General features: G+C 40.5%; 2 protein-coding genes and 6 pseudogenes across 2 annotated transcripts; all 8 read right to left on the bottom strand.

The window, feature by feature from the left end:
• Window positions 1-46721: 46721 nt before the first annotated feature.
• EloaA2l1 (elongin-A2-like 1) lies at window positions 46722-50779 on the bottom strand (annotated as a pseudogene).
• A 2718-nt stretch (window positions 50780-53497) lies between these two features.
• On the bottom strand, window positions 53498-55284 carry Eloa-ps1 (elongin A, pseudogene 1; annotated as a pseudogene).
• Window positions 55285-58702: 3418 nt separating this feature from the next.
• Window positions 58703-60489, bottom strand: Eloa-ps2 (elongin A, pseudogene 2; annotated as a pseudogene).
• A 3451-nt stretch (window positions 60490-63940) lies between these two features.
• On the bottom strand, window positions 63941-65727 carry Eloa-ps3 (elongin A, pseudogene 3; annotated as a pseudogene).
• Window positions 65728-69101: 3374 nt separating this feature from the next.
• On the bottom strand, window positions 69102-71046 carry Eloa2l (elongin A2 like). The gene is made up of 3 exons (NM_001115040.1): window positions 70565-71046; window positions 70376-70453; window positions 69102-70143 (listed from the first exon to the last, which is right to left on the bottom strand). The coding sequence occupies exons 1-3, from the start codon at window positions 70904-70906 to the stop codon at window positions 69142-69144; spliced, it is 1422 nt and encodes a 473-aa protein (NP_001108512.1). The 5' UTR covers window positions 70907-71046; the 3' UTR covers window positions 69102-69141.
• A 5789-nt stretch (window positions 71047-76835) lies between these two features.
• On the bottom strand, window positions 76836-82580 carry LOC120097531 (elongin-A3-like). Its single transcript, XM_039095230.1, is given in 5 exon segments — window positions 76836-77425; window positions 80801-81038; window positions 81040-81816; window positions 82049-82126; window positions 82239-82580. Coding segments are annotated over 5 exon segments (2025 nt in total).
• Window positions 82581-85979: 3399 nt separating this feature from the next.
• LOC134482561 (elongin-A2-like) lies at window positions 85980-87766 on the bottom strand (annotated as a pseudogene).
• Window positions 87767-91150: 3384 nt separating this feature from the next.
• On the bottom strand, window positions 91151-92939 carry Eloa2l-ps1 (elongin A2 like, pseudogene 1; annotated as a pseudogene).
• Window positions 92940-144179: the final 51240 nt, after the last annotated feature.

The raw sequence follows: 144179 nt of genomic DNA, 5'->3' as shown, positions 1-144179 counted from the left end.
TGCTTTGAACTTCCATGCAATATATTAACATGTAGAACTAGGCAATTTGTACTCAAAAAGTGCAAATTCCTCCTTTGTATGACCAATTAGGTCTGTTAAAATAATTTCCCTATCATTATTTCAAATACTCAGAAAACAAAACCATGTGTTTGTGAGGGTTATCTATTTCTTTATTAAATGACATGTTTCATACTGTAATAATAATGATTCTTAAATGCTGCACTGTTATACAATTGATGTTCACGATATGCAACATTTTTTCCTGTATGCAATGGCCTTTCTCTTTAAATAGCTATTCGTTTGTTATAGAGACGTATTATGATTTCTGCCTTTAAACAGAATTGTAATTAATGAGTCATTTAGAAATTCATTTAAGAGCTTGAAGTGAAATATTTTATAGATACTTAAAGTAGGGCAGTATTGATTGGCTAATCAAATTCCCAATTACTGATCAATAAGGTGCCATCTCTCCTGTAACAGATATTCTCCATATGTAATGGTCAGGGCTGACTCTCTTACCATCTATCTCATACTCTCCTATAATTAAGTTTTCCTTGCATCTCTACCATTTATTTCTCTCCATGTCCCATGTTTGTTCACATAATCTCCTTGAATTACATCCTTTTTGGTATGTGTTATAACATGCTTCATTTGTGAGTGCACCACTGATTTTTGTAAATATGTATGTTAGTTATTAAAAATGTAGTGACTTTTCTGAAAGATTTCCAATCCTACATCCATGGAAGGATGCAAGAAATGTCCGGTGAAATTATGTGCCACACTTAACAAAATCTCAATCCAATAAAACAATGGGAGCTTTCCTGGAGTTGAGTTAAATTTATAATCTTGGTCTCCTAGGATCACAACTGTCTTTTAATCTAAAGTCATAACCTTTTTCCTTTGTAATGAATTGAAGTTAGAATTAACAAAAAGGAGAAAGGCCGATAATAACACCAAATATGAGGGAAAATCAAAAGACCAATAAATTATAATCATGTTTTAGAAATTGAAGTGGAAATTCAAGCAAATTAGGTAGTTTAGTGCTTGTCTGTGTAAGCTTTAGACTTACTGATTTCACAAAACTAACAGGTGACACCTGAATGCGTTGTGATTTCATAGTGTGCTAACAAGCACAATGACAGTATAATAGGCAATGTTTTTAAAAGGTTTCAATCTTCTATTGAAGTAGAGGGAGGCAGACTTTCTTAAAAAATAGGGCAAGAGAACCAAGTTTGGATGGAGTCAACGATGCTTTTTTATATAAGTAACATTTCCAATGTCTACTGAAAAATATTTGGGATGAATTTTCTAGGTCAGGATTTATTTCTAAAACTTTATTTATATGCCTACCAATCTCACGAACTTTGCCATATTTGCTTCCAGTAATATTCACTGAATATATCTTATATTTTATATTCATTCTTACAATTTTTAAAAATTTAAGGAATTATTACCATAGAAAAAGTAAAAGTATATGCATGAGCAGAAGGCATTTCTGAAAATAAGTACAGGAACATGTGCATCATATTAAATCTTAGCTAAGGATGAAAGCTCTGAGCCTAAGATCTTCTTCTGAGGTAGAAGAGAATGTTTTTCAGCTATGGAATCAAGACTGCCATACTGATATACTATTTATTATTTGATGATAATTGCAAATATATTAAAGGAAAGCTATCTTTATATAATTATCCTTATATAGTGCACAGCGGTAATTGGACAGCAATCTGAAAATGTTGTTCATACTATGTAGATTTTATCTCCCACTGATGTCCTCACAGACATAAAAGAGCAGAATTTTGTATGCCGGTGCAGGTCAGAAGAATAGTCAAAGACCTTGGAGTAGTAATCCATTTTTTTTATGGAACAAAGTGTCAGAATTGGAAGTCGTGTGATTATTATTATCGGGAACAAACACAAAACATACTTATCCACGAAAGAGAATAAATGATAGATCAAAGTAGGGATACTAGTGAAGTCCAATCTGAATTTTATTGGAGGTGCTTATAGGAGTGGAGACAGAGTTACTTATAGAAGCAGAAATGATTTAAAGACAACATTGTCACCACAATTTCACGCAGGGTGAATAGCAACTCATGAAAATTGGAACCTGGGAGCACATTGAGCAACTTGTAAGCAGTTCAACAAGTTAGAAACTCTTTTTGGGTAGCTCGGTGTGGGGAGCGGGAGTGGCGGCAGTCCCAAGATGGTGCCCGGGACCGCAGCTAAGTCTCATGACTAGCACCTGACTTCCTCACACACCTGAAACTAGCCACGTCCATTGTGAGAGTTGAGCAGGCGCACCATGACTCAAGATCAGGCCATGTGATGTGGACCTATGAACTGAGATTACGCAGTCTAGACTGAGGAGGCGGAGTTGAGGGAGGATATAAGGGAGTGTGCTTGGGAAGAGGAGGGGGAAGAAAAGAAAAGAAAGATTCCTGTTTGCATGTTGTAAGGTTCCTGAATAAACCACTTTGAGAAGAACGTGCTGGTGTCACTCTTTTCTGCGGGTAGGAGACAGAAGCGACAGCTCGGTTCATTACTGCTTCATCTAGGTGGTTCAGCTGGCTTTAGCCTTCTAGGCAGTTCATTTGTATTAATATATCTTGAGCAGTCCTTAAAGCTTATATTTGCTTGGACAGGGAGTGGCCTAATGAATATAATTAGTTTTAAGGACTTCCTGTAGCTTTAAAATTGTGTACTTCCGGGTTGGGGATTTAGCTCAGTGGTAGAGTGCTTGCCTAGCAAGTGCAAGGCCCTGGGTTCAGTCCCCAGCTCTGAAAAAAAGAAAAAAAAATTGTGTACTTCCTGATCTTAACAAATGTTCTTTGCGTGAAGGAATGTTTCACTTTTGTCATAAAGAGCTTCACTCCAAGATAGGTGCTTTTATCCCTGAAGGAAGTGCTATACAACAGAAATATAGATGTAAATGTGGTTTGATGATACAAGGCTTCTAAAGCTGTATTCAGATTCTCTTTCCCATTCATTGGTACAAAGAGCAGCAAATTTCTGGTTAAGACAGGTTGGCTGAGAGCATTTTCTCAAAGCTTCACAATATGTCAGTCATTACTATTCTTGCTTTGGTCATGCCATGAGTTTTTGATTAATGAGTATAACTTTTGCAATCCATTTATCAAGTGGTGAATACTCAAGCAAAGTATGCAGAATTAATATGCTTGAAACCTGAACCTAGGCAAAGAAGCATTATTAAACATCACATCATTGAAAATGAACAGGCTCATTTAAATCCAAATTAAGACTATCAATAGGAGGGCATCCTTTTCAAGGGCAAAAGGCTTATAGCAGTCAGTCTTAAGTCAATTAAGATTGGGTATTTGAAAGTACAGTATTTACAAGGAAAATGAGTTAAGATCTGAGAATTATTTTCTTTAAAGTGTATAATATTTATGACTTTAATGCATCCAAATATCTAGAGAAAAAATGAGCTACCTTCTCTTTTATCCCTTTTTGATGTATGTATTTTCACTCCTGGGGAAAAATTTTAATAGCTTGGACTTTATTGAAGAGAATTCTAGTACTATGTCTCTTGTTGAAGAACTATGGGCTTACTGGATAGCCACTGAAAAAAATAGTTATATACCAAGTTTTATTGATGACATTGATCCATTAGAAACTAGCAACACAGAATCCTTGCCTCATAAGTTCTATTAAATCTAATACTGAATCACTCAATAGGGGTCATTTGGTTGCAAGAGTAGGAAACATGTCTGAAGCTGTTAAACCTGTATTAGAAGTCATACCTTAGGGGTTGGAGTGATTGCTTAGTACTTAAATGTGCTTGCTTACTACCCTTCAGGAAGATAAGAGTTGTGTTCCCAGCATGCATGTAGGGTAGCTTATGACTGTAATTCCAGACCCAGGGGACAGAATACCCTCTTCTGGCCTCTATAGACACCTGCATTCACAGGAACATAACCATATAGAAACAGACAGACAGACAGACAGACAGACAGACATATAGTCAGACAAGCAGGCAGACAAGAAGACACATACAGAGAGAGAGAGAGAGAGAGAGAGAGAGAGAGAGATTGATAAAATTTTAAAAGCAAAGGCATAGTTTCACTTACAAAGCCTTACCTATTCTCAATTATAAGAGGCACACAATGTATTTGTTCAGTTATCCTATGTGTGTATATAAATTATTAATAATATGACAAATAAAAATATTTTCACATACTAGCACATTTTAACTGAAAAAAATGTCGATCAATAGCTTTAAAATATTTGGGCCACAATTCATAATATATGCACTATTTAAGAAAGATGGATAATCTCTTCCATTCTCTTCTGATCCTTTTAGTTTTTTACCTATACTATTCCAAGGCTAGGAAACAGAAAGACAATTTAGGGCTCTAGGTGAAAAGTAGTGGTGTTTAGGAATGAAACATCTGTGTATTTCATTTCCCAAGTGAATATGCAAACGTGTTTATTTAAAGTTTATGAAATAACAGCATCTCCTGTGTGTTTCTGTGTATATGATATAATATGTTAATTGTTATGGTTTTATCTCAGCTGGCTTAATTAACAATGCTATCAAGACAACTGGCTACACTTTTGGCAAAAAATATTAAGCAGTTTCACAACTTACTGTGAAATGGAAATTAAAATAACAAAGAGATACTTTTATTTCTATTTTCTTACTAACACCTGGCCTCTGGTAGAATAATTTTAATGTGTACAAACGATGTTCAGGGTAATTTGATAATATATATCAAAAGCTATAACAATATGTATAAACAATGAACCAAAAATTCAATTACTAGAAACTTATCCTAAGGAAATAATTAAGCATATGGTCAAAGTTTTCACATAATTAACTTCAAGGCTGTTCAGTTTACAGTTGTTGTTGGTAGTGAAAAAATGGAAAAGACCAAAAACTTGCAACAAAACAGAAGTAATTAGAATAGTACCAAACATTTTTAGGACAAATAATGGAACATTCATTGAAATGTCCTTCACAAGATGGACACTGGTCCCTGTTTATAAGCTTCCCATGAAAAGATGTGTATGAAGGAAATAGCACAGGCTAGACCAGTGATTTGGAAGAGAAATGTGAGTAAATAGAATAAGATAGATTGTGCCCTCCAACAGGGGATTCTTTCAGATCTTAGAGTGTTTGGTTGGAATTACTCAAAGTTATATGGAAATAAAGATAGAAGAAAGGCATCTCTAGACACAAACTGAATCTTTAAAAAATATTCATTTTTATTATGTATATGTATGTGGGAAGGTTTGTGCACTTGATGCAAATGCCCACAGAGGTCAGAGCTCCCCCTGGAGCTGGGATTGTAGCCAGTTGTCAACCACTTGATGTGGGTACTGGGAATTGAACTCAGATCCTCTGGAGGAACAGAATGTGCTGCTAACCACTGAGTACTTCCTCCAGCCCCTCTCCACCCTGAGACTTGTTTTTTTTTATCAGAAAGCTGGAAGGAGGAAGGGGAGACTGTGCTGTCACAAAAGGAACTTGGAGTTTTGCATGGCTTGAAGTGGGAAAGAGCACTTTGGTGTTGGGATTCCTTGGATAATATTGTGGCCACAGTTCTGTTTCTTCAGTTTCACAGATCAATTGTGTGTATTGGCAGTCACTCTTGAGAAGAGGGAGGGGTGGATTCCAGGCGAGCATTTTCCAGATTGAGATATTTTTCCCTTTATTACAGATGATGAGGACAATGAACAGGGAAAAAAGATAAAGAGGGTCTCTCTGGATACTTCCAGCTGCATAAGAGCTACAGAATACATAGACAGGAGTGAACAGGAGAAAAGAGCAGGCTGATGTAAGGAACTGAATCTAATGTAGCATGGAAAGGAGGAAACATCCTTGAAGCAGAAGCTCAGCATCTTGCTTTCATGGGTCGTGCAATTCAAAGATTTCTCTGATGAAATAACACACTAAAACCAAACCAAAACAAAAGGAACAAACAAAAACAACAAACAGGAAATTGAGTTTTCTGTTCCTTAAGCCTAATCTTGAAACAAAGACTGTAGAAGTTCCTAGAGGGGTGAGGGGGCCACAAATTCCATCCTTAGCCATAGTCAGATGCCTAAAAAATTGAGTTAGTCCTTAAGGATATTAAGCTAATGTGAATAAAAAAGAAATTTAAGGTTTTGAGTGTTGGTAAGAAAGAGACTTTAAATGCCACAAAGAAGCCTTATGTCCAGCCTTTTGTAGTTCTGAGCCCTGAGAAAAAATGGTCATAGCAGCAAGAAGAGGGATACTGGGCAGTCTATTAGTCCCCATCTCAGAGATCACTGGATCTGTTCTTAGGGGATTTTGGACACAAATCTCCGTGACCTGCCTCAAACTGACAAAAGGGAAACATAGAAAGGGTGGCAGTTACTCTGACTCTGAGGAGAATTCATCTAAGAAACCATGATAAAGAACAGATAGCGATAATCCAGAATATAAGATAGCCATTTGGTGATAGTCTGTATTTTTGAACCATACTATGTGAGGAGGGTATTATCTGCACAATACTAAAGATGACACTATTAGTGCTAATACAATTTCTTTTGAGAGCACAGTTAAGACAACATTTAGGGCACTTTTGCATTTATTGGGGGAGAGAAAACCATTTAAAGCATGTTTGGCTGGCAAGACTGATGATTTTTGTCACTGTTATTGGTTCCAGGATCTAAGGCCATTGGTTTGGTAGAAAAGCTTGATACAGTTGTCCACCAGGTTAGGTTGAGAATCAGCCATTGAGTCTCCTCTATTACAAACTTGTGGAAAATAATACAATTTTAACATCATGATTAACATGTTTTGTTTAGTAAGGTGAAATGCAACTGTACAACTGGCTAAACCGTGTTCCAGATCCATGAAGGAGGCAAAAATAGCTGCAATCATCTGTTAGCTACATCAAACTCCTGTGTACAGCACAAGCACCTGGAACCTTTAAAGAGAAGTCAGTTAAAGACAGCAGTTCTGTTACAGTTTAAAAGAGAAATAGGATCCAATTGGGTCCTTTTAATGGATTTTCTATTAAAGTTCCAAAGACACCCCTTGGATATCCTGAATCATTTCCCAAACTACTGAATTTGACCACAGAGTATTTGACAGCCTCATTTAATCAGAAAGCAAGGGTGATTAAAGTACAGGAGGGCACATTATAGCTGTGAGGAGTACTCTTCCAGACTGAGATAGTGTTTCACAGTTGAAAGAGCTTTCAAATTTTGCCTCAGTGATTAAGAAGCTAGGCATGTTTTTCTCAGCTCTGAATAGAGTCTACAGAGCTGAGATGGCGCATATATATATATATATATATTCCCATCCATGTGTGTATATGTATATATATATATATATATATATATATATATATATATATATATGACACTGACACTGGTTAGATTTCATTGAATGTGGTCTCCATGGCCTCTCTGAACAAGAAAATAGGTGCCTTTCCACAATTACAGAACCGTGTTGATTTGAATATGCTTGGCCCAGGGAGTTACCCTATTAGGCAATGTGACCTTTTTGGAGTAGAAGTGGCCTTGATGGAGGAGCAAGTCTTCTTCTATCAGTCTTTTTATGAAGGTGTAAAACTCTCAGCACTTCCTGCACCATGATGGCCTGGTTCCTACCTTGATGATAATGAACTTAAACTCTATAATTGTAAGCTACCCCCAGGTAAATGTTGTCCTTATAAGAACTGCCTTGTTCATGGTGTCTTTTCACACGAATAAAACCCTAACTAAGAACATTATTAACCTTGGAAAATAGGGAGAAAAATATTCAAACATTTTCCCTTCATATCCTTCTGGCCACATTAGAACCTCCACATATGTTTATCATATACCTAGAGGATCACTAACACTCTGGTACTTCTATGTAACCAATCTGGTACTTTAATGCTTATACAGTATTTGAATAGCCATATATTCCTAAGTACACTTCGATTTGACATATATTTTAGCCAGTTTCTATAATTATGATCTTTGACCTCAGAAACTTTAATAATTTGTTTGTTATTCTTAAATCTCAATCTCTGTGTACCTGTAGTTATGTATTTCGGCATTCATCTTTTGTAAAACCTTCTATGATATCATCTGGGATGACCTATTCATCTACTCTTTTGTGAAGGAATAGTGATATTTACCAAGTCCCGCTGCCACCATTTTAGGAAAGAACACTGCTGAAGGTATTCCAGTGGAAGTTGCTTACCTCAAAAGATAGGACAAAAGCCATGCACTGGGTCTTGAAAAACCTATCTGTTCACTTTCTTGTTTTGAAAGAGACTACCCAGGTTTAAAAAGAATCCTTAAAATCCTTAAAATGCTTGTGTTGATGTGTACAATCACTTATATATAAAACATATTTAAAGGCACAGACATAAGTTATTCTTATATAAGTTATAGGGATCATGTATCAAGGAGAAAACATTTCATATTTCAAGAGATAACATAGTGAGATAACTAGAATTGTATGATTATGTATATCTATCTTGTCCTTAAAAACAGCTTTAAATATACTTATTCAAAAATTCATATTAATTGTTGCAAAGAAATATTCAGGACCATTAGCCATTATCATTATCATTATTATTATTCCAGTTTTAGTTTCATATGAACAAAATGAAGTTAGGCCAATTTAACAATTTTTACTTTTCAAGAGACTGTCACATATGTAGCAGAAGATAGCATCGTCCAGCATCAATAGGAGGAAAAGCCCTTGGTCTTGTGAGGGTTCATTTCCCCAATGTAGAGGAATGCCAGGGTGTTGAGGAGGGAGTGAGTGGGTGGGAATGGGATCATTCTCATAGAAGGAAGAGGAGGAAAGGAGATAACATTTGAAATGTAAATACATAAAATATCCAAGAAAAATAAAATTAAAAAATGAAGTATACATAAGGGAATGTACACTTTGTTGGTATATAACTTAAACCATATTGAAGTAGTACTTATTACTTTTCTAACATTTCTATGAAACTTATTCTTGCAATTAATTTTTTCTTTTTTACTAGCATCATTTTTAAGAGATAAGATTTTCTGTGTTTAATTTTCAGAAACACTTATGATATGAGATTTAGTATTAAATACAACTCAATATTCTCTCTTTGCCTATACACAAAGGATTTTTGTTCTATATATAAAATACTATTAATGTTGAAAATTGATCCTTTTCACTATTTTTGAAAATAATTAATTTATTCTATTCACATCTCCTGGAATAAAAAACACAAATAGCTGTAAAAGTAGAAAAAGGTAATTTAAGAAAAATAAGTCTAATTATTCAATGAGTTCTGAGAAGTCTGATAATTCCAAATATTTTTTTAAAAAAAGTCTCAAAAGAATCTTTGTGACTTGATCCAGACCATGCAGTGTGTACTGATATAAAAATATTTTCTTGTATATTATTTACTTATTGTTACCATATATCTAAATTTTTTGCTCAAAGTATATTTTGATCATATTCTTTCCCCTCTCCCAACTCACCCTAATTCCTCTCTACCTCCTTATTATTTAACTTTATGTTTATAGAGTATCTTTTTACAATTTGAAATTTGATGCTGAGATAGATATTACTCATACCTTGAATTAAATAAGTAATTTTTCCTATCTTCCAAAATTATAAACAGCTCCTCAATATTTGAGTGTGTAAAGAATTAAGAGAATGTGATCAAAAATATGTTAGGAGATGTGCTCTGTAAAAAAAAGAAAGAAAAAGCTGTTTTACATTTCAAGAATTCTTTTACCTTTGGTAATTACTAGTGGGACAAGGCTTGCAATTAATATTATTCACAAAACATTTGAAATTTCAATTTGTACCCCTAAGTGATCAGCCTTTTTGATTACATATTTCTGCTATGACTTTATTGCCATGAAACAAATTCCACAGAACCATTGATTGCAAAAATCATGAATCCCAATAATCCATGTCCCTAATATGTTGAACATCTGAGGATAAACAATGAAAAATAAGATAATATAGCACAGGTAGAGATACTTATAATATTTTACATTTATCATTCCAAGAATGGTGAGGTGGAAAATATCAAACATCACCCATATATGAAGCACAGCGACACTCCTGTTTTAGTCTAGATATCTTTTAATAGTTATTGCTTTTTGCTCACCATTAAAATCCTGCTTCTTGTAAAGAATTTTGCTTTTCTGACAGATGGTCTAATTTTGTAGTTCAGGCTGTCTTGGAAACTATGATCTTCCTGCCTCAGCTTCACTGATGCTTGGATTATAGTCATGATAATAATGTTATCCAAAGAAGAGAAAATGGACTGGGAAGATAGTTCAGTGGATAAAATGTTTACCAGACATGGAAGAGATAACATTAAACACCAGCACTCAAGGAGGAGGAAAGAAAGATAGACAAATATAAGGAGATTGCTAGGCTTGGATGTTTCAACAGCACAGTATTTGGTGAGATAAATCTTATCTCAAAAAATATCAAAACAGGCAAAGTTTATCAATATTTCTATACCCAGTTGTAAAGCAAAAGGACCATAACAACTGAATTGGTACAATAATGGCAATAGAATTCATAACAGTTTGAATGGCCTAAAATCTACTCAGCTGGAGGAAATCATGTCTGGTTTTATAAACCTAGCCAAGAACCTGAGAGTAGAAAGAGACTCTAGAGGAAAACTGGTACTGTCCCGTTACTAAAGTCATCTAGTTTCTAACTACCTTCTAAATGTTCATCCTTGTACCTAGAGAAGAGTGTGGTTTTCAAATATTTTTATAGAATCTTTGGAAGCAAACAGAGACTGTTACAGAGATGCAAAATGCAAAAAAATAAAATAAGGGACTCTGGGTACCTAGCCCCAAATGTGACAATCATGTGTTGTCATAGTTACCGAATCTCAAATCAGAGTTTCTATCTTGCCTTTGATCATTCAGTTACCAGACGAAAGACATATAACCTTTATTTTTTATAAGCCTTAATCATCACTGGAGTTGAGAAGATATCTACACTTTATGATATTAAAATCTATTTCCTCATTATATTCCTTCCTAAATTATAATGTGCTATGGTCCAGCTGAGCTGCTCTTAACTCCAATTTTCCAGCCCTCAGATCCATGTATTCACAACTCACTTTCCTTATGGCAACTTCCTTGTCTCTCCCCCTGTTCCTGGTTCTCCTCTAACCCCAAGTTTAGGTACCCCAAACCTCACCTATGTCTCTTCTGCTCAGGTATTGGCTAGAGGCATCTTTATAACTCATAGCTTTAAAGAAAAAGGTCACACTGTACAAGCATGCAGACTCTTTTCTCCATGGGAACAACCAGGCCTTGGGGGTCAGTATTTAGTATTATAATACAAGCAAAAGACCAAATATCAATGTGCATGTAAGAAAATCCCTACATCAGGGAACATCTTGGATAAGAGGAAAGAAGGATGGTAAGAGCTGGAGAGCCATGAAGTCTGTAGTTAGATAATGTGTTCTGGACAAGGCAAGAGTATTACATAAACTTCACAAGACTTCCAAGGCCTACACCAGTTGACATGCCAACATGGGTAAAAGAAAATATCACAAGGCTCATTCTTAGGTAAAGAGCTAAAGCAGTGTCAGTTTTCTCCAGAAATGAGCTCCCAATCCTAAGTAATCATTTCAAAGCTCATGCACATAAAGGGCAACACTAATTGAATTTAAAAGAGGCCATGAGTTTGAGAAGGAATCCAGGGTACGTGAAAATTTGGAGGAGTGAGAGGGCTAGAAATGGTACAAACACAAAGAACTATGATTGAAATTTTGAATAAGCATAAGATGCAAACATATGACATCAATCTCTGACTTCGACATGTACATAGACAGGCACATATCCACATACATGCTACAACACACACACACACACACACACACATGCACAACTACATACAAAGAAATCATAACCAGGGATAGCTAAAAATATCACCCAACATTTTTGTTACCTATGCAAATAAGATCATGAAAGACAAGCCTCAATAATTTAGAGAAAAAAATAAAAAAGCTATTTATCTTTATAAAAATTTAAATTATCAGAACGAATTGTATAGCTATACACCTTTTGACACATATATATAATGCTTGTATCAATATTTTGATGTAATATACAATGACTGCATTGCCATGCAGGAATGATTATAGCTATAATACATCGAATTGTACATTAACGAATACTATACAGAAACAACATATTTCTAGAGCAAAATTTCTTCAATTCTCATCAACAACGCAGTAGAACACTTTAGAAATTCAAATAATTAAAGATACTCCCTGAGTGGAGCGCACAAATGTTGTCATAACATAGAAGGGATGACAGGGTATTCCTTAAGATCATGTAAAGAGCATGAGGAACCATTATTATGTGCATTAGCACAGAGACATATAATGTAAGTAACTATGATCATAAAATGAAGAGAAAAACTACTGTCACAAAGGAAATAACTCCAATAACTCAATCGTGGGGAAAAGACTGTTACAGTGAATAAATTAGTGGGGGGATCTCTCGGCCATATTATTTTCACTTGGCAGCAAACTTAAAAAAGATTAGTTAAGAAATCAGCTGTAGGGGGTTGGGTAGATGTTTAGTGGATAAAATCTCTTGTCATGCAAGACCAGAAACCTGAGATTAAATTCCCAACACCATGTGTAGGGAAAAAAAGCTATATGTGGCCACACACACACAACTCTTACCCCATTACCCCAGTAAACAGAGACAGGGATCACTCTGTCATGCTGGCTGTGAACCTAGCTTTAGGTTCAATTCCAGAGGCCGATTTAAGAGAATAAGATGAGAAGTGATATCACAGGACATCCAACATCCCCCTGGGGCATCTGCCTATATACACCACTTCCATAGACACACATAAATGCACACACACCACATATTTACAACAACAAGAAAAAGAAATTGTCAGTGAACATGTAACAAGAAAACATCCACTGGATATAACAACACTAACAAAAAGTCCAGTGGATTTTTGGTCAGTTTCATTAAAAATCAGGTACAGACGGTGGGATACATATTTAAAACAGTGGGGGTGGGTTCATTGTACTGTTTAAGATGATTATAAACAGATACTTCAGTAGAAGCTGCTAGGGGTATAGTTTAAATTTGTAATATGTATATAAAGTAAAACCATTCTTATAACATATAACATATAATCTATATCCACATGCAGATATGGGTACAAATATATGAATTGTATAGGAATATTCATGAGAATACATGAATATGTAAGTTGCTAGTGTCACACTGTAAATACCATGGACAGTGTGGTCCAGGGAGCAATATACCTACCTAGTCCTGGGATTGATTGCCAGAGGCTCATAGATCAGATGAGGAAACCTGCCTGACATTCTTCTCTATATATTAGTTTAAAAAATGTGAAAAGGTTTAGATGGATTATTTAGTGAACTGATAGATCCCAAATATATTTTCAGACATGGAGGGAGTGGCTTTCCTAGAACTGTACATTACTAGGGGTCATTGCTTAATATTAACAGCTCCTTTCTCAATAGAGGTGATGAGCTGCTCGAGGGATGCTATGCTCAACATAGACTCTGAGGATGAAGAAAAGAGACCTTCATCTACGGCCATACCACCCTGAATGCACCCGATCTCGTCTGATCTCGGAAGAGACCTTCACAGTACACAGCTCTGTCTCAGTTCTCACTATCTTAATACTAGTATTTATTTCTGGAAAAAGGCAAGGGATGCTCTTGAGGGATGATGTGCAGGAAGCATCCGCAAACAAACCCTCAGTTCACCCATTTCATAGTTTGTGCTTCTCTGAGGATAAATGTGACAGAAGAACTAAATCATCCCATCACACATCATTCAAAATTAATTTGAAATAAGACATTGTAATTGCCTTAATGCAAAAGAGATTAAAGAATGTGGTACTTTCAAGAGACAACGGACATGAGTTCAAACACAGCCAAAGCAGTGGGTGAAAGATTATTTCAGAGTAAAATAAAACAGAAAAACTAAGCTTTCCTCTGAGTACTTGACATGGGCAGACTCTTTTGCTTCTCTAGACTAAAATTATTAATCAAAATTATATAATACTATCAGTTCACATTCTTAATAAAGCAATTAGTTACTGTGTAGATAGCCCATGCCTGTGGAAATGATTTGTAAATTCATGTTAAATATTTGGACTCTTGCCAAGGGAGACTCCACAGTTGAGAGGAGATGTCAGAAAATAGCCCCCAAACAGATAATCAAATTGTAGCCTTTTTGCAACTGAGCTAAAAAAGTAGCAGGATTCTTTATTAAACCTGAAATGCTGTAAAGCTTCTCCTGGCTTGCTCTAAAAGTTGTGTGTAAGGTCAACTGTTTGCAAACACAGATCTACTGCTTCAGACCTGTGGCTCAGCAATTTAGGCAGCTCCTGTTGTCTCCCTGCCACATCACTCCTCAGCACACAAAACACCTTGTTTTCCTTGACTTTCATCTTCTGAAAGGAAATGTAATTAATCCATAGCTGTTGCATTCATTTTGCAGATGGAATATGTTTTCCTTCATGAGCCCAGCAGTTGTGACAATGGGGCTATCACCTTGCTCAGCAAATGGGGGAATCTCACAAACACAGTGAAAGAAACCCAATTTAACAAAATAAAATAATATAACCCTTACAGCAAATGCTCTTCAGCTACTGGAGTCACCCAGCTCAATTCCCCAGCCCCAAGGTTTACCTGTATCTTTGACAATGATGGTTTCTGTACCATTCTAATACACTTTGTCCTTTCTTTTCTTTTTCTAATTGTTGGCCTAGGAGGAGCTACAATACACATAAACTGAAGCAAAGACAGGAAAGTCTTCTAATGATTCCAATTTTGAAGGCTTGAGCTTTCCAAAGTATATAACGGATGAGATGTGCTAAACTGACACTAACCTATTTCATTAACAAGTATTTAGCAATACAAAAATAGCTACGATAGGCTACCAAAAATGCCACTGATTGCTCCCCTCCAATTTCCTGCCCAGGGTTGTAACAAATAATTTCCCTTTTCCTGTGACATTCCCTGATGAGTTTTCTTAGCAATGTGTCTGTTTCTTAAATTTTGATTATAAAACCCTGCCTTATCTCCCTAAAACGCACTCTTTGCTTATTGGTGTCTTCTAAACCCTGGGCCTTCGATCATCCCATTTTATTGACAGCTGGCCTCATATCCTTTTACCACAACAGAACTCTTCTCATTCTCCAGCATATGGAAGCTCAAGTTATGTAGACTATGACAAGGATGGGCTTTCTGGAAAGCATTGGCAATTTCACATTGGCAATGTGAAAGAAACAAGAAAGGTTTTAGTTTCTATGGATTCCCTCCTTGTATGTCCAATGATTTCACTCAGTGTTGTCAAATCAGTGCATCTTTTAGTATGATCTTCTATACATGGCCACCTACTGTAGGATTATTCCAACTCTTCTCTTCATCCCCTCAATGCAGCAGTTGAACAGATCTGCTGCCCAGTTCCTTCAGCTTGTAATGTTATTCCCTACAGTCATGTCTGCCTGATATTTGTGTAAATAGCTCCCTGTCAGTATAACAGCATTTCTCAAATTTAAAATGTCATCAAAATTCCATTTATACTTTATGTAAGTGTTATCCATTCTTCTACCTATGTTTGTTTCTTTGCGCTCATTTGTCTGTATTTAGGTGGAGACTAGATAAGGAGGCACAGATTTTAGGGACAGACAGAGACAGCAAAATGTCCTTTACCATGTTGTCTCAGAACATCTACACATTGTCTTTTCAACAGGTAGTGATATCTTTTCTGTGAAGTGATGAACTTAAATACTTTGAGAAATTCTTTCTTAGCAGCCTAGAATAAATAAGACAGAAGCAGTCACTCTTAAAATTGTACTAGTGCATGGTTGTACCTGGTAGAGACAAAATTGTAACAAACAAAATTATCCATGAGATTTACACCTCACATTTTATTCAAGACAGGGTAGAACTCATGGGTATCACTTCGGAAGCTTGATAATCATAGCTTTAAAAGGGCTATCAATTAGTCGTTTTCTTTCCAGTGAGTATCAAGGGTATTGTATTATTAACTCAAATCCAAAACTTACAACCCTAAACTAATTCAGGGGAAAAATGAAACTCTTAGATTTATTGTTAGGTCAGGTCATAGCAAAAGTAATCTCTCCATCTGTTCTCCTTTAATATTCCTAACATATAAAGGTGTGTTACTGTTTAGGTCTAGAGCAGAAGTTCTCAACCTGTAGGCCTCAACACATCACAGAGGTCCAAATCAGATACACTGTCTATCAGATATTTAAATTAAGATTCATAATAGCTGAAATACTACAGTTATGTACTAGCAACAAATTAATCTTGACTGGATGTCACCATAACAGGATGAATTTGAGTTAAAGGGTCACAGCATTAAGAAGGTTGAGAACCACTGATCTAGAGTATTCCTCAAAGTCTCCTGTGATAGAGATTGGTCTGTCCTCAGTAGCATGACTGACTGGTTGCAGAGCCTTTGAAAGATGTTAGGGGTCGTTCTTATGCACAGTGCATTTCGATTCAGATTTTTGTACCCTAAGATCTGATTTCTATACCCAGACATCTATCGGTAGTCCAGACAATGGCATGGTCAAGTATTTTTTGTCTCAAAGTTATGTAAAACTTGTTCTTAATCATCGCTTATTGGTCAGTAAAGAGCTGATTCAGCTTATGACTAGAAAAAGGAGATAGAAAGACTGGACTTCTGATCTCAGCCAGGGGTCCCAGGTGGAGAGAGAGAAAGTATAGAAGATCCATGAGGAGGGAAGAAGAAGGAGTAGAGAAATCATGTGGTGAGGCAAGGAGGACTTGCCATGAGGTCCCAATAAGAAAGTTGTCATAGGACAAACATGAACCAGAGTGAGCCAGGGGAAGAAAATTTCAGTAAGTAGCAGGACATTTATCTGGGTATAGTAGCTTTAGAGGATTAGAATAGTTTAGAATCTGCCCAGCATAGTACCAACAGCTTATTAATAAAATCATAGGTCTCTGTGTCATCTACTTTGAAGCTTAAACCAGCTAGAGAGGGCATAAAATTGCCCTGAAGTTATTTGGGAAGTTAAAGGGTTGTAGAACTCCCCCTCTCCTCAACAAATTACATTTACAGGAAGGGTTCTAGTATAAGGAAAGTAGACTGAAGGTATGCCTTCCAAGTAGATACCAGGATATAAGCCCCTCTCTTTTCTGACAACAATGACATGAAAAGACTCCTTCAATCTGCACATCTGTAGTGATGTCCTCTGCTGCCTGCTGCCAGAGACCCAAAGCAAGATCAAGTAAGTGATCACAGACTGACCAAAACTGAAAAAAAAATTACCATCTTCCTTTAAAGTTGAAGTTGTCAACTTAGTAATGAAAAGCTAACTAGGACACATGGTGAGACCAGTAAAGTATAACAAGAATGTTACAGATACAAAACATACAAAGAATGTTACAGATCATTCAAGAGAGGAAGAGAAAACAGGAAGCAGAAGTAATTTGATTCCCAACAGTTCTGAAACAAAGAAGGGCAATTCATTATATTTTTCTACTGAGTTGTAAAGACTGGGAATACATCTCTGGCTCTCCAGGCTCAGCACTCTGGGTTTCATTTTTCTTTTTGCTTGTCCACTACCAGAACCTCTTTCCCTTCTCATGAGAGCAGTGAGTGTTTGATACAGACCAGTGTATTAGCTTGCTAACTTCTAGTAGGCTCTTTGGCCATCGGAAAGGTTCTTTTATTTTTCTATCTCTCTAAATCCTGAGTGTAAGCTAGCAACACTTCTTCCAGAAAAAAAATCCCAATACCATTGGGGTGAAAGGTGTCTTCAATGGATTTCACTGGGGCATACTCCATTAGATAAAATATAAAATTCCAAATCACCTAAATTTCAGTTTTGTTATAGTTCTTAGTTATATCACTATATTTTTATTTTTGTAAGTTTTATATTTTTCTATAATTTTCATTTTTGTAAGTTTTATATTTTTACATTTTGAACTCCTAGTCTGAGTAGAGAATGATCCAGAGTGGAGTGTAACCTACAGAACACAGAAGTATACACACCAAACCTCATTGTTATACAAACTAACCTACCCTAAATCTTTCATAGGGCTGAGAGCAAACCACAAGGAGGCCAAGGTTCAAGTCCCAGGCAAGAAAACTCAAGTTGTGTAGCCTCAAGCCCAACAAGGAAATTCATATGAATCAATTCAAAGTTACACTGATCTGCCACATTTTGCTTTCTCCATGGGGACCAGAGCAAAAAACTCTTACCAAGGCTCTCTGCTCTCTCCTTTTTGACTACCTGATATAGCAATCTGCAGGCCAGAGTGTAAAGTAAACTGTTTCTCCATGAGTATCTATGTCTCCTCTCTGGATGACCTCAAACCACAGCCATTTTTTATTCACCCAATTCCTTATGCTTCATTTATATCATTTTAATAGATAATTTTGATAACTTGACTTTCTAAAGAGGCTGCAAGCCCTAAAAACACTAATCAAATTTTAGTTCCTTTTCAACAACCCTTCCCTTACTTTATACTAACAATGCATTTTTCTACTGACAAAATGAATGAGATAGGCAGAACCTTCTACACTGTCCAAAGGAGTTCATTTTCTTCCTCATGCTCATCTCTTGTGATGTGTAAATGCTACTGTGAGACACAGTTCTTCAAAGTATTTTAAAGTTATATATTGATGATTTTCCTTTTGTTGTACCTCAGCTAACCTGCTCCTCATCGTTGCCTCCTCAGCTACTGTTGGCAATATGATAGTTTGAAGGAGACATGCTTCCCGTTCCCATCATCTCGGACATTTGAACACTCGATTCCCTGTTGATGGTGCTGCTTGGGAAAGGTTAGATGGAGGAAGTACTTCACTGGGAGTGGTCCTTAAGAGTAAAAAGCCTCACCTATATCTGGCTTGCTTGCTCTTCTTCATGTTTGTGATTCAGATATGAACTCTCAGCTTCTTCTTTCTGCTCCACCATGACAGCTGATTCTGCCACTCTTCCTGTCATGAGAGACTCTCATCTCTCCAGCACTGTAATCTAAAGTAAGCTCTTTCTTCTTCAAGTTGCCTTGTCCTGGTGTTTTATCACATCAGCAGGGAAAATGAAAAAGGAAAGAAAGAAATCTAGCACAGGAAGCATCTAGAGCATCTATTCAGTCTGTTGAAGGGGCTGAGAATTTCTCTCCAGTATCTGATCTCTATATTTTGTGTAAATGCAAGGCTGCCAACAATTATACCCCTTAAAAATAGCAGCAACTCATTCTGATCCCATGATGTAGACTAGGTTTCTACTTCTGTGGAATAAAGCCTGAGATGGGTATCCACACAACTCACATGTGCCTCTTAGATCTGTAGCTCATACATTAAGGTACAGAAAGCCAGCCTCTGCTCACAAGCTTTCTAGGCTAAAATCAAGGCATTGGCCAGGATGGGGGTCTCCTTTTATTTACTCTGTGCATCCCTTCTTTGGCTCATTCAGACTGCAATCCCTTTCTTCTTCTTGATTCTTATTCAAATATTGTATTGTCATCAATCAGAAACTCACATTGCTCTGCCACATTTTGTATTAGAAGCCACTTGCAACATAGCTCATCTCACCTTCAAGGCCATACAGATAATTCATTATGTTCTCAGTCTTCCCATAGGACAGGTTCAGTAATTTTTAGATTTGTCTGGTTGAATCAATCTTTCCAAAGGCAATTTTCAAGCATGCAGAAACTATTTACTCCCTTACAAGAAGGAGCTTCGGAGGTCACCCCACTTTGATGTTGGTTTAAAGTTTAAACCTTATCATCTAAGTTAACTCTAAGTAACTGGAACTTTAGCATGCTTTTCTATGAAGGTGATTTTTTGGGAAACGGGGTGAGGAATGTAAGAGCTGTCTCCAAATGGTAAAATTTGTGAAGATGTAGAAGACGGCCATAACAAAAAACTGAAGTGGAAGCTTCTACTTCTTTGGAAAGTTAGTTATACCAAAGAACATTTTGCTGAGGACACAGGTGAAGGTTTGTCTTGCTAAAGCAAACACATGAAAGACTGTTTTCCTGATGCAGACACAGGAGAAAGGATGTTTGGATAGAGCAGACACTTGATGAAGGAATATAAATATGATCCCACAGGCAATGAGAGCTGAGCACTGAGCCTTGGGTTGGTTTGCTTTACTTGCTATTCATTGCTAAAGACATGCGTGCATGTATTAGTTCACTTTAGCATTGTTGATCTCAACTTGTGCCATTGAGAGAAGAAACTTGTCCAAGGACAACTTGGAAGCTTCCTGCAAGAGTTTGCCATTTCCACGTCCTCACCTCAGGCCAGTTGGCAAGCTTGGCAGTTTCTTCAGGATTAAACCTCAGTTACGAGTTCATGCCTGATGTATTTTTGATGAAAGGACTAGATTGTAGCTGATGGTTCGAGCTTGTGGTCTGCCTGATTAGAGGTCTGCTCTGCAGCTGCTAAGTCATATTTGATGTTTGCTACAGGGCTGAACTGCTAAGATGATCGAGCTTGCCCAAATACTGTTGCTGAAGAGGTCCACGTACCCATATTCCAATAACTTTTCTCTTCTACTACTTCTGGGTGGTGGGCTAGAGGAAAGGTTGAACCCTTATTAAATGTCAGTTGCAAAAAAAATTATGCCTACTGAAAACTGTATTTCAAATGGAGGAAAACAGAACCTTGTGCTTTAGGTACACATTGGTATAAAGACTGGGCTGAGTTTGCAGATGGGTAGGTTTCTTAACTATCTAATGTTAGTACCTATGTTAAGTGCCCTGTAGTGTGTTTGTGTCAGTCCCTAAATGAATCAGAGGAAAATGGCTGTCTTCAAGTTTGACAAACTATAATCACTTCTTTCAATAAATCTAGTATCTCAAATATTTTTGAGGTAGTCTTTTCTGCCTTTGGCTCTTTGCTAGGCAAATATGAACAGGGATAGAATTACCCTAGTCACAGAGCACAGACTGGATATTGGAAGAATGGAAAATTGTCTCTCAGTTTTGGAAGCTACAAGTTAAAGATAACTGTCTTAGTGAGTTGCTCCTTCTTTGGGACTGCAAGGATGGCTTGTTCCATGAAGAAAAATACAATCAAGCATAGTTGCAACTTTCCTTGATTCTGTGAATGAGAAGAGCTAAGTCATTAGATAACAGATGATATACAGAAGGGGAAAACATGAAAAAAAAGTCTAAGAACACAGAAACTAATAAAATATCTAAACACCATGGAGAATTTTAAGAGCAATAAATAAAAGAAAGTACAGCTTTTATTATAAAGACCTCAAAGCACAGGAAAGAGGAGGCTTGAAAGATGGTTCATTAGTTAATAGAGCTTTGCACCTCTTATAGATAACATGATTTTTTGGGCAGCTCATACATACCTATAACTTGAGCTCCAGAGAAATTTGATGTCTCTAGTTTCATGGACACCTGAAGTCACAAACACACACACACACACACACACACACACACACACACACACACACACACAGTGCACACATGGGCACAGGCACACATGCACATGCACAAACATGTTGGGGGTTGGTTTTAATGCTTTAATTATTTTGGGAATCTGCACAGTCAAATGCTAAAGCTTCTGTAAGGCAAAGGACACCGTCATTAGGACAAAATGGCAACCAACAGATTGCCAATCCTAAATCTGATAGAGGGCTAATATCCAAAATATACAAAGAACTCAAGAAGTTAGACTCTAGAGAGCCAAATAACTCTATTAAAAATGGGATACAGAGCTAAACAAAACATTCTCAGCTGAGGATTATCGAATGGCCAAAAAAGCACCTAAAGAAATGTTCAACATCCTTAGTCAACAGGGAAATGCAAATCAAAACAAACCTGAGATTCCAACCCACACCAGTCAGAATGGTCAAGATAAAAAATTTAGATGACAGCAGATGCTGGTGAGGATGTAGAGAAGGAGGAACACTCCTCCATTGTTGGTGGGATTGCAAACTGGTACAAACACTCTGGAAATCAGTCTGGAGGTTCCTCAGAAAATTGGATAATGCACTACCTGAGGACCCAGCTATACCTCTCCTGGGCATATACACAAAAGATGCTCCAACAGACAACAAAGACACATGCTCCACTATGTTCATAGCAACCTTATTTATATCACTGAGAAGCTGGAAAGACCCCAGATGCCCTTCAACAGAGGAATGGATTAAAAAAATGTGGTACATCTACACAATGGAGCTATTACATCTACACTACTCAGCTATTAAAAACAATGACTTCATGAAATTTATAGGCAAATGGAATGAACTAGAAAATATCATCCTGAGTGAGGTAACTCAATTACAGAAAAACACACATGGTACGTACTCATTGATAAGTGGATATTAGTCAAAATCTCTAATTAACCAAGATACAATCCACAGACCACAGGAAGCTCAAGAAGAAGGATGACCAAAATGTGGATGTTCCCACTCCTTCTTAAAAGGGGAAAAATATCCATAGGAGGGGATATGGAAGCAACGTTCAGAGCAGCGACTTAAGGAATGGCCATTCAGAGTCTGCCCCATATGTGCCCCATATATTTCCAGCCACAAAACTAGATAAAATTGATGAAGCTAAAAAATTCAAGCTGAAAGGGACCAATATAGATCTCTCCTGAGAGACACATCCACAGCATGTCCAACACAGAGGTCAATGCTAGCAGGAAACCACTGAAATGAGAACAGGACCCCCTTGGGGGAAATTAGAGGAAGTATTGAAAAAGTTGAAGGAGCTTGCAACCTCATAAGAACAACAATGGCAAACCAACCAGAGCTTCCAGGGACTAAACCACTACTGAAAGACTATACATGGACTGACCCAGGGCTCCAACTGCATATGTAGCAGAGAATAGCCCTGTTGGGGCACCAGTGGAAGGGGAAGCCTGTGGTCATGCCAAAGTTGGACCCCCAGTGCAGGGGAATATGGGGGCGTGGCAGTAAGGTGGATGTATGGGGGGGGGGAATACCCATATGAGGGAGACGGAGGGGAGGGGATGGGGGCTTATGGACAGGAAACCTGGAAGGGGAATAACATTTGAAATTTAAGTAAAGAAATATATCTAATAAAAAATTAAAAAAAATAATGACCAGAAGCTGGAAAGGATCCAGATGCCCTTCAACAGAGGAATGTATATGAAAAATATAGTACATCTACACAGTGGAGTACTACTCAGTTATCAAAAGCAATGACACCATAAAATTCAAAGACAAATGGATTGAAATAGAAAATATCATCCTGAGCGGTAACCCAATCACAGAAAAACACACATGGTATGCACTCACCGATAATTTGATATTAGTCTAAAATCTCGAACTACCCAAGATACAATCCACAGTCCACATGAAGCTAAAGAGGAAGGGCAACCAAAGTGCAGATACTTCACTTCTTCTTAAAAGGGGGAAGAAAAATATTCATAGGTGGGGATATAGAGGCAAAGTTTGGAGCAGGCGCTGAAGGAATGGCCATTCAGACCCTGTCCCACATGAGTATACAGCCCATATATATATATAGCCACCAAAGCAAGATAAGATTCATGAAGCTAAGAAGGGCATGCTGACAGGAGCTGGATATTGCTGTTGCTTGAGAGGCACAGCCAGAGCGTGACAAATACAGAGGCCAATGCTAGCAGCTACCCATTCAACTAAAAATGGGATCCCAATTACAGGAATTAAAGAAAGAATTGAAAGAGCTGAAGGGGCTTGCTATCCCATAAGCCAACCAACCAGAGCTCCCAGGGACTAAACCATTACCCAAAGACTATAAATGGTCTGACCCATGGCTCTAACTGCATATGTAGCAGAGGATGACCTTGTTTGGCAACAATGGAAGGAGAAATCTTTGGCTCTGACAATGTTGGACCCAACCCCCATTGTAGAGGAATGTCAGGGTGATGGGAAGGAGGGGCAGATGCGAAGGGGAACACCTCATAGAAGAAGGGAAGGAGGATGGGGGTTATCTCAGGTTAACAAGGAAAGGGAATAACACTTAAAATGTAAATAAAAAATTTCCAAAAACTAAAAAAAAAATGAAATAAAAAAATAAAAAAACGAATTGTATTCAAACCACGCTAAGGGACAATAGTCTCAGTTCAATAAGGGACATTTCATGTTTCTGTATTTCATTGATACTTGTTCAACAATTTTTAAAGTTTCAACTGTTTGGTACTGTTGTCATTATAACAGGTCCTTCGAGTATGTTAAATGGGTCCTTAGGTCAGAGCAACACAAATCCATTCCTTCAAAGAAATCCTTTAATTCTTCTCAGTCTATTTTGTAAAGTCTTTTTCCAAAGGATCAAAAATGAAGAGAGGGGCATGGCCTTCTGTTCCCATCATGACATGTGTAATCTAACAAACACACACACACACACACACACACACACACACACACACACACGGTTTGAATACACACACACACACACACACACACACACACACATATATTCAGCTGTGTTCTGTAGACATTTGACCTGGTTCTTCCTCCTAGCCCCATGCTCTCAGAAATAAGACTCAGACTGTACCTTAGCCATATAGCTAAACTTGTCTCTTATTAAGTACTAGATCTTACTAGGTCCAAATTAAAATATCACATTTAGTTTAACCTACATTCAGTCTTGTGGCTTGCTACCTGTGCTCAGATATCATGCCTCTGTCTCCTCATGTCCTCCCTGGTAGATCTCCAGTACCAGGCTCTATCTGAGAATCATTTCTGCCTCCTGGATGTCCATCCTTTATTTCTTGCCATAGCCATAGGCCATATGCTTTTAATTTAACAGATGGTGCACCCATAGAATACACAAGATATTCTCTCTACAGTGTTCAAGCTCTTATTCGCCCAGCAATTGTGTCCATTGTTTATACCTGCTTGTATATCCAACTCTAATTCATCATCAAATTAGCAGGTCATCAGCCCAGCACTGAGTCTTGGGATACTAGTAGAGTTCTGGCTCAAGTTCTCAGAGCTCAAGATACAGGAACACACCATTGTTGCCAGGGTTCCTTTCTATGTATGTGTCAGGAAGGTTGTATATTTTCACCAATGAAATCCTGACATCTTTGACATTGCAGAATAAAAGCCAGTCATATGTAATTTGCCATCTGTTCTGGCCTGAATGACTGAAACTTATCAGATTTGCTCATTACTAAAGGCCACTACATGGAGAGACACTCTGGACTTCCTCTCCTGACTGCAGATAAAGTTGATGGTTGCAAGAAGGCCAAGGAAATCATGCTGCTGCTGCTTACAAAACATAAAGCCTGAGATGATATCAAGAAGTCTGGCTAGATCTTAGCAAATGATCTGGTAATGGTAAAATAGGAATCCTTGTGGGGTTCAGCCCAGAAGATCCTGCATCACCTATAATTAAGATAGTGATCTCATCAAAACATTCAGAAAGATCCCTTGTATCACTGTCCTTAATGTACGAAAATTGAATATTGCAAAATTCCTTCTGATGGACATGTGAGGCATTTCTACATGTAGACTGAAAATGTTTCCTAGAAGTTATGTTCACATTCAAATTAATTATGGCTATATATCTGTCTCATGCACTAGATGATGAATAGGGAGGCAGGGAGCTCTTGAAGAAAAAAAGATATCCAATGAAGACTTCATTCACCATGCAAGAACTGTTATCACAATCTTGAAGAACCTGAACACACCAAGAAACTGAATCCAAGATTATGCCAAGGGCACTGTTATCAGATAGGTCAGAACTCATAAACTCTAGGTAAAGTTTTTATTGGGGAGGTGCAGAGCCATGCAAAAATAACATTCATTGCTGTGGGAAATAAGATAAAAGTCAAGGTTCTGTGGATAAGGAAGGGAAATGGGAAAAGCAATTAAAATACATTTCTTCTGCTGAACGTGAGATAGCAGATTAGGATCCTCAAATCAGAGTGAGTACTCAAGAGATGAGCAGCAGAGATCTGGGGCATTCCTGAGGTGGGGAAGAGAGGTGAGTGTGGAACAGAGTTGGAGTTAGCTTTAATAAAGACATCATCAATGAAATATGCTCAGGTTAAGACCCATTCAAAGGAAAAGGTGTTCAGCAAAAGGTAAGAGATATTTTAATCATTTTAGGTACAATGGAGGGCTTTAAAGTCTATTTCTGGTGGTTATGGAATAGAGAAGTAATCTTTTGTTCACTCTCCTGTCTTAAATATTTTAAGTATATTAACACATACACGACACTAGGTAAATAATTCACAGAAGTATGTTGACTGTAGCACTATGTATTTTCTATAGCCAAATTATGGAACCTACCTAGGTGTCCATTAACAGGAAAATGTACAAAAATATGTTATTTCCAGCTATGAAGAAGAATAAAATTGTGTAAGTTTCAAGAAAATGGATACAACTGAAGGTCATATTAAATGAAATGTATCAGATATAAAATATGAACATAATATATTTTCTAATTTAAAGTCTAAATATACATACATAAAACATAAGTATTTATGTAAAAATGTACATGCATGTGTATACCTATCAATTATTTATTAAACATATAATATATTGACAAATATCTATGTATGTGTACCTGTGTGGAAGCATGTATGTGTGTGTTAGTGTGTGTATATGCATATATGTGTGTGAGTGTATGCATATCAGTGAGAGTATCTGTAATGTAAGTATATGTGGGTATGAGTGTGTATATGTGACTGAGTGATGGAAAGGGACAAGCAGCAGGAGGCAGGAAAGAGAAAAGAGTGACTAGGGTTAAAGCACATGACATATTTCAAAGAAATTTTCTTTCCAACACTACATTATATGCAATGAATATACACTGATTTTCTAAAAAAGTATTTTAAAAATCTATTCTGTAACGTGTTTTGACAATATTCTGCTTTTAACCTCATATCACTTTCTATTAGCATTTCATTTACGTAATGAAAAACATATTTAAGGTAATCAATACACAGTATTTTAATTTGCATATGAAAATACATTTAATCAGTAGGAATTTTGGCAGAGGAAAGTATATGAATGCAATTATTTCACTGACTGCCCACACCATCAAGTTTACAGGAATATTTTTGGCTGGAATGAAAGATTAACTATTTGAGAAAAAAAGTCTTCAATGTGGAAAATGACCATAATGACAATTGTTAATAATTATTGAATCTTTTTTTTTAATTTTTTATTAGATATATTTCTTTACTTACGTTTCAAATGTTGTTCCCTTTCCCGGTTTCCTGTCCATAAGCCCCTATCCCCTCCCCCTCCCCCATACGGGTATTCCCTCCATCTACCCCCTTACTGTCCCCCCCATATTCCCCTGCACTAGGGGTCCAACTTTGGCAGGACCAAAGGATTCCCCATCCACTGGTGCCCCAACAAGGCTATTCTCTGCTACATATGCAGTTGGAGCCCAGGGTTAGTCCATGCATAGTCTTTCGGTAGTGGTTTAGTCCCTGGAAGCTCTAGTTGGTTGGCATTGTTGTTTTTATGGGGTTGCATGCTCCTTCAACTCTTTCAATACTTCCTGTAATTCCCCCCAAGGGGGTCCTGTTCTCAGTTCAGTGGATTGCTGCTAGCACTGACCTCTGTATTGGACATGCTCTGGATGTGTCTCCCAGGAGAGATCTATATCCAGTCCCTTCAGCATGCATTTTTTAGCTTCATCAATTTTATCTAGTTTTGGTAGCTGTATATATATATATGTGCCACATGTGGGTCAGGCTCTGAATGGTCATTCCTTCAGTCTCTGTCCTAAACTTTTTTTCCATAATCCCTCCTATGGATATTTTCCCCTTTTAGGAAGAAGTGGGAGCATCTGCATTTTAATGCACATGAAATCCATATTTTATTTGCATTCCTTAGAAACCTAACAAAGTTGTAATTTCTGTCCTTCAAAGACAGATCTACCAAGTTCAGAGGTATGACACTGTTTGCTAAAGCAGCTGATGTCAGCCTACTTTACGCTGAGACTCTATTGCATTTCCTCATTTGTGATGACGACAGACACGAAATTATTCCCTTGTATTTTTACAAATTTACAGGTACAATTTTGCCACTTTATGAATTATAATGTAAACATAGGATATGCAAGATGTCTGGTATGTGACTCCCAAAGGGGGTCATGGCCCACAGGTTGAGAATGATTGTGGTGAAATTTAAACATAAAGTACAGAAACCTATAATTCGAATTTATCCTAAATTTGACTCTGAAGATTGAATAGGTAAAGAAAATCTTTAATTGTAGGGCGCCCTCCTGTGGTGAACAACAGTACTGTGCATGTGCGGGTTTGCACCTGGCATTAGTTGGCCAGTAATATGCTAATGAGGGGGCAGTACCATGCTAATGAGGTGATTCGTGCTCCGCCAATCCCCAAAAGACAATTAGCATAGCCCCAGCCTGTTGTGTATATAAGGCGAGCGCCTTTGCCACTCGAGGTCCTTGTATCAGCAAAGAGGTGGTCCTGCAATAAAGGCTGTTGAGAAGAATCCAACCATGTTGTGTCTTCCTTGCCAGCTGAGGTGGGTGTGACAACTGGTGGCTCGTACAGTGACCCGAGGACATCCTCGTGGATTCAGAACTCTTCAGTATCAGGACGGCGAGGTCAGTAAGTTCCCGGATGGGACAATAAAGCTCCTGGATAAGGGACAATAGAGCTCCTGGATAAAGGACAATAAAGCTCCCGGGTGAGGGACTATAAGGTTCGCGGTTTGGGGACAAGTCGCAAAGTTCCCAGTTTTGGGACGAGGGTTAAGTTCTCAGATTGAGACAATAAGGGTCCTGGTTTTGGGACGAGGGTTAAGTTCTCGGATTGAGACAATAAGGTTCCCGGTTTTGGGACGAGGGTTAAGTTCTCGGATTGAGACAATAAAGTTCTCAGTTTTGGGACGAGTTGCACAGTTTCTGCCGCCGCAGCCATTGCTGCAGCCATATCCCTTACCTCTGTAGTACAGACTGCGGCAGCTGTAAGTAATTTATCCGCAGCTGTAAGTAATCTATCCGCAGGTGTTGCAGAAGCTTTCGATGTTCAGGGTAATATTAATGGTCAGTTGAAAACGGGAATTTTGCTGCTGTATCAAAGGGTCGATTTGCTCCAGGAACAAGCGGATATTATGATGGGTGTGACTCTGAGTTTTATGGTTATATTATTACTCTGGGAGAGAGTACAAGATACAAGGTTTTCTGGTTTCAGACTAAGGAACACAGTATTTTGGGAGAAAGATTTTGTCTTTGTGTTTTTAAAAGGTGTGATTAGGCTCTGGAAACCTCACAGAGTCATACTGATCAGATTTGATAGAGGTAGACCGCCTGAAAAATTTATTCAGGAGAATCAAACAAAAAGATACCTCGATTCTAAACTTTTGTCTTGATAATTGTACAGAGTGTGCCTACTTGGATTCCTGGTCTCAAGGACTTTCAGCTGGGACCGGTCAGGACACATCAGCTACAGCATTTGTTTCATTTTTCCTACTCCCTACCCCCAAGGACATCTCAATGCCATGTACAGCTTGATGGAGTTAATGCAATTGGGTTGTAAGTGGAAATATTCAGGACTGTGTGTCACTTCCATACCATTTGCGAATGTCAGTCGTGCTGCTCAGTTATCCCATAATATATCTCAGTATCTTACAGGAATTTGGTCTCAATAGGTTGATGGACTAGTCCATATCAACTCCACTCGAGTGGATGGTCACCGTGGAAGTGGTGGGAAAGGGGAATTCCTACCTCTCTGCTGACTCCTATTGGAATCTGGGTCCCTTCGGTGGGACACCATCTAGTTTTTCCCCTCTATGTCTATTGTCTGTCCTTGGTGCACCAAGCTGTCCATGTCTGTCAGTTCATGTCTGTGGTTTTTGTTTCTTGTTGCTTAAATGTTTTATGTTTCATGTTCAAAAGAGAAAATGGTAAATGCCCCAATGGTATGCCGCCACTAACTTTTCTCTGTCGCATACCTTATATTTTACTGTTAAGAATTCTTCCCTGCCCTGCGTTTGGCTGCGTAAAGCCACATTTCAATATTCAATATGATATAAGCTCTAATGTGAGCAATGTACCCATTTGGCATCTGGCTTTCTATTAGCTAATCAAAGGATAGATTTAGTTCAAGAACAAATTAAAGCACTGTATCATATGATGAAGCTATCCTGAGTTTCCTCCCTTAGAGTTTATGAATTATTCCTTTGCGAGCTAAGTTTTCTCTGCATTCTCAACAGAGTAAAGAAATCTCGAATTATCTGAAAGGAACCTGGTCCATGAAAGCAGAGCGACTATCAAGACAATTGCTGATGCAGATTCCTGTCCTCAACAGCACTAGGTTGGACCCCATCACAGTTGAAGATTTTACTTCATGGATTACCAATGCTTTCTCCCTTTTTAAGGAGTGGGCGGGCATGTTTGCCTAGGGAGCTATTGTCCTCCTGGGATCCAGAGTATGTCTCTGGCTTATTGGCCATTTAAAAAGAGAACATGCCAGACACAAAGTGGTTGTTTACCAGACTATGACCACCATTAAAAAGGGTGCTTATCCCAACATATGGCTGGCCTCTTTGAAAGATTAAGAGTTCACCCTAGATCATTTTTGTCACTGTCATGTGGAGTCATTGTATCCAGAGATGGGCAACTTCCCTCGAGCTCAGACCAACATAAGAAATGGGGCCCAGTGGCCATAGGGTAACCCTATGACGGGTAAGGCCTAGTTTGGATGAGAACGACCAAAGATAGGAGCAATGACAAGATTGACGTGACACCCAGATCTAGACCAGTCATTTTATTAAACAAAAAAGGGGGAGATGTAGGGCGCCCTCCTGTGGTGAACAACAGCACTGCGCATGCACGGGTTTGCACCTGTTGTCAATCTGGCAGGGGCAGTACCATGCTAATGGGGTGGTTCACGCTCTGCCAATCCCTGAAGGACAAGTAGCAGGGGTGATAGTGGGGTGATTCGTGCTCTGCCAATCCCTGAAAGACAATTAGCATAGCCCCAGCCTGTTGTGTATATAAGGCGAGCGCCTTTGCCGCTCCAGGTCCCCGTATCAGCAAAGAGGTGGTCCCGCAATAAAGGCTGTTGAGAAGAATCTGACCATGTTGCGTCTTCCTTGCCGGCTGAGGTGGGCGCGACATTTAATTATTAATTTCACCCTTCTGTTTCAAAAAATTCTGTTCCATCTGACAGTTCCATTGCCCAGTGGAAACTGGTGTTTACTTGGGCACTAGAAATTGCTGAAATCTCAGTCGAACCTACAGAATATACTGTGTATGAAATTCCAGGGAGAACTTGCGATTAATTACTAATGGAATCATAACGATGGTGTTTTTCTGGTTTTAGACTTTCTCTTTTTCCAGGCTGTCAGTTGAATGATAAAGATGAAAAAAAAAAAATTACGGATCAGTATACTACTGTTCCCGTAAGACAACACAGAATGCATGGAAGGCTACATTATGCTAGAGTGAGTTCTCTTCCTACTGAAGGAACTACAGAGAAAAGGGAAGAGAGCACTGAAGCCATGACATTTGTACTTAGCAACAGCTCTCCTGGTGTTTCAGAACAGTGGACAGGTACCAGTAAAAGTATCAGAATCCCAGCGTGGACCATTCTGCAATGGTTTCATCTATCACAGTCACTTTTCCATTCTGTATGGCATAGCATCTTTTCCAGTCATCTCTAGTGACAAATATAATTCCAAGACTATCTCCATAGTGACTCAATACTTCTGCACATTAACTTCTCTGTTTAGAAATTGTACTCTATCACCAGGGAGCTACAGGGAGCTACAGTGTGTTAAAATGGATTTTACTTGAGAATTATATATCTGACACCCTATCCTTGTTATAAGCCTCAACTCTGATTATTATTCATATGACACACAATTTATATAAGCACATAGGTTTTGCATAAAGTACAAAGTCAGAACCAGTCTTTCAATAAAGTACCATCATGTATATATATATTATATGTATATTATATATAATATATGTATGTATTGTATATATATATATATACATATATATATATATATAGAGAGAGAGAGAGAGAGAGTTATCCACCTTTACTACAACTATTATTCATAGGAAATAATATACTACACTACAACATCAAAGCCACTATATTATCAGTATTGTAGATACACATCCATTGTCTCTTTCACCATTAATATCAGACATTTCTTCTCCAGAAGAGACACAGTGTTACATGCATACATATTTTGATGTTTGGAAATTTGGAATTAAATAGTCTAAGTCCGAAAAAGTGAAATAATATCATTTAGCACCACTTAATATTCTAAAAAGCCCTACTAGCTATATGATATTATCATAAAATGTAAATGCAAATGGTACTTCATTAATTATTGTGAGCTCATGAGAGATTGCTCAGTGGTTAGAAGCACTTGATGCTTTTGAAGAGGACTGATATTTGGTGTCCAGTACCCATGTGGCAGCTTACAACCCTGTGGAACTCCAATTCCAGGACATTGAGTGCCCTCTTTTCATCCTTTAAGGTCTGACACTCACTTATGAGCAGTCAAAACACTCATACACATGAAGTAAGCTTTTCACCAGAATAGCTTAAAATTAATACTAAGTCTAAAGGAAATGGGATCAGATTTAAGTACTCTGGTTCAATTTACCAAAAGAATGTCCTTGAGGAGGACCAGTATTTATTAATGATGTTGAAGAGAGAGAATTCATAAAAGACTTAAGTGTGGTAAGTATTTTTTAAAAGAATTTAGCTAATTAGCCACCTACTCAGAGATAATGTTACGTGATTGCCAGATATGTTAAAGCCCTAAATTTCACTTTTCCATTTTATATCAGAATCTATTTATAATCTTCTAATAGGAACTGTCCCAGCCAAGACATCATTTGACATTATCTACATGACATATATTTGTAATGTTGCCAATTTCCATGATGTCTTATGGGTTGAGCACTTCTCACAACTAGAGGGTGATCTGTGACTTGATTTCCAGTATTAACAAACTACACATTTGATTCCTCATGACCAAAGTTTACTTGACAATTGTAGGAGTGAGTATCTCTGCCTTCTGAAATTTCCAGTTATTATCTCACACCTGTATCCCCATGACTCCAATGCATATTCAGATACACTGTTACCTGTGTATTCTTTTATCTCTAACAACATGAAGAATAAGATTTCTTCAAACCAAAGAGTGTTCCGTAGATCTATCAGCTAGAGTTGTACATGGATGTCATGGCAGCCTATCTCCTTAATAACTGACTCATTCAATGCTCAAATAAAAGACGAAATAAATTCATTACACTTTCAAGGAAGCCTCATAACCACTGTGTCTTTAAAACAAGTGTGCAGGGAGCCAAGCATGCTCTATCTCAGGAATTTTTCTCAGGAATACTTCAGGCTCACTTTTAAGGTCTTTGTGTCAGGAAACCTAGCCAGTTGTCTGTTCCTATCAGTTATACCTGCAATTTAGGGTTTATGACTACAGGGAGGGTGGTGATGGTGATGAATTTGTCTTGGTCCCTGCGTAGCCTTCCCGCTTGCTTGTCTTTTTAAGCTGCTGCCCTGAAATAAAGTTTGAGAGCTTGATCAGACAATAGACTTGCTCTCCTTCTTTGCACCTCCTGTCCCCCATTCTTTCCCACCCTCTTCAGGTCTCTGCTGAACCCTCCACAGGTCAAGCCACAAGTGATAGTTTAAGAATATTGTACACATATGTACATGCTTATACAAAGAACTTTGTGATTGTCCACAAATCCATAGAAAATATCCTTTCAAATTAGGAATATAAACTTATAGAAGAAATGATTCTAAAGCTATGCTTTTAAAAGTGCTATTTAAAAGAAAAAAAGACAAATTGAAATGGAATTAGCTCACTTCTGCATTACTTCACCTCTATCTTCAACTAGGTTACCTCAAACAAGTGGACTGGATGCGCAGAAATTGGATATGTGAACAATTTTTTCAGCTGATTCTTTTGTTATTTTTACAGTCCTAGGTGATACACAAAGAAACTATAGTTACTATGAAGATGGGCTATTAATGGCATCAAAATAATGAATACAAATTGTGAAGATTTAGCCTTTGGCTTTAATATAGTTTCCATAATAGATTTAGAACTAAGATAAATAACTAGGGCTGCTTGAAAGTGACAAACAAGTATTTCCAATATAACCTCAAGTTTATATATTTATTTCATCAAAAATGTTTTATATTCATAAGCTACACCATCATTAGGTTAAAAACATATTCAACTCAAGAGTGCCATAGTCAAGCAAGCAAAATATTCACATGATCAAGTTTATATTCTGGACAAGCCTCATAAATGTGCGTACAAGGTAGGGTTTCATGCCTATTTATTGAATATGTTTTAGAAATGAATCAGCACCTATATTAGTAATACAGCAGCACTGCAAGTCTCCTGTAACATCAACTCTGGAAGTCATAAAACAGGAGCACATGTCTCCCACTAATTAAATTCCATTTATTTAATGTGGCTTTAATATTATTTCAATGATATTAGCTTATTTATAGTAATTAAATACCTCTACACAAATTTATTCCTTAAATTGTCCAACCAATTTTTTTTAAATGCAAACACTTAACAAGAATCCCCTTGGAAACAAAATAAAATCTATTTACTGTTTAATCACCAAAATATAGCTATGCCTGCATATACACATTATTTTATATTTATTTTATTGTGATTCTTTTATGTACCTTATATATGCTAGCACAGAGGCAAAATTTAATGACCTCTGGGTTATGATTATTTCAAAAGCATAAGTAAGGGTCAGCTCATAATGGTACTTGGGCAATTCAATGAAAAAAAAAAGGATGAGCATTAAAATTATACACCTCTAGTTATTGAGATGTGAGTGTCCAGTAACATCATCTCAACTTGTAATGGGCATGTCCTTCTGCCCCAAATACTATTATATGGATAAGACTTAGAAAATTAATTGTATACACCAAAACTGTCAGGGAACCTGTACCTGTAATTCTTGAAAAAAAGGAATTTAAGAATTAAGCTCTAGTTCTCTGGTTTGTGGATGTCTCCCTACACTGATGGAAAGTGAAGGTAAGAGTGAGGAAAGCTGTGGTAAGTGTGAAAGGCAAAGGAGCCTCACAACTTTATCTAACATCAGAAGCCTTCAATGACCTAAGAAAATATCAACCAGATTTTCAACACCTTTCCAGGACTTATCACAGTTTTCCTTATAGAACAGGATGGAAACATTTAATGTAGCACTTCAAAATTCCACACAAACCATTCACTAAATGTTGGAACACAGTTTAAGAATGGAGTTATTTGAGAAGAATTCTAAATGCTAGCAAGAAAACTCCAAGAAAACGAGGGGAGTCTTGTGAACTCAGTTTTTTCAAAAAGACCCAATTGTTCTTGGAGTATGTTTTTGTGCCTTTCTCAGGTGTAGCAGATAGGAATGAATTCACATCAGATTGTTCATGACAATTGGCTATTGTTATTTGTTGATATGCCTCTTGGGAAAACATGATTCAGCCACAGGCATATTATCCACCAAGTAGTGGACTTCTGATTATACACTTTACTCTCCTGATGCTTCTTAACCCTCAGAGTATAAATTAACTGATGTTATGACAAAGTTAGCTATTGCATGAGACTGTTGCCCACCTTATTTATTCTTCGATTCTCCACGGTACCAAACAGGAGATGTAAATAACCCATGTGAGATTAAGAAGTTATATTTAGCAGAAAACAATAAAGCAACTATTCAAATATTTGTACTACTTAAAACTTTTATAAAAACTGAGGTGCAGAATCAGAGCAGGAAACAAAAACCAGGATGTAACTCTAAAATGTAGAAGTGTGGTCTCCACAATGGAGCCTTCCATTTATGACAAGAGATAGAAGCCACAATATGAAGAAGAGACAGCATAAGTTACTGAGTTTCAAAGGTCAAAATAAAAATTTAAAGAGTAGCATAAATTAGCAGTAGGGCAATGTTAGTCTGTAATTAGAATCACAGAAAAAATGAATGCTGTGACGTTTTTAGATATTCTGGTTACGGTAAGGTCAAACTTTACTAAAACAAACATGGAAAAAAGAAACTAAAATGACTCTTGAAAATATTTCTTTTTAAAGTTAAAATATAATTATATCATTTTTCCTTTCCTTTCCCCTTATCGACAAATTTCACGTGTTACTTCTTGTTTCATCTGATTCATAGCCTCCTTTTGTTGGGAGCGATGCCCTTGAAGCCCTCCATTGTTGATGTTAAAATTAAGTAGGACTGGGTTCATGGAAAATCCCCAGTCAGCTGCAGAAAACTAATTCAAATCTGGTGGTCAAGAAAAATAATAATATGATAAAGACATCCTGCTGACTAATAGATATGACAAACCTGTGACCTTTCTGACAACCTGTCAACATCAGTCTACTCCCTGACCACACGAATATTGTGTCCTTGGCCTTCGTAAATGTTTCTTACTTCCCCCCTCCCCCTGTTACCCATGTTATGGTATAAATTCAGCCTTGGGGAAAAATAAAGTTGTGGCCTTGATCAGACTCTTGTCTTGGCGTCCTTCTTCGCGTCTCTTGTCCCCCATTCTCTTCCAGGTACCTTCAGACCTGTCGCTTACAAATGGCGCCCAGCGTGCAGCTGTTTGGAGGTCTCCTGGAGGAGAACGTCATCCCCGGTGAATAGGCAGGCCTGTCTTTTTTGTTTGTCCGAGCCTTCGCTCCCCCCTCGGAGACTTTGCTCCCCTGCTTCTGGCAACCATGGACTGCCCGACCTTGGTTCAGAGTCTTGGTGTGTGTTTCTCCCCGGACGACGCAGATCTCAGTGGTGAGTGATGGGACAAGCATTCTATAGTCAGTTTTTGTGACAGGACTCAGGGAGTCACTCAGGATGTGAAGAATAGGGTTAAAAGTAAAAAAAAAAAAAAGAAAACAGAAAAAAAGAAAAGAAAAAAGATTTAAATAAATTCTTAGATTTTGTAGGAAATACTTGTCCATAGTTCCCCCAGGAGGAACAATTGATACAAAAGATAGTACGGAGTTAGTGATTGTTTAATGGATCAGCTAACCTTGTTGTTGAAGTCTGCCCTCTGTAATGAATATAAGCTATATGCTTTTTGGGTGTGAGGTTGCCTCTCCCTGCATGCATGAGCAATCCCACGTACGTGGATTAAAAACTCCATACTCTCATGCTATTGCAGCGGTCACTTTGTCAATCTGTGCTCTGTGGGTGGTGCTCCTGAGGTAGGGTAACTATGGGGTCTTATAACATTTTGTTGCACCTGCCAGGAATTGTGCTCCCCACAGAGCACAATTGGCGAGGAGATCAGAGGTAAGCTCGAGCAAATCTGTGTTTTGTGTTCTGTCTTACTTTCTGTTTTGTCTCTGTGTCATGTCTTGTTTTTGTTTCATGTTGTCTTATGTTGTCTGCATCTGGTGTCTGAAGGGTTTGAGTCCCCCATGGAGAGAGGTTAGAGTCCCCTTGGTGGTTGCTGTGGGTCCCGTGAGGGGCTTATGGCTGTGACAGGCAGACGTGCTAGTTGTCACAGGCCATAGGCCCTAGAAGATGCTCTAGGAGGAGAGAGGAATGTAGAGGACACTCTAGAATCCCATTGGGAGGTGGGATCAGATAGTCCTCCTCATCACCGAAGCAGCTAAGGTTAAGCTGCAGTTTGGGCCAGGTACTAAAGGTATCAGGCATCTGTTAGGACGACTTGTCTTGGTCTTGTTTGTCTAGTTTGTTTTCAGTGGTATTGTTGAGTATCTTTTTGGCTTTTGTTTTTGGACTTGGACTGACGACTGTGTTTGAAATCATGGACTGACGACTGTGTTTGAAATCATGGAACTATTTGTTTTGTTTGTCGAGGAATTTTACTTGGTCCTCTTGGTGCTTAACTTGGAAATAATTTGCTTGAGAGAAATTATTTTCTGCCTGCGAGTTTTGTCTTTCTCTCTTGAGCCTCCTCCCCAAGGAGAACTACCCCTCCTTTTGATCCCCTTGCCCTGAAAAAAAAATTCCAGTTGCTGCCTTCAGTGGCCAGACCTTCAACACTTGCTCACAGAAGGAGAACATTCATTAAGAGAAGTTCTTTAAGGGAGCCTGCCTTATTATCTACTGGCCTTATTCCAGGAGAGGAGTCAGTCTCCAACATTAAGTTACCGTCCCCATTAGTCATCATTGATATAAAGAGTGCCTCTGATCCTATCCTCACAGAAGTCAGTTCCTGCCCCTATGGTCATAATGCCCCAGGTTGGGGGGCGGGAAGCCCCTAAAGTAGTTTCAGAAAGTCTACAACAGACTATGAGTAAATTTGTTTTGCCAGACAGAATTCGGAACAGGCTTTGTCTATGTTTGCCCTACAAATGATAAGAGGAGAAAGTCTTGGCACCGGCTCTTCAGTTTTCTCCAACTGGAAGCTGTGGCCAAGGTCAGAATCAATGTTTTCTTCTCCATGGCCCTCTAACCCAGTGAGATGGCTTGGTGAAGGCTACTACTGAAGTCCTGGAATTCAGAGGCTTCTAATTCCAAGGGAGGCCTATATTTTTATTAAAGATCAGTACTCCAGTGTTAACAAACTCTTTATTGAATGTAAGAGGCAAGAAGCCCAACTCAATTGTGACTCCTGCCTCAGGAATGGCAGCAGAAAAGAGTCCTTATAACCAGTTATCTCTTACTATAGCTAACTCTCTGATATCCAAGGCTTCACTTGGATCACAACCCCCTGCGTATGCCTCCTTCAATACTCAGATGCTATTTTCTCCTGGTCTTTTGGCTCATTGTCACCAGGCATGTCTGACAGCCTGGAAGAAACATCCCCCCAAAGCATACAAGCCATATAATTCTTTTGTCAGCCTCTTGGCATCTAGCACCCAGGTCCTAACCATCTCTCCATCCTTTGTTTTTAGTTCTTCCTTGAAACCTAGTGACATTTGGAGGCTGGGTCTCTTGAGAGGCAGAGCCACTGAGCTGACACTGAAGGGAGGTACTCCTTAAGCAAAATCTAAGTCCAGAGAGAAAGCTGGTAACAGATTCTGGCTGCCCCTCTGCTCGGCTTTCTGTTTCACAGTCACAAAGCTTGCGTTCATTTTTGCAATGGCCTTTTTGTCCCAAGAAAGCTTCCTCAATTAGCTGTGTGACTGAATGCTACTTGTGATCTGGTTGTTCCACCAGCTCTCACCAGGCCACCCCATAGCTTTCTTGCCTGGGCCCCTTTCCTCTGTTCTTAAGAATTTTATCACCTAATACACTGCATTGTTTGACTTATAATGTCTCTCATCCTACTAATATACATGTCCCAGATTCCCATTGTGAAGGTTCTAATTCTAAAACAAGGGGATGGTGCATCCCCCTAAATATTAAATTTACCTCCGTGGTTTGAAACCTGGATTGGACACTTAGATATACTTGGGGTCTTAGAATGTTTCAATCAGGTGCCAATACAGGTATTATATTTACCATAAAATTGTTAAAAGAGCCTGTGCATTCCTACTCCTCGGCTTCTGGGCACTGATCCCAAGAAGGAGCCCATGGAGGCACTGAACACGACACAGGGTACATGTGACTTCATCTACCGCCTGCACACTACCGAGAGGAGCTGCTTGCTCAAAGAATTGCACCGCTTCGAGTCCATTGCCATCGCAAAGAGGAACTGGAACCTCTGCCACCCATTCTAGGACAGCTAAGATATGTATTCTTCCACAATATGATACCTTTTGTAGGGTTTGGATTTTTGGATAATGCAATTATGATTGTTGCAGGAACCCAAATTGAATTGTCTATTGGAATTATTTTGGGAATTTCAACAATGGCAGTCAACATATTATTTTTTCCTTCTATGTATCAACATAGAGGTCATTGATGCTGTACTGTACTGACATGGGGTTTGCTTATTTCTTACATGACATGCACAAGATACCTATGTATGTCTTTATTTTTTTCCTGATGTTTATAATTCAATGTTGAGTTTTCTCCAAAATATTTAAGATGTTTAATATAAGTTAAAATTGTAATTCCCTACCTGGTGCCATCCCTTCTGTGATATTACATGGTAAACATTTACAATCATATAAATTCATTCAATTTTTAAACTTCCACATCTATCCAATATGGGGCAGTGCTTTAAGTATATGGGATTATTTTAATTTTGACCCACACTGCCTTTAAGAGTCAGAGGTTACAAAAACCATACATGCTAACCAGTGTACTTCTTTCTGATTGACTTTTTACCTTTAATTTCCCAACTTTGATCAATCACAGTGAATTCTGGTTTGTGACACAAAGGCAGTGCTTGAATACTTCCTGTGTCTTAGAATATGGTTAAAGAGAACATGCCAAAGGTCTTAGAAAAGAGAAAACAAGAAAGAGAAAAAGCTGAGAACTGGTATCAAAACTGACTCTCCACCTCCACTTGGTAGTCCACCTTGCTTCCTTTCCTGTTGGGACCCCTTTTGACACTTGGACATTTAATCATTTAACCAGCTTTATTAAACAACAGGTAGATAATATAGCAACAAAACCTATTCAGGTATATTATCATAGGCTAGCTATGGAGGATACTTTGATGATGGCCAAGCTCACCTATACATCTCCTCCCAGCCCAGGTAAGGACATTTTTGTCCTTAACCCAAATGAGGCCAACATTCTTTTCTGCCTGCTGTCCTGATGCCTTTGCTGAAACTCAATGAAATGCCACCCCTTGCATGCTGAGCTGGACAGTCAATGATGGGTAAGAGAGTGATATATTCATGAATAAAGGGCCTAAGACAGGAGAGCCACCATTAACTGCTGCCTTATCCCATGACGTACTCAGGCCACAAGATTTCCTTGGCCATGTGACAAATATCACTCCAACCTTAGACCGGCACAGTTCCCCAGGGGCCCATTCCAGGTCAGCATGGCCATTGGTCACCTTTTCATTTGACTATAAGGAAGGGGGAGATGTTGGGAGTGATGCTCTTGAAGCCCTCCATTATTGATGTTTTTATTGTGGTTAGAATTAAGTGTGACTAAGGTCATGAAATCCCCAGCCAGCTGCAGAAGACTAATACAAAGATGAATAATGATATGATAAAGTTCTGACCTTGCTGAGAAATACATCTGACGTCAAGAGGCCCAATGTGATGATCTGTAACCTTTCTGAAAAACCAACATCCTGCTGATCGATAGATATTACAAACCTGTGACCTTTCTAACATCCTGTCAACATTAGCCGATTCCCTGACCACATGAACACTGTGTCCTGGCCACTGTGAATGGTTTTTACTCCCCCCCTCCCTCTGTTACCCCTGTTATGGTAAAAATTCAGCCTTGGAAAAAAATAAAATTGTTGCCTTGATCAGACTCTTGTCTTGGCGTCCTATGTGTCCCTTGTCCCCCATTCTCTTCCAGGTACCCTCAGCACCCTCGTCGACAGACCTACTTGCCTGTCTCTACACCAATATCATCCAGTTTTTAATCACTATTACTCTATGGTACAACATGAGGTCAGGGATGGTTCTTTTATTGTGGAGAATAGTTTTTGCTATCCTGAGCTTTTGTTATTCCAAATGAATTTGCAAATTGTTCTTTCAAACTCTATGATGAATTTATTTGGATTTTGATGGGGATTGAATCTGTAGACTGCTTTAGGCAAGATGGCCACTTTTGTAATATTAATACTTCCAAACCATGAGCATCAAAGTTCTTTTCATCTTCTGAGATTTTAGATATATTTCTTCAGAGACTGTAAGTTCTTGTCATACAGGTCTTTCACTTCCTTGGTTAGTATCACTTCAAGGTATATTATATTTGTGACAATTGCAAAGGGTGTAGTTTCCTTAGTCTGTTTCTCAGCCTGTTTATCCATTGAGTAGAGGAAGGCTGCTGATTTGCATGCATTAGTTTTATATCCACTTTTTGTTTTCTCTGGTGGAGCTTTTGGAATCACTTACATATACTATAGTATCATCTGCAAATAGGGATAATTTGACTTCTTCTTTTCAATTTTTATCTGTTTGGTTTCCTTTGGTGATCCAATTGCTCTGGCTCAGACTTCCAGTCTTATATTGAACAGGTAGGGAAAGAATGGGCAGCCTTGCCTAATCCCTGATTTTACTAGGTTTGCTTCAAGTTTCTCATCCTTTATTTTGATATTGGCTACTGGTTTACTGTATATTGCTTTTACTATGTTTATGTAAGGGCATTAAATTCCTGAACTTTTATCATGAAGGAGTGTTGAATTTTACAAATTCTTTTTCAGTATCTAATGAAATGATCGTGTGACTTTTTTATCTTGAGCTTATTTATGTAGAGCATTATGTTGATGGATTTCTGTATATTAAACCATCCCTGCATCCCTGGAATGAAGCCTACTTGATTCAGGATGGATGATCATTTTAATGTAATCTGGGATTCAGTTTGTGAGGTTTTTGAGTATTTTTGCATCCATATTTGTAAACAACAGGTCTGAGGGTACCTGGAAGAGAATGGGGGACAAGAGACATGAAGAAGGATGCCAAGACAAGAGTCTGATCAAGGCGACAATTTTATTTTTCCCCAAGGCTGAATTTATACCATAACATTGGTAACAGAGGGAGAGGGGAAGTATGAAACATTTACATAAGCCAAGGACACAGTATTAGAGGGGTCAGGGGATCGGCTGATGTTGACAGATTGTCAGAAAGGTCACAGGTTTGTCATATCTATTAGTCAGCAGGGGAATTTTATCGTATTATTATTTTCTTGACCACCAGATTTGTATTAGTCTTCAGCAGCTGGCTGGGGATTTTCCATGAACCTAGTCATACTCAATTCTAACATCAACAAGGGAGGGCTTCAAGGGCATTGCTCCCAACACATATTGATGAATGAAATTGGTCTGAAGTTCTCTTTCCTTGTTCAGTGTCTAGGTGATTTAGGTATAATTATTGTGTCATAGAATGAAATGGGTACTATACCTTCTGTTTCTATGTTTTTTTGGAATAGCTTAAAGAGTATTGGTATTAGGTTTCCTTTGAAGGTCTGGTAGAATTCTGCCCTAAAACCGTCTGGTTCAGGACTTTTTTACTTGGGAGTCTTTTAAGGACTGCTTCTGTTTCTTTAGGGGATATGGGAATTTTTAGATAATTATCTAATCCTGATTTAACTTTGGTAACTGGTATCTGTCTAGGAAATCTTCTGTTTCATCTAGATTTTCTAGTTTTGTTTAGTATTGCCTTATGTGGTAGGATTTGATGATGTTTTGGATTTTCTTGGTTTCTGTTACTATGTCTCCTATTTCATTCCTGATTTTGTTACTTTGGATACTGTCCAAAAAATCAATAGAAGCAAACCAACAACAATAACACCAACAAGAACAACAAAGAAAAGACAGTATGCATTCCCTTACAAATGGACATTAGAACAAAAGTTTGGATGAGCCAGGATACAGTCCAGAGAAAACAGGAAGCTCAAGAAGAAGGATGACCAAAGTGAAAATATTTCAGTCCTTTTAGATGGGGGAACATAAGTATTAATAGGAGGTGTACTGGCAACTTTAATGTGTAAATGTGACATAAGCTGGAGTTATCCAAGAAAAAGGAGCCTCACTTGAGGAAATGCTTCATGAGACAAAGATGTAAGGCATTTTCTCAACTAGTTTCAACAAAGGAGGACACAGCACATTGTGAGTGGTACCTCCCTGGTCCGGTAGTCTTGGGTTATATAAGATAGCAAGCTGAGTAAGCTAGGGGAAACAAGTCAGTAAGAAATATTCCCCTGTGGGCTCAGTGTCAGCTTCTGCTTCCTTACCTGCTTGAGTTCCAGTCCTGAGTTCCTTTGGTGCTGAACAGCAATGTGCAAGTGTAAGCTGAATAAACCCTTTCCTCACCAATTTGATACTGGGTCATGATGTTTGTGCAGGAATAAAAACCCTAGCGACAATAGCAGGAAATACAGAGAAAAACTTTGGGGCAGAGCCTGAAGAAAAGGTCATCCATAGATTGCACCAGATCATTATCCATTCCAAACATATACAGCCACAAAATACAGAGAGTGTTGCTGATACTAAGAGGTGCATGCAGACAGAAGCCTGATATAACTGTCCCCTGAGAGGTTCTGCCAGAGCATGACTACTACAGAGTTGGAGGCTAGCAGTCAACCATTGCACTGAGAGATCTGTTCCCACATATGAAGAGTTAGAGAAAGGATGGAAGGAGCTGAAAGAGAGTAAAACAATCCCAATAAGAACAATAAGAATCAATCAGAGCCCTCAGAGAAAATTCCACCATCCAAAGAGTACACATGGACAGATCCAAGGCTCCAGATGCATAGTTAGCATTGGATGGCCTTGTTGGCTGCCACTGGTTGTTGGTTTTGTCCTGCCATGACCAGGAAATGCTGGAAATCTCAGTGGAGGGAAGTGCAAAAGCATGGTTGGATGGGCAGGGAGAAAAAATGGAAAATATGTGCAGAAAACCTGGAAAGGGATAATATTTGAAATGTAAGTAAAAAATATCCAATAAAAAATAAAGTAATTAAATAAAACAAACCAACACATGAAGAAAAGAAAAAGAAAACAGATGGAAAGAAAAATGGAAAAAGAAAAGATAGGAAGAAGTAAAGAAAGAAAGCAGAAAGAAAGATAGAAAGAAATAAGGAAGGAAGGAAGGAAGGAAGGAAGTTTGAAAGGAAAAATGGAAAGGAAGAAGGAAACAAACTTAGAAAGAAACAACTAGAAAGACAATCACAACGGAAACAGGATAGAATCTACTCTCCTGATATTCTTCTGTAGAATTCAAAATGGCAAGGCAACCTCGTGACTTAGCCATTTGAACCTCCTTGGGCCAGAACTTTTCCTGTGTAGGCCAACACGAAGGGTTGTCACAAGATTGCCTTTCATTTTGAATGAGTCTCCTTCTGATCACCACTCTGGCTTTTTAGGTCTGTCTTTCTTTTTCTCACTATCAATGCTTGTCTCCTTCTTCAAATTCTGTGTGACTACTCAATACACTTTTATAAATAGGTAGACATGCACCAGGTTTCCTCCATGGATTTTGTTCATATGACCATGGATAACAAGCACTATCAATGGTATGGACTAAAGCTGGGTATCACTATTCCAGTGCACTTGCACTAAAAGGAGAGAAATTCTGAGAACTATGGCCCACACTGGTACTCATCTGGACATGTAGATTATCTCTCCCTCTCACTGGCTATCACTTTCACTTTTCTTACTCATTTCTGTGTGTTTTTCTATGCATCCTGTTCTTTATCACACAAAAATATGACTATCAGAGACACACACATAAAAACACATTCACCAAAACACACACACACACACACACACACACACACACACAAACACACACACACGCACACTCTTATGAATACATAGAAAAACACTCACAAGTACACATTTTCGAATGTATATTTTATTCTGGTTTTAATTTGTGGATGATATTCCTTTCTGTCTTGTTCTATCATTCTCTGCCCATAGGTGTACTTGGGTATATCTGGTCCAATTTATCCCACAGATACACATAGCTCTATCACACAAACACACACACACACACACACACACACACACACAAACACACAAGCACAGACATAATCAAAAACTTTAGTCTAGTAATATTTTTTCATTTCACCTGCAATATCATTTACACCACAACAAAAAACACAACAAAACATACTCTTCACTCCCTTAGAAATGGATAGTAGAACAAAGCTTGGAGTTGCTAGGATTGTCCACAGAATACAAGAACCTTAAGAACAAGGACTACATATAAAAAAGACATGTGTTCCACTATGTTCATAGCAGCCTAAATTAATAGCCAGAAGCTGGAAAGAACCCAGATGCTCTTCAACAGAGGAATGGATACAGAAAATGTGGTACATCTACACAATGGAATATTACTCAGCTATCAAAAACAATACCTTTATGAAATTCATAGACAAATGGTTGAAACTGGAAAATATCATCCTGAGTGAGGTAACCCAATCACAGAAAAACACACATGATATGCACTCATTGATAAGTGGCTATTAGCCCAAAAGCTTGAATTACCCTAGATGCATAGCACACATGAAACTCAAGACGGATGATCAAAATGTGAAAAAAAAAGGGGGGGGGGAGTTATCCCTGTATGCTATTTATGCTATACAATTATTTAACAATACTCCTTTTATTTCCAATTTTAAAATTTGGATGCCAAGGAACCCTTGAGTGTTTATGGCACCCTACAAGTAGGCATACTTCTGGCTAGGTGAAATAGAAAGATTCACGTACTGGCATGATCCTGTTCAGATATTTTTATGGGGAAGAGGGAATCTTTGTGTTTTTTCTACAGGATGCTACAAGAGTATGCCAGTTGCCAGAGGTGGTTGCTGAGACTTGCTGATCCTGGGAGCATGAAGATTCAGCTCTCGTAGTTCAGGTCCCTAGAGTCATTCCTCTGCCCTGAGAGGAAGATGGAAGATTCCCCCTCATCTTTTGTCATCACAGAGATTTTGGCGTAGCTGCAGTCAGTGTTACCACTGCGTGTGTCCCGTCCCACTGTGGCCTGCTCTCTGACCCTCTGTGCACTGCTGCTTGCTGGAGAAGACTGGACACCAGCCGTTGCTGCCCACCTCATTCCCCTGGTGACTCTTGCTGCCTTAATTGGTATTGTCATTTTGCAGTCTATAGCTTCACAGGAATGCCACCTGCGTAAAGCTGCTGTGGACTGGGGAACTCTGCCCTGGTTATGCAGATCTCAGACATGGTTCCATTGCCTGCTGGTTGTTCCAGAAAAGAATGGCTGATCCTAAGGGAAAGACCTTGTTACTTTCGCTGCTATTGTAGCAGCCATTACTGCTACAGCCACTGTGTCTACAGTGTCTAGAGTTACCCTCCCCCAATCTATTGTTAGGCAAGTACAGTGGGTAAACTTTCTGGAGTAGTTGCAGACAATTGGGATTTCTAAATTGTATTATAGGAGTGGCTTGACTATGGCCCTTGGTGGTAGCAGCTGAGGAAAACCAGATGAGGTGCCCACTACTTATCAGGAATGGCACTGTTTGGTGCAGCCCTATTCTGTGGATTAGTGTTCATGCTATGGTTGGTTTGTAAACTCAGATCTCAACAGAAAGGTGACAAGGTCGTTATCACTCAAGCACTTGTGGCCATTGAACAAGGGGCCTCCCCTGAAATTTGGTTATCTATGCTCAGGAATTAGTCCGTATCTGAGTTCTCTGCTCTTGCACCCCATGGATCTGTGGATCCATTACACTGGGATGAGAGAGACTCAATGATTCTTTGATCAGCCCTTCTACATCGCTGAGGTTTCCTCATTGCACGTGATAGAGAGATCATGATTTCCCCACTAACTCATTTTCTGGCTGGCCTCTTTTTTGAGTTCGCCCTAGGTCATTTAACAGTTACTGTCACACAGCACTTCGGTATCCAAGGATGGGCAACTTCCCTCATGCACGGACCATTCTAAGATGTGGGGCCCAGTGGCAATAGGGTTACCCTTCTAGGAATAAGGCTGTGACACAGAGGAACGAACTAAGACAGGAGCCACAGCAGATGGACTTAACTGCAGGAACTTAGACCAGCCTCATATTAGTAAAACAATAAGAGGGGGATGTGGAGAGCCCCAATAACATTGGCCACCACAAGATGGAGCTGGCTTCCACTGCGCCCCATGTGGAAAGCCGGGATAGCTTTCGCCATAACAAGATGGCGCTGGCCGCCGTTGGGCCAACTGACTTCCTTTCAGGAAGTTAACTGTGTGTGCATGTGCAAGAGTGCCCTCGTGCCAGGTCTTTGCCCACTCAGGAGCCTGTCGATGAGATCCTGGGTAAGCGACCAAACAGGTGTTGATGCGCCCAGCTAGGGTGTACATAAGCCGCACCATGCTGGCGCCCCGGGCCCTCATTTAAGCTAAAATAAATATTTTTGCTGCAGAAGGATTCGAGGGTCCCCACATGTTCTTGCTGGCAACATAGCGCGGGACACACAAACACACACCTAACAAGACACACACACCCACACGCGGGGAAACACACACACACACACACACACACACACACTAACACACAGACACAATCACTCAATTTAGACTGGTTTCATTTTATTTTGTTTTGTTTTTACCTTTAATATCTCTCAGATTCACTAAATCATCTAGATCGTGGGAACTGAAGGCTAGTCTTCCACGGAGATTTCAACTCGTATTTACATACATGAATAAGTATGACTCTAAGACATATTGGATGGTATGATAACATAAAGGTACCTTTGTGGAACTGTCTGTACAGAGTGAGTCCATTTATCCAACTGAAATGCAATATCTACATTAATCTGTAGCCATCATTCTCAAGACATGTAAACACCAACACACTGAATAAAGCGGGAGGTAGATATTTATTTACTTTGGAGAATTATTTACAACTTGCCATGGGACAAGGGTTCAGGTTGGAAAATCTTGTCCAGAGGCACAGTGAAAACTCCAGAAAAGGGTGCAGTGGAGTGTGTCTGGAACTTGACAACCACAGTGTGTTCTGTGCCAGTTCTTCCAGGAGAAAGAGTGTATGCCCAGTCCTTCCCAGTCCCAGGAGTGGCAGGTATTGTGACTGTGGAGAGCATCAGCCATTCAGTTTGTGTAGAACCTACGGCTGTAGTCCCTGAGTGCCTTGGCCATGAGTGGAGCAGGTCTCTTAGCTGGCGCCTTTTTGGGGCCTTTTGCTCCAGAGGGCAGGCAGGAAAGCTTCTGGGATCCTGGATGGGCAGGTGCCTCAGGAAGACTGTGGGAAGTTGGTACTGTATCACCCCTTCTGGGTCCAAGCTCCCCTTGTTGACCTGGGCTCTTGTGCTGGGTATGGAAGGAGATCATGGTTGTCTGTCTCCCTTGCAGCCTCTTGGCCATTGAGCTTTGGATGCGGGCTCTGAGGGCCTGCAGCCTCTCCTCTTGGGACTCCTGAAGACACAGGTGTGCAGAGGGCTTAGTCAAGCTCGGTCTTTGCTTGCTAGTCTGCGTCTGGCACTGTGTCTTCTCCTTGGACTGCCCAGGCTCAGTTTCTTCTTGGGCCGATTGTCCGAGACTAGCATTCCTGATGCCAGCCGAGGGCTTCCCAAGGAGCCCTGGGTGGGATTCCTGAGGACAAGAGTCTGCTGGAAGACAACCTGAATAGACTGGCGTTTTGTTGTTCTTTCTGAGATACCAGCCCCTAGGTGACGCTTCTCCATCCAGCTGAGAGGAAGAAGGCTGCGGGACACCATCCACAGCAAGGCAGGTTTTACCACTGCAACGAGAGTCTGGGCTAGCACAGTCAGCCATGGGACTCTGGACCTTGGATACTTGAGAATCACCTCGAAGAATCTTTGCGGGAGGCCTCCGAGCTTCCTCAAGCCAGGGGAGTTCACTCTTCCTCTTGCATGGTGGTGGGACCTGTAGAAGGAGATCAGCATTCAGAATTGAGGCAATCCAACCCCCAAACTGTCCCAGTGGCTTCCTCCCACTCCCGGGGGCCTGATGAGTGTAGTTTCTTTGCCCCCCAATCACAAGCCACTTGTGTTTCTCTGACACAGGCCCTGGCTTTCTGGAGAGAGGCTTGGCTCCCTCAAGCTCAAAGGCCCCTCATGCTCAAAGGCTCCTCAAAGCTCGCACCCTGGATTCCTACCTGCCCTGGGTCCCGGACAGCTGGCTGCTGCTCAGAGCTCCTGTTTTCTGCTGGATCCAGGCTTGGACTCCTGGGCGTCTGTGGGTGAAAATCTCTGTTGGATTTGCAGCTCAGGCAATGGATCCAGCCTGGGTTGCATTTGCTGAGCCCAAAAAATACCTGTCCCCCAGCAACGAGGCTTACCTGGAATATTTGCTCCTGGTTTGTCTCTTCTAGACCAGTGCTCTGATGCGCTGTCCTGTGGCTCCTCAGCAATCCAAAGTCCAGGGAGTCTTGCTCTTGTTGGGGTCCAAGCACGAACCCCGGTGACCACTTGTCTACTAGGTCCTTAACAAAGGGGAGCAGGAGCTGCTGATTCTTCAACGTCTTTATGGTCTTTCTGAAGCCAATCTCTGCCAGGCTGTCGCACAGGATAGGCACAGAAGACAGTTTCTTCAGTGTTTTGTAGATCTTTCCTGGGTCGCTCTCTCGACACAGACAGTCCAGGATCTCCTGCAGGGCGCCTGCCTGAGAGCCTGGTTCCATGTCCACAGCCAAGGACACGAAGGGACACTATTGGTTCGATCAGCACACTCGACCCAACTCGTCCGTGCCCTGCCTCTAGTGAGCTGTGTGCTGTCCTGAGCAGACCACAAGTTCAGAGAGAGGCCAACCGCCTAGTGCTCCTTTCCTCTCTTTGATTTGCCATTTTATACCTTAGGCTGGCAGGTGGAACCTGGTCCACACCTCCTCCTCACTAAGTCAGTTACTGACTGGTCCATTATGCAAATAGATGCATTCCTAGAGCCTTGTTCAAAGTGGCAGTCTAAGTAGGTCAAGGTCATACACATAAGACCAGATTGAATCAAAGTAATGGAAGAAAAACTGTGGGGAGGGTCGAATACATGGGCACACGGAAGGTATACTGAATAAAACACCAATGGCTTCTGCTCTATGATCAAGAATAGACCAATGGGACCTCATATCAATTCAAAGTCTCTGCAAGCAAAGGACACTGTCATTAAGACCAAACAGCAGAAAACAGTTTGGGAGAAGATCTTTACCAATCCTACATACAATAGATGCCCTATATCCAAAAGATTCAAAGAACTCAAATAGTTACACTCCAGAGAATTAAATAACTCTCTTTAAAATGGGGTGCAGAGCTAAACAAGAATTCTCATCTGAGGAACATCTAATGGCTGAGAAGAACCTACAGATATGTGCAACATCCTTAGGCATCAGGGAAATGCAGATCTCCAAAAATAATAATAATAATAATAATAATAATAATAATAATAATAATAATAATAATAAAATAAAATTAAAAAAAAAAAAACAAGAGAAAAGAAAGAAAAGACCACGGAGATTCCGTAAGAGGGCAGTCAGAATGGCTGAGATCAAAAACTCAGAGTATAACAGTTGCTGGTGAGGATGTGGAGAAGCCTAGACACACCCTCTAAAATAAGTGGCTCTCTAAGCTGGAACAACCACTCTTGAAATCAGTTGGGAGTTTCCTCAGAAAATTAGAGATTGAATTACCTGAGGCCCAAGCTATACCAATCCTAGAATACACCGAGAAGATGCTCCAAACTTTGCAATGGACATTTGATCCACTATGTTCATAGCAGCATTGATTAGAATACCCAGAAGCTGGAAAGACATCAGGTGTCCATCAACAGAGGAAGGGATAAAGAAAATGTGGGGCATATTCAAAATTGAATAATTACTATGCTACTAACAAAAAGCAAATCATGACAATCTAGTGCAAATTGATGGAACAAGAAATGATCCTCAGGGAAGTAAACCAAACACACGCAAAAACACACAAATAAAACAAAAGAAAATGAAACAAAACAAAACAAAACAAAAGGAAAAACCAATAGAAACAAACCTACAATAACCTCAATAACAACCACAACAAAACATACTCTTCACTCCCTTAGAAATGGATAGCAGACCAAGCTTGGAGTAGCCAGGATATAGTCCATACAATACTAGAACCTTAAGAGGAAGGACTACCAAAGTGAGGATGTTTCCGTGCTTTTAGAAGTGGGAACCAATAATTTATTAGGAGGTGTAGTGAAAAATTGTGTGTGTCAAACTGACATAAGCTGGCATTATCCCAGAGAACAGAGACCCAGTTGAGGAAATGCCTCATGAGACACAGGTGTAAGGCATTTCAACAACTAGGAACAACAAAGGAGGACACAGCTCAGTGTGAGTGGTATCATCCCTGGGGTGTTAGTCTTTCTTCCCTAAGATAGCAAGCTGAGTAAGTTAGGGGCCATAAGTCAGTAACAAACCTGCCGCCAGGGCCTCAGTATCAGCTTCTGCTTTCTGACCTGCTTGAGTTCGAGTCTTGACTTCCTTTGGTGCTGAATAAACCCTTTCCTCCCCAACTTGCTTCTTGGTCATGATGTTTGTGTGGGAATAAAAACCCTAACTAAGATGGGAAAACTGGAAAACTCCCTGTAGGGAAATGGGAAAGCATGGTTGGATGGGCAGGCGCCCACCTCGCTAGAACAAAAGGAAGACAAAATGGATAGGGGACTTATTTGAAAAAAAAAAAAGGCAGAACTGGATAATATTTGAAATGGATATATAATATATCCAATAAAAATGATTTAATAAAACGAACCAACACAAGATAGAAAAAGAAATAAAAAGAGAAGGAAAGAAGAAATGATAGAAATAAGTAAAAAAAAGGAACAGAAAGAGACCATTAAAAGAAGAAAAGAAAGATGGAATGAAGAAAGAAGTTACAAAGGAAGGATGGAATAGAAGAAGGAAAAGGTTAGAAAGGAACAACTAGTATAACAAACAGAACAACAACAGGATGCAGTCTACTCTCCTCACGCTTTTCTGCACAATGCAAAACGTCATGGAAGCCTTTTGACAAAGCTATTTGAGCCTTCATAGGGCAAGGATTTTTTCTGTGGAGGCCAACTTTCTTAAGCAACAAAGTGCTGCAAGCCTCTCTTGTCTTCTAATACCTTCCTTCTCCCCACCTCTCCTGGCCATGGCTTTCCCCACAGGTACAAAGACCAAAAGCCAAGCCACACCTTTGCATTTCCATTTTGACATTGGCCACCTGTGTCTCCACTTGCTGGGTTGTCAGGAGATTGCCCTTCATTTTGATTGAATCTCCTTCTGCTTGCCTCTCTGCCACTTTAGGTCTGTCTCTTTTTTCTTCTCTATGAATGTTTATCTCCTTTTTGAAACTCCCTGTGACTACTCAATACTTCTTTTCTCAATAGGTAGACACGTACCTGGTTTTCTCCATGGCTTTTGTTCACATGACCTTGGATCCAAAGCACTATCACAGGTATGGACTAAGGCTGGGTGTCCGTGTACCAGTGCACTTCCCCTAATAGGAGAGAAAATCGGCAAACTTTGGCCCACTTTGCTCCTCATCTGGACATGCAGGTTATCTCTTTCTGTATCTTCTTTCTTCTTACTCTCATCTGTGTGCGTTTTCATGCCTCTTGTGCATTTTCACTAAAATAATCATAAATCTAACATATAAACGAACACAAACACACACCTAACAAGACACACACACCCACAGACGGGGAAACACACACACACACACACACACACACACACACACACACACACACACAAACACACACACTAACCCACACACTAACCCACAGACACAATCACTCAATTTAGACTGATTTCATTTTATTTTGTTTTGTTTTTACCTTTAATATCTCTGAGATTCACTAAATCATCTAGATTGTGGGAACTGAGGGCTAGTCTTCCACGGAGATTTCAACTCGTATTTACATACATGACTAAGTATGACTCTAAGACATATTGGATGGTATGATAACATAAATGTACCTTTGTGGAACTCTCTGTACACAGTGAGTCCATTTATCCAACTGAAATGCAATATCTACATTAATCTGTAGCCATCATTCTCAAGACATGTAAACACCAACACACTGAATAAAGGGGGAGGTAGATATTTATTTACTTTGGAGCATGATGTACAACTTGCCATGGGACAAGGTTTCAGGTTGGAAAATCTTGTCCAGAGGCACAGTGAAAGCTCCAGAAAAGGGTGCTGTGGAGTGTGTCTGGAGCTTGACAACCACAGTGTGTTCTGTGCCAGTTCTTCCAGGAGAAAGAGTGTATGCCCAGTCCTTCCCAGTCCCAGGAGTGGCAGGTATTGTGACTGTGGAGAGCATCAGCCATTCAGTTTGTGTAGAACCTACGGCTGTAGTCCCTGAGTGCCTTGGCCATGAGTGGAGCAGGTCTCTTAGCTGGCGCCTTTTTGGGGCCTTTTGCTCCAGAGGGCAGGCAGGAAAGCTTCTGGGATCCTGGATGGGCAGGTGCCTCAGGAAGACTGTGGGAAGTTGGTACTGTATCACCCCTTCTGGGTCCAAGCTCCCCTTGTTGACCTGGGCTCTTGTGCTGGGTATGGAAGGAGATCATGGTTGTCTGTCTCCCTTGCAGCCTCTTGGCCATTGAGCTTTGGATGCGGGCTCTGAGGGCCTGCAGCCTCTCCTCTTGGGACTCCTGAAGACACAGGTGTGCAGAGGGCTTAGTCAAGCTCGGTCTTTGCTTGCTAGTCTGCGTCTGGCACTGTGTCTTCTCCTTGGACTGCCCAGGCTCAGTTTCTTCTTGGGCCGATTGTCCGAGACTAGCATTCCTGATGCCAGCCGAGGGCTTCCCAAGGAGCCCTGGGTGGGATTCCTGAGGACAAGAGTCTGCTGGAAGACAACCTGAATAGACTGGCGTTTTGTTGTTCTTTCTGAGATACCAGCCCCTAGGTGACGCTTCTCCATCCAGCTGAGAGGAAGAAGGCTGCGGGACACCATCCACAGCAAGGCAGGTGTTACCACTGCACCGAGAGTCTGGGCTAGCACAGTCAGCCATGGGACTCTGGACCTTGAATACTTGAGAATCACCTCGACGAATCTTTGCGGGAGGCCTCCGAGCTTCCTCAAGCCAGGGGAGTTCACTCTTCCTCTTGCATGGTGGTGGGACCTGTAGAAGGAGATCAGCATTCAGAATTGAGGCAATCCAACACCCAACCTGTCCCAGTGGCTTCCTCCCACTCCCGGGGGCCTGATGAGTGTAGTTTCTTTGCCCCCCAATCACAAGCCACTTGTGTTTCTCTGACACAGGCCCTGGCTTTCTGGAGAGAGGCTTGGCTCCCTCATGCTCAAAGGCCCCTCATGCTCAAAGGCTCCTCAAAGCTCGCACCCTGGATTCCTACCTGCCCTGGGTCCTGGACAGCTGGCTGCTGCTCAGAGCTCCTGTTTTCTGCTGGATCCAGGCTTGGACTCCTGGGCGTCTGTGGGTGAAAATCTCTGTTGGATTTGCAGCTAGGGCTCAGGCAATGGATCCAGCCTGGGTTGCATTTGCTGAGCCCAAAAAATACCTGTCCCCCAGCAACTCGGCTTACCTGGAAGATTTGCTCCTGTTTTGTCTCTTCTAGACTAGTGCTCTGATGCGCTGTCCTGTGGCTCCTCAGCAATCCAAAGTCCAGGGAGTCTTGCTCTTGTTGGGGTCCCAGCACGAACCCCGGTGACCACTTGTCTACTAGGTCCTTAACAAAGCGGAGCAGGAGCTTCTGATTCTTCAACGTCTTTATGGTCTTTCTGAAGCCAATCTCTGCCAGGCTGTCGCACAGGATAGGCACAGAAGACAGTTTCTTCAGTGTTTTGTAGATCTTTCCTGGGTCGCTCTCTCGACACAGACAGTCCAGGATCTCCTGCAGGGCGCCTGCCTGAGAGCCTGGTTCCATGTCCACTGCCAAGGACACGAAGGGACACTCTTGGTTCGATCAGCACACTCGACCCAACTCGTCCGTGCCCTGCGTCTAGTGAGCTAGCTGTGTGCTGTCCTGAGCAGACCACAAGTTCAGAGAGAGGCCAACCGCCTAGTGCTCCTTTCCTCTCTTTGATTTGCCATTTTATACCTTAGGCTGGCAGGTGGAACCTGGGCCACACCTCCTCCTCACTACGTCAGTTACTGACTGGTCCATTATGCAAATAGATGCATTCCTAGAGCCTTGTTCAAAGTGGCAGTCTAAGTAGGTCAAGGTCATACACATAAGACCAGATTGAATCAAAGTAATCGAAGAAAAACTGTGGGGAGGGTCGAATACATGGGCACACGGAAAGTATACTGAATAAAACACCAATGGCTTCTGCTCTATGATCAAGAATAGACCAATGGGACCTCATATCAATTCAAAGTCTCTGCAAGCAAAGGACACTGTCATTAAGACCAAACAGCAGCCAACAGTTTGGGAGAAGATCTTTACCAATCCTACATGCAATAGATGCCCTATATCCAAAAGATTCAAAGAACTCAAATAGTTACACTCCAGAGAATTAAATAACTCTCTTTAAAATGGGGTGCAGAGCTAAACAAGAATTCTCATCTGAGGAACATCTAATGGCTGAGAAGAACCTACAGATATGTGCAACATCCTTAGGCATCAGGGAAATGCAGATCTCCAAAAATAATAATAATAATAATAATAATAATAATAATAATAATAAAATAAAATTAAAAAAAAAAACAAGAGAAAAGAAAGAAAAGACCACGGAGATTCCGTAAGAGGGCAGTCAGAATGGCTGAGATCAAAAACTCAGAGTATAACAGTTGCTGGTGAGGATGTGGAGAAGCCTAGACACACCTCTAAAATAAGTGGCTCTCTAAGCTGGAACAACCACTCTGGAAATCAGTTGGGAGTTTCCTCAGAAAATTAGAGGTTGAATTACCTGAGGCCCAAGCTATACCAATCCTAGAATACACCGAGATGATGCTCCAAACTTTGCAATGGACATTTGATCCACTATGTTCATAGCAGCATTGATTAGAATACCCAGAAGCTGGAAAGATATCAGGTGTCCATCACCAGAGGAAGGGATAAAGAAAATGTGGGACATATTCAGAATTGAATAATTACTATGCTACTAACAAAAAGCAAATCATGACAATCTAGTGCAAATTGATGGAACAAGAAATGATCCTCAGGGAAGTAAACCAAACACACGCAAAAACACACAAATAAAACAAAAGAAAACGAAACAAAACAAAACAAAACAAAAGGAAAAACCAATAGAAACAAACCTACAATAACCTCAATAACAACCACAACAAAACATACTCTTCACTCCCTTAGAAATGGATAGTAGACCAAGCTTGGAGTAGCCAGGATATAGTCCATACAATACTAGAACCTTAAGAGGAAGGACTACCAAAGTGAGGATGTTTCAGTGCTTTTAGAAGTGGGAACCAATAATTTATTAGGAGGTGTAGTGAAAAATTGTGTGTGTCAAACTGACATAAGCTGGCATTATCCCAGAGAACAGAGACCCAGTTGAGGAAATGCCTCATGAGACACAGGTGTAAGGCATTTCAACAACTAGGAACAACAAAGGAGGACACAGCTCAGTGTGAGTGGTATCATCCCTGGGGTGTTAGTCTTTCTTCCCTAAGATAGCAAGCTGAGTAAGTTAGGGGCCATAAGTCAGTAACAAACCTGCCGCCAGGGCCTCAGTATCAGCTTCTGCTTTCTGACCTGCTTGAGTTCGAGTCTTGACTTCCTTTGGTGCTGAATAAACCCTTTCCTCCCCAACTTGCTTCTTGGTCATGATGTTTGTGTGGGAATAAAAACCCTAACTAAGATGGGAAAACTGGAAAACTCCCTGTAGGGAAATGGGAAAGCATGGTTGGATGGGCAGGCGCCCACCTCGCTAGAACAAAAGGAAGACAAAATGGATAGGGGACTTATTTGAAAAAAAAAAAGGCAGAACTGGATAATATTTGAAATGGATATATAATATATCCAATAAAAATGATTTAATAAAACGAACCAACACAAGATAGAAAAAGAAATAAAAAGAGAAGGAAAGAAGAAATGATAGAAATAAGTAAAAAAAAGGAACAGAAAGAGACCATTAAAAGAAGAAAAGAAAGATGGAATGAAGAAAGAAGTTACAAAGGAAGGATGGAATAGAAGAAGGAAAAGGTTAGAAAGGAACAACTAGTATAACAAACAGAACAACAACAGGATGCAGTCTACTCTCCTCACGCTTTTCTGCACAATGCAAAACGTCATGGAAGCCTTTTGACAAAGCTATTTGAGCCTTCATAGGGCAAGGATTTTTTCTGTGGAGGCCAACTTTCTTAAGCAACAAAGTGCTGCAAGCCTCTCTTGTCTTCTAATACCTTCCTTCTCCCCACCTCTCCTGGCCATGGCTTTCCCCACAGGTACAAAGACCAAAAGCCAAGCCACACCTTTGCATTTCCATTTTGACATTGGCCACCTGTGTCTCCACTTGCTGGGTTGTCAGGAGATTGCCCTTCATTTTGATTGAATCTCCTTCTGCTTGCCTCTCTGCCACTTTAGGTCTGTCTCTTTTTTCTTCTCTATGAATGTTTATCTCCTTTTTGAAACTCCCTGTGACTACTCAATACTTCTTTTCTCAATAGGTAGACACGTACCTGGTTTTCTCCATGGCTTTTGTTCACATGACCTTGGATCCAAAGCACTATCACAGGTATGGACTAAGGCTGGGTGTCTGTGTACCAGTGCACTTCCCCTAATAGGAGAGAAAATCGGCAAACTTTGGCCCACTTTGCTCCTCATCTGGACATGCAGGTTATCTCTTTCTGTATCTTCTTTCTTCTTACTCTCATCTGTGTGCGTTTTCATGCCTCTTGTGCATTTTCACTAAAATAATCATAAATCTAACATATAAACGAACACAAACACACACCTAACAAGACACACACACCCACAGGCGGGGAAACACACACACACACACACACACACACACACACAAACACACACAAACACACACACTAACCCACACACTAACCCACAGACACAATCACTCAATTTAGACTGATTTCATTTTATTTTGTTTTGTTTTTACCTTTAATATCTCTGAGATTCACTAAATCATCTAGATTGTGGGAACTGAGGGCTAGTCTTCCACGGAGATTTCAACTCGTATTTACATACATGACTAAGTATGACTCTAAGACATATTGGATGGTATGATAACATAAATGTACCTTTGTGGAACTCTCTGTACACAGTGAGTCCATTTATCCAACTGAAATGCAATATCTACATTAATCTGTAGCCATCATTCTCAAGACATGTAAACACCAACACACTGAATAAAGGGGGAGGTAGATATTTATTTACTTTGGAGCATGATGTACAACTTGCCATGGGACAAGGGTTCAGGTTGGAAAATCTTGTCCAGAGGCACAGTGAAAGCTCCAGAAAAGGGTGCTGTGGAGTGTGTCTGGAGCTTGACAACCACAGTGTGTTCTGTGCCAGTTCTTCCAGGAGAAAGAGTGTATGCCCAGTCCTTCCCAGTCCCAGGAGTGGCAGGTATTGTGACTGTGGAGAGCATCAGCCATTCAGTTTGTGTAGAACCTACGGCTGTAGTCCCTGAGTGCCTTGGCCATGAGTGGAGCAGGTCTCTTAGCTGGCGCCTTTTTGGGGCCTTTTGCTCCAGAGGGCAGGCAGGAAAGCTTCTGGGATCCTGGATGGGCAGGTGCCTCAGGAAGACTGTGGGAAGTTGGTACTGTATCACCCCTTCTGGGTCCAAGCTCCCCTTGTTGACCTGGGCTCTTGTGCTGGGTATGGAAGGAGATCATGGTTGTCTGTCTCGCTTGCAGCCTCTTGGCCATTGAGCTTTGGATGCGGGCTCTGAGGGCCTGCAGCCTCTCCTCTTGGGACTCCTGAAGACACAGGTGTGCAGAGGGCTTAGTCAAGCTCGGTCTTTGCTTGCTAGTCTGCGTCTGGCACTGTGTCTTCTCCTTGGACTGCCCAGGCTCAGTTTCTTCTTGGGCCGATTGTCCGAGACTAGCATTCCTGATGCCAGCCGAGGGCTTCCCAAGGAGCCCTGGGTGGGATTCCTGAGGACAAGAGTCTGCTGGAAGACAACCTGAATAGACTGGCGTTTTGTTGTTCTTTCTGAGATACCAGCCCCTAGGTGACGCTTCTCCATCCAGCTGAGAGGAAGAAGGCTGCGGGACACCATCCACAGCAAGGCAGGTGTTACCACTGCACCGAGAGTCTGGGCTAGCACAGTCAGCCATGGGACTCTGGACCTTGAATACTTGAGAATCACCTCGACGAATCTTTGCGGGAGGCCTCCGAGCTTCCTCAAGCCAGGGGAGTTCACTCTTCCTCTTGCATGGTGGTGGGACCTGTAGAAGGAGATCAGCATTCAGAATTGAGGCAATCCAACACCCAACCTGTCCCAGTGGCTTCCTCCCACTCCCGGGGGCCTGATGAGTGTAGTTTCTTTGCCCCCCAATCACAAGCCACTTGTGTTTCTCTGACACAGGCCCTGGCTTTCTGGAGAGAGGCTTGGCTCCCTCATGCTCAAAGGCCCCTCATGCTCAAAGGCTCCTCAAAGCTCGCACCCTGGATTCCTACCTGCCCTGGGTCCTGGACAGCTGGCTGCTGCTCAGAGCTCCTGTTTTCTGCTGGATCCAGGCTTGGACTCCTGGGCGTCTGTGGGTGAAAATCTCTGTTGGATTTGCAGCTAGGGCTCAGGCAATGGATCCAGCCTGGGTTGCATTTGCTGAGCCCAAAAAATACCTGTCCCCCAGCAACTCGGCTTACCTGGAAGATTTGCTCCTGTTTTGTCTCTTCTAGACTAGTGCTCTGATGCGCTGTCCTGTGGCTCCTCAGCAATCCAAAGTCCAGGGAGTCTTGCTCTTGTTGGGGTCCCAGCACGAACCCCAGTGACCACTTGTCTACTAGGTCCTTAACAAAGCGGAGCAGGAGCTTCTGATTCTTCAACGTCTTTATGGTCTTTCTGAAGCCAATCTCTGCCAGGCTGTCGCACAGGATAGGCACAGAAGACAGTTTCTTCAGTGTTTTGTAGATCTTTCCTGGGTCGCTCTCTCGACACAGACAGTCCAGGATCTCCTGCAGGGCGCCTGCCTGAGAGCCTGGTTCCATGTCCACTGCCAAGGACACGAAGGGACACTCTTGGTTCGATCAGCACACTCGACCCAACTCGTCCGTGCCCTGCGTCTAGTGAGCTAGCTGTGTGCTGTCCTGAGCAGACCACAAGTTCAGAGAGAGGCCAACCGCCTAGTGCTCCTTTCCTCTCTTTGATTTGCCATTTTATACCTTAGGCTGGCAGGTGGAACCTGGGCCACACCTCCTCCTCACTACGTCAGTTACTGACTGGTCCATTATGCAAATAGATGCATTCCTAGAGCCTTGTTCAAAGTGGCAGTCTAAGTAGGTCAAGGTCATACACATAAGACCAGATTGAATCAAAGTAATCGAAGAAAAAGTGTGGGGAGGGTCGAATACATGGGCACACGGAAAGTATACTGAATAAAACACCAATGGCTTCTGCTCTATGATCAAGAATAGACCAACGGGACCTCATATCAATTCAAAGTCTCTGCAAGCAAAGGACACTGTCATTAAGACCAAACAGCAGCCAACAGTTTGGGAGAAGATCTTTACCAATCCTACATACAATAGATGCCCTATATCCAAAAGATTCAAAGAACTCAAATAGTTACACTCCAGAGAATTAAATAAATCTCTTTAAAATGGGGTGCAGAGCTAAACAAGAATTCTCATCTGAGGAACATCTAATGGCTGAGAAGAACCTACAGATATGTGCAACATCCTTAGGCATCAGGGAAATGCAGATCTCCAAAAATAATAATAATAATAATAATAATAATAATAAGAAGAAGAAGAAGAAGAAGAAGAAGAAGAAGAAGAAGAATAAAATAAAATTAAAAAAAAAAAACAAGAGAAAAGAAAGAAAAGACCACGGAGATTCCGTAAGAGGGCAGTCAGAATGGCTGAGATCAAAAACTCAGATTATAAGAGTTGCTGGTGAGGATGTGGAGAAGCCTAGACACACCTCTAAAATAAGTGGCTCTCTAAGCTGGAACAACCACTCTGGAAATCAGTTGGGAGTTTCCTCAGAAAATTAGAGATTGAATTACCTGAGGCCCAAGCTGTACCAATCCTAGAATACACCGAGATGATGCTCCAAACTTTGCAATGGACATTTGATCCACTATGTTCATAGCAGCATTGATTAGAATACCCAGAAGCTGGAAAGATATCAGGTGTCCATCAACAGAGGAAGGGATAAAGAAAATGTGGGGCATATTCAAAATTGAATAATTACTATGCTACTAACAAAAAGCAAATCATGACAATCTAGTGCAAATTGATGGAACAAGAAATGATCCTCAGGGAAGTAAACCAAACACACGCAAAAACACACAAATAAAACAAAAGAAAACGAAACAAAACAAAACAAAACAAAAGGAAAAACCAATAGAAACAAACCTACAATAACCTCAATAACAACCACAACAAAACATACTCTTCACTCCCTTAGAAATGGATAGCAGACCAAGCTTGGAGTAGCCAGGATATAGTCCATACAATACTAGAACCTTAAGAGGAAGGACTACCAAAGTGAGGATGTTTCCGTGCTTTTAGAAGTGGGAACCAATAATTTATTAGGAGGTGTAGTGAAAAATTGTGTGTGTCAAACTGACATAAGCTGGCATTATCCCAGAGAACAGAGACCCAGTTGAGGAAATGCCTCATGAGACACAGGTGTAAGGCATTTCAACAACTAGGAACAACAAAGGAGGACACAGCTCAGTGTGAGTGGTATCATCCCTGGGGTGTTAGTCTTTCTTCCCTAAGATAGCAAGCTGAGTAAGTTAGGGGCCATAAGTCAGTAACAAACCTGCCGCCAGGGCCTCAGTATCAGCTTCTGCTTTCTGACCTGCTTGAGTTCGAGTCTTGACTTCCTTTGGTGCTGAATAAACCCTTTCCTCCCCAACTTGCTTCTTGGTCATGATGTTTGTGTGGGAATAAAAACCCTAACTAAGATGGGAAAACTGGAAAACTCCCTGTAGGGAAATGGGAAAGCATGGTTGGATGGGCAGGCGCCCACCTCGCTAGAACAAAAGGAAGACAAAATGGATAGGGGACTTATTTGAAAAAAAAAAAAGGCAGAACTGGATAATATTTGAAATGGATATATAATATATCCAATAAAAATGATTTAATAAAACGAACCAACACAAGATAGAAAAAGAAATAAAAAGAGAAGGAAAGAAGAAATGATAGAAATAAGTAAAAAAAAGGAACAGAAAGAGACCATTAAAAGAAGAAAAGAAAGATGGAATGAAGAAAGAAGTTACAAAGGAAGGATGGAATAGAAGAAGGAAAAGGTTAGAAAGGAACAACTAGTATAACAAACAGAACAACAACAGGATGCAGTCTACTCTCCTCACGCTTTTCTGCACAATGCAAAACGTCATGGAAGCCTTTTGACAAAGCTATTTGAGCCTTCATAGGGCAAGGATTTTTTCTGTGGAGGCCAACTTTCTTAAGCAACAAAGTGCTGCAAGCCTCTCTTGTCTTCTAATACCTTCCTTCTCCCCACCTCTCCTGGCCATGGCTTTCCCCACAGGTACAAAGACCAAAAGCCAAGCCACACCTTTGCATTTCCATTTTGACATTGGCCACCTGTGTCTCCACTTGCTGGGTTGTCAGGAGATTGCCCTTCATTTTGATTGAATCTCCTTCTGCTTGCCTCTCTGCCACTTTAGGTCTGTCTCTTTTTTCTTCTCTATGAATGTTTATCTCCTTTTTGAAACTCCCTGTGACTACTCAATACTTCTTTTCTCAATAGGTAGACACGTACCTGGTTTTCTCCATGGCTTTTGTTCACATGACCTTGGATCCAAAGCACTATCACAGGTATGGACTAAGGCTGGGTGTCCGTGTACCAGTGCACTTCCCCTAATAGGAGAGAAAATCGGCAAACTTTGGCCCACTTTGCTCCTCATCTGGACATGCAGGTTATCTCTTTCTGTATCTTCTTTCTTCTTACTCTCATCTGTGTGCGTTTTCATGCCTCTTGTGCATTTTCACTAAAATAATCATAAATCTAACATATAAACGAACACAAACACACACCTAACAAGACACACACACCCACAGGCGGGGAAACACACACACACACACACACACACACACACACACACACACAAACACACACACTAACCCACACACTAACCCACAGACACAATCACTCAATTTAGACTGATTTCATTTTATTTTGTTTTGTTTTTACCTTTAATATCTCTGAGATTCACTAAATCATCTAGATTGTGGGAACTGAGGGCTAGTCTTCCACGGAGATTTCAACTCGTATTTACATACATGACTAAGTATGACTCTAAGACATATTGGATGGTATGATAACATAAATGTACCTTTGTGGAACTCTCTGTACACAGTGAGTCCATTTATCCAACTGAAATGCAATATCTACATTAATCTGTAGCCATCATTCTCAAGACATGTAAACACCAACACACTGAATAAAGGGGGAGGTAGATATTTATTTACTTTGGAGCATGATGTACAACTTGCCATGGGACAAGGGTTCAGGTTGGAAAATCTTGTCCAGAGGCACAGTGAAAGCTCCAGAAAAGGGTGCTGTGGAGTGTGTCTGGAGCTTGACAACCACAGTGTGTTCTGTGCCAGTTCTTCCAGGAGAAAGAGTGTATGCCCAGTCCTTCCCAGTCCCAGGAGTGGCAGGTATTGTGACTGTGGAGAGCATCAGCCATTCAGTTTGTGTAGAACCTACGGCTGTAGTCCCTGAGTGCCTTGGCCATGAGTGGAGCAGGTCTCTTAGCTGGCGCCTTTTTGGGGCCTTTAGCTCCAGAGGGCAGGCAGGAAAGCTTCTGGGATCCTGGATGGGCAGGTGCCTCAGGAAGACTGTGGGAAGTTGGTACTGTATCACCCCTTCTGGGTCCAAGCTCCCCTTGTTGACCTGGGCTCTTGTGCTGGGTATGGAAGGAGATCATGGTTGTCTGTCTCGCTTGCAGCCTCTTGGCCATTGAGCTTTGGATGCGGGCTCTGAGGGCCTGCAGCCTCTCCTCTTGGGACTCCTGAAGACACAGGTGTGCAGAGGGCTTAGTCAAGCTCGGTCTTTGCTTGCTAGTCTGCGTCTGGCACTGTGTCTTCTCCTTGGACTGCCCAGGCTCAGTTTCTTCTTGGGCCGATTGTCCGAGACTAGCATTCCTGATGCCAGCCGAGGGCTTCCCAAGGAGCCCTGGGTGGGATTCCTGAGGACAAGAGTCTGCTGGAAGACAACCTGAATAGACTGGCGTTTTGTTGTTCTTTCTGAGATACCAGCCCCTAGGTGACGCTTCTCCATCCAGCTGAGAGGAAGAAGGCTGCGGGACACCATCCACAGCAAGGCAGGTTTTACCACTGCACCGAGAGTCTGGGCTTGCACAGTCAGCCATGGGACTCTGGACCTTGAATACTTGAGAATCACCTCGACGAATCTTTGCGGGAGGCCTCCGAGCTTCCTCAAGCCAGGGGAGTTCACTCTTCCTCTTGCATGGTGGTGGGACCTGTAGAAGGAGATCAGCATTCAGAATTGAGGCAATCCAACACCCAACCTGTCCCAGTGGCTTCCTCCCACTCCCGGGGGCCTGATGAGTGTAGTTTCTTTGCCCCTCAATCACAAGCCACTTGTGTTTCTCTGACACAGGCCCTGGCTTTCTGGAGAGAGGCTTGGCTCCCTCATGCTCAAAGGCCCCTCATGCTCAAAGGCTCCTCAAAGCTCGCACCCTGGATTCCTACCTGCCCTGGGTCCCGGACAGCTGGCTGCTGCTCAGAGCTCCTGTTTTCTGCTGGATCCAGGCTTGGACTCCTGGGCGTCTGTGGGTGAAAATCTCTGTTGGACTTGCAGCTAGGGCTCAGGCAATGGATCCAGCCTGGGTTGCATTTGCTGAGCCCAAAAAATACCTGTCCCCCAGCAACTCGGCTTACCTGGAAGATTTGCTCCTGTTTTGTCTCTTCTAGACTAGTGCTCTGATGCGCTGTCCTGTGGCTCCTCAGCAATCCAAAGTCCAGGGAGTCTTGCTCTTGTTGGGGTCCCAGCACGAACCCCGGTGACCACTTGTCTACTAGGTCCTTAACAAAGCGGAGCAGGAGCTTCTGATTCTTCAACGTCTTTATGGTCTTTCTGAAGCCAATCTCTGCCAGGCTGTCGCACAGGATAGGCACAGAAGACAGTTTCTTCAGTGTTTTGTAGATCTTTCCTGGGTCGCTCTCTCGACACAGACAGTCCAGGATCTCCTGCAGGGCGCCTGCCTGAGAGCCTGGTTCCATGTCCACTGCCAAGGACACGAAGGGACACTCTTGGTTCGATCAGCACACTCGACCCAACTCGTCCGTGCCCTGCGTCTAGTGAGCTAGCTGTGTGCTGTCCTGAGCAGACCACAAGTTCAGAGAGAGGCCAACCGCCTAGTGCTCCTTTCCTCTCTTTGATTTGCCATTTTATACCTTAGGCTGGCAGGTGGAACCTGGGCCACACCTCCTCCTCACTACGTCAGTTACTGACTGGTCCATTATGCAAATAGATGCATTCCTAGAGCCTTGTTCAAAGTGGCAGTCTAAGTAGGTCAAGGTCATACACATAAGACCAGATTGAATCAAAGTAATCGAAGAAAAACTGTGGGGAGGGTCGAATACATGGGCACACGGAAAGTATACTGAATAAAACACCAATGGCTTCTGCTCTATGATCAAGAATAGACCAATGGGACCTCATATCAATTCAAAGTCTCTGCAAGCAAAGGACACTGTCATTAAGACCAAACAGCAGCCAACAGTTTGGGAGAAGATCTTTACCAATCCTACATGCAATAGATGCCCTATATCCAAAAGATTCAAAGAACTCAAATAGTTACACTCCAGAGAATTAAATAACTCTCTTTAAAATGGGGTGCAGAGCTAAACAAGAATTCTCATCTGAGGAACATCTAATGGCTGAGAAGAACCTACAGATATGTGCAACATCCTTAGGCATCAGGGAAATGCAGATCTCCAAAAATAATAATAATAATAATAATAATAATAATAATAATAATAATAATAATAATAATAAAATAAAATTAAAAAAAAAAAACAAGAGAAAAGAAAGAAAAGACCACGGAGATTCCGTAAGAGGGCAGTCAGAATGGCTGAGATCAAAAACTCAGAGTATAACAGTTGCTGGTGAGGATGTGGAGAAGCCTAGACACACCTCTAAAATAAGTGGCTCTCTAAGCTGGAACAACCACTCTGGAAATCAGTTGGGAGTTTCCTCAGAAAATTAGAGATTGAGTTACCTGAGGCCCAAGCTATACCAATCCTAGAATACACCGAGATGATGCTCCAAACTTTGCAATGGACATTTGATCCACTATGTTCATAGCAGCATTGATTAGAATACCCAGAAGCTGGAAAGATATCAGGTGTCCATCAACAGAGGAAAGGATAAAGAAAATGTGGGGCATATTCAAAATTGAATAATTACTATGCTACTAACAAAAAGCAAATCATGACAATCTAGTGCAAATTGATGGAACAAGAAATGATCCTCAGGGAAGTAAACCAAACACACGCAAAAACACACAAATAAAACAAAAGAAAACGAAACAAAACAAAACAAAACAAAAGGAAAAACCAATAGAAACAAACCTACAATAACCTCAATAACAACCACAACAAAACATACTCTTCACTCCCTTAGAAATGGATAGCAGACCAAGCTTGGAGTAGCCAGGATATAGTCCATACAATACTAGAACCTTAAGAGGAAGGACTACCAAAGTGAGGATGTTTCCGTGCTTTTAGAAGTGGGAACCAATAATTTATTAGGAGGTGTAGTGAAAAATTGTGTGTGTCAAACTGACATAAGCTGGCATTATCCCAGAGAACAGAGACCCAGTTGAGGAAATGCCTCATGAGACACAGGTGTAAGGCATTTCAACAACTAGGAACAACAAAGGAGGACACAGCTCAGTGTGAGTGGTATCATCCCTGGGGTGTTAGTCTTTCTTCCCTAAGATAGCAAGCTGAGTAAGTTAGGGGCCATAAGTCAGTAACAAACCTGCCGCCAGGGCCTCAGTGTCAGCTTCTGCTTTCTGACCTGCTTGAGTTCGAGTCTTGACTTCTTTGGTGCTGAATAAACCCTTTCCTCCCCAACTTGCTTCTTGGTCATGATGTTTGTGTGGGAATAAAAACCCTAACTAAGATGGGAAAACTGGAAAACTCCCTGTAGGGAAATGGGAAAGCATGGTTGGATGGGCAGGCGCCCACCTCGCTAGAACAAAAGGAAGACAAAATGGATAGGGGACTTATTTGAAAAAAAAAAGGCAGAACTGGATAATATTTGAAATGGATATATAGCATATCCAATAAAAATGATTTAATAAAACGAACCAACACAAGATTGAAAAAGAAATAAAGACAGAAGGAAAGAAGAAATGATAGAAATAAGTAAAAAAATAGGAACAGAAAGAAAGCATTAAAAGAAGAAAAGACAGATGGAATGAAGAAAGAAGTTACAAAGGAAGGATGGAGTAAAAGAAGGAAAAGGTTAGAAAGGAACAACTAGAATAAAAACAGAACAACAACAGGATGCAGTCTACTCTCCTCACAGTTTTCTGCACAATGCAAAACGTCATGGCAGCATTTTGACTAAGCTATTTGAGCCTTCATAGGGCAAGGATTTTTCCTGTGTAGGCCATCTTTGTTAAGCAACAAAGTGCTGCAAGCCTCTCTTGTCTTCTAATACCTTCCTTCTCCCCACGTCTCCTGGCCATGGCCTTCCCCACAGGTACAAAGACCAAAAGCCAAGCCACACCTTTGCATTTTCATTTTGACATTGGCCACCTGTGTCTCCACTTGCTGGGTTGTCAGGAGATTGCCCTTCATTTTGATTGAATCTCCTTCTGCTTGCCTCTCTGCCACTTTAGGTCTGTCTCTTTTTTCTTCATTATCAATGTTTATCTCCTTTTTGAAACTCTGTGTGACTACTCAATACTTCTTTTCTAAATAGGTAGACACTTACCTGGTTTTCTCCATGGCTTTTGTTCACATGACCTTGGATCCAAAGCACAATCACAGGTATGGACTAAGGCTGGGAGTCCGAGTACCAGTGCACTTCCCCTAATAGGAGAGAAAATCCGCAAACTTTGGCCCACTTTGCTCCTCATCTGGACATGCAGGTTATCTCTCTCTGTATCTTCTTTCTTCTTACTCTCATCTGTGTGTGTTTTCATGCCTCTTGTGCAGTATCACTAAAATAATCATAACTCTAACATATACACGAACACAAACACACACCTAACGACACACACACCCACACGCGGGAAACACACACACACAAACACACACACACACACTAACACACAGACACAATCACTCAATTTAGACTGCTTTCATTTTATTTTGTTTTGTTTTTACCTTTAATATCTCTGAGATTCACTAAATCATCTAGATTGTGGGAAATGAGGGCTAGTCTTCCACGGAGATTTCAACTCGTATTTACATACATGACTAAGTATGACTCTAAGACATATTGGATGGTATGATAACATAAATGTACCTTTGTGGAACTGTCTGTACAGAGTGAGTCCATTTATCCAACTGAAATGCAATATCTACATTAATCTGTAGCCATCATTCTCAGGACATGTAAACACCAACACACTGAATAAAGCGGGAGGTAGATATTCATTTACTTTGGAGCATGATTTACAACTTGCCATGGGACAAGGTTTCAGGTTGGAAAATCTTGTCCAGAGGCACAGTGAAAACTCCAGAAAAGGGTGCTGTGGAGTGTGTCTGGAGCTTGACAACCACAGTGTGTTCTGTGCCAGTTCTTCCAGGAGAAAGAGTGTATGCCCAGTCCTTCCCAGTCCCAGGAGTGGCAGGTATTGTGACTGTGGAGAGCATCAGCCATTCAGTTTGTGTAGAACCACGGCTGTAGTCCCTGAGTGCCTTGGCCATGAGTGGAGCAGGTCTCTTAGCTGGAGCCTTTTTGGGGCCTTTTGCTCCAGAGGGCAGGCAGGAAAGCTTCTGGGATCCTGGATGGGCAGGTGCCTCAGGAAGACTGTGGGAAGTTGGTACTGTATCACCCATTCTGGGTCCAAGCTCCCCTTGTTGACCTGGGCTCTTGTGCTTGGTATGGAAGGAGATCATGGTTGTCTGTCTTGCTTGCAGCCTCTTGGCCATTGAGCTTTGGATGCGGGCTCTGAGGGCCTGCAGCCTCTCCTCTTGGGACTCCTGAAGACACAGGTGTGCAGAGGGCTTAGTCAAGCTCGGTCTTTGCTTGCTAGTCTGCGTCTGGCACTGTGTCTTCTCCTTGGACTGCCCAGGCTCAGTTTCTTCTTGGGCCGATTGTCCGAGACTAGCATTCCTGATGCCAGCCGAGGGCTTCCCAAGGAGCCCTGGGTGGGATTCCTGAGGACAAGAGTCTGCTGGAAGACAACCTGAATAGACTGGCGTTTTGTTGTTCTTTCTGAGATACCAGCCCCTAGGTGACGCTTCTCCATCCAGCTGAGAGGAAGAAGGCTGCGGGACACCATCCACAGCAAGGCAGGTGTTACCACTGCACCGAGAGTCTGGGCTAGCACAGTCAGCCATGGGACTCTGGACCTTGAATACTTGAGAATCACCTCGACGAATCTTTGCGGGAGGCCTCCGAGCTTCCTCAAGCCAGGGGAGTTCACTCTTCCTCTTGCATGGTGGTGGGACCTGTAGAAGGAGATCAGCATTCAGAATTGAGGCAATCCAACACCCAACCTGTCCCAGGGGCTTCCTCCCACTCCCGGGGGCCTGATGAGTGTAGTTTCTTTGCCCCCCAATCACAAGCCACTTGTGTTTCTCTGACACAGGCCCTGGCTTTCTGGAGAGAGGCTTGGCTCCCTCATGCTCAAAGGCCCCTCATGCTCAAAGGCTCCTCAAAGCTCGCACCCTGGATTCCTACCTGCCCTGGGTCCCGGACAGCTGGCTGCTGCTCAGAGCTCCTGTTTTCTGCTGGATCCAGGCTTGGACTCCTGGGCGTCTGTGGGTGAAAATCTCTGTTGGATTTGCAGCTAGGGCTCAGGCAATGGATCCAGCCTGGGTTGCATTTGCTGAGCCCAAAAAATACCTGTCCCCCAGCAACTCGGCTTACCTGGAATATTTGCTCCTGGTTTGTCTCTTCTAGACCTGTGCTCTGATGCGCTGTCCTGTGGCTCCTCAGCAATCCAAAGTCCAGGGAGTCTAGCTCTTGTTGGGGTCCCAGCACGAACCCCGGTGACCACTTGTCTACTAGGTCCTTAACAAAGGGGAGCAGGAGCTGCTGATTCTTCAACGTCTTTATGGTCTTTCTGAAGCCAATCTCTGCCAGGCTGTCGCACAGGATAGGCACAGAAGACAGTTTCTTCAGTGTTTTGTAGATCTTTCCTGGGTCGCTCTCTCGACACAGACAGTCCAGGATCTCCTGCAGGGCGCCTGCCTGAGAGCCTGGTTCCATGTCCACTGCCAAGGACACGAAGGGACACTCTTGGTTCGATCAGCACACTCGACCCAACTCGTCCGTGCCCTGCCTCTAGTGAGCTGTGTGCTGTCCTGAGCAGACCACAAGTTCAGCGAGAGGCCAACCGCCTAGTGCTCCTTTCCTCTCTTTGATTTGCCATTTTATACCTTAGGCTGGCAGGTGGAACCTGGGCCACACCTCCTCCTCACTACGTCAGTTACTGACTGGTCCATTATGCAAATAGATGCATTCCTAGAGCCTTGCTCAAAGTGGCAGTCTAAGTAGGTCAAGGTCATACACATAAGACCAGATTGAATCAAAGTAATCGAAGAAAAACTGTGGGGAGGGTCGAATACATGGGCACACGGAAAGTATACTGAATAAAACACCAATGGCTTCTGCTCTATGATCAAGAATAGACCAACGGGACCTCATATCAATTCAAAGTCTCTGCAAGCAAAGGACACTGTCATTAAGACCAAACAGCAGCCAACAGTTTGGGAGAAGATCTTTACCAATCCTACATACAATAGATGCCCTATATCCAAAAGATTCAAAGAACTCAAATAGTTACACTCCAGAGAATTAAATAACTCTCTTTAAAATGGGGTGCGGTGCTAAACAAGAATTCTCACCTGAGGAACATCTAATGGCTGCGAAGAACCTACAGATATGTGCAACATCCTTAGGCATCAGGGAAATGCAGATCTCCAAAAATAATAACAATAATAATAAAATAAAATTTAAAAAAAAAAACAAGAAAAAAGAAAGAATAGACCACGGAGATTCCGTAGGAGGGCTGTCAGAATGGCTGAGATCAAAAACTCAGAGTATAACAGTTGCTGGTGAGGATGTGGAGAAGCCTAGACACACCTCTAAAATAAGTGGCACTCTAAGCTGGAACAACCACTCTGGAAATCACTTGGGAGTTTCCTCAGAAAATTAGAGATTGAGTTACCGGAGGCCCAAGCTATACCAATCCTAGAATACACCTATGATGCTCCAAACTTTGCAATGGACATTTGATCCACTTTGTTCATAGCAGCATTGATTAGAATACCCAGAAGCTGGAAAGATATCAGGTGTCCATCAACAGAGGAAGGGATAAAGAAAATGTGGGATATATTCAAAATTGAATAATTACTATGCTACTAACAGAAAGCAAATCATGACAATCTAGTGCAAAAGGATGGAACAAGAAATTATCCTCAGGGAGGTAAACCAAACACACGCACAAACACACAAATAAAACAAAAGAAAACGAAACAAAACAAAACAAAAGCAAAAACCAATAGAAACAAACCAACAATAACCTCAATAACAACCACAACAAAACATACTCTTCACTCCCTTAGAAATGGATAGCAGACCAAGCTTGGAGTAGCCAGGATATAGTTCATACAATACCAGAACCTTAAGAGGAAGGACTACCAAAGTGAGGATGTTTCAGTGCTTTTAGAAGGGGGAACCAATAATTTATTAGGAGGTTTATTGAAAAATTGTGTGTGTCCAACTGACATAAGCTGGCATTATCCCAGAGAACAGAGACCCAGTTGAGGAAATGCCTCATGAGACACAGGTGTAAGGCATTTCAGCAACTAGGAACAACAAAGGAGGACACAGCTCAGTCTGAGTGGTATCATCGCTGGGGTGTTAGTCTTAGCTTCCCTAAGAGAGCAAGCTGAGTAAGTTAGGGGACCTAAGTCAGTAACAAACCTGCCGCCAGGGCCTCAGTGTCAGCTTCTGCTTTCTGACCTGCTTGAGTTCGAGTCTTGACTTCTTTGGTGCTGAATAAACCCTTTCCTCCCCAACTTGCTTCTTGGTCATGATGTTTGTGTGGGAATAAAAACCCTAACTAAGATGGGAAAACTGGAAAACTCCGTGTAGGAAAATGGGAAAGCATGGTTGGATGGGCAGGCACCCACCTCGCTAGAACAAAAGGAAGACAAAATGGATAGGGGTCTTATTTGAAAAAAAAAGGCAGAAATGGATAATATTTGAAATGGATATATAGCATATCCAATAAAAATGATTAAATAAAACGAACCAACACAAGATAGAAAAAGAAATAAAAACAGAAGGAAAGAAGAAATGATAGAAATAAGTAAAAAAAAAGGAACAGAAAGAGAGCATTAAAAGAAGAAAAGAAAGATGGAATGAAGAAAGAAGTTACAAAGGAAGGATGGAATAAAAGAAGAAAAAGGTTAGAAAGGAACAACTAGAATAAAAACAGAACAACAACAGGATGCAGTCTACTTTCCTCACACTTTTCTGCACAATGCAAAACGTCATGGAAGCATTTTGACAAAGCTATTTGAGCCTTCATAGGGCAAGGATTTTTCCTGTGTAGGCCAACTTTGTTAAGCAACAAAGTGCTGCAAGCCTCTCTTGTCTTCTAATACCTTCCTTCTCCCCACCTCTCCTGGCCATGGCTTTCCCCACAGGTACAAAGACCAAAAGCCAAGCCACACCTTTGCATTTCCATTTTGACATTGGCCACCTGTGTCTCCACTTGCTGGGTTGTCAGGAGATTGCCCTTCATTTTGATTGAATCTCCTTCTGCTTGCCTCTCTGCCACTTTAGGTCTGTCTCTTTTTTCTTCACTATGAATGTTTATCTCCTTTTTGAAACTCCCTGTGACTACTCAATACTTCTTTTCTCAATAGGTAGACACGTACCTGGTTTTCTCCATGGCTTTTGTTCACATTACCTTGGATCCAAAGCATTATCACAGGTATGGAGTAAGGGTGGTTGTCAGTGTACCCGTGCACTTCCCAAAATAGGAGAGAAAATCGGCAAACATTGGCCCCCTTTGCTCCTCATCTGGACATGCAGGTTATCTCTTTCTGTATCTTCTTTCTTCTTACTCTCATCTGTGTGTGTTTTCATGCCTCTTGTGCATTTCACTAAAATAATCATAACTCTAAGCATACACGAACACAAACACACACCTAACAAGACACACACACCCACACCCGGGGAAACACACACACACACACACACACACACACACATACACACACACACACACACACACTCTTATGAACACATAGAAAAACACTCACAAGTTCACATTTTCCAATGTATAATTTATTCTGGTTTTAATTTGTGGATGATATTCCTTTCTGTCTAGTATTATCATTCTCTGCCCATAGGTTTACTTGGGTATATCTGGTCTAATTTATCCCACAGATACACATAGCTCTATCACACAAACACACACAAACACACACACACACACACAAAAAAACACACACACACACACACACAAGCACAGACATAATCAAAAACTTTAGTCTAGTAATATTTTTTAATTTCACCTGCAATATCTTTTACACCACAACAAAAAACACAACAAAACATACTCTTCACTCCCTTAGAAATTGATAGTAGAACAAAGCTTGGAGTTGCTTGGATTGTCCACAGAATACAAGAACCTTAAGAAGAAGGACTACATATAAAAAGACATGTGCTCCACTATGTTCATAGCAGCCTAATTTAATAGCCAGTAGCTGGAAAGAACACAGATGCTCTTCAACAGAGGAATGGATACAGAAAATGTGGTACATCTACACAATGGAATATTACTCAGCTATCAAAAACAATACCTTTATGAAATTCATAGACAAATGGTTCAAACTGGAAAAAATCATCCTGAGGTAGGTAACCCAATCACAGAAAAACACACATGATATGCACTCATTGATAAGTGGCTATTAGCCCAAAAGCTTGAATTACCCTAGATGCATAGAACACATGAAACACAAGACGGATGATCAAAATGTGAAAAAAAGAGGGGGGTGGGAGTTATCCCTGTAGGCTCTGTATGCTATACAATTATTTAACAATACTCTTTTTATTTCCAATTTTAAAATTTGGATAGCAAGGAACCCTTGAGTGTTTATCGCACCCTACAAGTAGGCATACTTCTGGCTAGGTGAAATAGAAAGATTCATGTATTGGCATGATCCTGTTCAGATATTTTTATGGGGAAGAGGGAATCTTTGTGTTTTTTCTACAGGATTCTACAAGAGTATGCCAGTTGCCAGAGGTGGTTGCTGAGACTTGCTGATCCTGGGAGCATGAAGATTCAGCTCTCGTGGTTCAGGTCCCTAGAGTCATTCCTCTGCCCTGGAAGGAAGATGGAAGATTCCCCCTCATCTTTTGTCATCATAGAGATTTTTGCGTTGCTGCAGTCAGTGTTACCGCTGCGTGTGTCCCGTCCCACTGTGGCCTGCTCTCTGACCCTCTGTGCACTGCTGCTAGCTGGAGAAGACTGGACACCAGCCGTTGCTGCCCCCCTCATTCCCCAGGTGACTCTTGCAGCCTTAACTGGTGTTGTCATTTTGCAGTCTATAGCTTCACAGGAATGCCACCTGTGTGAAGCTGCTGTGGACTGGGGAACTCTGCCTTGGTTATTCAGATCTCAGACATGGTTCCATTGCCTGCTGGTTGTTCCAGAAAAGAATGGCTGATCCTAAGGGAAAGACCTTGTTACTTTCCCTGCTATTGTAGCAGCCATTACTGCTACAGCCATTGTGTCTACAGTTTCTAGAGTTACTCTCCCCCAATATATTGTTAGGCCAGTACAGTGGGTAAACTTTCTGGAGTAGTTGCAGACAATTGGGATTTCTAAATTTTATTATAGGAGTGGCTTGACTATGGCCCTTGGTGGTAGCAGCTGAGGAAAACCTGATGAGGTGCCCACTACTTATCGGGAGTGGCTCTGTTTGGTGCAGCCCTATGCTGTGGATTAGTGTTCATGCTATGGTTGGTTTGTAAACTCAGATCTCAACAGAACAGTGACAAGGTCGTTATCACTCAAGCACTTGTGGCCATTGAACAAGGAGCCTCCCCTGAAATTTGGTTATCTATGCTCAGGAATTAGTCGGTATCTGAGTTCTCTGCTCTTGTACCCCATGGATCTGTGGATCCATTACACTGGGATGAGAGAGACTCAAAGATTCTTTGATCAGCCCTTCTACATCGCTGAGGTTTCCTCATTGCACGCGATAGAGTGATCATGATTTCCCCACTAACTCATTTTCTGGCTGGCCTCTTTTTTGAGTTCGCCCTAGGTCATTAACAGTTATTGTCACACAGCACTGCGGTATCTAAGGATGGGCAACTTTCCTCATGCACAGACCAATCTAAGACATGGGGCCCAGTGGCGATAGGGTTACCCTTCTACGGATAAGGCTGTGACACAGAGGAACGAACTAAGACAGGAGCCAGAGCAGATGGACTTAACTGCAGGGACCTAGACCAGCCTCATATTAGTAAAACAATAAGGGGGGAATGTGGAGAGCCACAATAACATTGGCCACCACAAGATGGAGCTGGCTTCCACTGCGCCCCATGTGGAAAGCCGGGATAGCTTTCGCCATAACAAGATGGCGCTGGCCGCCGTTGGGCCAACTGACTTCCTTTCAGGAAGTTAACTGTGTGTGCATGTGCAAGAATGCCCTCGTGCCTGGTCTTTGCCCACTCAGAAAGGTGCCTATGAGATCATGGGTAAGCTACCAAACAGGTGTGGAAGCGCCCTGCTAGGGTGTATATAAGCCGCGCCATGCTGTCGCCCCGGGCCCTCATTTAAGCTACAATAAACATTTTTGATGCAGAAGGATTCGAGGGTCCCCACATGTTCTTGCTGGCGAGATAGCATAGGACACACAAACACAAACCGAACAAGACACACACAGCCACACGCGGGGAAACACACACACACACACACACAGAATAACACACACTAACACACAGACACAATCACACAATTTAGACTGGTTTCATTTTATTTTGTTTTGTTTTTACCTTCCCACTCCCGGGGGCCTGATGAGTGTAGTTTCTTTGCCCCCCAATCACAAGCCACTTGTGTTTCTCTGAAACAGGCCCTGGCTTTCTGGAGAGGGGCTTGGCTCCCTCATGCTCAAAGGCCCCTCATGCTCAAAGGCTCCTCAAAGCTCGCACCCTGGATTCCTTCCTGCCCTGGGTCCCGGACAGCTGGCTGCTGCTCAGAGCTCCTGTTTTCTGCTGGATCCAGGCTTGGACTCCTGGGCGTCTGTGAGTGAAAATCTCTGTTGGATTTGCAGCTAGGGCTCAGGCAATGGATCCAGCCTGGGTTGCATTTGCTGAGCCCAAAAAATACCGGTCCCCCAGCAACTCGGTTTACCTGGAATATTTGCTCCTGGTTTGTCTCTTCTAGACCAGTGCTCTGATGCGCTGTCCTGTGGCTCCTCAGCAATCCAAAGTCCAGGGAGTCTAGCTCTTGTTGAGGTCCCAGCACGAACCCCGGTGACCACTTGTCTACTAGGTCCTTAACAAAGGGGAGCAGGAGCTGCTGATTCTTCAACGTTTTTATGGTCTTTCTGAAGCCAATCTCTGCCAGGCTGTCGCACAGGATAGGCACAGAAGACAGTTTCTTCAGTGTTTTGTAGATCTTTCCTGGGTCGTTCTCTCGACACAGACAGTCCAGGATCTCCTGCAGGGCGCCTGCCTGAGAGCCTGGTTCCATGTCCACTGCCAAGGACACGAAGGGACACTCTTGGTTCGATCAGCACACTCGACCCAACTCGTCCCTGCCCTGCCTCTAGTGAGCTGTGTGCTGTCCTGAGCAGACCACAAGTTCAGAGAGAGGCCAACCGCCTAGTGCTCCTTTCCTCCCTTTGATTTGCCATTTTATACCTTAGGCTGGCAGGTGGAACCTGGGCCACACCTTCTCCTCACTAAGTCAGTTACTGACTGGTCCATTATGCAAATAGATGCATTCCTAGAGCCTTGTTCAAAGTGGCAGTCTAAGTAGGTCAAGGTCATACACATAAGACCAGATTGAATCAAAGTAATTGAAGAAAAACTATGGGGAGGGTCGAATACATGGGCACACGGAAAGTATACTGAATAAAACACCAATGGCTTCTGCTCTATGATCAAGAATAGACCAACGGGACCTCATATCAATTCAAAGTCTCTGCAAGCAAAGGACACTGTCATTAAGACCGAACAGCAGCCAACAGTTTGGGAGAAGATCTTTACCAATCCTACATACAATAGATGCCCTATATCCAAAAGATTCAAAGAACTCAAATAGTTACACTCCAGAGAATTAAATAACTCTCTTTAAAATGGGGTGCGGAGCTAAACAAGAATTCTCATCTGAGGAACATCTAATGGCTGAGAAGAACCTACAGATATGTGCAACATCCTTAGGCATCAGGGAAATGCAGATCTCCAAAAATAATAATAATAATAATAAAATTAAATTAAAAAAACAAGAAAAAAGAAAGAATAGACCACGGAGATTCCGTAAGAGGGCAGTCAGAATGGCTGAGATCAAAAACTCAGATTATAAGAGTTGCTGGTGAGGATGTGGAGAAGCCTAGACACACCTCTAAAATAAGTGGCTCTCTAAGCTGGAACAACCACTCTGGAAATCACTTGGGAGTTTCCTCAGAAAATTAGAGATTGAATTACCTGAGGCCCAAGCTATACCAATCCTAGAATACACCGAGATGATGCTCCAAACTTTGCAATGGACATTTGATCCACTATGTTCATAGCAGAATTGATTAGAATACCCAGAAGCTGGAAAGATATCAGGTGTCCATCAACAGAGGAAGGGATAAAGAAAACGTGGGATATATTCAAAATTGAATAATTACTATGCTACTAACAAAAAGCAAATCATGACAATCTAGTGCAAAAGGATGGAACAAGAAATTATCCTCAGGGAGGTAAACCAAACACACGCAAAAACACACAAATAAAACAAAAGAAAACGAAACAAAACAAAACAAGAGCAAAAACCAATAGAAACAAACCAACAATAACCTCAATAACAACCACAAAAAAACACACTCTTCACTCCCTTAGAAATGGATAGCAGACCAAGCTTGGAGTAGCCAGGATATAGTCCATACAATACTAGAACCTTAAGAGGAAGGACTACCAAAGTGAGGATGTTTCAGTGCTTTTAGAAGGGGGAACCAATAATTTATTAGGAGGTTTATTGAAAAATTGTGTGTGTCCAACTGAGATAAGCTGGCATTATCCCAGAGAACAGAGACCCAGTTGAGGAAATGCCTCATGAGACACAGGTGTAAGGCATTTCAACAACTAGGAACAACAAAGAAGGACACAGCTCAGTGTGAGTGGTATCATCCCTGGGGTGTTAGTCTTAGCTTCCCTAAGAGAGCAAGCTGAGTAAGTTAGGGGACCTAAGTCAGTAACAAACCTGCCGCCAGGGCCTCAGTATCAGCTTCTGCTTTCTGACCTGCTTGAGTTCGAGTCTTGACTTCCTTTGGTGCTGAATAAACCCTTTCCTCCCCAACTTGCTTCTTGATCATGATGTTTGTGTGGGAATAAAAACCCTAACTAAGATGGGAAAACTGGAAAACTCAGTGTAGGGAAATGGGAAAGCATGGTTGAATGGGCAGGCACTCACCTCGCTAGAACAAAAGGAAGACAAAATGGATAGGGTTCTTATTTGAAAAAAAAGAGGCAGAACTGGATAATATTTGAAATGTCTATATAATATATCCAATAAAAATGAATAAATAAAACGAACCAACACAAGATAGAAAAAGAAATAAAAACAGAAGGAAAGAAGAAATGATAGAAATAAGTAAAAAAAAGGAACAGAAAGAGACCATTAAAAGAAGAAAAGAAAGATGGAATGAAGAAAGAAGTTACAAAGGAAGGATGGAATAAAAGAAGGAAAAGGTTAGAAAGGAACAACTAGTATAACAAACAGAACAACAACAGGATGCAGTCTACTCTCCTCACGGTTTTCTGCACAATGCAAAACGTCATGGAAGCCTTTTGACAAAGCTATTTGAGCCTTCCTAGGGCAAGGATTTTTTCTGTGAAGGCCAACTTTCTTAAGCAACAAAGAGCTGCAAGCCTCTCTTGTCTTCTAATACCTTCCTTCTCCCCACATCTCCTGGCCATGGCTTTCCCCACAGGTACAAAGACCAAAAGCCAAGCCACACCTTTGCATTTTCATTTTGACATTGGCCACCTGTGTCTCCACTTGCTGGGTTGTCAGGAGATTGCCCTTCATTTTGATTGAATCTCCTTCTGCTTGCCTCTCTGCCACTTTAGGTCTGTCTCTTTTTTCTTCTCTGTGAATGTTTATCTCCTTTTTGAAACTCCCTGTGACTACTCAATACTTCTTTTCTCAATAGGTAGACACGTACCTGGTTTTCTCCATGGCTTTTGTTCACATGACCTTGGATCCAAAGCACTATCACAGGTATGGACTAAGGCTGGGTGTCCGTGTACCAGTGCACTTCCCCTAATAGGAGAGAAAATCGGCAAACTTTGGCCCACTTTGCTCCTCATCTGGACATGCAGGTTATCTCTTTCTGTATCTTCTTTCTTCTTACTCTCATCTGTGTGCGTTTTCATGCCTCTTGTGCATTTTCACTAAAATAATCATAAATCTAACATATAAACGAACACAAACACACACCTAACAAGACACACACACCCACAGGCGGGGAAACACACACACACACACACAAACACACATACTAACCCACAGACACACACACACACTAACCCACAGACACAACACTCAATTTAGACTGGTTTCATTTTATTTTGTTTTGTTTTTACCTTTAATATCTCTGAGATTCACTAAATCATTTAGATTGTGGGAACTGAGGGCTAGTCTTCCACGGAGATTTCAACTCGTATTTACATACATGACTAAGTATGACTCTAAGACATATTGGATGGTATGATAACATAAAGGTACCTTTGTGGAACTCTCTGTACAGAGTGAGTCCATTTATCCAACTGAAATGCAATATCTACATTAATCTGTAGCCATCATTCACAAGACATGTAAACACCAACACACTGAATAAAGGGGGAGGTAGATATTTTATTTACTTTGGAGCATGATGTACAACTTGCCATGGGACAAGGGTTAAGGTTGGAAAATCTTGTCCAGAGGCACACTGAAAACTCCAGAAAAGGGTGCTGTGGAGTGTGTCTGGAGCTTGACAACCACAGTGTGTTCTGTGCCAGTTCTTCCAGGAGAAAGAGTGTATGCCCAGTCCTTCCCAGTCCCAGGAGTGGCAGGTATTGTGACTGTGGAGAGCATCAGCCATTCAGTTTGTGTAGAACCTACGGCTGTAGTCCCTGAGTGCCTTGGCCATGAGTGGAGCAGGTCTCTTAGCTGGCGCCTTTTTGGGGCCTTTTGCTCCAGAGGGCAGGCAGGAAAGCTTCTGGGATCCTGGATGGGCAGGTGCCTCAGGAAGACTGTGGGAAGTTGGTACTGTATCACCCCTTCTGGGTCCAAGCTCCCCTTGTTGACCTGGGCTCTTGTGCTGGGTATGGAAGGAGATCATGGTTGTCTGTCTCGCTTGCAGCCTCGTGGCCTTTGAGCTTTGGATGCGGGCTCTGAGGGCCTGCAGCCTCTCCTCTTGGGACTCCTGAAGACACAGGTGTGCAGAGGGCTTAGTCAAGCTCGGTCTTTGCTTGCTAGTCTGCGTCTGGCACTGTGTCTTCTCCTTGGACTGCCCAGGCTCAGTTTCTTCTTGGGCCGATTGTCCGAGACTAGCATTCCTGATGCCAGCCGAGGGCTTCCCAAGGAGCCCTGGGTGGGATTCCTGAGGACAAGAGTCTGCTGGAAGACAACCTGAATAGACTGGCGTTTTGTTGTTCTTTCTGAGATACCAGCCCCTAGGTGACGCTTCTCCATCCAGCTGAGAGGAAGAAGGCTGCGGGACACCATCCACAGCAAGGCAGGTTTTACCACTGCACCGAGAGTCTGGGCTAGCACAGTCAGCCATGGGACTCTGGACCTTGGATACTTGAGAATCACCTCGACGAATCTTTGCGGGAGGCCTCCGAGCTTCCTCAAGCCAGGGGAGTTCACTCTTCCTCTTGCATGGTGGTGGGACCTGTAGAAGGAGATCAGCATTCAGAATTGAGGCAATCCAACACCCAACCTGTCCCAGTGGCTTCCTCCCACTCCCGGGGGCCTGATGAGTGTAGTTTCTTTGCCCCCCAATCACAAGCCTCTTGTGTTTCTCTGAAACAGGCCCTGGCTTTCTGGAGAGAGGCTTGGCTCCCTCATGCTCAAAGGCCCCTCATGCTCAAAGGCTCCTCAAAGCTCGCACCCTGGATTCCTACCTGCCCTGGGTCCCGGACAGCTGGCTACTGCTCAGAGCTCCTGTTTTCTGCTGGATCCAGGCTTGGACTCCTGGGCGTCTGTGGGTGAAAAATCTCTGTTGGATTTGCAGCTAGGGCTCAGGCAATGGATCCAGCCTGGGTTGCATTTGCTGAGCCCAAAAAATACCGGTCCCCCAGCAACTCGGTTTACCTGGAATATTTGCTCCTGGTTTGTCTCTTCTAGACCAGTGCTCTGATGCACTGTCCTGTGGCTCCTCAGCAATCCAAAGTCCAGGGAGTCTAGCTCTTGTTGAGGTCCCAGCACGAACCCCGGTGACCACTTGTCTACTAGGTCCTTAACAAAGGGGAGCAGGAGCTGCTGATTCTTCAACGTTTTTATGGTCTTTCTGAAGCCAATCTCTGCCAGGCTGTCGCACAGGATAGGCACAGAAGACAGTTTCTTCAGTGTTTTGTAGATCTTTCCTGGGTCGTTCTCTCGACACAGACAGTCCAGGATCTCCTGCAGGGCGCCTGCCTGAGAGCCTGGTTCCATGTCCACTGCCAAGGACACGAAGGGACACTCTTGGTTTGATCAGCACACTCGACCCAACTCGTCCCTGCCCTGCCTCTAGTGAGCTGTGTGCTGTCCTGAGCAGACCACAAGTTCAGAGAGAGGCCAACCGCCTAGTGCTCCTTTCCTCCCTTTGATTTGCCATTTTATACCTTAGGCTGGCAGGTGGAACCTGGGCCACACCTTCTCCTCACTAAGTCAGTTACTGACTGGTCCATTATGCAAATAGATGCATTCCTAGAGCCTTGTTCAAAGTGGCAGTCTAAGTAGGTCAAGGTCATACACATAAGACCAGATTGAATCAAAGTAATCGAAGAAAAACTGTGGGGAGGGTCGAATACATGGGCACACGGAAAGTATACTGAATAAAACACCAATGGCTTCTGCTCTATGATCAAGAATAGACCAATGGGACCTCATATCAATTCAAAGTCTCTGCAAGCAAAGGACACTGTCATTAAGACCGAACAGCAGCCAACAGTTTGGGAGAAGATCTTTACCAATCCTACATACAATAGATGCCCTATATCCAAAAGATTCAAAGAACTCAAATAGTTACACTCCAGAGAATTAAATAACTCTCTTTAAAATGGGGTGCGGAGCTAAACAAGAATTCTCATCTGAGGAACATCTAATGGCTGAGAAGAACCTACAGATATGTGCAACATCCTTAGGCATCAGGGAAATGCAGATCTCCAAAAATAATAATAATAATAATAAAATTAAATTAAAAAAACAAGAAAAAAGAAAGAATAGACCACGGAGATTCCGTAAGAGGGCAGTCAGAATGGCTGAGATCAAAAACTCAGATTATAAGAGTTGCTGGTGAGGATGTGGAGAAGCCTAGACACACCCTCTAAAATAAGTGGCTCTCTAAGCTGGAACAACCACTCTGGAAATCAGTTGGGAGTTTCCTCAGAAAATTAGAGATTGAATTACCTGAGGCCCAAGCTATACCAATCCTAGAATACACCGAGATGATGCTCCAAACTTTGCAATGGACATTTGATCCACTATGTTCATAGCAGAATTGATTAGAATACCCAGAAGCTGGAAAGATATCAGGTGTCCATCAACAGAGGAAGGGATAAAGAAAACGTGGGATATATTCAAAATTGAATAATTACTATGCTACTAACAAAAAGCAAATCATGACAATCTAGTGCAAAAGGATGGAACAAGAAATTATCCTCAGGGAGGTAAACCAAACACACGCAAAAACACACAAATAAAACAAAAGAAAACGAAACAAAACAAAACAAGAGCAAAAACCAATAGAAACAAACCAACAATAACCTCAATAACAACCACAAAAAAACACACTCTTCACTCCCTTAGAAATGGATAGCAGACCAAGCTTGGAGTAGCCAGGATATAGTCCATACAATACTAGAACCTTAAGAGGAAGGACTACCAAAGTGAGGATGTTTCAGTGCTTTTAGAAGTGGGAACCAATAATTTATTAGGAGGTATAGTGAAAAATTGTGTGTGTCAAACTGACATAAGCTGGCATTATCCCAGAGAACAGAGACCCAGTTGAGGAAATGCCTCATGAGACACAGGTGTAAGGCATTTCAACAACTAGGAACAACAAAGGAGGACACAGCTCAGTCTGAGTGGTATCATCCCTGGGGTGTTATCTATCTTCCCTAAGATAGCAAGCTGAGTAAGTTAGGGGCCATAAGTCAGTAACAAACCTGCCGCCAGGGCCTCAGTATCAGCTTCTGCTTTCTGACCTGCCTGAGTTCGAGTCTTGATTTCCTTTGGTGCTGAATAAACCCTTTCCTCCCCAACTTGCTTCTTGGTCATGATGTTTGTGTGGGAATAAAAACCCTAACTAAGATGGGAAAACTGGAAAACTCCCTGTAGGGAAATGGGAAAGCATGGTTGGATGGGCAGGCACCCACCTTGCTAGAACAAAAGGAAGACAAAATGGATAGGGGACTTATTTGAAAAAAAAAAGGCAGAACTGGATAATATTTGAAATGGATATATAATATATACAATAAAAATGATTTAATAAAACGAACCAACACAAGATAGAAAAAGAAATAAAAAGAGAAGGAAAGAAGAAATGATAGAAATAAGTAAAAAAAAGGAACAGAAAGAGACCATTAAAAGAAGAAAAGAAAGATGGAATGAAGAAAGAAGTTACAAAGGAAGGATGGAATAAAAGAAGGTAAAGGTTAGAAAGGAACAACTAGTATAACAAACAGAACAACAACAGGATGCAGTCTACTCTCCTCACGCTTTTCTGCACAATGCAAAACGTGATGGAAGCCTTTTGACAAAGCTATTTGAGCCTTCATAAGGCAAGGATTTTTTCTGTGGAGGCCAACTTTCTTAAGCAACAAAGTGCTGCAAGCCTCTCTTGTCTTCTAATACCTTCCTTCTCCCCACATCTCCTGGCCATGGCTTTCCCCACAGGTACAAAGACCAAAAGCCAAGCCACACCTTTGCATTTCCATTTTGACATTGGCCACCTGTGTCTCCACTTGCTGGGTTGTCAGGAGATTGCCCTTCATTTTGATTGAATCTCCTTCTGCTTGCCTCTCTGCCACTTTAGGTCTGTCTCTTTTTTCTTCTCTATGAATGTTTATCTCCTTTTTGAAACTCCCTGTGACTACTCAATACTTCTTTTCTCAATAGGTAGACCCGTACCTGGTTTTCTCCATGGCTTTTGTTCACATGACCTTGGATCCAAAGCACTATCACAGGTATGGACTAAGGCTGGGTGTCCGTGTACCAGTGCACTTCGCCTAATAGGAGAGAAAATCGGCAAACTTTGGCCCACTTTGCTCCTCATCTGGACATGCAGGTTATCTCTTTCTGTATCTTCTTTCTTCTTACTCTCATCTGTGTGCATTTTCATGCCTCTTGTGCATTTTCACTAAAATAATCATAAATCTAACCTATAAACGAACACAAACACACACCTAACAAGACACACACACCCACAGGCGGGGAAACACACACATACACACACACACACACACACACACACACACACACACAAACACACACACTAACCCACAGACACACACACACACTAACCCACAGACACAATCACTCAATTTAGACTGGTTTCATTTTATTTTGTTTTGTTTTTACCTTTAATATCTCTGAGATTCACTAAATCATCTAGATTGTGGGAACTGAGGGCTAGTCTTCCACGGAGATTTCAACTCGTATTTACATACATGACTAAGTATGACTCTAAGACATATTGGATGGTATGATAACATAAATGTACCTTTGTGGAACTCTCTGTACACAGTGAGTCCATTTATCCAACTGAAATGCAATATCTACATTAATCTGTAGCCTTCATTCTCAAGACATGTAAACACCAACACACTGAATAAAGGGGGAGGTAGATATTTATTTACTTTGGAGCATGATGTACAACTTGCCATGGGACAAGGGTTAAGGTTGGAAAATCTTGTCCAGAGGCACAGTGAAAACCCCAGAAAAGGGTGCTGTGGAGTGTGTCTGGAGCTTGACAACCACAGTGTGTTCTGTGCCAGTTCTTCCAGGAGAAAGAGTGTATGCCCAGTCCTTCCCAGTCCCAGGAGTGGCAGGTATTGTGACTGTGGAGAGCATCAGCCATTCAGTTTGTGTAGAACCTACGGCTGTAGTCCCTGAGTGCCTTGGCCATGAGTGGAGCAGGTCTCTTAGCTGGCGCCTTTTTGGGGCCTTTTGCTCCAGAGGGCAGGCAGGAAAGCTTCTGGGATCCTGGATGGGCAGGTGCCTCAGGAAGACTGTGGGAAGTTGGTACTGTATCACCCCTTCTGGGTCCAAGCTCCCCTTGTTGACCTGGGCTCTTGTGCTGGGTATGGAAGGAGATCATGGTTGTCTGTCTCGCTTGCAGCCTCTTGGCCATTGAGCTTTGGATGCGGGCTCTGAGGGCCTGCAGCCTCTCCTCTTGGGACTCCTGAAGACACAGGTGTGCAGAGGGCTTAGTCAAGCTCGGTCTTTGCTTGCTAGTCTGCGTCTGGCACTGTGTCTTCTCCTTGGACTGCCCAGGCTCAGTTTCTTCTTGGGCCGATTGTCCGAGACTAGCATTCCTGATGCCAGCCGAGGGCTTCCCAAGGAGCCCTGGGTGGGATTCCTGAGGACAAGAGTCTGCTGGAAGACAACCTGAATAGACTGGCGTTTTGTTGTTCTTTCTGAGATACCAGCCCCTAGGTGACGCTTCTCCATCCAGCTGAGAGGAAGAAGGCTGCGGGACACCATCCACAGCAAGGCAGGTTTTACCACTGCACCGAGAGTCTGGGCTAGCACAGTCAGCCATGGGACTCTGGACCTTGGATACTTGAGAATCACCTCGACGAATCTTTGCGGGAGGCCTCCGAGCTTCCTCAAGCCAGGGGAGTTCACTCTTCCTCTTGCATGGTGGTGGGACCTGTAGAAGGAGATCAGCATTCAGAATTGAGGCAATCCAACACCCAACCTGTCCCAGTGGCTTCCTCCCACTCCCGGGGGCCTGAAGAGTGTAGTTTCTTTGCCCCCCAATCACAAGCCACTTGTGTTTCTCTGACACAGGCCCTGGCTTTCTGGAGAGAGGCTTGGCTCCCTCATGCTCAAAGGCCCCTCACGCTCAAAGGCTCCTCAAAGCTCGCACCCTGGATTCCTACCTGCCCTGGGTCCTGGACAGCTGGCTGCTGCTCAGAGCTCCTGTTTTCTGCTGGATCCAGGCTTGGACTCCTGGGCGTCTGTGGGTGAAAATCTCTGTTGGATTTGCAGCTAGGGCTCAGGCAATGGATCCAGCCTGGGTTGCATTTGCTGAGCCCAAAAAATACCTGTCCCCCAGCAACTCGGCTTACCTGGAATATTTGCTCCTGGTTTGTCTCTTGTAGACTAGTGCTCTGATGCACTGTCCTGTGGCTCCTCAGCAATCCAAAGTCCAGGGAGTCTTGCTCTTGTTGGGGTCCCAGCACGAACCCCGGTGACCACTTGTCTACTAGGTCCTTAACAAAGCGGAGCAGGAGCTTCTGATTCTTCAACGTCTTTATGGTCTTTCTGAAGCCAATCTCTGCCAGGCTGTCGCACAGGATAGGCACAGAAGACAGTTTCTTCAGTGTTTTGTAGATCTTTCCTGGGTCGCTCTCTCGACACAGACAGTTCATGATCTCCTGCAGGGCGCCTGCCTGAGAGCCTGGTTCCATGTCCACTGCCAAGGACACGAAGGGACACTCTTGGTTCGATCAGCACACTCGACCCAACTCTAAGTGCCCTGCCTCTAGTGAGCTGTGTGCTGTCCTGAGCAGACCACAAGTTCAGAGAGAGGCCAACCGCCTAGTGCTCCTTTCCTCTCTTTGATTTGCCATTTTATACCTTAGGCTGGCAGGTGGAACCTGGGCCACACCTCCTCCTCACTACGTCAGTTACTGACTGGTCCATTATGCAAATAGATGCATTCCTAGAGCCTTGTTCAAAGTGGCAGTCTAAGTAGGTCAAGGTCATACACATAAGACCAGATTGAATCAAAGTAATCGAAGAAAAACTGTGGGGAGGGTGGAATACATGGGCACACGGAAAGTATACTGAATAAAACACCAATGGCTTCTGCTCTATGATCAAGAGTAGACCAATGGGACCTCATATCAATTCAAAGTCTCTGCAAGCAAAGGACACTGTCCTTAAGACCAAACAGCAGCCAACAGTTTGGGAGAAGATCTTTACCAATCCTACATGCAATAGATGCCCTATATCCAAAAGACTCAAAGAACTCAAATAGTTACACTCCAGAGAATTAAATAACTCTCTTTAAAATGGGGTGCAGAGCTAAACAAGAATTCTCATCTGAGGAACATCTAATGGCTGAGAAGAACCTACAGATATGTGCAACATCCTTAGGCATCAGGGAAATGCAGATCTCCAAAAATAATAATAATAATAATAATAAAATTAAATTAAAAAAGAACAAGAAAAAAGAAAGAATAGACCACGGAGATTCCGTAAGAGGGCAGTCAGAATGGCTGAGATCAAAAACTCAGAGTATAAGAGTTGCTGGTGAGGATGTGGGGAAGCCTAGACACACCCTCTAAAATAAGTGGCTCTCTAAGCTGGAACAACCACTCTGGAAATCACTTGGGAGTTTCCTCAGAAAATTAGAGATTGAATTACCTGAGGCCCAAGCTATACCAATCCTAGAATACACCGAGAAGATGCTCCAAACTTTGCAATGGACATTTGATCCACTATGTTCATAGCAGCATTGATTAGAATACCCAGAAGCTGGAAAGATATCAGGTGTCCATCAACAGAGGAAGGGATAAAGAAAATGTGGGGCATATTAAAAATTGAATAATTACTATGCTACTAACAAAAAGCAAATCATGACATTCTAGTGCAAATGGATGGAACAAGAAATTATCCTCAGGGAGGTAAACCAAACACACGCACAAACACACAAATAAAACAAAAGAAAACGAAACAAAACAAAACAAAAGGAAAAACCAATAGAAACAAACCTACAATAACCTCAATAACAACCACAACATAACATACTCTTCACTCCCTTAGAAATGGATAGCAGACCAAGCTTGGAGTAGCCAGGATATAGTCCATACAATACTAGAACCTTAAGAGGAAGGACTACCAAAGTGAGGATGTTTCCGTGCTTTTAGAAGTGGGAACCAATAATTTATTAGGAGGTGTAGTGAAAAATTGTGTGTGTCAAACTGACATAAGCTGGCATTATCCCAGAGAACAGAGAACCAGTTGAGGAAATGCCTCATGAGACACAGGTGTAAGGCATTTCAACAACTAGGAACAACAAAGGAGGACACAGCTCAGTGTGAGTGGTATCATCCCTGGGGTGTTAGTCTTTCTTCCCTAAGATAGCAAGCTGAGTAAGTTAGGGGCCATAAGTCAGTAACAAACCTGCCGCCAGGGCCTCAGTATCAGCTTCTGCTTTCTGACCTGCTTGAGTTCGAGTCTTGACTTCCTTTGGTGCTGAATAAACCCTTTCCTCCCCAACTTGCTTCTTGGTCATGATGTTTGTGTGGGAATAAAAACCCTAACTAAGATGGGAAAACTGGAAAACTCCCTCTAGGGAAATGGGAAAGCATGGTTGGATGGGCAGGCACCCACCTTGCTAGAACAAAAGGAAGACAAAATGGATAGGGGACTTATTTGAAAATTAAATGCAGAACTGGATAATATTTGAAATGGATATATAATATATACAATAAAAATGATTTAATAAAACGAACCAACACAAGATAGAAAAAGAAATAAAAACAGAAGGAAAGAAGAAATGATAGAAATAAGTAAAAAAAAAGGAACAGAAAGAGACCATTAAAAGAAGAAAACAAATATGGAATGAAGAAAGAAGTTACAAAGGAAGGATGGAATAAAAGAAGGTAAAGGTTAGAAAGGAACAACTAGAATAACAAACAGAACAACAACAGGATGCAGTCTACTCTCCTCACAGTTTTCTGCACAACGCAAAACGTCATGGAAGCCTTTTGACAAAGCTATTTGAGCCTTCCTAGGGCAAGGATTTTTTCTGTGGAGGCCAACTTTCTTAAGCAACAAAGTGCTGCAAGCCTCTCTTGTCTTCTAATACCTTCCTTCTCCCCACATCTCCTGGCCATGGCTTTCCCCACAGGTACAAAGACCAAAAGCCAAGCCACACCTTTGCATTTCCATTTTGACATTGGCCACCTGTGTCTCCACTTGCTGGGTTGTCAGGAGATTGCCCTTCATTTTGATTGAATCTCCTTCTGCTTGCCTCTCTGCCACTTTCGGTCTGTCTCTTTTTTCTTCTCTATGAATGTTTATCTCCTTTTTGAAACTCCCTGTGACTACTCAATACTTCTTTTCTCAATAGGTAGACACGTACCTGGTTTTCTCCATGGCTTTTTTTCACATGACCTTGGATCCAAAGCACTATCACAGGTATGGACTAAGGCTGGGTGTCCGTGTACCAGTGCATTTCCCGTAATAGGAGAGAAAATCGGCAAACTTTGGCCCACTTTGCTCCTCATCTGGACATGCAGGTTATCTCTTTCTGTATCTTCTTTCTTCTTACTCTCATCTGTGTGCGTTTTCATGCCTCTTGTGAATTTTCACTAAAATAATCATAACTCTAACATATAAACGAACACAAACAAACCTAACAAAACACACACACCCACAGGCAGGGAAACACACACACACACACACACACACACACACACACACACACACTAACCCACAGACACACACACACACTAACCCACAGACACAATCACTCAATTTAGACTGGTTTCATTTTATTTTGTTTTGTTTTTACCTTTAATATATCTGAGATTCACTAAATTATCTAGATTGTAGGAATGGAGGGCTAGTCTTCCACGGAGATTTCAACTCGTATTTACATACATGACTAAGTATGACTCTAAGACATATTGGATGGTATGATAACATAAATGTACCTTTGTGGAACTGTCTGTACAGAGTGAGTCCATTTATCCATCGGAAATGCAATATCTACATTTATCTGTAGCCATCATTCTCAAGACATGTAAACACCAACACACTGAATAAAGGGGGAGGTAGATATTTATTTACTTTGGAGCATGATGTACAACTTGCCATGGGACAAGGGTTCAGGTTGGAAAATCTTGTCCAGAGGCACAGTGAAAACTCCAGAAAAGGGTGCTATGGAGTGTGTCTGGAGCTTGACAACCACAGTGTGTTCTGTGCCACTTCTTCCAGGAGAAAGATTGTATGCCCAGTCCTTCCCAGTCCCAGGAGTGGCAGGTATTGTGACTGTGGAGAGCATCAGCCATTCAGTTTGTGTAGAACCTACGGCTGTAGTCCCTGAGTGCCTTGGCCATGAGTGGAGCAGGTCTCTTAGCTGGCGCCTTTTTGGGGCCTTTTGCTCCAGAGGGCAGGCAGGAAAGCTTCTGGGATCCTGGATGGGCAGGTGCCTCAGGAAGACTGTGGGAAGTTGGTACTGTATCACCCCTTCTGGGTCCAAGCTCCCCTTGTTGACCTGGGCTCTTGTGCTGGGTATGAAAGGAGATCATGGTTGTCTGTCTCACTTGCAGCCTCTTGGCCATTGAGCTTTGGATGCGGGCTCTGAGGGCCTGCAGCCTCTCCTCTTGGGACTCCTGAAGACATAGGTGTGCAGAGGGCTTAGTCAAGCTCGGTCTTTGCTTGCTAGTCTGCGTCTGGCACTGTGTCTTCTCCTTGGACTGCCCAGGCTCAGTTTCTTCTTGGGCCGATTGTCGGAGACTAGCATTCCTGATGCCAGCCGAGGGCTTCCCAAGGAGCCCTGCGTGGGATTCCTGAGGACAAGAGTCTGCTGGAAGACAACCTGAATAGACTGGCGTTTTGTTGTTCTTTCTGAGATACCAGCCCCTAGGTGACGCTTCTCCATCCAGCTGAGAGGAAGAAGGCTGCGGGACACCATCCACAGCAAGGCAGGTTTTACCACTGCACCGAGAGTCTGGGCTAGCACAGTCAGCCATGGGACTCTGGATTTTGGATACTTGAGAATCACCTCGACGAATCTTTGCGGGAGGCCTCCGAGCTTCCTCAAGCCAGGGGAGTTCACTCTTCCTCTTGCATGGTGGTGGGACCTGTAGAAGGTGATCAGCATTCAGAATTGAGGCAATCCAACACCCAACCTGTCCCAGTGGCTTCCTCCCACTCCCGGGGGCCTGATGAGTGTAGTTTCTTTGCCCCCCAATCACAAGCCACTTGTGTTTCTCTGACACAGGCCTTGGCTTTCTGGAGAGAGGCTTGGCTCTCTCATGCTCAAAGGCCCCTCATGCTCAAAGGCTCCTCAAAGCTCGCACCCTGGATTCCTACCTGCCCTGGGTCCTGGACAGCTGGCTGCTGCTCAGAGCTCCTGTTTTCTGCTGGATCCAGGCTTGGACTCCTGGGCGTCTGTGGGTGAAAATCTCTGTTGGATTTGCAGCTAGGGCTCAGGCAATGGATCCAGCCTGGGTTGCATTTGCTGAGCCCAAAAAATACCTGTCCCCCAGCAACTCGGCTTACCTGGAATATTTGCTCCTGGTTTGTCTCTTCTAGACTAGTGCTCTGATGCGCTGTCCTGTGGCTCCTCAGCAATCCAAAGTCCAGGGAGTCTAGCTCTTGTTGGGGTCCCAGCACGAACCCCGGTGACCACTTGTCTACTAGGTCCTTAACAAAGCGGAGCAGGAGCTTCTGATTCTTCAACGTCTTTATGGTCTTTCTGAAGCCAATCTCTGCCAGGCTGTTGCACAGGATAGGCACAGAAGACAGTTTCTTCAGTGTTTTGTAGATCTTTCCTGGGTCGCTCTCTTGACACAGACAGTCGAGGATCTCCTGCAGGGCGCCTGCCTGAGAGCCTGGTTCCATGTCCACTGCCAAGGACACGAAGGGACACTCTTGGTTCGATCAGCACACTCGACCCAACTCATCCGTGCCCTGCCTCTATTGAGCTAGCTGTGTGCTGTCCTGAGCAGACCACAAGTTCAGAGAGAGGCCAACCGCCTAGTGCTCCTTTCCTCTCTTTGATTTGCCATTTTATACCTTAGGCTGGCAGGTGGAACCTGGGCCACACCTCCTCCTCACTATGTCAGTTACTGACTGGTCCATTATGCAAATAGATGCATTCCTAGAGCCTTGCTCAAAGTGGCAGTCTAAGTAGGTCAAGATCATACACATAAGACCAGATTGAATCAAAGTAATCGAAGAAAAAGTGTGGGGAGGGTCGAATACATGGGCACACGGAAAGTATACTGAATAAAACACCAATGGCTTCTGCTCTATGATCAAGAATAGACCAATGGGACCTCATATCAATTCAAAGTCTCTGCAAGCAAAGGACACTGTCATTAAGACCAAACAGCAGCCAACAGTTTGGGAGAAGATCTTTACCAATCCTACATACAATAGATGCCCTATATCCAAAAGATTCAAAGAACTCAAATAGTTACACTCCAGAGAATTAAATAACTCTCTTTAAAATGGGGTGCAGAGCTAAACAAGAATTCTCATCTGAGGAACATCTAATGGCTGAGAAAAACCTACAGATATGTGCAACATCCTTAGGCATCAGGGAAATGCAGATCTCCAAAAATAATAATAATAATAATAAAATTAAATTAAAAAAAAACAAGAAAAAAGAAAGAAAAGACCACGGAGATTCTGTAAGAGGGCAGTCAGAATGGCTGAGATCAAAAACTCAGATTATAACAGTTGCTGGTGAGCATGTGGAGAAGCCGAGACACACTTCCAAAATCAGTGGCACTCCAAGCTGGAACAACCACTCTGGTTATCATTTGGGAATTTCCTCAGAAAATTAGAAATTGAATCACCTGAGGCCCAAGCTATACAAATCCTAGACATACACCAAGATGATGCTCCAACCTTTACAATGGACATTTGATCCACTATGTTCATAGCAGCATTGATTATAATACCCAGAAGCTGGAAAGATATGAGGTGTCCATTAACTGAGGAATAGATAAAGAAAATGTCAGACATATTCAAAATGAACAAAGAAAAAATACTAAGCTATTAAAAACAAGGAATTCATGAAATTCAAGTGGAAATGGATGGAATAAGAAATTATCCCAAGGGAGGTAAACCAAACACACAAGCAAACACACAAACAAAAAAATTCAATAGAAACAAACCTACAATAACCACAACAACAACAACAACCACAACCACAAAAAAGCTTAATATTCATTCTTGTAGAAATGGATGTAGAACAAAGCGTGGAATAGTCAGGATATAGTTTATATAATACATGAACCTCAAAAAGAAGGAGAACCGGCACTCAAGTAGCATGTTGCATGTGTTCCAGACAAAGCCCAGATCTGAAGGGACCAGGTCAACAGCTCCCTGAACCCAAATCATGTGGGAGGGAGGGCTAAATCTTCAGACTGTCATACATGCCTGGGAAGCCAGAAGAGACTACACTCTGCCCACATTTCTGACTTCTGAAGAGAACCCCTAATGCCATCTGGGACCCTTGTGCACAGGGGCCTGACCATAGGCGGGGCAGGCCATTCTTGTTGCTCCCCTTACAGAGAGCTGAAATTCAGCCCCCCAGGAGCAAATTCAGGCCAAGGACTAGAGGTAAAACGAACTTTTATGCTCCAAGTGACCTGCCTGGGTGACTCAGGACACACAGAGAAAAAATTCTTCTTGGACTGGACACTTCTGGTTTTTAGCTAGAGCCTGAACCTCCTGAGCCCTGTCCACAGCTCCCTGCTCCCAAACCCTGTGGGAGAGAGAGCTCACCGCCAAGACAGGTGGGCAATCCAGAGACTGCAGAGCAGGAGAGACCTCTAGTGCTGCCCACCCCTGCCCACATAACTGTCCCAAGAGGAAACTGTATGGGGCCTCTGGGAACAGGAAGATAGGGGCACTCAAGCGACACGTCCCTACGGTCCAGACACTGCCTGGATCTAAAGGGACCCAGTCAACAGCTCCCAAGACTCATGGTAAGTAGAGCTAAAGCTTTAGAGGGGCAGACATGCCTGGGAAGCCAGAAGAGACTACACTCTGCCTACACTTCTGACTCCAGAGGAAAACATCTAATGCCATCTGGTACCCTAGTGCACAGGGTCCCAACAAAAGGCAGGGCATGCCCTTCTGTGTGCTGCCCTCTTGGAGAGCTGAAACAGAGGCCCCCAGGAGCGAATTCAGGCCAGGGACCAGAGATAAGACCAATTTTCTGCTCCAAGTGACCTGCCTGGTGGACTAAAGACACATGCCCACAGTAACAACTGAAGACTAGTAGACAGGAAAGACTACACACCCGAAAGCAGAACACTCTGTAACCATAACTGGCTAAAAGAAAACAAGAAAACAGGTCTACAGCACTCCTGACACACAGGCCTATAGGACAGTCTAGCCACTGTCAGAAATAGCAGAACAAAGTGATACCAGAGACAGTCTGATGGGGAGAGGCAAGCGCAGGAACCCAAGCAACAGAAACCAAGACTACAGGGCATCATCAGAGCCCAATTCTCCCACCAAAGCAAACACTGAATATCCAAACACACCAGAAAAGCAAGATCTAGATTTAAAATCATATTTGATCATGATGCTGGAGGACTTCAAGAAAGACATGAAGAACTCCCTTAGAGAAATGCAGGAAAACATAAATAAACAAGTTGAAGCCTATAGAGAGGAATCACAAAAATCCCTGAAAAAATTCCAGGAAAACACAATCAAACAGTTCAAGGAATTAAAAATGGAAATAGAAGCAATGAAGAAAGAACACAGGGAAACAACCCTGGATATAGAAAACCAAAGTAAGAGACAAGGAGCTGTAGATATGAGCTTCACTAACAGAATACAAGAGATGGAAGAGAGAATCTCAGGAGCAAAAGATTCCATAGAAATCATCAACTCAACTGTCAAAGATAATGTAAAATGGAAAAAGCTACTGGTCCAAAACATACAGGAAGTCCAGGACTCAATGAGAAGATCAAACTAAGGATAATAGGTATAGAAGAGAGTGAAGACTCCAAGCTCAAAGAACCAGTACATATCTTCAACAAAAGCATAGAAGAAAATTTCCCTAACCTAAAGAAAGAGATGCCCATAAACATAAAAGAAGCCTACAGAACTCCAAATAGATTGGACCAGAAAAGAAACTCCTCCCATCACATAATAGTCAAAACACCAAATGCACAAAATAAAGAAAGAATATTAAAAGCAGTAAGGGAAAAAAGGTCAAGTAACATATAAAGACAGACCTATCAGAATTACACCAGACTTCTCGCCAGAGACTATGAAAGTCAGAAGATCCTGGACAGATGTCACACAGACCCTAAGAGAACAAAAATACTGTCCTAGGTTACTCAGTGGTCTCACCTCCCCAATAAAAAGACATAGATTAACAAACTGGATACGCAATGAGGATCCTGCATTCTGCTGCCTACAAGAAACACACCTCAGAGACAAAGACAGACACTACCTCAGAATGAAAGGCTGGAAAACAACTTTCCAAGCAAATGGTCTGAAGAAGCAAGCTGGAGTAGCCATTCTAATATCGAATAAAATCGATTTTCAACTAAAAGTCATCAAAAAAGATAAGGAAGGACACTTCATATTCATCAAAGTAAAAATCCACCAAGATGAACTCTCAATCCTAAATATCTATGCTCCAAATACAAGGGCACCTATGTACATAAAAGAAACCTTACTAAAGCTCAAAAGACACATTGTACCTCATACAATAATAGTAGAAGATTTCAACACCCCATTCTCATCAATGGACAGGTCATGGAAACAGAAATTAAACAGAGACATAGACAGACTACGAGAAGTCATGAACCAAATGGACTTAACAGATATTTATAGAACATTCTATCCTAATGCAAAAGGATATACATTCTTCTCACCACCTCATGGTACTTTCTCCAAAATTGACCATATAATTGGTCAGAAAACAGGCCTCAACAGAAACAGAAAGACAGAAATAATCCCATTCATCTTATCAGACCTCCACGGGCTAAAGCTGGTCTTCAATAACAATAAGGGAAGAACGCGGACATGTACATGGAAGTTGAACAATGCTCTACTCAATGATAACCTGGTGAAGAAAGAAGTAAAGAAAGAAATTAAAGACTTCTTAGAATTTAATGAAAATGAAGGTACAACATACCCAAACTTATGGGACACAATGAAAGCTGTGCTAAGAGGAAAACTCATAGCTCTGAGCACCTGCAGAAAGAAACAGGAGAGAGCATATGTCAGCAGTTTGACAGCACACCTAAAAGCTCTAGAACAAAAAGAAGCAAATACAGCCAGGAGGAGTAGAAGGCAGGAAATAATCAAACTCAGAGCTGAAATCAACCAAGTAGAAACAAAAAGGGCCATAGAAAGAATCAAGAGAACCAAAAGTTGGTTCTTTGAGAAAGGCAACAAGATAGAGAAACCCTTAGCCAGACTAATGAGGGGACACAGAGAGTGTGCAAATTTGTCGCACCCACCTCGTCCGGCAAGGAAGACGCAACACCGTCGGATCCTTGTCAACAGCCTTTATTGCAGGACACCTTCATTGCTGATACGGGGACCTCAAGCAGCAAAATCGCTTGCCTTATATACACAACAGTATGCTAATAATCCTTCAGGGATTGGCGGGGCACGGGTCACCCCACTATCACTCCACTGTCATCCCACTACACCCCACTACTTGTCCTCCAGGGATTGGCACAGAATAAATCACCTCACTAGCATGGTACAGCCCCTCATTAGCATATTACTGGCCAACTGACACCAGGTGCAAAACCTGCACATGCGCAGTACCATTGTTCACCACTGGAGGGTGCCCTACATCTCACCCTTTTTTGTTTAATAAAATGACTGGTCTAGATCTGGGTGTCACCTCAATCTTGTCATTGGTTCTGTCTTAGGTCGTTCTCATCCAAACTCGGCCTTACCTGTCATAGAGTTACCCTATCGCCACTGGGTCCCATGTCTTAGGTTGGTCAGAGCTCGAGAAATGTTGCCTGTCTCTGGATATAATGACTCCACATGACAGTGACAAAAATGATCTAGGGCGAACTCTTAATCTTTCAAAGAGGCCAGCCATATGTTGGGAGAAGCACCCTTCTTAATGGTGATCATAGCCTGGTAAACAACCACTTTGTGTCTGGCATGTTCTCTTTTTAAATGGCCAATAAGCCAGATACCTACTCCGCATCCCAGGAGGACAATAGCTCCCCAGGCAAACATGCCCGCCCACTCCTAAAAAAGGGAGAAAGCATTGGTAATCCATGAGGTAAAATCTTCAACTATGATGGGGTCCAACCTAGTGCTGTTGAGGACAGCAATCTGCATCAGCAATTGTCTTGATAGTTGCTCTGCATTCATGGACCAGTTTCCTTTCAGATAATTCGAAATTTCTTTGCTCTGTTGAAAATGCTGAGAAAAGTTAGCTTGCAAAGGAATAATGCAGAAACCTCTAAGGGTGGAAACGCAAGACAGCTGCGTCATATGACACAGTGCTTCAATTTGTTTTTGAACTAAATCTATCCTTTGATTAGCTAATAGAAAGCCAGATGCCAAATGGGTACATTGCTCACATTAGAGCTTATAACTGGCATGGGTACTGGCCACGATCTCACAATAGCCCACAAGATGAGTGAATCAACCTGGATTACCATTCGAGTAATAGTAGGGTTCGTAGTCTCATCTTCAGGAAGAGCAGAAGGCAATCTTCAAGTCAAGTGCTCAGGTACCCAAATTGGATTTTCTTGATTCTGTGGAAAAACACAAATTGCTCCCCTAGATCTCGAAATCAGGGGATCTGGGCCAAGCCACTCATCAGTTAAGACATCCTTCCATTTTACTTCTGTATTAGTTATAGGTGTAATAGTAGCATGGCGATCTGCGGCAGAGCGGCCATGTGCATCCAAAATTAAGAAATTTAGAGTAAAAAGAGCCAAACAAAAGTTGTTCTTTTGGTGTTCGGCTGCTGGCAATTCCCTCTTTTTGTTTTTGTATAAGCTCTTTTAAGGTATGATGCACTCTTTCCACAATTCCTTGACCCTGAGGATTGTATGGTAATCCTGTAGTATGACCCACCTGCATCCAGTCTCCAAAACACCAAGTCTATCCTTCATGCTACAAGTTTTGACTGCCAATTCCTACATATGAATGCATGATGGTGCGTTCTCCAATACCCCAACAAAGAGACATTGCCTTAAAATATTTTAGAAGCCTGGTTTCTAGGATAAGATTTCTATAAAAAAATCATCTCAATTTAGACCTGTTTCCCTAGATTGGCTCATCCCACATGTTGTCTAGAATGACTCCATCCAAATTTACCAGTTTTATGTCAACTTTCTGTTACCAATGTTACATTTTTTTAACCATATCCAATAACTTAAAAGCCAATAGTCCATAACCAAGGCACGTAGAGAATATACATTTAAAACCAATCAGAAAACAAAATTGAAGTGGCTACACATATCTTAGCTACAGGTGTAAGGCTCCAAGGGCTGATTGAAACTGCTTTTTGAAGAGAAGCACCTTGTCACCTGCTAAATCTCCTTGAGACCAGGAATCCAAGTAGGCACACTCTATACAATTCTCAAGACAAAAGTCTATCTTTTTGTTTGATTCTCCTGAATAAATTTTTCAGGTGGTCTACCTCTATCAAATCTGATCAGTATGACTCTGTGAGGTTTCCAGAGCCTAATCACATACCTAGCAATAGCCTCAACTTCAGCCACAACAAAAGCTGCACTGACCCCATTTTTTTAATCTCTGCCTTCTCTCTGTTCCTTTTATCTCCTTTTCTTTTCTTTTTTTCTTTCGAGACCTTTTCTCCCTCCGACGTACTTTCTTGTTGCTCTGCAAGGACCCTCTGAACTGTCCTAACGGCTCTAACAGCTTCCTCACATCATTTATCCTCTAAGCAGGCAGGGACCATTCGCCAAAGAGGTTTTGGTTCTGGCTTAAGCTTGCCATCTGTGGTTTCTCTATCCCACACAAAGAAAAAAAGAAACAAAATTACAAGCCCTACCCACAAAGGATCAATTGGAAACAACATTGCCGTAGTTCTCAAACCTTTCCACCTCTATACCAAGGCTTTCAACTTCACAAACCTCTTGGCCTCTATACCAAGGCTTTCAACTTCACTAACCTCTCGGCCTCTATACCAAGGCTTTCAACTTCTCTGCTTACCTCCAGAGAATTTTATTCATCGTCTCTGCTTACCTCCAGAGAACCTTATCTTCCCTTATCTGGGAAGTTTCCGATGTCGCCATCCTGAAGCTGAAGACTTCTGGGTCCACGAGAATATTCTCGGGTCGCCGTACAGGGCCACCAGGTGTAATGCTACAGTATGCTAATAATCCTTCAGGGATTGGCGGGGCACGGGTCACCCCACTATCACTCCACTGTCATCCCACTACACCCCACTACTTGTCCTCCAGGGATTGGCACAGAATAAATCACCTCACTAGCATGGTACAGCCCCTCATTAGCATATTACTGGCCAACTGACACCAGGTGCAAAACCTGCACATGCGCAGTACCATTGTTCACCACTGGAGGGCGCCCTACACAAATTAACAAAATCAGAAATGAGAAGGGAGACATAACTACAGAATCAGAGGAAATTCAAAAAATTAGATCCTACTACAAAAGCCTATATTCAACAAAACTTGAAAATCTGGAGGAAATGGACAATTTCCTAGATAGATATCAGGCACTGAAGTTAAATCAGGAACAGATAAACCATTTAAACAACCCCATAAATCCTAAGGAAATAGAAGCAGTCATTAAAGTTCTCCCCACCAAAAGGAACCCAGGTCCAAATGGGTTTAGTACAGAATTCTATCAGACCTTCATAGAAGACCTCACACCAATACTATCCAAACTATTCCACAAAATTGAAACAGATGGAGCACTGCCGAATTCCTTCTATGAAGCCACAATTACTCTTAAACCTAAATCACACAAAGACCCAACATAGAAAGAGAACTTCAGACCAATTTCCCTTATGAATATCGATGCAAAAATACACAATAAAATATTTTTTTATCTTTATTAACTTGAGTATTTCTTATTTACATTTTGATTGTTATTCTCCTTCCAGGTTTCCAGGTCAACATCCCCCTAACTCCTCCCATTCCCCTTCTCTATGGGTATTCCCCTCCCGATCTTCCCCCCATGACCGCCCTCCCCCCAACAATCATGTTCACTGGGGGTTCAGTCTTGGCAAGACCAAGGGCTTCCCCTTCCACTGGTGCTCTTACTAGGCTATTCATTGCTACCTATGAGTTTGGAGCCCAGGGTCAGTCCATGTACAGTCTTTGGGTAGTGGCTTAGCCCCTGGAAGCTCTGCTTGGTTTTCATTGTTGTTCATATGTTGTCTCAAGCCCTTTCAAGTCCTTTCAGTCCTTTCTCTAATTCAATCAACGGGGGTCCTGTTCTCAGTTCAGTGGTTTAATGATGGCATTCACCTATGTATGAGATATATTCTGGCTATGTCTCTCAGTAGAGATCGACATCCGTTTCCTGTCAGCCTGCATTTCTTTGCTTCATCCATCTTATCTAGTTTGGTGGCCTACTTGATCATGGTGGATGATTGTTTTGATGTGCTCTTGGATTCAGTTTGCAAGAACTTTATTGAGTATTTTTGTGCCTATATTCATAAGGGAAATTGGTCTGAAGTTCTCTTTCTTTGTTGGGTCTTTGTGTGGTTTAGGTATAAGAGTAATTGTGGATTCATAGAAGGAATCCTGTAGCGCTCCATTTGTTTCAATTTTGTAGAAGAGTTTGGATAGTATTGGTACGATGTCTTCTATGAAGGTCTTATAGATGTCTCCACTGAACCCATTTGGACCTGGGCTCTTTCTGGTGGGGAGACCTTTAATGACTGCTTCTATTCCTTTAGGAGTTATGGGGTTGTTTACATGGTTTATCTGTTCCTGATTTAACTTCAGTACCTGATATCTGTCTAGGAAATTGTCCATTTCCTTCAGAGTTTCAAGTTTTATTGAATATAGGCTTTTGTAGTAGGATCTGATGACTTTTTGAATTTCCTCAGATTCTGAAGTTATGTGTCCCTTTTCATTTCTAATATTGTTAATATATACACTCTCTCTGTGTCCTCTTGTTAGTCTGGCTAAGGGTTTATCTATCTTGTTGGTTTACACAAAGAATCAACTTTTGGTTCTGTTGATTCTATGTATGGTCCTCTTTGTTTCTACTTGGTTGATTTCAGCTCTGAGCTTGATTATTTTCTGCCTTCTACTCCTCCTGGCTGTATTTGCTTCTTTTTGTTCTAGAGCTTTTAGGTGTGCTGTCAAACTGCTGACATATGCTCTCTCCTGTTTCTTTCTGCAGGTGCTCAGAGCTATGAGTTTTCCTCTTAGCACAGCTTTTATTGTGTCCCATAAATTTGGGTATGTTGTACCTTCATTTTCATTAAATTCTAAGATGTCTTTTATTTCTTTATTTCTTCCTTGACCAGGTTATCATTGAGTAGAGCATTGTTCAACTTCCATGTATATGTGGGCATTCTTCCCTTATTGTTATTGAAGACAACTTTTATCTCGTAGTGGTCTTACAGGACACATGGGATTGTTTTATCTTTCTTTATCTGTTGAGGCCTATTTTATAACCAATTATATGGTCAATTTTGGAGAAAGTACCATGAGGTGGTGAGAAGAGGTATATCCTTTTGTTTTAGGATAGAATGTTCTATAAATATCTGTTAAGTCCACTTGGCTCATGACTTCTCTTAGTCTGTCTATGTCTCTGTTTAATTTCTGTTTCCATGATCTGTCCATTGATGAGAATGGGGTGTTGAAATCTTCTACTATTATTGTGTGTGGTGCAATGTGTCTTTTGAGCTTTAGTAAGGTTTCTTTTATATGTGTAGGTGCTCTTGTATTTGGAGCATAGATATTTAGGATTGAGAATTCATCTTGGTGGATTTTTCCTTTCATGCATATGATGTGACCTTCCTTATCTTTTGTAATGACTTTTGGTTGAAAATCGATTTTATTCGATATTAGAATGGCTACTCCAGCTTGCTTCTTCAGACCATTTGCTTGTAAAGTTGTTTTCCAGCCTTTCATTCTGAGGTAGTGTCTGTCTTTGTCTCTGAGGTGTGTTTCTTGTAGACAGCAGAATTCAGGGTCCTCGTTGTGTATCCCGTTTGTTAATCCATGTCTTTTTATTGGGGAATTTAGTCCAGTGATGTTGAGAGACATCAAGGAATAGTGATTGTTGCTACCTGTTATATTCATATTTGGATGTGAGATTACGTTTGTGTGCTTTTCTTCTCTTTGTTTTGTTGCCAAGATGATTAGTTTCTTGCTTTTTCTAGGGTGTAGCTTGCCTCCTTATGTTGCGGCTTTGCCATTTATTAACCTTTGTAGGGCTGGACTTGTAGAAAGATATTGTGTAAAATTGGTTTTGTCATGGAATGTCTTGGTTTCTCCATCTATGTTAATTGAGTGTTTTGCTGCATACAGGAGATCTGCTGCACCCAGGGCATCTTACACCAGAACTGGATGATCCCAGGAGAGTCACTGGACCCAGGACAGCACAGCTTGAAGAGACCTCCCAGGGGCTCTGTGGTATGCAGGACAACTGACCCAAAATCCTCCCTACAGTGTGACTGCACACAAGGAAACAGAAACCACAGTCCATTGATCAACTCCCCTACCCCCAAGAACAGCTTCCACAGGACAACAGTTTGACTGATCCTCTGAAGACCAAACAGTCTGAGGTCTCCCAGGAGATCTACTGCAGCCAGGACAACAAACCTGCAGTTTCTCTGCACCTCCAAAGACCCTCCAGTTGGAAGGCCCCACAGGAGGTCTGCTACAGTCAGGGCCACAGGCCTATCAGGAGACCTGTTGCAATCCAAGGACAAAAGAGGCAGACTGCAGACAGAGTCACTCAGACCAACAAACATGAGGGGTAGCAAGATGGTGAGAGGCAATCACAAGACTATAAGCAACAGAAGCCAATATATTTGTGCATCGTCAGAACCCAGTCCTCCCACCACAGCAAGCCCTGAATATGCCAACACACCTAAAAATCAGGAAGCTGATCTAAAATCCTATCTCATGAAGATGATAGAGTCCTTTAAAGAGGATATAAATAACTCACTGAAAGAAATACAGGAAGACACAGGTAAACAATTAGAAGCCCTTAAAGAGGAACCAAATAAATCCCTTAAAGAAATGTGGGAAAACACAATCAAACAGGTGAAGGAATTTCATAAAGCAGTCCAAGACCTTAAGATAGATGTAGAAACAATAAAGAAAGCACAAATGGAGGCAAACCTAGAAATGGAAAACCTAAGAAAGAGGTCAGAAATTATAGATATAAGTATAACCAATAGAATACAGGAGATAGAAAAAGAGAATCTCAGGTGATACTGTAGAAGAGATTGACACAACAGTCAAAGAAAATTCAAAACATAAAAACTCCTAACACAAAACATCCAGGAAAATCAGTACACAATGAAAAGACCGAATCTAAGAATAATTAGTATAGAGGAGAGCAAAGATTCCCAGCTCAAGGGACCTGAACACATCTTCAAAAAACCATAGAAGAAAATTTCCCCAACCTAAAGAAAGTGATGACCATACAGGTACAAGAAGTCTACAAAACACCAAATGGGACCAGATAAGAAAATATTTCATCATATAATAATCAAAACACTAAATGCACAGAACAAAAAAAGAATATTAAAAGCTGCAAGGGAAAAGGGCATAGTGACATACAAAGGCAGACCTATCAGAATCACACACACCAGATTTCTCAACATAGACTAAGAAAGCCAGAAAAGCCTCATCAGATGTCATGTAGACTCTAAGAGAACATAAATGGCAGCCAAGGCTAACATACCTAGCAAAACTTTCAATCAACAAAGATGAGAAACCCAAAATATTCCAGGGCAAAACCAAATTCTGTCTACCAATCCAGCTCTATAGAGGATCCCAGAAGGAAAACTCCAATACAAGGAAGATCCCTACACCAAAGATAAGAAAAAATGGATCGAACTAGAACATATATTCCTGAGTGTGGTATCTTAGACCTAAAATGACACGCATGGTATTTTCTCACTGATAAATGGATATTAGGGAAAAAAAAAACAACTGTACAGAATACCCAATATACAGTCCACAGAACTCAAAGAGGTCAACAATCTAAAGGGCCCAAGTGAGGATACCTTATTCCCCATTGGGAGGGAGAAGAAAGCAAATACAAGGGGGGGGGGAGGGAGGGAGGCACAGGTGATGGGGGTTGGGGGGAATGGGACCATGATCTGGTATTGGGTAGGGGGATAGGACTGAAGCCCTGATGGCCAGAAGAAGGAATGGAAACCAGCAACCTCAGGAGGAAGGAGAATAAGAGGACCCTCCAGAATGTATCAGAGACCTGGGAAGTGAGAGACTTTCAAGACTCAAAGGGGGGACCTTAGATGACATGTCCTACAGTGGGGAGAAGCAACTTGTTGAGCCTACCTTCAGCAGAAAGACAGGTTATCAAGCAAAGCATGGGGCTGCTATCCCACAGTCATAACTCTGACCCATAATTCTTCCTGAATGGAAGAAATTCAGGGACAGAAATGGACAAGAGCCCGAGGAAACAAAGGTCCAATGACAGACCCAAAGTGGGATCCAGCTCATGGGCAGGCCACACGACCTAACACCATTACTGAGGCTATGGGGTGCTCAAAAATGGAACCTATCATGACTGCCTTCCAAAGACCCAACAAGCAGCTGAAAGAGTCAGATGCAGATATGTACACCCAACCAATGAACAGAAGCTGCTGACCCCTCTGTTGAATTAGGACAAAGTTAGACGAAGCTGAGGAAGAGGGCAACCCTGAAGGAGGACCAGGAGTCTTAAAAGCTTGGACACCCAAGATCTCTCAGACACTGGCTCACCAACCTGGCAGCATTCACCAACTGAGATAAGGCTCCCCAACACATATATAGCACAGGAGTCCTGGGTCTGTGTTTAGTCAGAGAAGATGCACCTAACCCTCCAGAGACTGGAGGCCCCAGGAAACTTAAAGTTTTTTTGGTGTGGGGTAGAAACATCCTCATGGAGAGAAGGGGTGGGGGCAGAGAGGAGGTATGAGATGTGAAACAGTTGGAGGGTGAACTGGGAGGGGAGTATATAAGTAAATAAAAAATTAAATAAAATTAAAATAAAATAAAATTTCATCCCTCTAGAAGCAGAGACTACTATGATAGCCTGGTCTATATGTTAAGAACTTGTTTCAATCAAAGACAGGACAGGAGAAGTACCCAAGTGCCCAAAGCCCTGGACTCAATTCTTAGCACTAAAAAAACAAAAGTTGCCAAGGAATTCCTGTGATAAGAAACAAAGGAAACTTTGTAACATACTCATAGCACATTCAAGTTTAGTATGTAGATGTTAATACCTTTAAAAATTCTCAGAAAATGTGAGGGACTAAAAATACTGAGAATCTAAGTTACTGGAATTTAAACAGTAGGATGCTTAAAAGAATAAAAGTTGACCCTGAGGTAAACTGACCAGAACTATACATAAGAACAAAGATTTCTGACAGTACACAACAACCAACATTAAGAAACTTGTTCATTGAAAAGATTAAAAATTAACTGTGGGTGTTGCACACCTTTAATCCCACACTTGGAGGTAAGTGAATTTCTGTGAGTTTCATGACAATCTGGTCTACTTAGTAAATTCCAGACAATAGGCCTATATAGAAAGATCTATCTCAAATAAAATAAAAATGACTGTGAGATAAATTGATCAAGAAATAAAAACACAAATTATCTCCAACAAAAATGTAAAAGGCTCTCATTATTAAAACAGATATTTGTTAGTTCCATAATTTTTCTGTTTAGTTTCTGTCTGAATGACCTGTCTATTCTGGGAGTGGGATTTTGAAGTCTCCCACAATTAATGTATGAGTTTCAATGTGTGATTTAAGTTTTAGTAATGTTTCTTTTATGATTTTGTGTACTATTGTATTTAGGGCATACATATCCAAAGTTGAAATGTCATCTTGGTGCACTGTTCCTTTAATGAGTATGAAGTGTCCTTCGGCATATCTTTGAATTAATATTAGCTGGAAGTCTACTTTATTACATGTTAGAATGACTCCTACAGATTGCTTCTTGGGTCTTTTTACTTGGAAAATCTTTTTCCAGTCATTTATTCTGAAATAATGTCTATCTTTGATGTTGAGGTGTGTTTTTGTGTGCAGCAGAATTAGGAATCCAGTTTTTGCATTCATTTCGGCAGTCAGTGTCTTTTTATTGGTGATTGATTCCATTGATGTTGACAGACATTAAAGATAAATGATTGTTAATTGCTATCATGTGAAGCTGGTGGTGGTGGAAAATAGAGTGGGGAGGGGAAGGAAGGGAGAAATGGAAGGAGGGAGAATGGAGAGAGTATTCGGAGTGACAACTGGATTGGAGTCAGCATTTTTGGAATGAACTGTAAACCTAAGGCAATGGAAAGTTCATGAAGTCTATGAGTGTGACCCTCGTAATGGGGGTATGATTCCTAAACTATCCTTCTCCTATAACCAGGTTAGACTTCCAATGGAAGGATTGGGACACCAACGCAGCCTCAATACATTTGACCTACAATATTTGTTGCCTACAAGTTGTTCAGGGATGGGGAATGGATCAGAATTTGAGGGAAGAGTCAACCAATGACTGGTCCAGCTTGAGGTCCCTGTGATAAGAGCAAGACCAGCCCTGGAACTACAGATGATATCCTGCTATATTTGCAGGAGGAACCTAGAATAAATTTCATCAGAGGGGCATGAACCAGCAACTATTGAAAACTGATGCAGAGTCCCATAGACCAACATTGAATGGAGTTTGAGAAATCCTGTGGAAAAGGGGGAAGAAGGATTAGGGAGCCAGTGAGATCAAGAACACCACAAGAAAACCTAGAAAGTCAATTAACTTGGGTCCATAGGTCCTCATGAAGATTGAAATGCCAACTAGAGAGCATGAATGGGAAAGGCCTTGGCCTCCTGCACATATATAGCAGTTGTGCAGCTGAATCTTCATATAGGACTCCTAAAGCAGTAGCATGGGCTGTCTCTGAGTACATTGCCCACCTTTAGATAAAGTTTCCTTAACTGGGATGGCTTGTCTAGCCCCAGTGGAAGAGGGAGTGCCTCATCTTGCTCTGGTTTGCTATGCCACAACTGGTTGATGCCCATGGGAGGACTCCCCTTCTCTTGAGAGAGGGGGACAAAAGCTGGATGGGTGGATAGGGGAATGAAAGAGGGGGAGTGGGAGTACAGGAGAGAGGGAAAGCTGAAATGAGAATTTAGAGTTAATAAATTCGTCAATAAAATATTAAATCATAAAAAACAGATATCTAAAGGAATATCTTCTTTATACTAATAATTCAACCACTATTTCAATGTATTGACCAAATACTTTGAAAAAATGCAACTAAAATCAAAGACGTAGATAATAATTAAAAATAAAAACAAATTCATCTCTGAATTCTTTTGCAAGAGAAACTCAAAACGTGGTAAATAAAGTTTATCAGCAGTTCAGATATTTAAAGAATATCAAAGTTCCCTAAATATTTGCAGATAATGGAGATTATGAAAATGCACCCAAAATATCTGAGGAGATAAAATTAAAATCCTGATAAAAAGTCTCATAAGAAAGATACATGAAGGCAAATGGTGATGGTAAGTGATGCCTTTAATCCCAACACTTGGGAGTTAGAGGCAGGTGGATGTCACTGAGTTTAAAACCAGCCTATCTACAGAGTGAGTATAAGGTCAGCTAAAACTAAATCAGTTAAACCATGTCCTGAAAAACAAAACAAAAACCTACATGAACAAAATACCATGTTCCTTATGAAATTATACATTCTCTACATGACAAAATAAATTCAAATTTCATACATCCATATGCACATTCATTATTATAGAAATTATGTACATGTGTTTATGTATGTAAAATGTATATGTATATGTACATGAACATTATATGTATATGATGTATATATGCATGTGTATGTATATGTACATAATCTATATGTATATGATGTATATGTATATAATATATGATGTATATATGTATGTATCTGTATATGTATATGTATAGTATATCTTATATGTGTGAGAGGCCAATGGCAAGCAAACAAATTACCTAGGATAGTCAAGAATACCCACAAACATCCCAAATAAAGCATGGTATACTGTAGAAACAGGAGTAACTCAGCAAACTCAAAAAACAAGGAACAGCTCAATCTGATTAAAGTTGCCATGGAAGACATACTAGGCCATGAATATATTTAGTACTCAAGTTTCTAGTGTTCCAACAGATAAGAAAAGATTTTAAAATATAATAATGGGAAAGAACTAACACTCTGTAATTGTAATCATACAAATGCATGATTATAATAAAAGACAGGTGAAGAAATCTCTATAATTTCCAAAACTAACTTTGTTGTCAGGATCTTGATATGCAGGTCAGTTTAACACACACACAAACACACACACACACACACACACACACACACACGCATGCATACACACACACACACACACGCATGCATACACACACACACAGACACACGCACACGCACACACACACACACTACATCACAAAGCTCTAAACAGAATTTTTAAAGTAGCACAGATTTCATTAAATTCAGAAATAGATAATATGAAAATATCTTAATCTATATATAAGGAACATAAATTATATATGACCCATATGGAAAATAATGTTGTTGACCAGGCAAGGCAGTGTTGTTAATATGCCTATATGTTTGCTTTCTAAGGAATTAACAAGGTTGTAATATATAGAGGATCCAGAAAAGTAAAATGGCCTGGAAAATGCTGGACACCAAGTTAAATACACTCTGACCATAAGATTATGATATTTAGGATGACATGTTCAGGATAACTGAAGGGTAAAAAATTAGAACAAAACAAATGTGTATGTATTAGAAACATATACATAAATTAGTAATTAATATTCAGGAATAATCTTCCAATAATCTTTCCAACAAACAACTGAACACACTGAAACAAATAGCAGACTGAAAAAAAAATGAACCCTGTCAGTTGACTTTATCGCATAAAAAATTACAGTAAATCATTGATTCATATCTAAAAAAATAACTACCACAAACACTGTGGCAGAATACTGAGCAAGGGAACCTTCTGTGGAGGGTGGAATGTTCTGTATTGGTAGATTCAGCATGGCTACTGCGGGTCTGTCTCTTGGATCTATCAGATTCTTGAAATATGGCTAATTTTACCAAGGCAGTAAGTTTTCTACCATTTACAGCTAAGGTGTTATCAGACATATTTCATTAGAGATTCACATTTGGGTATCACAATTCAAATATAAAAATTGAGAGAGTTCACTGAAACACCGAAGTACGCAACAGTTTCTTAAAACAAATTGTATAAAGCCTGCATATTGTGTTACACACTTTGGTCATCATCAGAGGTTAAAATATCAAATGGCATTGTCAGTCCAGAGGGATAGATGATGACATAATACATAAACATGGTGAATTTTTGTGTTCAGTATGGCACAAGTGATGTAAAGAGCACTTCAGTTGAGATTATAGAAGAGCAGCCACAAGCAATCAAATGGGGACACTACTCATCCTTACAAGTGTGAACATAAGAGTTTCATATAACTTCAAGCTACCTAGAGTGACAAGTGAAAATACCATTCCAGAAAAACCATTAAGGTTGTGGTGCTGCTTAGGTCAGATGTGTCAGTAACTGGATCACAAGGATTAAATTTTTTAAGCACTCAGAAACAGCAGTGCCAACTCTTAAGGGTGGACAAGCCTAGAACTTACAGAAACTGTCACTTCCACCACAGTATATATGTTAATCAGGACTTCGTCACTGTCATGAATTCTTGAGAAAATCCACCTTAAAAGACAGAACTATTTATTTTGACCTGCCATTTCCAAACTGTAAGCCCAATCCATTCCAAGATCAGCTGGATTCAGTCCATTCATGAGGCATGAATCCAGGGGAATTGTAGAGCATTTAGATTCTGCCACCTCATGATGTTTAGAAAATAAAGGCAATAAAGGAAGGGATCAAGGCCAGAAACAGCACCCTATGAACAGGCACAAAGTGATCTACTTCCTTTAACTTCAGCCCAATCCTATCCCTTAATATCACCTACCCAGAAGGATGTTAAACTGGGAACCCATCATTAGATGAATCCCTTCAGTATATCAGAGATCATATGACCCAAATATTGCCTGTGGTGATTTGAATATGCTTGGCCTAGGGAGTGGTACTATTAGGAAGTGTGGCCTTGTTGGAGTAGGTGTGGACTTGTTGGAAGAAGTGTGTCACTGTGGGGCTTTGAGAGCCCCCTCCTAGCTTCCTAGAAGTCAGTCTCTCCTGGTTGCCTTTGGATCAAGATGCAGCACTCTCAGCTCCTTTTTCACTGCCTTGCCGACCTGAATGCTGCCATTCTTCCTGCCCTGGTAATAATAGTACTTCTGAACTTGTACACTAGCCCCAATTAAATGTCCTTTATAAGAGACGCCTTGGTCATGGTGTTTCTTTACAGCAGTGGAAAGCCTAAGACACTGCCCTAGATCTGCATGTTTTGTTGGGGTATGTCATAGTCAATATAAAACAGAAGCAAATTCAATATCCTTCTAAATTACAGTTTGTTAATCACTTGAGTTTAAGTTACAGCAATGAACTAATTTAAATAAATTAAAGAAATAACTAGCACCTGCTAAAAAAGCCCATCATCACCTCCCCAACACACACATGCACATGTGTGCACACGCTCACGCGATTGTGATTCTCCAAAACAATACAGGAATGTGCAGCTGTGTAAAATGCCAGCTAAATTCCAAGTTGTCATATTTAAAAGGAACTGTTGGAAAAAATAAATTAAATTTAATATTATTTGAAAAAGAACAGAATAAAAAACAGAAAGCAACTTCAGTTAACTACTATTGCTGTAACAATTTACTATAAAATATGGGTGTGGTGAAGGCCACCTTTCATCCCATTACCCAGGAGAGAATTCAGGTCAACCTTGCTTAGAGTGAATCCTTGGCTTTCCTGTTTGTGCATTTGAGTCAGAGTCTCTTACTGTAGCTCTAGGAATCCTGAAGCTCACCTTGTAGCCTACTCTGGCCCTTGTTGTGTGGTAATCCTCTTCTCTCACCCTGCCAGATATAGGGATTACAGTATGAGACACTGCAAGCACTGGAGACATTGTCTCAAAACAATACACAAAAGAGCAATAAACCCTCAAACAATATAGCAAGATCCGTGCACACACAATTTGCCAGAAAATGAACTAACATGTAAACGGCACACCCTACTTTCCTGAAGGTCTTCAGTGTGTGGTTACTCTTTGAGGCTTCATGAGAAACTCCAGCTCCTGCAGGCAGCCTACATTCTTCAGCCTTATCCTAATATCAGCTGAATCCCTGTCTCTGTCCTCATTCTTCTGATTTTCTTTATCTTTTTTGTTGCTCAAACACTGTATGATAAAATTGGTCTAAGGACTTTTCCCTTTGACACAAGAAAGTTGTCAGGATTGCAATATAAAATCCCTCAGGATGCTGGTTAGTGAAGTGAAACTCGGGTTTGAAATACAGTGTCCATGTGAAAGGCATGTGATGAACTATTGAAAGATTTTGCAAGATCAATAAGAAAGCAATGCTATTGGCATTATATTTAGGCAACCTTCTATTAAGGTAGCAACTAATTCAATAAGGAAAAAAATACATTGAAGGAATTCAAATCTAAAATGAAAAGGTTAAAATAACCTCTTTGTAAAAATTTTTTTTCAAGGACCTAAAAGATAAAGTAAATACTATTAAATTACTGAGAATAGTTATTACAAGGCAACAAAAATATTTAACTGTCATATATAACCATGTGCTTTCATAGATCATGAATAAACGTTGTTACGAGGAAATTAGAACCATGATAGCATTCTAAAATCTCAAAGATAGTCACAGATAAACTTAAAAAATATCTTAAAAGAGCCAGAATGATATAAAACATTACTGAGAGTAATTAAGGAAGAGTTAACATTAGTAGGGAATTGTAGGATTGTCATACAGGTGAAGGCAGGTACAAGATAGAAAAAGGCCTGTCATTGGATGAGAAGGAAATATGGGCGGGAGAAAAGTTTGAGGGAAGAGGAGGAGACTGGAATGGAAGGAGACTGCAGAGAAGCAATGGAGAGAGCATGGAGGCTCGCATTAAGATGTGTATTTACAGGATGTTATGAATATTCTTAAGAGATGGATGTGTATAGGGCTTTGTTGTTTAGGTGGGCAATTATATCTTATCAATTGGATCAGAGCTTATTGTGTTTTGTGTTCTTTCCTGTGGTGAATTAAGTTTAAGAGAGTATGTGGCGGCTGGAACACTAAGCTGCCATGGAAATGAGATGTGTATTTGTAGCATGGTGGCCTCCTGTCTTGGGAACTGGATAGGTAGAGAGACTGTTGCCAGGCTCAGAGAGAGGCAACCGGCAATGTTAGATGGGATGGAGCAAAGCAGGTGAGAGGCTTTGCTGACTGAGATTAAGATATCTATAAGATAACTTGGGGCATTGCACTCCCGGATCTTGGGGGGGTAAAAGAAAGCAATTTTTTTTATAATTTTACAATAGGGGACTTCATATTTGTAAGTGGATTGTCCCTATTAGTTTCACTTATTTTTTAAACAATTTTAAACTAGGTAAAACGCTAATTAAGAATTCTAAGAGAATATTCTCTATAGAAATTGCCTAGCTGATTCTAAAATTTATATGAAAATGCAAATCATCAAAGAAATTATTGAAGAAAGACAAAGCCACTTAATGCTTCACTTAAGACTTAATTTTTAAGTCTTATGTGGAAGGGAACCATGAAGGCCATTGTATAATACATTTAAAATATAAATACACTTCATAATTATACAAACTATCCTCAATCAATCAGAAAAATGTCAAAACCTATAAATTTAAATACAAAACATGTTCATGGTATAACCTACATTTCCTGGTTTGCTTTTTAATAAGGGATTACAATTGCTGTCCATCAGAATTTATTGCTGAAATGTATCTCCAAAATACAAAATAGAGTTCTCCTTCCAGTTCTCATCCAACTTATCTATTAACTACATCATATTTGCTATTGATTTGACCCAGGACATGTAATCATGAGTATATTCTCCAAACTCCCATATCATGAATTCCATGAGGTTGAATAAAAAAAATGAATCTTCTACGTCTTAATTTCTGAATCTTAGGTGGATTGTCTGATTCATGTGGACCAAATTATGTTCCGGAGACTCTGAGATTCTAACTTGGCTGCTGGTTTGGAGAGGCAGAAATAGGGTATATGGGACATGCTAAATATAAATAATTATAATGCATGTGGAGAATTTATTGAAGTTTGATGCCCTGGTGATTACTATAAAGCTCAGCTTTTAGTTACAAGTGGGAGAGATCACAGGGAAAGCAGAAGTGGGAGAAGGGTCTTTTATGTCAGTCTGAGCCTTTGGTACGTTCCCAAAACTTCAGTGGTTTTGGAGCATGAGTCCACATAGAAAGAACAGATTGACCTTTCCAAAAGATTGCCTTGGCCAGGATTACCAATGACAGATTAGAAAGAAAGACCTGATAAAGACAAAGTTTAGCCTGCTAGGGAACTGCACATGGACAAGTGATACTTAAGTCTTAACTAAATTAGAATCACCAGAACAGTGGTAAAGGTATCGAAGGTAAAGGTTGGGGAGCGAGTATTGACATGAAAACCACCAGGAATTGAAAGTTCAATGTGATAGAGAATGTTAACTAAGGATTTCCAATTTTGTAACCAGTAGGTTTCAGGGCATGGCTAGTTTAAACAATCTCTGATATTCAGTTTCCCTTGGGACCGTTTTAATTTTAGATCAATTCAAATGGAAAGGTTCAGGAATTCTTTATATGAAAAACATCCAAGAAACAATGTTGAGCAGATAAAGAGCATATGACTGTAGGGTTTCTGTTTTAAAATTCATGACCAAAAGCAATTTGGAGAGGAAAGGATTTATTTTTTTCTTATAATTCCAAGTCACACTTCATCAATGAGGAAAGTAAGGGCAGGTGTTTATTAAGTTAAATTCAAACTGAAGAGAGGCCATGGAGAACACTGCTTAGTGGCTTGCTCTCTCTGGATCCTGATCAATTAATTTATACAACCCAAGGTCATCTGCCTGAGAGTGACAGTATTCAGTGGTCTGTGGCCTCCCTCTCACATCAATCTACAATAAAGACAATCTCTCACAGATTGACAAATAGGACTCTCTCTTTTCCAGTAACTCTTGGTTGCATCAAGTGACAAAAACTAACCAGGAGAGTGGTAAATTGGCTTTTCCTATCTAATTTCTTTTAGACATTAAGTGCTTTAGATAATTACCATACTCTCTTTTAAAAGACACATCATCTAGTAGCTGGCTTCCATTCTATTATTCTTCTAAGTGTTTCCTTACATTCTAAGGAACAAGTTCTGCTGCTTCCTGCAATTCTATCTCTCTCACCTATTACTTTTTCTAATTATGCTTTCTGAACAACATTACCTCTTCTCTTTTATTGTTTTTTATACTATGTTCTCCCTACTAAAACTGTTAATGATCTTATTTCAGCTCCCATGCAGTTTCATTCATTTCTTTATATCAAAATTGTATATTGAATCACAGCCTTAAATGATTCAAAATGTTATATGAATTCTTAGCATTCTAAAGTTTAGATTTCTGGGATGCATTTCTGATATCTAAAACTAAGCAAATAATTATCTCTCAAACCTTCAGTGACTCCTGATTACTTGATCCAAATGACCACCATCAATAAACATTGAGTCCAAACAGACATGTCAACATTCATCATTTATACCTGTCCCTGTGCTCCCATGAATGATTAGGTTTCTATAATCTTTTCCTTAAACAGTTGATTGGCTTAATCTTTGACATCAACACATTTGAAATAGCTCTCTTAACTACTCTCTGTATTACACTGTTGGCTTTAATGATTCCCCAAATGTAGCCCTTGTGCAAACATCAGCTTCATCTGAAAATTTGCTAGAGATCAATTGTCTGAGAAACTCACAGGGTGAAGTCCCCTAATCAGGAGTTTTATAGGCACACTAGGTGATCACTGATATCTCTGCGGCCAAACACATGATGTTCAAGTATTCCTGGATGGTGTTTGGGATAGTCTGTGTCTGGTGAATTTCTACAAGAGAATTTATCTACCCATATGTGCAAGTTGGATGGACTTAACTACTTAATCTTTAGGATAGCTAAATGAGCATTTCTAAATGTTTTCTACCTGACAGTTTTTATGCTGAATGTATATGGATTAACTTGTTAAATACTAAAATAATACTTCAGAGTAGTTTTAATAATCCTTACAATACATACAAATAAACTAAAGGATATAGAAACTCTTTCTCCAAATTACAAGGTACCACAAAATTGTCAAAGCTAATCCCAGTGAGCATCTGATAGGAGCAAAGGGCTGCCCGGAGCAGATTATGGTACCAGACAGCAAGGTTCAGATAGGGCTACCTGACATGTGCCAATGTGTAAAATGATTGATACATGAGTAGGTATCCCATTTTATGCTGAGTCCTATCCAGAAACTCCGACCCAACACAAAATGGCTGATCTCATGTGTCCGGGAAACCTAATGATAAACAGCAATGTAACTTGCTCTATAACAGGTTCTTCTTTACCTCAAAATAACAGTTTTATGTGGGCCTTTAATAAATATGGTCATGGGGTCAGAGTCATGAGCCTTCAGTTTCACTATCACCAGCCTTCTCTGTGTTTTAGTCTATAGCCTTCTGTGCTTACTCTATGCAGCCTTTGTGAGTGTCTATGTGTGGTTAAGCCTACTTATTTGTGGCCTCTGTGTGGTAGCTTTTCCCAGAGTGAATACAATATATCTTATCTGCCTTTGACAAGTCACATTTTCTGCCACTTCCTAGCCTCTGGCAAACCATTCCTTTTCCTGGCATCGGAGATTCGACTTCATATCATCCTATTATCCAGAGCACTCTCCTATCTCCATAGCATTTTGTTCAGTGGGAAAAAGAGGCAAAATCCACTCAAGCTTCTCATCCCGGCAAAGCACTCTATAAAACATAGGCTTCACACATATATGGTATTAGAATTCAAGCCAAGTCAAATACCTCCTGTTTTGATAGGGCACTCAACTGTTCAACTCTGAAAATTGGACCGTGGATGCTGAGAAGTACCAGGAGGTTGATTTCCATTGCCTTTCCCACAGGTAAAGGCACTTGAGGGAATTTCTTTGAATAAATATGCAATACTGCATATTTAAAAAGAACATTTAATCTCTCCTTGTAATTAGCCTGCAGATGTGTATTTCAGGATTGAGTGAGTAAATGAGTTTAAAGAGTTTGCTAATTTTCGTGGAGAACCAAGGACAAATCTGTTATTTTCAGAGGTTAAAGTATAACACAGGCACTGGAACAGTTTTGTAGCTCAAATTAAAGGATTAAGGGTGAGCTGTCCAGAAATAAATCTGCAAAGAAAAATATAATTTCGCCTGCAATGTTCCTTTCTTTGTTGAAAGCAGTCTTCATTGGTTTCCTGTTATGATGCCATGGACACACTATGCTTCCATTCCTTCAGTAGCTTCCCATTCCCCAGCAAGCATCTCCTTAATTTTCCAGATTAACTGCCATTCTGTACTGATTCTAAGCCAAAGAATTATTCAGGTTGGTGTAGCTTCTACTGTATTCTTATCATGGCCCCGTGGAGAATGTTGTTATCTGTCATATACTCATTTTTATCCTCTAAAAATAGTTTACTAGTTTTCTACTGCTTTTCTAGCAAATTCATGGTTAATGACTGAAGACTATGTGAATGTATTGTTGCACAATTCTTTCAGGCTTGAAGTCTAGCAGATTCCATAGGGCTGAATGTTTAGAGTATGTTGAGGTGGAAAGTCAGGTAATAGTAGAATTAGAAGCTGCTCATAATTATCCAGGGCAAATTCTAATAGTCTGTGAAATACAGAAATGGAAGGAAAACAAAAGTTGAGGACCATTTTATACAACCATCTAGAACTTTCTGGAATTTGTAACAATGTATTTATTAAAGATTTGTTGAGCAATCATCCTATGTGCTCAGTTTCCAATAAAGTCCAACTTGACCAATTCAAGAATACTTTGCTTTTGTTAGAATAAGGCACAGTCCTTTAGGTGACAAATGTCCCATGCAACATTCTAACTTCTCCAAATAATCTACAAACTGGCATACTATTACAATTGTGGCTACTGTATCCATTTCTCTATATAGAAAATTTACAGAAAGTATCAGCCCAAATTTCATGTTCTCCATGAAACTTTTTGTGTTAGGTAATACATTCATTTCTATCAATCTAACCCAAGGCATTTGGGTCATATTCATATCACATGACTCGCAGGAAACTGATGATAGAGAGTTGGAATTAGTTTTATCTTCTTTACTTTATGTTATACTCTCCATACAAATAGAATCAATAAGGCTGAGTAGGTGGATGGATAGATAAATAGATGGTTGATAATTAGATAGATGAATAGATACATAGATGCATAGACAGACAGACAAAATTAGCTCATGTGAACATGGACATTCACTAATCTCCTGAGGGTAGTCTTGCAGGCTGGAAGCCCATTAACAAGCAGAGCTCAAGGAACCATGCATTTAGCTTAAAGAATGAATCCTCTGTTGACTTGAAGATTACAAGTGTTTCTATGATATACTGGAAATACTAAAGGGGAACCAAAAGACCATATACTTGTTTTTACAGTATGTATTTGTAGCCTAAAGAAGGGAAACCCTCTTAAGCTAAGATCTCCTACATGTATTAATTTTTTTATATGCATAAACCTTGCTTCAGCCCTTTCAATAGTCGGCTTTATTGCCTTACTTTGTCTTGATTCAAGCAAGCCACTTCAAGGGGTCGTGGAATTCTTCTGACTTAATGTTCTTTCTCATTCATTCATTCATTCATTCATTCATTCACTCACTCACTCATTCATATATATTCAGTCTCTTTCTCCCTCTCTTTTTCAGTATGTTAACAACTACTTATCTCGGAGAAAAAAATTTAAAGACTCTTAAAACCAGTCATTAATGTTATGTGTTATGCAGCCTGGAAACTCTCAGAAAAGTGTTTCAAGCTACAATAACTCTCTTTAAATAAAACTGGCTTTTGTGTGTTTGATTTATAATGAAGCAATTGGCATGCATTATGAACCTGAGATTTAGGGACATAATTATAACCTGAAGTAGACATTTGGGAATATAAATAAAATGGATAGAGAGGTAAAATCTATGCACTGAACATTTATATGCGAAGCTAATACCCTATTATATAAAGGGAACTGCCAACCCTGAAAACAGAGCTCTAAACAATGAGCCCTTGAATCTTCCTATAGATTTGTGGGATAAAAATTCTGTAATATCCCCACAAGGTTTTTTCAGGATATTGTAGCAACTAAATTGTCTTTGTTTGAACATTATAAAGCACTTCAGTTCATTATACAAACCCAATAATACTAATTAATTTTAAAAATGAAGTGGTTCTTGAACAGCTGGTAGTTTTCCCAGAATATTTATGTATACTGCACAGTGTTGAAACATAAAAAAATAGACATCTATAAATTCCTTACAATGTAAATGTACAGGAAATTTTTTCTTTTAGCTAAATGAACAAAAACAGTTTATTTATATTATGTGTCTTTATTAGGCCAGTTTTTTCCTTGATAATCCTGTAGGACATATCAACTAGGTTTGTTCTTTCACTCAGATCCATATGAACCAGTACTTGTCCTTCATCTGCTTCTCTATGTGCGGCAGGCTGCTGTAGTCAGTAGGGAATCAGGTCTGCAACTGTTCCAGTTTCTATACATTGACTTCCTATGCCTGAAGCTAGTACAACAGTCATCTTTCTGTTGGAAGAACAATAAAAAAAAGAAATGAAATATGAATTCGAGGGTTAAACAGTACAGAACAGGATTCGTTTGGTCTTGTTCTAGATGCTGTTTCTACATAAGGGAATAACACATTCCTGTTTCTAATTCACAAACTCTCCATCTTTGGGTTTAGTTTTTAATTATTTCTTTCTAGTTGCTCTCTAATTCTCAGCTCCCTGTTTCTATGGATTGCCCTATAGTCTTTTCAGAAACCCTTGAGGTACCGTCAGTATTAACTTATGGTTGATAAGGTTTATCATGACATCCCAGGCAATTAAAGTGGAAGTGTGTTTGACCTACAAATCAGGAGACTCTGAGTGTTTCCACCTCCCAGCTTTTCCCCTATAACCTCTATCAGGTTCCCCATGATTAATGAAATAGATATAAACAACTGGCATAGAAATGGCCCTCAAGACCCCATGACTTCTCTGCCCAGCATCCGCTCTGATTGTCAGTAGCAATTCCATTTGAATTGTAATTAATGTCAACAAATATTTCTCCATACAGAGGACAATGTGAGATTCTTTGGAGAAGTTTTGTAATGAAACGCTTGGCTTAAGTAGCAATGAACTTTCACCTTGGTCTCTCAGAGCTCTCCAGAGGAGAGAATTATGAGAGAAACAAATTTGCTCTCAAAGAGCATGGTCTGTACCAAGTGTTTGGAGTGCAGTGAGCTAGTGTGGTAGTCTTCCCAGCTCTTGATGTGAATAGTTCCCTCCAGAGGGTTTGTCCACAAAATCTAAGACTCTGGCATTATCTCTCATTACGAAGATGGACCCCTGAATGGCCATTTATTTTGTTATCCAAAGTTGCTGGAAATCCACTAAATTAAACTATATTATTTTATATCTTCAAGAACAAACAAAGATCACTGGTATGGTGCTAAGACAAACAAATTTGATTTGTTTTAAGAGTATCGTTGCTAACTAGTATTTTGCCATTCATAGTGTGCATTAAAACAAACCACGAGGTAAATGAATAATGGAAATGGCATAGTCTGACATCCAGACTTAAAAATAACTTTATCTGTAACATTCTTAAAATATGCTCATCTAGCTTCATGAAATATAGTGAAATTATATTCTTTAAAGATGTGCATGTATGGCCTTCTTTATGTTTACACATTGAATTGTAATTTATCTAATTTTTACCCATATTAACTTCCTGTCTCATCATTACCATGAAGGGAAACAGGATTGTAATTTGTTTACAGAACATGGGAATTGGAAAATGTAAGCATTTCAATATAGTTAATTTGACCCTCTACAGTACTTCAAATGTTCTTAAGGGAACTCCCCATAATTACTTTCTTTCCTACATTTCTCACATTTTAATGTAAATGCAATTAAGAACATTTAAGAAAAAATAGCAAACCTTATTTCATATCTCCAAAGATCTGCTTATTGAAAGTTCAATTAAAATTGTTATCTAATTATTAGATTATTTTTTTCTCCTCAAGTTTCTTAGTCCTTACTGTTATTCATTTTTTAGAAACTGCTTACCAAAAGAGAACTATTAGAGACCTAATTAGCATGTTTTTCATCTGTAAACACATACACATTCATCCCTTACATCCTGTCAATCTGCTTGAACAGTTAAGTTCCTAGGGTTTGAAAGTTTATCATACATGTCTTTATGGCCTTTTGAGGGCTATAATAATTTTAGGTATGTTATTAATCTGGATGTAAATGATGATGTTTAATCAAATTCTTTAAAAATTCATGCTGTAACTATTATATACTTAAGCATTAATTTTGTTTGTGGAGTAGAATAGACAAAAGAAAGTAGTAGAAAAGCATGAGTTTCCAGAATATTGTTCTGTGGGCAAGAAGAGAACCTGTTGGGTCATGATACAGTTAGGAGGGGGCATAAGAGTGATAATCCTAATTGAACATAGGATGACAAACACTGATGGTTTACTTTGGGCAAATTTTAGGATACAGAATTTAAGTTTTGAGTCCAATATTCCCTTCAAAGAACTGAAAAGCCTGAAGGGTAGCTATATTATTTCATAAAAACACATAATATGAAACATGGAAAAGAACATTTGGTACAAAATAATAGCCCCCTCTTACCACTGAGTAACTGATATCCAACTACATTTTAAAAATTAAAGAAATAAATAATCCATGTGTTTTTAGTCACCTCTGTTCTCAGAAGCATGAGAACATCCCTTGTTGTCCTCTTCAGACATTTGCAGAGCATGAATCACCATTCCTGCCAGCATATCTATGACATATACATGACCCGCTGGTTTATCTGTCATCTGGTTGCCATCTTGATTATCAGACAGATGAAGAGAGTTCTTCTGTACTTGGCTTGAATAACCCTTATGCTGTTTCATAATTGCCATTACGTTGAAGATTATCAATGCAGTGAACTAACTGTTTATGAAACAAGGAAAGATGCCACAATTCCAGTATTATGGAAAATTGAAGGACTTGTGAGAAAAACAAGGGAGTATCTAGGGTTCAATATACTGTAGTTTGAGGACTTGCAAGATAACCAAACACCAAGGATTGGGTAGGATTAGGTGAATTCATTAAATTACTAAATTAGAGATTTAAGTCAACAGAAAACTTGTAGTAAAGTATATGGGTGAAGCACCTGCACAGAAAGGAAATCCCGACTAAAGTAGTAAGGCCTTTGATTCCTCCATTATCTATTCTATTCAGTGCATATTAATTGTATGGCTACTCTATACAGATAGTGTACTAGCTATATCTGAGGAGTGCCATTGGCCTGCCAAATGTAAATTAAGACAATTTCAGGTAGATCATGGTGGACTAGGAATCTAACACTCAAGCATCTCTAAATGTCATTGAAAGCAAAATTGAACCTGTTGAATTTTACGCATTAGAAATGGGGAAACCATTTCACCATTCCTATTCTCTTGATGAAGAACAGATGGTATTTAGACATGTACTAGTACTAAATCCCTATTTTATAAATTAGTTTTAGTTGAAAATATACCAAATGAATACATACAAATTTCTTCTGTAATTTTAATGCTTTCAGTCTTTATATGGCATTACAGAGAAAGTTTTAGTCAAAGTGAATATTGCTAAGAGGATCCTAAAAGCCCTAAACAAGCTATATTAACCAGAGAAATATACTGCCTCTGATCCAACCAAATTTGCATTTGGTTTTGTGTTATTTTTTTCCAAACAGCTCTCTGAATGATTGCAGTTACAGATGGTTGAATCATCACTATCAGATGCATGCAATGGCTGTTATTATAGAGGAGACTTTTAATTCTTTAAAAATAATAGAAAATATTAAATTGACTAAAAATGATGCATAGCATATGATATGTCTGGCTATTGGTGATAATAGTACTGTAAATTATCATTGTGCTATACTTTTGGAGGTATGAATTGCTTAGGCAAGATTGCTATATCAGATTTGGGCCTTGTCAAAAAGGTAATTCACCCCTGGAAGCTCTTTTACCAGATCTGGCTTGTGTTTTGAGCCCATAGGTACTACGAAAAGATGCTAAATATGCAGGAAAAAATGCAGCTGAATCTCAAAATCAGCCAACATGGACAATTTTGACCAACTGTCTTAATTTGCTCAAGGCTGCTCTGTGGACACTTGATGCCAGAACTTAGCAGAAAAAAATATTTTATGCAAGCAAAACGAAAGAATTCCAGAAATACATGTAGGCCATTTGCATGCATCAGTAAGAGTGAGCAACAGTGAAAATTTTTTCAATCTAAAACGTGTTGAGCTGACGTTACTGCATCATATTTGAGGTTACAGTAAGATTCATAGAATACTGTAAAAGAATGTCACCTGCAAATGCCATTCAGATTAAAGGATCAGATCAGAAATAATTGCACATTCAAACAGAAAGTCTTTTATACTTAACCTTTTATAGTTATACTATCGACACATGTATAACAATAATTTAGACTTTTAAACAAAGTGATTGTATTACAGAAGCTAAACTTTTATTCTAAATTCAAATCAGTATAATTCACCTAGATCCAGACAGACAGTACTGATAAGAAACAGTGTTTTTCAATAGTTTTTAGACATCCAATAGATTCTTTGTAGACTTTTTCTCTGTTTTGGAGTATACAACTCTTGGTTGTTATATTAGAAATGATAACTATAAAAGCTACTGCAATCCTGATGATTCTAATTTTAAGAAAAATCTGGAGCTGTGAGGAATTGAGCAGAAGGACCCAACTACATGAATACAGATATGGTTGTACATGTACTTGACAGAAATGGTTAGAAAGAAATAAGTGTCTTACTTTCCTATAGTGAAAAGGTACATATGACGAAAGCAACTTGTCAAAGGTGACCTTCGACACCACAGAGAAAACTGAGGAGGGCTGACTGTGAAGTGGGGACTGATCACTTACCAAACTTTTCTCTGAGGGCATGCAGCTTGACTCCCTGGAGTTGGCACTGCTTGACTGGCAAGGAACTCTCTGACTTCTTTAAATATACTGGGGGCTCTGGAGAAGGGAAGAGAAAACGTGGGATCATACCAAACACACACTGGGTGGGTGAACGAAGGTAAGATCCAATAACTTCACACATATACAGACAGATAAACAGAGAGACAGACAGACATATTAGATAGAGTTACCAAAGCTCCACTGAGCAGGCTCCAACCATTTTACACTCATATGTACACAGATTCAGTGGGTGGAACAAACTTTAATGAAAAGAATCCAATAAACTTCACATATATACATATTTAGACACTAGATATATGTATGTGTGTATATATGCATACACATGCTAGATAGATGGAGAAAAGCTCCAACAATCAGGTTCTAATAATTTTATACACACATATATATAATATACATGTATAAACATATGCACATATATATATTTATTTAAATATATACACACATACATATTGGGAAGATGGAGAAAATCCAACAAACTGGCTCCAACAACATTATTTTTTCTCAGCCTTTTTATACCATTTAAAGCAAAGTCCTCTACTTAAGAAAAAGATTAACTCATACCACAATTTATACTCTCTCTAAAAACATTCAAAAATGATACTCCTTGAGTGCCTCCAAAAAGAAACAGGAGAGAACATACATTAGCAGCCAGACAGCATACCTAAAAGCTCTAGAACAAAACAAAGCAAATATTTCCAAAGCAGTAGAAGTCAGGAAATAATCAAACTCATGGCTGAAATCAACCAAGTAGAAACAAAAAGGACTATATGAAGAATCAACAAAACCATAAGATGGTTCTTTGAGAAAATCAACAAGATAGATAAACCCTTAGCCAGACTGACCAGAGGGCACAGAGAGTGTGTCAAAATTAACAAAATCAGAAATGAAAAGAGAGACATAACAACAGAATCTGAGAAAATTTAAAAAAAATCATCCAATCTTACTCCAAAAGCCTATGTTCAACAAAACTGAAAAATCTGGAGGAAATGGAACATTTTCTAGACAAGTACCAGGTACCAAAGTTAAATCAGAAACAGATAAACCATCTAAACAACACCATAACTCCTAAATAAATAGAAGCAGTTATTAAAAGTCTCCCAACCATAAAGAGCCCAGGACCAGATGATTTTAGAGCAGAATTCTATCAGACCTTCAAAGAAGACCTCATACCAATACTGTCCAAACTATTCCAGAAAATAGAAACAGACCCTATCTAAACATTTTCCATTTAACTTTCTCTTCACAAGTTCATCATAACCCAAAGCAATCATTTCTTTATCACTAAGAAAGTTTTTTTTTTTCTGGAATAGTCCTCACTTTAACTGTTCAGGACTCACATAAAGACCAAGCTGCACATTTGCTACATATATGTGGGGAGGCCTAGGTTCAGCCCACGTATGTTCTGTTCTTTGGTTGGTGATTCAGTCTCTGAAAGCCCCAAAGGTCCAGGTTAGTTGACTCTGTTGGTCTTCCTGTGGAGATCCTATCCCCTTCAGGGAAACCCTTCCTCTTTTTTTTTCCATAAGAGGCTCCAAGTTCCATCCACTGTTGGCTGTGGGTCTCTGAATCTGTCTGAGTCAGCTGGATGGGTGGAGCCTCTCAGAGGACAGCCATGTCTACAAGTATAACAGAATATCATTAATAATGTCAGGGATTAGAGCAAGCCAGTCTATGGTCGCAATTTTTTCCTGTGCTTAATTGATGAGAATTTTTATTTATCAAGAAACAGATCATTATCTATCCTATGTCTTATTTTTGAGGTCTTGTTCACTTAAAACAGCTAATCATCTATTCTCTACTCTTATATTTATAATACAATCATTTACTCTTGATTAATATCCCTACCTTTCCATGGTGTTCACTGAAACTTGTGGCCATATCACTAAATCACAAGATCTAGGAACTCAGACCCAACCTAGAATGAATGTTTTCTTTGATCATTAACTTGTCCCAAGCCTATTCTTCTCTTCCAAGAGCAATTACATACTTATAATGCATGAAAGCTCAGTGTACTCCTTTTCTAAGCTATGCAGCCCTCGATATTCTGCAAAGGACAAGGCACATTCCACTCTTAACTCTAACTATATTATGTGTTTCTGGCAAAATAAACTTAAACCACCTCCTTAAACTTTCTACCAGCTACTCTAACATTTTAAAACTAAATCAAATCAGGAATTCTGCAAAATCATTAATTCATCAAAACAATATTATTTTATGAAACTGTACCTTTATATAGATCTACAGGAAAATTACCCAAAAGACTGAGCTGTGTCCCAAGAAGCTCACTTTCCCAGTGCAGCTCTGCTTACACAGTATCCACCAGGAACTTAGAAAAGTATGCATTTATTTAGGGGTTTACATATCTGGAAGGTTAGAGTCCATAGCCATCATGGTAGGGATCATGACAACAGGAAAATAGGCATCCTAGAGTGGTAGCTGAGAGCTTACATCCTAATTCAAATGCACAAGCACAGACAGCTCACTGCGAATGGTGTGGGCTTTCAAAAGAACTTACCTTAGTGACACACCTCTTCTAAGGAGATCACACCTCCTAATCCTTCTTAAAGAATTCTATTTTTTTCCATCTTTAATAACTTGAGTATTTCTTATTTACATTTCAATTGTTATTCTCCTTCCCGGTTTCTGGGCCAACATCCCCCCACCAAAAAAAAAAAAAAAAAAGAATTCTATTACATGGCTAACAAGTATTTGAATACATGAGACCTAAGGGAGATCTTCTCATTCAACAATCAGTAGACACCAGAAACTAAACCACAATCCAAAGAGCATACATGGACTGGTCATGGCTCCCCCTATCCCCAGCACATATGTAGCAGAAGACTGCCTTGTCTGGCCTCCATGGGAGAGGATATGACTAATCCTGTAGAGACTTGATGACCCAGAGGAAGGGGGTTCCCTCAGGGGAAAGGAAAGATCCCTCTCAGAGATGAAGGGGAGAGGGAATGGGGTGAAGAACTCTGGGAGGTGGAACCAGGAAGGGAGCAACATTTGGTGTGCAAACCAGTAAGATAATTAACTAAAGTAAAACAAACAAACAAACAAACAGTAGAAAGATTCCTGGAGAAAATCTATTCCATAGGTAATACTGAACATGACTTAGGAATTATTAGGTCTGGACAATAAACGCATAAACTAAGAAGAAAATAGGCAACTTCAAGTTTCAGGCTTACCCCTTGATAGTACTGACCTTTCATGGAGATGGCAACCCAATGCAAGAAGATAATGAAGATGGGTGGCCAAAGATGCTGTCCTGTTGCTGATTACAGTCACTTACAAATAGAATGAAAAACAAAATAAAATAATAAAATAAAAATATAGGTTTAAAGGTTGCCCTGACTAATGGGAAGTAATGAACTCCGTGTGTCTAAAAAGTAAGGCTTATCCTTCTTTGAACAAACAATATGGCTAATAAAAGAGAAAAATGCTCACAAGCAGACAGCAGTTCTCACTAGACATAGGAAGGGGGCCTTTCACAAACATAATCTTCACTTATACCAAACTGTTAAATGACTAGTATTCTGATAGGAAAGTTAACATGAGCATTCTTAAACTCTTGATATTCAGAGAGCTGTTGACAAATTAGCAGTTTGTGTGTGTGTGTGTGTGTGTGTGTGTGTGTGTGTGAGAGAGAGAGAGAGAGAGAGAGAGAGAGAGAGAGAGAGAGAGAGAGAGAGGTGTTGGGGTTTTGTCTGTTGCATTGGATTCAAATACTAATTTTGTATCCCAAGATCTGGTTGCAACAAGATTCTCATATATACTGGCCTTTATTTTGTAAACCTTGCCCCCAGTTATCCCTGGTTGGTTAATAAAAGTTGCTCACAGCCTGTAGCTTGGCAGAAGAGAGGTAGGCAGAGCTTCATTTCCCAGGCTTGGGGTCTCATGTAGAGACCATGAGGAAGAGAAGTAGAGGAGAAAGTAAAAGCTCGCCATAGAGTAGTATGGATCATGAGCATATGGCCATGGAGGCTTGCCTAATGAAGCAGGAGCAGCATAAATGGAACATATGGCAAGTAATATCTCAGGGATTTTGGCAAGGAAACAGACAAGATCACTTAGATATCTGCCCAGCTACGGTGCTATAAGGCTTGTTGCAAACGTTAAAGTTCTCTGCATCTTTTATTTGGAAAACACCTGTTGAAAGAATAACTACTGACATCTTAACTTCCAGCATTATTAACCTCAGAATATGTAAATCACACTATATACAGGGATGTCCTTAGATATGAATTAGAACCTTTCCCACCAACAGAAGCAGTACAAAAGTAAATAAAAGCCCAAAACAACAACAAAGAACAAAAATCCATGTGTTTGGGTTTAATCTAGAGTAGACTCCCTAAGGGGGAACTGTGTCTGGATATTCATACCTAATGGAAGCAATCTGTGTAATTGCCTAACCATGAAGATGAAGTACAAAGAAGACACCATGGAAATTCTTTTTTGTCTACAAGTGAGAGATCTGTTTTGCTACATTTTGCACGTTCCTGACCTTTCTAGATGCACAACTTTGTAATCATTTAAGAAAACAGAAAGCCAACTAAGAGTGCACAGAGTGCATCTCATTGCTATGCTGGCTTAATCCCATGGCAATTAGATGGCCACAGTGAGATTGCCTCTCTTATTTTTCTGTCTGAATCTTGTGTTTGCATTAAGAACATTTATATTTCCTCATAGTTCTAATTTCCATATTTTTTGTCCGGCTTTTGTCTTCATTACTTACTCATGGATACATGGTTTCTTTTCAAAATTTGGCTTGAAATGATGGAATATTTAAGTAGTCATAGGATTTGAATATGGTTTATATTGACCATTATATCTTTTCTCAGCTAGACACTGTACATCATGTGGGTATATCGGCCAGGTGAAGCTCAAGAGATTTTATGAGCTTCTGGTCTCACCCAGTACCGTTCTTTGGAGTGTTATTTCCTTTAGAAAGAAGATCCTGTCTGTGTTTCAAAGCCCACAAGTGCACTGCATGATATAATGCACAGACACGAGTCCTTAGCTGTAGTTTTTATCACCAAGACTGATTTTGTGAGCAATAGAAAGTTTTATTGTAAATATGTTCAATGCTGTTTAGAGAGAGGTTGCCACTCAGCACTTGGAGTTTCCATGTCACAAATTTTATACATCATTAAATGGCCAATAAACTTGTACAAAACAAATGGGCAATAGAATGCTTTTTTTTCCTATTCTTCATTCATGTTTCTGACTCTAAAAGGGGATGGAACTTACACACACACACACACACACACACACACACACACACACACACACACACACACGTGTGCACGCGCGCGTACCATTTCATTATTCTATGTGAGTCATAAGATATCCTATGACACTTAAATACTAAAAATAATTCTCCACTATCAGAAGCCAAGCTTTGGTGTAAGTTGCAATGCTATATATTATTTAGTGAGCCTCTTGCATTCCCAAATGTCCAGAAAGTATGAAATCTGAAAGTCCCAGTGTTTGAAGGTTAATGATGGGAAAAGAATGCAAACACAAAGTTATCTATTCTTTAGTAGGATTGTGAAGTGTATTTTACTCAACATCCACAGTGACATTACAATGAGGCATTATTGCCAAGCACAGCCGTGTGGTACATTTGCTATACCCTACATGTATAGGACGTGGAATCTTTTCAATAATGTGAAGTCATTATTCCCATTTTTAAGACAAAACATTAATTGATATCAGCAGGTAATGTGCCTATCATATCTACTATATTGCAGAGGATAAAAATAAAGCTCAAATTTTAGGCAATCTCCTAGAAACCTTTATTTAGAAAGTCAAAACCAAACCAACCAAACAAGAGCAGATATTGACAGATATTCCTACCAACCAAACCAAAACTCATGGAGTTCACTTGTGTTCTTTGTGTTGCTCAAGTAATCCTGAGTAAGGGGCCTTCCCTGGAGCATGGTTGATAAACATAGAGACACTCTATTGGAAAAAACTGATCTGATTTTCCCTTTCTTCAAAGACATCAATTACAAATCATTCCTTGACAAGGTGAAACCTTGTTTATACTTTTCTATACTTGGATTTGGGTTGCTTTGAACCTAAGCTGGTCTGAGCATGCCATCACAGTCTCCCTGAGTTCCTGTTAGTCCTGGTCCATCAGAAGGACTCCCTTTCTATTGAGTCATCCACTCTCTCTGGCTCTTACTATCTTTCTACCTCCTCTTCTGCCTTCACCCCTGAGTCCTTAGGGAAGGGGTTTGATAAAGACATACCATTTAGTGATCAAAACTACAAAGTCTCTTATTCTCTGAACATTGCTACATTGTGAAACTCTGTTAATTACCATAAATTGCAAGATGAATCTTCTTTGGCAAGGGATAGGCACTCTATAGGCATATCAATATGTCATTGGGAGTCATTTTATTGCTGTGCTAGTTTGGTAAAATAATAGAAGTAGGATTTCCCTAGGGCACAGGATTTGTCTAGTAAGTGATTTATTTGAAAGCATATGATGTCTAGCAGGGTCATTTTCTTCTACACTATATGAATACTTCATACAACACACACGCAGACACACACACACACACAATGTGGGTATGTATCTCCATCTATTTCTGTCTATATACAAAGTTTCTACTATAATAATTTTCCATATGGCATTTGAAAAAAGGCTTTAGAATTAATTCCTCTCTCATATTCCCTACATTTCCCCACTCTCAGCCTCCTCTCCATGAACCCTTTTGTTCTAATATTTTTATCCCTTTATAATACAATCATTTACCTCTGGAAATCTTACAATAGAGTCATGAGGAAGGCACAGGTCATGCAAATCCAACCTCTGTTCCTTTTCATTGAATTGTAATGCTCAGATTTCCATTTCAGTGTGCCAAGATGAACAAATGTTAGCCACTGCTTTCTAAGCATATTTTTAATACATTTCCCTTTGCCCTTATTTTATGATTACTTCCACTATAAACATAGTAACAATATCGTAGCTGTGCTAAAGATATGACCACAAGAGTGTACAGGTAGCATAAATTCTACCAGCTACTGGGCTGTCATCCAGATATGAGCACTTCCACAATGTTTCACTCTAACCCTGACCAGGCAAAGAACAGCTACTGTTGCTGAAGCCATAGCCTGAGCAGGTGTATCTCTGAGCATCCCATTGCACTGAATTGATTGTCACATGTAGTATTTACTTCAGGTGACAGTGGAGAAGTAAAAATTCATTTCTTTTTTTCTAAGAATTTAAAATGAAATTCAGGGCATATGATTAAATATCATCTAATGATTCCAGATGACTGCCAATTTCTGTGTATTGGGGAATCACACAGACATGAGAATCAACACAATGATTAAATCATGAGAAATATTAACATTATGACATTATAATGCTCATTTTTAGTTTTCCAATTCAGTTCAGTTTAAAAAAAAGAATATGAAAGGTTGCTTAGTTAGGATGAAACAATATAGTTTCTATCAGTATAAAAATGTAATTTTCTACCCAAAAACGAATATAAGAATTCTGTGGAGCTGAGTGAATGAGTTAGATTTATAGGCCACATACGCTTATTCCATTAGGTTTCCTTTTAGTTGGGAGATATAATTGCATAATATAATGTACAAATCTTCCCTATTCAAAATATACCATGCACATATAATCATCACTCAAGAATTATTATTGTAAAACATAGATCAAAGAAGATATCCTAAAAATATGATTTAGAACTGATTTTAAGAAAATGTATATTTTATTTATATCTGATAAAAAACCAAAACATTATAAAAAGAAGAAATATAGACCAAATTAGAAAGTTCTAAAAAGACAGTGCAACTGAAGACCTTGAGGTCTGAAGAATGACATGGTGCCTAAAACCCCTAGAAGTAGAAAGATGATAAGGAAAACCAGGAGAAGTAGAGTATTCTTGTCCTGGCTTTCGAAATTGTATTTAAATAATAAAGGGAAAAGAATATTGAAGATCCTCTTATGTATTTACACATATACCTTCACGTATGTGTCTTCCTATGTACCTGTACATGCAGGTTTTTGCAAATGCCAGAGGAGGGTGTCATATCCATTAGAGCTGGAGTTATAGGCAGTTGTGAGCTTCCCAGTGGGTGCTGCAAACTCAAAGACAGGTAGGCATTCTTAACCTATAAAGCACTTTTGCAACTCCCAAAGTCCAATTACTACACTTGCTGTTTGTTGATAAAATGATGATGTTCATGCACCATGTAGAACCTTGAGGTAGCAAGAGTTTAGGAGAAGACATCAAAGACGTGGATGAGTGTCACTCCACAGGCTGGGAGAAGAAACAGAAACCAAAAATAAAAGAGGCCTCTAGTCCTAATACTTCAATGGTTATAAGATATGTAAAAGACATAAACACATTAGCTAAGAGATAAACACTTGTCTCTACAAATATAGAACAATTTGAATAAAATAATCAGCAAGTGATTAAAACTAGCTGCACTTTTGGTCAACATTGTCTCATATTAAATATGGACTGATATTCAATTCACAAAATTAGCTTTTTTTTCAAGTGCCCACAAGACATATTACAAAAAAGACTAAATTCTGAACCATAGACCAACATTGGTAGACTTAAAAGAACTGAAATCATGGGTGGTAGATGGTCTGAACACAATAAAACTCAATTAGAAATAAGAGAACCCATTCATCTGAGTTCTCTCAGAAATAATCAAGGAGGATGGGTTTGGATTAATTGTATAAAAAGTATTATACACAAGCATAAACAAATTAAGCATGCAAAATTTCCAGTTCCTAGGAAAAGAAGCACATACAGTGTTTTGACAGTTTCTCTTCCACATAGCAAATTTGTCTCAAGAATAACAATAGCCAACATACAGCTAGGTGTAAGTTGCAGACTAAATACTTGCTTCTCTTGTAGAGGACCAGAGTTCTAATCTCAGCACCTTTATGAGGCAGTTAACACCCACTTGTAACTTCAAGTCCAGGGGATATGATGCTCTCCTTGCCCCTCTAACTGCTTTAAAAGCTGTTACTCAAACGATCTTCAGAGTACTCAAACAATCCTCAGAGTAATATTATGAGAAACAATGTTGTCACCTTCAGTTTTCTAGAATAAAAATGACACACAGAGAGGTTAAGTTTATCTTGGTTCATGTCCTGGTTTATAATTCAAGTTTTTTTCAAGGATTATGTAATGTCTTAATGAAAGTCTGTGTTTGTTCTTTAAAAAGCCGTGCCTTTTTCTATGGCTACAAAGCTTTGTGTTATGTAGGCAAGAGCACTGTAATTTGTGAAAATGATTGCCCATTTTTACTATATCATCCTTTATTAAAAGAGTGTAATGCATACAGTAACATTTCTTTTTGCACATATTTAAAATGCAGAGTAAATTTGCCAGAAGTAGCTTGTTCTAATTTAGACAGGCATCTGTCAAACTACTGCCATATTGAATTTTTCAATGTACACTAGCACCAGGAATGGAAAGGAAGAGGAAATGGTTAATGGAAATAAAACAAATTACTGTTAGGGTACCTCTTTTAATACTTGGATTTTTTTTATATTCATATTCACATTTTCTCTCTTTCAAGATAGCATAAAAAAAGGATCGCTGCATCTTCCTTCAGTCTTTTCCTTAATCTAGTCCTGCTCCTGGTTCCTATTTATCCTTATACTTTTAAAAGCAGAATATATTTTGAAATTATTCACATTCGTGCTTTGATTTCAAGACAAAGTGCTTTTTGAAATCAACACATGCCCTGACCTTCGGGTGTGCACAGTATGAAAATAGCGGGTGTAAATCAGAGAGAATAGACACAGATGTCTTTCATGGAATATGGATGGAGAGAAGTGGTTTGAATGTGCGTGGCATCATGCTTAAGGTACCTCATCTCATAAAAGATGACTCTACATCCCTTCCTTTTCTCCCTTCAGGTGAGTGGATGTTGCAGTCCTCTGCACACAAAAGGTTGGACAGGTGTCCATAACAAAGACAACGGCCCATGGCATTCATTAACTGTTAACTGGTGTGAAAAGTGAAGAGTGTCTCATTTGGAATTGACTTCATAAACTGCTAATTGAAACAAGTATCAGCTGTTGATCCCACTTGGGAGATTGTTTCTGTCATCACATGATTCAAGCTATGCTTGCACTGAGAGCATGAGCTTTGGTCTGTGGGCACAGAGAAGAAAGTCAGATGTGTCTTTGCTTTCTGATACTGCTCCTTTATTATCCAAAGAAGGGACTTATTAAGCTTGCAAAGATTTTCTTGAAAATGTGTGTGGGGAGGGGCGGGCTTGGGGGGGTGGTACTCTGAATGTGCATGTTGAGCCATTTCTCTGAACCTCTCAGCAGTTAACACCATTATGAAACTTCAGCACAGGCTCCAGGGATATCCAAATGAATTTTGTTTCTATCAGCCAATGGGCATTTAGAGAAGACCATTCATCTCCCTTTAGTATAGAGCCTCAGGTCTCTCTTTATGAAGGCATACTGCCCAATGAAATTGGAATTGCTTCTGTCCTATTCCATCATGGATCAAATTTACCAGTAACTGCTTTGAGAGAAAAATGCAATAATTCATTTCCTTAAAATGGCTGTGAATGATTTTTTTTTAGTTGTCAGAAAATGGATAATATACCTAAATTCTATGAAAGGGACAATTGATTAAGTCACAGATATTAATTGAGAAGGTATACGTTCTTCTAAAAGATAGAAAAACGTTTACTTGTGAAAGAACAATTCTCAACACCTGAGAAACCACCTAGTAACTAACTTTGAAAGTCCTTATGCAACAAGGGTAAGGGAGTAAAACTGGTCCAAGATTGAAATTGTTCTTTCCCTCTCTGCAGTAATTTTTCCCTCTTATCTGCTTCTCACAGTACTACAGAGGTGAATGGGAATAAGGAGCATGAGTTATGGGTGTTCTGGCAGAGTCTTAGGCCTGAGTCATTCAAGTATCCACCAGCTGCTCTAAGTACTTGTTGCTTTGGGTCCACTGTTTTCCTCACCCAGTATGTTCTACCCTGATGGTAAGTAAATAGAGACAATCCATAATCACAAATAGAGAAATTTAAATATAAATATCATACATCAGATTTGGGCAACAGACACAGAGGGTTCATTTTGGTCTAGAATCCTTGAAACTGTATCTTCATTTAGATCTATCTGCTTTAATGTACAGGAGTACTCCTTCAATAAATACTTCAAAGTCCACTGGGCTTTGTTTTTCATCATCTCTCGCTACAAGGAATTGGAGTTGGCACCCATGCCTCAAATGAGTAGGCATTTTACAATGAAAAAGGTGAAAAAGGGAAGGGAAGCGAAGGGCAGGGAAGGGAAGGGAAGTGAATCTTTGATAGAAGGCAATAAGGTTGCAAAAAAGGAATTACCCAAGATACATTCCACAGACTACATGAAGCTTAAGAAGAAGGATGATCAAAGTGAAGATGCTTCAGCCTTTCTTAAAAGGGAAAGCAAAAATATTCATAGGAGGAGATATGGAGACAAAGTTTGGAGCAAAGACTTAAGGAATGGCCATTCATAGTTTGTCCCACCTGGGGATGCAGCCCATATGCATATAGCCACCAAACTCAGACAATATTGCTGATGCCAAGAAATTCATGCTGATAGAAGTTGGAAATAGCTCTCTCCTGAGAGGGTCTGCCAGAGCATGACAAATACAGAGGTGAATGCTAACAGCAAACCACTGAGCTAAGAATGGGGTCCCCATTGGGGGAATTAAAGAAAGGATTGAAGGAGCTGAGGGGGCTTGCAACCCCATAAGAACAACAATATCAACCAACCAGAGCTCCCAGGGACTAAACCACTACACGAAGAGTACACATAGACAGATCCATGCCTCCAGCTGCATATGTGGCAGAGGATGGCCTTGTTGGGCAGCAATGGGATAAGAAGCATTGATCCTGTCAAGGCTGGACACCCACCCCCAAGGGAATGTCAGGGTGGGGAGGCACAAAGGGGTGGGTGGTTGGAGAGGGGAACACCCTCATAGAAGAAGAGGGAAGGAGATGGGATAGGGGGTTTATGGATGAAAAACCAGGAAATGTGATAATATTTGAAATGTAAATTTAAAAAAATATCCAGTAAATGAAAAAGGCATTTAAAAGAAGGACTCCTGATGATTTCTATGGGACCGTTCACACCTCATTTTCCCTAAATGTTTCAGTTGTCTGTTGGGGTGGGGTGATTCAGTTCCTCTGGATCAAGACCCTGTGTCTATGGGTGCTGCAGTAATAAAATGTGTGCTTAAATGCTCTGCAGCAAAGCCATCCTTGATGGCTTCACTCATACCCAACACATCTCTTTTCTTTGCCATTTTTTCACATTATTTTGCTAGCTGTCTCTGATAGTAAGTTATAACTGGTAGTCTCTGAAACTAGTCTATGGTGCTTGATATATGAGCAGTAAATTTTGCACAGTACTGACCACTTCCTAAAATGTCTTAAATGCCTTTGTTACCTGCAATGTACCAAATTGCTGAAATTTCATGTGTGGTGCTTTCATTCTTGGTGAAATCTATTCTTTCTAGGGCTCTGTAGATCTGAATAAGGAATTTTAAGAGCAGCTGACTTGAAATCTGCTTTGGTCTGAGCAATGACTACCTGTCTTGATTGGAGGTTGGCAGGAAAGTTCTGTGAATTTGTGAGTTACAGTAAACTATATAGGTTGTATTTAAACTACTTGGAGACCATTATGAAATATAATGTAACCCCCCCCAAAAAAAACCCACTACAGTCAGATGGCTTTAGTGAAGAATTCTACTAGATCTTCAAAGAAGAGCTAACACCAACGCTCATCAGAGTGTGCCATAAAATAGAGACAAAAGAAACACCACCTAATTCATTTTATGAAGCCACAAGTACTCTGACTCCTAAACCACTCAAGCATCCAACAAAGTAAAAGAAGTTCAGACCAATTTCACTCATGAATATCAATATAAAAATACTCAAAAAATTCTCATAAACCAAATTCAAGAACAAATCAAAACCACCATTTATCATGATCAAGTAAGCGTCATTTGAGGAATGCAAAGATTGGTTCAATATCTAAAAATTCCTTAATGTAATCCACTATATAAAAAAACCCAATGGAAAAAAAATCATATGAGCATCTCATTAGATGATGAAAATGCACTTAACAAAATACAACACTCCTTCATGTTAAAAGTATTGGAGAGAACAGGAATTCAAGATTCATACTTAAACTTACTAAATAGAAAATACAGCAAATGAACACCCAATATCAAATTAAATGCAGAGATATGTGAAGCAATCCCAATAAAACTAGGGACAAGAAAAAGATGCTCACTTTCCCTGTATGTATTCAAAACAGTACTCAAAGTTATAGGTAGAGAAATAAGACAACAAAATGAAATCAAGGGGATACAAATTGGCATAGAAAAGGTTAAGGTGTCACTATTTTCAGATGATAAATAAGCAACCCCCAAAATTCTACAACAGAACTTCTATGGCTGATAAACCACTTCAGCAAAGCGGCAGGATATAAAATTAACTCAAACATATCAATAGCCTTCCTTTATACAAATGAAAAGTGGGTTGAGAAAGAAAATAGGAAAACAACATCCTTTACAATCATCTGAAATAATTAAAATATCATGGGGCAACTCTAACCAATGAAGTGAAAGATCTGTATGACAAAATCTACAAGTCTCTAAAGAAAGAAATTGAAGACCTCAGAAAATGCAGAGATCTCTCATGCTCCTGGATTGATAGGATTACCAAAGTAAAAATGGCCATCCTATCAAAAGCAATCTACAGATTCAATGCAAACCTCATCAAAATTCCAATGCAGTTCTTCAAAGACATGGAAAAAAGCAATTTTTAATTTCATTTGGGAAAACAAAGAACCCAGTATATCGAAAACAATTCTTAACAATAGAAGAACTTCTGGAGAATCACCATCCCTAACCTCAATCTGTACTACAGAGCAACAGTGATTAAAAGTTGTTTGGTATTTGTATAGAGACAAACAGGTTGATAAATGGAATAGAATTGAAGAGCCAGAAATAAAGCTAGACACTTATGGACATTTTATCTTTGACAAAGAAGTGAAAAATATACGATGGAAAAAGAAAGTGTCTCCAATAAATGGTGCTAGTATAACTGGCAGTCAGTATGAAGAAAATGAAAATAGATCAGTATTTATCATCTTGCACAAAGCTCAAGTCTAAATGGATCAAGAAACTCAACATAAAATGAGATACACTGAATCCAATGGAAATGAAAGTGGGAAAGAGCCTCAAACTCATTGGCATGGGTTCAGGGCAATCCTAAAAAGAACTCCAATGGCTCAGGCTCTAAGATCAAGAATTGATAAATGGAGCTTCATGAACCTGAAAAGCTATAAGGCAAAGGGCATAGACAATTGGACAAATCAGCAACCTACACATTGGAAAAACATCTTCACTAACTTCACATCTGATGGAAGGGAAATATCCAAAAATACATTAAACAAAAACTCAAAAAGTTAACTTCCAAAAAACCAAACAACCCAGTCAAAAATGGAGTATAGAACTAAACAGAGAATTTACAGCAGAGGAATCTTGAGTGGCCAAGAAGCACTTAAAAATGTTCCAGTCCTTAGTCATAGGGAAATGCAAATAAAAACAACTTTAAACCAATCAGAATGTCTAAAAAATGTCAAAAACTCAAGTGACAGCCTCCATTGCTGGTGGGATTGCAAACTATTACAACCACTCTGGAAATGCATCTGGAGGTTCCTCAGAAAATTGGAGATAAGTCTATCTACCTGAAGGCCCAACTATAATATATATATATATATATATATATATATATATATATATATATATATATATATATCTCCAAAAGATGCCCCACCATGCCACAGGGGCACGTGCTCCACTATGTTCATAGTGGCCTTATTTGTAATAGCCAGAAACTGGAAACAACCCAGGCATCACACAACCGAATAATTGATACAGAAAATGTGTTTCATTTACACAATGGAATACTTTTCAGCTATTAAGAATGAGAATATCATGAGTTTTGCAGGCAAATCGATGGAACTACAAAATAGCATCCTGAGTAGGGTAACTCAAACCCAAAATGACATGTTTGTTATGTACTCACTAATAAGTGGATATTAGTCAAAAAATACAAATTGTCCAGGATAAAATCCACAGAACTTGAGAGGTTAACAAGCTGAAGGGCCCAAGAGATGATGCTTCAATCCCACTCAGGTGTGAGAATACAGCAAAAATGTATTGGGGGATGAGGGGAAGAGAAAGGAACGAACCTGGGTGGAAAAGGCACAGGGATGAGAAGAGAGGACCAGCATCAGGTATTGGGTAGGGAAAACAAGACTGAAGTTCTGTAGGATAGCAGAAAGAATGGAAACAGGTAAACTCGGGAGGTAGAAGGTGTGGCCACCATCTAGAATGTACCAGAGACCTGAGAGTTGAAACATACTGAAGACTCAACAGGAGGGGCCTTAGATAAAATGTCCAACAGTGGGGACAGGTAACTTGTAGAGTCTACCTCGAATAGAGCGACAGGTCATCTAATGGACAGGTAGCATTTTGACAGAATTGTTCCTGTTAAAAGAACTGCATGGCCAAAAATGGTGAAGAGACTGAAAGAAATAAGTTTCAGTGACTAGCCCAAATTGGGATCCTGCTCAAGGGGAGGCTCCAAGGCCTGACACTATTACTGATGCTCTGGAGTGTTTACAGATAGAAGCTTAGCATGACTGCCCTCCAGAGAAACCCACCATGATGTTGAAAGAGTCAGATTCAGATACTTACACTCAACCAATGGACAGAAACAGGGAGCTCCTGTGGTTGGATTAAAGAAGGGCTGGAAGAGGCTGAGGAGGAGGACAACTTCATAGAAATACCAGCATTCTCAAGTAATTCGAGCAGTGAGATCTCTCAGATACTGAGCCACCAAACAGGCAGCATCCACTACCTGGTACATGGTACTGTACATGTATACAGCAGAGGACTCTTGGTCTGGCTTCAGTGAGAAAAGATGCACCAAACGTTTGAGACTTGATGTCTTAGGGTATGGCGTATGGGGAGACCTGCTGGGGGTGGGATGGGTAGAGTGAGGACCTCTTCTTGGAGATTGGGAAGGAGAAATGGAATGAGGAACTCTCAGAAGGTAGACCAGGAGAGGGATAATGACTGGACTGTGAAAAAATAAGACAATTTTAAAAAATAAGAAAGAAATACAATGTTGCCAGGTGGGCCCATGCAAACATGCCCTCATGTGAAATCAGACATTGTGACATATCTGATATAAGGGAAATTTATTGTGGTGGGACTGAATGAAAATTTGGAGAAAGGGTAAAGGCTGGAGACAGACAGACAGAGAGAGAGAGAGAGAGAGAGAGAGAGAGAGAGAATGAATGAATGAATATAGGTAGGGTAGTGAGCAGTTTTCTTATAGGCTGCCATACTTGGCTCAAATCTGGCAGGCAATGAGGGCATGTGATGGCTCAAGCTGTTACTAGGTCACTGTTGAGAGGAGCCTAGAGGAATTGTTTGTAAGCCAACAGAGACAGTAGGAATTGAGGGTAACACACTCCCTCCTGTGTAGTAACTTACTCATCATGATTTTTTTATAATCCTCTTGTGCCATAGGCAATTCCATCCCACAGAGATATTTAAGCCAAGCAGAGCCAGAACTGACCCCAGTTTATAAAGCCAGTTATCCTGTGGAGAGAGCATTGGTGCAATAAAGGAAGGTACAGAGAGCAGTGCAAAGCTGTGAATACTCATGTGGATTTCTATGCTCTATCTTTACAACCAGAGATCTTTATTGTACTTTATTTTTATAATTATAATAATGCCCAGGGAACACAGAGAACCTCAAAGCAGAATACATCAAAGAGGAGGAGGAATCCATAACGATAATAATGGGAAGAGCAGTAATAGTGCCTGTTTGTATTGATAAATTAGAGCATTTAGATGGAGATGATTCAATGTGGTCAATTGTAGTTTGCAAAGAAGCACTTTTGATGTGAGTACTCGGTGAACAGCCAAGGATATGTAAGCTTTCTCATTGTTCTGACTCCATTCTTTACTTGCCCCTAATTTTAAGTAATGAGTTGAGGAAGGCAAAAGAAACAGAATTAATAAATTGGTCATGGAGAAGTGGAGGCGTCATGTTCTAACCCTGGCTATTAGAAAACCAAAACAGGAAGATCAACAATTTGAAGTTGGTGCCCAGAACTGAACTGATAGGATCCCACAGCCCCCAGCACTCAAATCCAATGGAGAAGAGAGCTGAACACACAGAAATACAGACCATTCTGAGACCGCAGGACAGACTGCCACTTTTGCCCACCATTGCCCAAATCCCTGGTGCAAGAGGAAACTGCATAGTACCCCTGGATATAGGAATGTAGAAACAGTCAGCTGCAGGTACCTGAGGTTCTGATCTACACCCAGAACTTACCGGAAAGGGTCAAACAGCTCCCTGCACCCAAATCCCATGGAGGGGAGAGCTGAACCCTCAGAAGTGCAGACACTCCTGAGAAATCAGAGGAGACTACCCTCGGCCCACATTCCTGACCCAAGAGGGAATCTCCTAGTGCCAGCTGTGCCCCTGGGTGTAGGGACTTAGAAGCAGTCAGGGCAGGACCCTTCTGTTCCCTCCCTGTACCAAGAGGTGAAAGTCAGTCACCAGAAGTGCCTACACATGTGAGAGAAGAGCGTTTGTTCCCAGAAAAGGCTGAAAGAAAGCAGGAAAACAGTTCAACAGGAATGCTGGCACAGAAGCTTACAGGAGGGTCAAGCCACTGTCAGAAACAAGACAAGCTAACACCGGAAACAACCCAAAGGTGAGAGGCAAGCACAGGCAGCTAAGCAACAGAAACCAAGTCTACTTGGCATCATCAGAACCTAGTTCTCCCACCAAAGAAAACACTGGATATCCGTACATCGGAAAAGCGGGATTTAGATTTAAAATCATATTTTATGCTAATGATGGTGGACTTTAAGAAGGTCATAAATAACTCCCCTAAAGAAATGCAGGACAACACAAGTAAACAAGTAGAAGACCTTAAAGAGGAAACTCAAAAATCCCTGGAAGAATTACAGGAAAACACTACCAAACAAGTAAATGAATTGAACAAAATTATCCAGGATTTAAAAGTGGTAATAGAAACAATAAAGAAAGCACAAGTGGAAACAAACCCTGGAATTAGAAAACCTAAGGAAGAGATAAGGAGTCATAGATACCAGCATCAAAAACAGAATACAAGATATAGAAGAGAGAATCTCAGAGGCAGAAGATACTATAGAATACATTGATGCAACAGTCAAAGATAATGTAAAATGCAAAAACCTCCTAGCCAAAAACATCTAGGAAATCCAAGACACAACGAGAAGATCAAAGCTAAGGATAATAGGTATAGAAGAGAGTTAAGACTTCCAAATGAAATGGCCAGTAAATATAGTCAACAAAATGATAGAAGAAAACTTGTCTAACCTAAAGAAATAGACGCCCATAAACATCCAAGAAGCCTACAGAACTCCAAATAGATTGGACCAAAAGAAAAATTCCACCTGTCACATAAAAGTCAATAAACCCAATGCACAAAATAAAGAAAGAATATTAAAAGCAGTAAGGGGAAAAGCTCATGTGACATATAAAGGCAGACCTATAAGAATTACACCAGACTTCTAACCAGAGACTATGGAAGCCAGAAGATTCTGGGTAGATGTCATACAGGCCCTAAGAGAACACAAATGATAGCCCAGACTTCTATATCCAACAAAACTCTCAATTAACCTAGGTGGAGAGACCAAGATATCCCATGACAAAACCAAATTTACACAATATCTTCCTACAAATCCAGCCCTACAAAGGATAGTAGATGGAAAACTCCAACACAAGGAGAGAAACTATGCCATACAGAAAGCACGAATGTAATCTTGTAATGAAGCCAAAATAAGAGAGACACACAAACATAATTCCACCTCTAACAGTGAAAACAACAGGACGCAACAATCACTATTCCTTATTATCTCTCAACATCACTGGACACAATTCCCCAATAAAAAGACACAGACTAACAGACTGGATACATAAAAAAAGATTTAGCAGTTTGCTGCATACAGGAAACACATCTCAGAGAAAAAGAAAGACAATACCTCAGAGTAAAAGCCTAGAAAACAACTTTCTAAGCAAATGATCAGAAGAAACAAGCTGGATTTGCCATTCCAATATTGAATACAATTGACTTTCAACCTAAAGTAATGAAAAAAGATAAGGAAAGACCTTTATATTCATCAAAGGAAAAATCCACCAAGATGATCTCTCAATCCTAAATATCTATGCTCCAAATGAAAGGGCAACTACATTCATAAAAAGAAACCTTACTAAAGCACAAATCACACATTGCACTTCACACAATAATAGTAGGAGATTTCAACACCCTACTCTCATCAATGGACAGATCATAGAAATAGAAATTAAACAGAGGCATAGAGAAATTAACAGAAGTTATGAACCAAATGGACTTAACAGATCTTTGTAAAACATTCCACCCTAAAACAAAAAGATCTACCTTCTTCTCAGCACTTCATGGTACCTCCTCCAAAATTGACCATATTATCAGTCACAAAAGAGGCCTCAACAGATTCAGGAAGATAGAAATAATCCTGTGAATCCTATCACATCACCATGAAATAAGGCT

This window comes from Rattus norvegicus, chromosome 16, assembly GCF_036323735.1.
Source record: "Rattus norvegicus strain BN/NHsdMcwi chromosome 16, GRCr8, whole genome shotgun sequence".
Classification (NCBI taxonomy): domain Eukaryota; kingdom Metazoa; phylum Chordata; class Mammalia; order Rodentia; family Muridae; genus Rattus; species Rattus norvegicus.
The sequence above is the reverse complement of the archived record's forward strand: the minus strand, read 5'-3'. Positions and strand labels throughout refer to the sequence as shown.

What these genes read in the sequence shown, in the direction of transcription:
- Eloa2l (NM_001115040.1), bottom strand. Translation starts at nt 70,906, where the DNA reads ATGGAACCAGGCTCTCAGGCAGGCGCCCTGCAGGAGATCCTGGACTGT. An exon ending in ACCAGGAGCAAATATTCCAG is followed by an intron (nt 70,454 to 70,564) that starts GTAAGCCGAGTT and finishes TTTCACCCACAG; the next exon opens with ACGCCCAGGAGTCCAAGCCT. An exon ending in CTGTCCGGGACCCAGGGCAG is followed by an intron (nt 70,144 to 70,375) that starts GTAGGAATCCAG and finishes CTCCTTCTACAG; the next exon opens with GTCCCACCACCATGCAAGAG.